General features: G+C 37.5%; 3 protein-coding genes across 5 annotated transcripts; 1 reads left to right on the top strand and 2 right to left on the bottom strand.

The window, feature by feature from the left end:
* Positions 1-3,467: 3,467 nt before the first annotated feature.
* On the bottom strand, positions 3,468-7,587 carry slc48a1a (solute carrier family 48 member 1a). Its single transcript, XM_067445795.1, has 3 exons — positions 7,332-7,587; positions 6,505-6,672; positions 3,468-6,394 (listed from the first exon to the last, which is right to left on the bottom strand). Exons 1-3 carry the CDS (start codon positions 7,459-7,461, stop codon positions 6,258-6,260), a joined length of 435 nt encoding a protein of 144 aa, XP_067301896.1. The 5' UTR covers positions 7,462-7,587; the 3' UTR covers positions 3,468-6,257.
* Positions 7,588-10,146: 2,559 nt separating this feature from the next.
* rapgef3 (Rap guanine nucleotide exchange factor (GEF) 3) lies at positions 10,147-59,637 on the top strand. Of its 3 annotated transcripts, none has more exons than XM_067445794.1 (28): positions 10,147-12,500; positions 19,761-19,828; positions 32,459-32,503; positions 40,861-40,967; positions 41,145-41,266; positions 41,473-41,644; positions 42,364-42,448; positions 42,542-42,602; positions 43,448-43,524; positions 43,637-43,783; positions 43,864-43,976; positions 45,007-45,089; positions 45,324-45,402; positions 45,579-45,729; positions 45,961-46,043; positions 48,412-48,442; positions 49,405-49,483; positions 49,631-49,768; positions 49,924-50,021; positions 52,566-52,691; positions 54,067-54,248; positions 57,450-57,540; positions 57,869-57,919; positions 57,999-58,086; positions 58,179-58,243; positions 58,350-58,404; positions 58,537-58,608; positions 58,701-59,637. In XM_067445794.1, exons 2-28 carry the CDS (start codon positions 19,775-19,777, stop codon positions 58,817-58,819), a joined length of 2,574 nt encoding a protein of 857 aa, XP_067301895.1. In that variant the 5' UTR covers positions 10,147-12,500; positions 19,761-19,774; the 3' UTR covers positions 58,820-59,637. The 3 variants fall into 3 exon arrangements, with proteins under 3 accessions (XP_067301895.1, XP_067301893.1, XP_067301894.1); XM_067445792.1 differs by lacking the exon at positions 10,147-12,500 and adding an exon at positions 13,741-15,117; XM_067445793.1 differs by lacking the exons at positions 10,147-12,500; positions 19,761-19,828 and adding an exon at positions 22,585-22,871.
* Positions 59,638-60,674: 1,037 nt separating this feature from the next.
* Positions 60,675-108,761, bottom strand: itga5 (integrin, alpha 5 (fibronectin receptor, alpha polypeptide)). Its single transcript, XM_067445791.1, has 30 exons — positions 108,377-108,761; positions 94,470-94,600; positions 88,101-88,201; positions 87,719-87,842; positions 87,567-87,628; positions 87,433-87,478; positions 86,501-86,629; positions 86,366-86,410; positions 85,907-85,950; positions 85,670-85,723; positions 83,959-84,011; positions 83,666-83,874; positions 82,324-82,524; positions 82,188-82,233; positions 80,992-81,105; positions 79,408-79,463; positions 78,592-78,749; positions 77,945-78,082; positions 75,076-75,143; positions 72,964-73,111; positions 72,096-72,188; positions 70,457-70,536; positions 69,877-69,957; positions 69,644-69,749; positions 68,734-68,892; positions 67,132-67,239; positions 64,559-64,672; positions 63,602-63,703; positions 63,378-63,500; positions 60,675-61,926 (listed from the first exon to the last, which is right to left on the bottom strand). Exons 1-30 carry the CDS (start codon positions 108,571-108,573, stop codon positions 61,846-61,848), a joined length of 3,171 nt encoding a protein of 1,056 aa, XP_067301892.1. The 5' UTR covers positions 108,574-108,761; the 3' UTR covers positions 60,675-61,845.
* Positions 108,762-121,896: the final 13,135 nt, after the last annotated feature.

The following is a 121,896-nucleotide window of genomic DNA, read 5'->3' as shown; positions in this document are numbered from 1 at the left end:
TTCCCACTGACACAAACCCCCTCAGCCGGACAGAGTGGCAGGAGAGCTGCTGCATGACTGGAGTTAATAGGGAAAAGTGAATAAAACAAACCATTATCAGTTTAAACAGAAGGTTGGGTTCGATAGCGTTCTTTACAACTTACCAAAGATCCAGTGATCCATGTATAGACATGCAGCCAGGTGTCGCGTTTCCTGACATTTATGAGCCCGATTATAAATACTCACTGGCAGTCATCCGTTGAGAGTGAACACCGCGTGTATATGCAGATACGGTCTGTGTATTGAAGGGTGTATGTGGCTGCTTGTCAAGAATGTAAATAAAAAAATCTTATTATAGCTCCATTAACATATTTTATATGGCCTAGACTGCACAACATTCCCTTTAAAAAAAAACAAAACACTACAAGCAGTCACTCACTCAATGAACACACACAGTTCTGTCAACAACAGATCTTATCTACATAATGTCTACACTTTGTTAGAGGATTTACATGCAGAACTTAGCACTGGACAAACACTCAAGTGGTGAGTGGATTCTAACACCAACACCTTTGATTGGTCATTGCGTTTTAGAAGTCAACAAAATGTCTGTGTTTGACTACATTATTCACCGAAGGGAAAACACGCTGAAAGTATCATTTGATGAGCGCAAAGACAGATACACAACGGATCTTTTGCCAACTTTTTCACTAAAATGCGATTACGAAGAAGACACCCTAGACCAGCAGTTATGGGCAGCTTTTCCCTCTAAAAGCAATCAGTAGCAGTCTGAGTGAGAAAATTACACACCATTAGAGTCCTTCTCCTAGGGCTGGGCAATATGGCCTTAACTTAAATCGATTTTTTTCCCCCTCCTACAGAAAAATAAGTTAAACTTGAACAATTTCTTTGTCCTCTGCAGAATGATATTATGTAAAATATTGGCAACTTGGTAGCACCTGTACCTGGGGTCCAAAACTTTCAGCATGTGAATAAACCCAGTATAGGCCATGGGCACCATAACTTTTGCAATATATATTTTAAGTTTATGAATTGACATGCAGATAAAACTTATTAACAGTAATGTGCAAAAATAAATAGGGAAATTAAATATTCTGCTCTCATTAAATTTACCATTGTTCTTTTATAGTCTCACTTAAAGGTGAACTATGTAGTATTTTTGCAGTAAAATATCCAAAAACCACTAGGCCAGTGTTATATATTTTGTTCAGTTGAGTACCTACAATATCCCAGATGTTTCCAACTATTTGTAAATTGTGAGAAAATTGCTATTTTAACTAAGGACAGGGACGTTGAAGCATTGCATTTGAGAGAGTCGCCTGTCAATTGCGTCATATCTGCGCTACCCTCGGTTTCGGCCTTTATTTGGCAGGAGCGCTTTACTCTTAGCAGTGTGAACAACTGAACGCACGGAGTAACGTCATAACATCGTTTTAAACACACTTAAATGTATCTAATATGATAAACAGAGCTCCATTACCTCAAAATCATAACCGGAAGAGCGGATCTGTGCAGGCGCCCGGCAAATGAGTCCCGTCCCGTCATAATAAAAGTCCCGGTATTCGCAAGGCGGGTATTTGTTTAACAATCGCTCCAGCAGCTTTGCTCAGGTCCATAACACTCGGTCCTGCTCTGCTTTACACTACAGTAACGTTAATAACCGCATGCATGAACGTGATTTCTGCCCGAGTCCTATTTTTTACCGGCTGTGATGAGAAGACCACATCTCCCAAGATGCTGCGCTCACACTTTGCGTCATCAAACTACGCATTTGTTTTGCATAGGCGCCCTCCAGTGGACAAAAGCTGCATAGTGCACCTTTAACTGACAGACAGATTCAGTGGTTATTAAAGGAGCTCTTTACTTGCTTTCTGGGCAATTTAGTTCAGAAAAGTTTTTCACAAGACTTAGTGACTTCTTACTTTTGTCCATATATTAAAGGGATAGTTCTCACAAATAAAAATCCAGCCATTTACAGTTGTTACAAACCTACACGCGTTTCTTTGTTCTGCCAAATAAGATATTTTGAAAAATGTCTCCCCCCACCCCCACACACACACACACACACACAGGGGAAAAGACGAGGAAACACAGGATTGTGGGACAGAATAAAACAGTAGTACTTTAATCCCCTTAAATGTCTCAAAGTAACATGTACAGTGCAAAGTTTTAAAGTTGCAGGTCATTTGCATACATCTGGTTAAAACCGAACGCAATACAAAACAGCTTTACATACATGCTATAGAGTGAAATATTGTCTGTAAAAGGTGACCCTTCCTACTAGTTTAAAATACATTTAACATTTCTATGTGACCTAGTGCAATGTAATGGTTTTGTTACTTTTTGGTTCCTAAAAATAATGATTTTTCAAAAGACTTGAATAAACAGTCAGTTCAAAAATTATTCATTCACTTTAATCATGTCGTTCAAAACCTGCGTGATTTTCCCCTTCTCATTGGACACAAAGAGAAGATGTTCAGTGAATAACAAATGAAATGTTGGTCTGTTTCTCAGGCCTGTATAAAATACTGAGTGTTTGAATGTCATGAGAGTGAATAAATTACTGAATTTGAGGAAATCAGACTCAAGCAACCACACTTGCACAACAGACAGACAGACAGACAGACAGAACACGTCTTTCAAAGCACATGAATTTAAAACATAAATGCACACTTGTTTTATCTGGCAGAAAATGCTGAGGAAAAAGTAACATTTCAGATGACATAACACAGATATTTAGTATTCAACAATATGGTGGATTCAGCTACAATTTAGTGATTATATGTAACAAAAAAATATTTGCAGATCAAGTCATTCATTCAACTCCTTCAACACCCCCACTAATCCAGAGAGGAACTTTATGTGCACAATGTTCGGAACAGAATACTCGTCATACAGCCAAATATTTACTATGCATATAAAGATCATATGCAAAACAGAAAGCATGATGCAATAACCAACTTGGAATGCTACAGTGTCATATTTGACTGAGTAAAAATGCATGGTCTTGCATTTTTGATCTGATCAAATATTGAGTTAAGATATTTAAAATATTACTGATATTACTTACCATGTTTGTAATGAAAGGCTTTCTATAGTACTTTAATAAAAACTATAATAATTTTATTCAGCAAGGATGCATAAAATATATAAAGCAGTTATTTACATTAATACATTTTTTTTAATTTAATCAAAGAAACAAAATTATTAGAATGATTAGAATCATGTGAGTGAACAATGTAGTAAAGATGCTGAAAATTCAGCTTTTCCACCACAGGAATAAATTACATTTTTAAATATGTTTTATTAATTAGTCTTCTTTCATTCATATATATATATATATATATATATATATATATATATATATATATATATATATATATATATATATATATATATATATATATATATATATATATATATATATATATATATATATATATATATATATATATATATATATATATATATGCACACACACACACCTAAAGGATTATTAGGAACACCCGTTAAATTTCTCATTAATGCAATTATCTAATCAACCAATCACATGGCAGTTGCTTCAATGCATTTAGGGGTGTGGTCCTGGCCAAGACAATCTCCTGAGCTCCAAACTGAATGTCAGAATGGGAAAGAAAGGTGATTTAAGCAATTTTGAGCGTGGCATGGTTGTTGGTGCCAGATGGGCCGGTCTGAGTATTTCACAATCTGCTCAGTTACTGGGATTTTCACGCACAACCATTTCTAGGGTTTAATCCTGTGGGTGAAAATGCCTTGTTGATGCTAGAGGTCAGAGGAGAATGGGCCGACTGATTCAAGCTGATCGAAGAGCAAGCTGAAGGAGGATTAGCTACAACAGCAGAAAACCCCACCGGGTACCACTCATCTCCACTACAAATAGGAAAAAGAGGCTACAATTAGCATGAGCTCACCAAAATTGGAAAGTTGAAGACTGGAAAAATGTTGCCTGGTCTGATGAGTCTCGATTTCTGTTGAGACATTCAGATGGTAGAGTCAGAATTTGGCATAAACAGAATGAGAACATGGATCCATCATGCCTTGTTACCACTGTGCAGGCTGGTGGTGGTGGTGTAATGGTGTGGGGGATGTTTTCTTGGCACACTTTAAGCCCCTTGTGTGAATAGGGCATTGTTTAAATGCCACGGCCTACCTAAGCATTGTTTCTAACCATGACCATCCATTTATGACCACCATTTACCCATCCTCTGGTGGCTACTTCCAGCAGGATAATGCACCATGTCACAAAGCTTGAATCATTTTCGTAGTTCACTGTACTAAAATGGCCCCCACAGTCACCAGATCTCAACCCAATAGAGCATCTTTGGGATGTGGTGGAATGGGAGCTTCGTGCCCTGGATGTGCATCCCACAAATCTCCATCAACTGCGAGATGCTAGCCTATCCATATGGGCCAACATTTCTAAAGAATGCTTTCAACACCTTGTTTAATCAATGCCACGTAGAATTATGGCAGTTCTGAAGGCGGAAGGGGGTCAAACACAGTATTAGTATGGTGTTCCTAATAATCCTTTAGGTGAGTGTAGATATCTTACCTACCCTAAACTTTTGAATGGTAGTGCACACACTGTAAAAATAGTAGTATGGTAGCAAGCTGTCCCGAACACAGTCACGAATAATCCTCAGCTTCCAATCATAAATAAAATTAAATATAAACAACATGTATAAATGCAATGACGAATGGCAAACAATAAAGAACACTGTTTATATCTGAAAACAATAGCAACATTAAAGTCAATTCCACCATCGCTGACTGAAGCTCCTAGGCAGCTGTGCAAACCCTTCGTCATACACTCATTCAACACTCTCAGAAAAAACGGGCAATAATTGTACCTTTACAGTTACAACAACTTGTTACAACAGCAGTCCCATCAAAGCGACTCTTTTGTATCATATCTGCCCCTGGTTCATTCATATTAGTACCTATCATAGTAGTAGAATGACTATTATTCGCACTTCGTTTCCTTTAGCCAGTGTATTTTTTCAATTATTTTTTATGGGAGCACTGCAAATTTAAGAAAACCAGCAGCGTGATGATAAGGTGCTACTTCACGCTGAGCTCTGCGCGCTTGGCGTTTTTTCCGGGTCGAAGAGATTTTGGGTAAAAACCATATTAGTTTCCCGTAGGTTTCTGAAGAGCATTTAGTGGACGTAGCCGGCCGTCTGGATTTTGGCAGCGTGTCACTCCTGGATATCTGATGGACGTGAGTGGAGGTGCCTGGTTCCAAGCAGCAGCGCCAATCCAACTGTCACTCAAGTGGCCACGCCCTTAATTATGCAGAACTTTAAGGATTAAGATAATTTAAACGGATGACTTATGAGTTATAAAATTCACCCCTCTCACAGATGTCATGAAGGCCGAATTTAGCTTTTTTTGTACCAGGCTGAAATCATATTTTTTTCTGCTGTAAAGTTGGGCATTTTAACATGGGGGCTTTGTGGGATTGACTCTCTTTAGGAGTCTGTCTCTAGCGGCCAGTCAATGTCCTTTTAAATCACTTCCGTGTTGGATTCAAGAGAAAGACCGGAAGATTGGCATTTAGGTAAAACAAAGTGCTCATCCCCATAGATATGTATGGATGCCACATTCGACCGCTCCAGACACATTGACACGTCTGCCGTTATCGAACAATCAACATTTCAGATGTCGTCCTGTCGTCACTCACAGTAATAAATCACTGCGGCCGAAATCGCATACTGTCTGAATAGGTACTACATTTAAAAATGTACTTTGCGATCATTAAAAAAAAAGTACTCTCTATATAGTATGAATATGGGTAGTATGAATGAAAATCGGTTGGAAACTGTCTGTGAAATCAGATACTAGTAAATGCACAACTTTTGCTATTTTTTTCTGACAGTGAAGAGGAGCACTCACTTCACATATGACATTTGTAGAGAAGTCGCCCTGAGTAAAGTAACAACTACCTGTGACCACATTCTAGTGTATCCACTGCCTTTGAAACACTTGACCCGATGTCAATATAACCCCCCCTATTAACTAAAAAAAAAGACAGGAAAGAGGCAGATCAACTTCTTACTCCAGGGCCTGGATATGAGGGGAAGGAGGGGCTGAGATTTGAGTCTTTCCCGTGAAAGCAAGGAGGCCGTAAGACCTAGGTATTAAAAAGGAGAGCCGTCAATCCATCCTTCCATCTCCACATTGGCAGGTGAAGCCACCGACTGCAACTACAAATCCTTTCCATCTGAAGCAGCCAATCAAAAGTCACTGAGGATGCTGATGTCAGCAAACTCCTGGCGGTAGCGGTAGGAGTACATGCCCAGCAGGAAGGCCCATTTAAGAGTCATGAAGCTCCACACAGCTGACAGATAGAAGCTCTTGGGGTCAGTTAATGCTGAAAATAAAAACATGCAGAACGGATTACAGACTTTCATATTACACTATAACAGATTTTCTGTGGGGGAATATTTTATTAGACAAAGGTGCCTGTGTGAAGGTTCTTACAGTGCTTTTCTATAACGCCAAGGGATATGAAGGTGGCAAAAGCAGCAACAGCCAGGAGGGAGAAGACCGAACTAACAAACATGAAGAACTTGAGTCCCTTCAGCCATGTGCGCCAGTAGTCCTGAATGTACATAATGTGAGTGACCAATGCCCAGAGGGCCAGAACGCCTGTAGATTTAAACACGTACATAACATACACACATCATGAGATTTATAAAGTATCTACCAACTGTTGATCTGTAAGAAAACTATAAAACATTCAGCAATTATAATTACAGTTAGACCCAGAAGCCTGAGACCACAAGGGATTTTTTGTTGCCATTTCCATTTTTATTCATTATAAATAAGTCATTTATCAGCATTATAATGAGTGAAGTGACAAAAACAAGTTGAATCAAAAGGAGTGAACCCCTTTTTAATAGAGCTACATTATTAAATATTGATTCATTTTACTTCATGACATTCTTTTAAACATTTTCTGTTTATTGTGGTCTAGACTTTCGCAGCGCACTGCATTTAACGTTACTGTGTTTCTTTAGTCTATTTGCTTCTCTGTCTGTGTACAGTACAGTGTGTGGGTTATTATTTGCACACTCAACCTAAGAATATAACAGGCTGATATTTTTAATAAATAAATAAAATAATCACACGCAGAATTATTTTACACAATGTGCCAGCAGCAGCAGGTTGCGTCAACCGCAAGATCACACAGCACATGCAATTCACCACATTCATAATCAGGACGGTAAAAGAAAGAAACAGGATGTGAAATCTTTATATTTGACAGTGGATGTGTAAAGACTGTGGCCTTGAGTTTATTTACAGACCTGATAATCCGCCCATCGCCGCCGTCCATGGTTGTTTATAAACCACATTCCACACGATAAAGGCTGAAAACCCCACCAACATGCCGAATGTGGCATAACCTACACTGATGTAGATCCTGTTTGGACCCATGAATGATGTATAAAAGTACCGCAGTAAAGCTGTAGGACGAGGCTGGACAGAACGGTTAACGTTACACCATCGATGAGGGATTATGCAATTCACCGCTGCTTATTCGTAAACACGACTGCACGACCCGGAAGAGCTCCACGTATCTCCAAAGCAACCATCGACAACAACGAACAACCTCGCAGTCCCGGATGTTTTGTTGAACAAAACGTTTTATTATTATTTGGATAAGTAAAAATTACACTTAAATCATCACACGGTCATATTTTTATGTAATACATTTTGAATAATCGTAATTACTTTAATTTCACGAGTCTACATTAGCTAACTTAATCACAATGTGATCTAAAGTAAGGGTGTGTTCATTAAGACCTACTGTGAATTTACTAAAGGAAAACTAAATTTCTTCAGAAAGTACTTATTAAATACTCATTGTTTATTTTAAATAATTAAGTGAAATCAACATTTCTATAAATAGCTATTAAAAGCAACATAGTTGCACCAAAGTGCTGTATGCCTGCATTAAATGGTTAGTTCACCCAAAAATGAAAATTCTTTCATTAATTACTTGCCCTCATGTCGTTTCACACCTGTAAGACCTCCGTTCATCTTCGGGACACAAATTAAGATATTTGTGTTGAAATCAGATGGCTCAGAAAGGCTTTTATTGACACCAATGTAATTTCCTCTCTCAAGACCCATAAAAGGCATAAAGACATTGCAAAATCCATCTCATCACAGTGGCTCTACAATAATTTTATGAAGTGACAAGAATAGTTTTTGTATACAAATCGTCTTTAGTGCCTGTTATGGGTCTATAGAGAGGAAATTACATTGGTGCCAATGCAGACCTTTCTGAGCCATCAGATTTTAACAAAAATATCTTGATTTGTGTTCCGAAGATTAATTGAGTTCAAACGGGTGTCAAACGACATGAGGGTGAGTAATTAATTACATAATTGTGATCGTAAAAAAACAAACAATTCAGGATACAAAATATGAACACATTTTATGAACACATATGAAGTACCAATTTCTTTTTTTCTTCATTTTTTTTTAAAGGAACTGTATGTAAGAAATATATTTCAATTAATCATAAACTGGCCCTGATATGTCACTAGACATTAAGAAACCATCAATGTCAATTTTGAAATACTTACATCACTGACAACAGTAGTCCGGCCAGGATATTGTCATTTAAAAGTTGTTGTTGCAGCCCTCAACTGATGTTGACATGTTGTGTTTTGGCCTGAAGCTCCACCCTCCATCTATCTACCAATCAATCAGTCAGTAGTGTTTCAGCATCCGGGTTGCCAGCTCTGCTCTAGTTACCACAGCTGCAGCTACAAACGTTCCAGCTGATCCTGCAGCCTATCTGGCAACCTCGAGTCAGGGGGAGGGGGAGAGGGGATACACCGCTCTACAGTCATTTGAAAGTGATTGCAGTACCAGTTTTGCCCACAATCTTACACTTCCTTTAAATCTAGCAATAGCAATCTAATCAAAAGCCAGAGAGAACAAAAGATTACAGTAGCCAATAAATAGGCATAAAGTGTAATAAATATTATTGTGAAATAATAATTCATAAAAATATGAAATGTGGTATGGATAATTGTGTAGAAATATTATTTATTAATAGTGGTTTTCAACTGGTGGGCTGGGATCCACTATAGGGGACCTCAGCAAACTTGCAAGGTGGCTGAAGGATGACTTCAATTATTATTAATATTATTATGATTTTATTAATATAATAACAATTGAGTCAATAATTTAATCTAAAACAGTAACATAAAACTGAGAAATCACATTTCAATTTTACCCTCAATAACGGTTTCCCAGTTTATTTATTTAAAAAAGATTTTAAAATAGCAGCTTTTGACCTACCTTAGCTACTTACAATCTTGTGCAATTAAGCATGCTTTCATTTCAATATTTGTGGCATCCAATAAAAATATGTTAATTACAAATGTCATAAATATAGCAAAAATACTGGAGGAAATATACCTTTTGTGGGGGGGTTGAACATGTTGAAAATTCCAGTAAAAAAAGGTTGAGAACCACTGCATCAGACATAACGTCACATTTATCTTGTTTGTGCAGCACTGAAGATGGTGGCTTTAATCAGTTTGATCTTTTCTCGGTGGTTTTCCATCTAGCTTTGAAACTCATTTTCAGAGCTCTAAATGTGAAATGAACAAAAAGTAGGTTGTAAAACCTACAGGGAGAGATTATCATGAGTGATATAAAATTCCATTGTAGAATAGAAGAAATGTTATACCCACAATGTATCACTGCTGACATCATTCACAAATTGTTCCTTGTGACCTATTCATTTATTGTCGTTCAAACATGAATACAAACAAAAATACAGTTAATTAAAAAAGGATAAATTAACTAACTTATTTTAGAAAGCTTATTTAATATTGAAAATATTTTTTCTATTTGTTATTGAGCAACATTTTATTCAAAATGGGTGGAATTCCTGGGTGGAGAGCAAGAGCGTACCCATCAGCGTGCTTTGTTAGGTATTACGCCCCGTAGTCTAGGGGAAGGAAATAAACACGCTAGCCGGGCATAATACAAAAGAAAATGGGTAGTGGTTTGGAATCCCAGCACCGAATCACTCCGGCCGATAATCAAACATGAGCGAGCAACCAACTATAAGTAAAGATAAATTTATTAAGAATTCATACAGAAGATGGCAAGCATCTCGCCGGGGTGTCCAAAGGCCAAAATAACAAACCTAAAAAGAAACAGAGATACACTAAATAACCTAATGGGAGCAAAACGAAAATACATTTAACTAACCTAACATAAACAGGAACCCAAACAAGTTTCAAAATAAATAGCAGGACACCCCTATGCTCTGGTGAGTGTTTTCACATGCCCAAACATCAAAGAAAACAGTTCAACTTTGATCGTCGGCCGGAGGAGGGATCCAGGAGCTCTCAACCCGTTCGCGGCCAAACGGTGAGCTCCACGTCGAATGCGGACGGCGTCCTTTTATCATCTACGCCTTAGCTGGATGGCCAATAGCGATCATCCACCCAATCACTGACAACCCATCAGAGCAAGGATAGGGAGTAGGAAAGGAGAGAGGGAAAACACAGCAATACAAGTGCAAGACACAGGTTGTAACATTCAGGTTATGTGAGCCGTCAACTGCGCTTTGTTTTTAGACCACAAAATCAACAACGTAACTATAGAAGTGTGTTTTTGGTTGTGAGGGAAATATAATCTTGTTCAGCTTCCCAAATAACCCAGTGTTAAGGAAACAGTGGATGCAGTTTGTTTTTCCCGAGCAGCAACTGAGTTCTGCAAGTGTGTCGGTTTGTTTCCGGTCATGAGTCAAAACCACAGGAGGTTCAAATGTCTTTGTTTTGTAAGTGTATACAAATGTAAATAACATGAACGTATAGTGAATAGAAGATCCAGGGAGGGATAATGCCACAAATGTATTGTGTGTGGGTGTTATCAGTGTCTCTTTAGCTCCGCCCACTGCACTCCGCCACAAGTTTGGGTGTTTTCGCAAAGAGTCAGTACAGCTTAAAATAGTGAAGAATCTCCAAGGCACTCAGGTAATATAGAAAGAATTAAAAATTCTTTAATATATCATGGCAATATTCATTTAAAACAGGTGAGAAATAGACAAACGCATTACGGCGTCAAGCCTTCATCAGGGTGTCTAAGACAGTTTAATAAAACTATAGATTGAGGTGTGAAGGATGTAATACTACTTAGGTACTCCAGGTTAACATGAGATTGGCTGAAACTGTGTGTGTTATCCCCCTTTAAAATGGTTCCAGCACACAGACGATGAAGATGAGATTACAAACCTTTAATAACCCACTCAGAAGGTAAATCCAAATAACAGAAACCTCCTCACCCAAACCCATTTGAAAGCAAGCATTGAGAATTGTATTGCTCCAACTCACCAGATGGGAAAACTCCACAAACTCCCCCAAATACTGCTCCAGAGGATGACCCTCTTGCCGGAGGGAGAGATGATCTTCAGCCCAGTCTGTTTTCGTAGGTCTGTTCATCTGTCATGCTTGATTGCAGCAAACCAACGATGAAGATTAGATAAGAGGTCTTTAATAACACACTCAGATGGTGAATCCAAATGAAAAAGAAACACAACCAAATGAACATTGAAAAGACTGCAACTTAAATACCAAGCAAATGAGAAAAATAATAATGACCATGAGCACCTGTGCAGATCAAATGAATTACCATGACAACTGATAGAGTGGCGGGAAACTGAACAAAAGCAACACTGAACAACTGAAAATAACAAAATCTAAAAGACCAAAAAAACTCAAATCAGAACCGATCTGTGACACCCAAAAATAAAACTATTCAAAAAAAAAAATTCGGGTCAAAATGACCCAAGGGAAGGATGAGGGTTTTAAACAAAAAGTGATCAAATAAAACTGAGGAAAAGTGTGTATTCATTAATTAGCTGCACAGGTAGACAGTATGACATATAACAACAGTCAAATCCTTTCTGATTCTCAAAATGTGTAATTTTTGGCAATATGCTGATCCACATGTAAACAGAATGAAAGTCCAGTGGGAAGTGGGCCAAATCAAGGGGCCACAGATGTACTTTGGCCTCATTTCCCCCAGTCACCATTGAGAATTGAAATACTATGGCTTTTACTTCTAACTTCGAGGAAATGGAAGACAACAAGTGTCATCGAGCTTCTAGAAACACCTTATGTCAACCTTTATGAAATAAACACCAAGCCACATTTAATGTTGCCAATCAGAGTACAGCAGGAAGCTGGAAACTTGAGTGGCTTCAGCGATTCAAATGAGATCAAAACTAAGTGGTTTCCTCTGTCTGCTTCACAGGCAACACAGAAAGACAAAAAAGATCGAGATAAAGAGACAGCAAAAGTCATACTGAAGTAGCGACGTCGTAAGACAAATGCGTTCACCTTAAAAAACAAGAAAGACAAGATTGTCCGGATTGGCACTGAAGAAAACAATTTGAAGACAAGAACACACTGCCAACATCAGATATACCAGACATACAGGTAAGTGTGTGTATGAGATTTATCACTGACAGATGCAACCACATTAACTTTGTATTTGAGTAGAAGAGTGTTTAACGTGTGATTTGGTGTAACCTTACACTCTTGTTGGCATTGATGATTCCACGAAGAAACGTTACCATCCATGTAACCTTTCCATACCACAAAAGGTTATTTGGTGGAAAAGGGTTCTTTAGATTATTAAAACATTCTTTGCACGAAGACAGATTTTTTTCCTTTTAAGAGACATTCTTTGTGTATTGCTTTTGTGTATTACTACCTTATTGATCCTGAGAAATCACTTTAGTTCGATCATGATTAAATGTTTTGACTAGACTTTTGGTAACACATTAATTATCTTTGTTCATTTTAATTTCAACATTTACTAATACAATATTAAAATAAAAACAATGGACAGCTATATTATTATTAACTATGTTAACAAATATTAATAAATACTGTAACTGTACTGCTAAATTAAGCATAATTACCTGTTACCTAACCCTAACCGTAACTCTATAGTAAGTACATGTTACTCAGGACTTTTATGAGTAAGTAGGCTACTTGTTTGAGTAAGTAATGACATTTAAGGTGTCATTTTTACAGTGTAATTGTATATTTAGGTTCTGACACGTGCTGTATTTACTAGGGTTAGTGTAGTATAAGGGTTTGGTTGAGGGTCAGTTGTATGTAATTATGCATAATTTACTGTTTTTACTACATAACAAGGGCACTTTAAAATAAAGTGTTATTAAATCAAGTGCAACGGGTAGTTTGTTAGTTAATACACTGACTATGTTTACGAATGTAACCTTATTGTAAAGTGTTACCAGTGTTTTTGACTATATCAAACTAATTTTTAATTAAATGAATTTACACACAAAACCTGAAACAGACCACGAAGTCCAAAAGAGTTTCTAAAACTGGAGTTGGCTAAAGTTGAGTTTCACATGGCTGTGCATAGTAATCTTCAGTCCATCAGGTAACTGTGGGAAATTCTGTGGTCAGTGATTCATCATGACGCTGGGAAAGTTAGCGCTTTGTATGTGACAGGTGGGCACGAGAGAGAGAGAGAGAGCTGCGAACTTGCAGAAGCCCCCAAATAGCAGACAGGATGTGGCCGGGTACTTACTGCGAAAGTGTGCGTTTAAAACATCTCTGTCTTTACCCTCCCAATGCTTTCATCGCTTCATGTATCACTGGAGTTCCAATATAAACAATATATCCTTCCTTCGTGGGCGCTGCTGAGCTGGTATGGGAAGGAAAGGCTGATTTGGAATGACAGGATTTATGAGCATGTCATATCACACAGTGTTCTGGAACTACAGATGGATGGGCAAGAAACGGAAACAATCTTCATGCACATGTGCGAAGCTTGATTCCAGTGTACAGGACATTAATGTGTGCGATTTTTGTTTCGTTTTAAATCGTGTCTACAGGGAGCTGATGATTGATTACAAAAGGCTGTGGTTTGTTGCAGGAAGTCCTACACCCTTTCCCAAAGGATCTGTGTGCTTTCTTACTCGGTGATGTGAACGGGTTTTTTTTGCATATGTACCGGTCTGCCAGTTAATACTAGCTGTGTGTGTACATTCTGGGTGGGGTGTTGAATGGAAATGCACAGTGCTACAATTATTAAAACAAACTGTAAAACGTCTCCACAAAATTGACTCCAATTTATCAAGTGTGTAAAATGTACTATCAATGAATGCACACTAGAGGGCACACTAAGTTTTTGTTAAAGCGCAAGCATCACTATTGCTCATCCCTTTGGTTACTGGTTTGAACAAACCTCTAACCCTATTTCATTTTGGCCCATAACATGACCTTTTATGCTACCAGAAGTAATCATACCTCAAATCTGGTGCAATGTTATTTTCAAAGTTTCAGTTACATGATAGGCCTATATTTAAATATAATTTAAAAACATATATACACGTCAACTCAAACAGTGGTTCAAAAAAAAAAAAGAAAAAAGATTTGAGGTGTAAGATGACTTATTCAACTTGTATTATATTTTAGAGGCAACTAAGGCTTTGCAAAATGGATCTTCTGTTTCAGCTGTCCAGTCTAAGTGAACTGGTTGTGTTAATAGCTTATATTGTCCTCAAGTAGTTGTGTGAGTTGATCTAGATCTAAAATATCTCATTTGAAAGGTTCTCAATGTAGCAACTACATATCTAGAAAAGTCATCCACATCTTTATATCACCACTGCACACAAACACATTTAGATCCTTTAAAACAGACTCTTTCTATCTGATCCATGTTATCTCTCTTTAACTCTATATCAGACACAAACTACCACGTTCAAGTGCCTTGTGAGGGTCACATGCAGGAGAACTGGATTTCTGAGTTCTGTCATTGGCACGGGTTTTGTCATAGGCAACCACTTTCGCACACACACAAACATGCAGAAATACACTTTCAAATATGCATACAAGCAGTCAGGCATTACAGCTAAAAGGAGCAATTGTGGATTGTCTTACTTTCATGTACTGCGCCTTAGGGTTATATCATTAGTTGCTGTGCAGTGAGAAGTACATGGAGGATATAAAGTACATGCCAGAATGCTTTCGTTCTTTAAACAGATCTTGTCTGCTAAGAAGAAAAACAGATTCGGTAAGACAAATCTGATAATTTTCTATTGAAGTGGATGCCTGTTTTGCATGTGTTAGAACTCATGATCAGTGTTGTGAAAATGTGTTTTCTGTTGTTTATTGTGTGCACAAATGCATGAACAATTATGGCACATTCCACAAACAGGGTAAAAAATAGGGCTTGACACTCTTTTTTGACAAAATTATTAAATAGTCAGTGAAAGGAGGTACTTAAAACTGATTATCAACATTACGAGGCCAAACTAATTTAATAAGCTTATGTTTTAATGCTTATTCACTTTATATGAGGTTTGACATTTTTTTCAATCATGCTAGATTAAAAAATGTTTTACTAAATGTATCATATTGGGATGGATGAATACATAGTTTGGGATTTATTTATGTCCTGTAAATGAAAGAAAATGTTTTTTTCTTTTTTTAAAAATAGAATGGAATGAATTGAATTTGAATGGAATTTACTTTGCATTCTGTTCATTCTGCTTTAAAAAAAAGAAAAAGAAAAAAAAGGTCAGAATGAGGTTACTTATATTCTTATGCATAACATGGTTATACTCATAAACAATTTACTCATATAAAAGTCAAGTTAGGAAGCAAAATATGGAAGTAATTTGACTAAATATTACATTTTTGTTAATTAATATCAGTCATTAAACATGTTTTTACAACATTTAATATAAGTTCAAAAAATTGTGTCAAAATTATATTTTTACATGATTTTAAATGTCTAGCACTGACATGTCCTGACAAGTCACTTTTCATGGCAGGTTAATTTTAAGCCTCTAATTCTTTTTAGTCATGGAACATCAAAGCGTAACATTGATGGAAAGTGCCATATACTTACATCTCACGCAACTGCAGGAAAGTGGTTTGTCATGCTCATATTACTGCCCTAACTGACTGCCTTCGCTCCAGCCGTCGGTTCTGTTTTAGGAGAAAGATGGTTGGTTTTGTGGGTCTGTTTCTGCAGTGCTGCCAGACAGAGATAATATATTCAGGGCAATAGCTGAGAAATATGTTGGGGCCCTCTTGGAAGAAGGCAGGTAAACAGAGCCAGAATGGGGACAAGCTTCCAAAAACTGTGCTAATTCAAGGACTTTTTGCAACCACCCAATTACAACATATTACACATAATCATTAATAACTCACAGCCAGGACTTAACACATTATCACATAATTAAATCAATGTAACTAATTCAGCACAACAAAAATGTGAGACCTAATAAACAGCTTTGGTTGCGAGTATACAAGAAACAACTTTTATGCTGTGGCGTGTGCTTCACATTTCATTGTAAAGCCCAATCTGTGAAGGCAATTAACGTGCATATGAAAAATAGCAGCAATATACTGTATTTTGATCTTGATTTTCCACTGTTTTGGATTGAGGACTGAAAAACTCCCCCAAAACAGTCTAGTTACTCTGTGTTGTTTCACTTCTCCAGGAAGGGAAGATCCTGAAACAATAGCCGGGGTCTAAACAAATATTACGTAATGTTCCCTCACCTCCAGCCACATGGACATTCTCAGTTTGGGAAGTCTTAAGATTGTCCCTAATATGACCTGTGTTTAGGGACATACAGTATTGCCTACATTGTGATGATGCCTATTGAAGTAAATGACACCCATTCCTCAAAAAAATAATACATTTTGCAATAGAAGAAATCTTTAGTATTGGACACCTGGGTAAGTATAAGTGGCCTTTCAATCCTTGTGAGCGTATACTGTATATATACAAATAACATTATGACCACTGACAGTGGAGGTGAATTATCTTTTCATCATGGCAGTTAGTGGCATATATTAGGCCGCAAGTGAAGTGGCATTTTGTCCTCAAGGGTTGGTATTAGAAGCAGGAAAAATGGGCAAGCATAAAGATTTGAGTGAGTTTGACAAGGGCCAAATTGTGATGGCATCTCCAAAACTGCAGCTCTTGTGGGACGTTCCCAGTCTGCAGTGGTCAGTATCTATCAAAAGTGGTCCAAGGAAGAAACAGTGGTGAACCCGTGAGGGTTCATGGGCGGTCAAGGCCCATTGATGCACGTGGAGAGCGAAGGCTGGCCTGTGTGGTCCGATCAAACAGACAAGCTACTGTAGCTCAAATAGCTGGTTCTGAGAGATAGATGTCAGAATACACAGAATACACATTTGTTGCATATGGGGCTGCATAGCCACAGACCATTCAGGGTGCCTATGCTGACTCCTGTCCACCATGCCAACAGGTGGCACGTGAGCATAAGAACTGGACCATGGAGTAATGGAAGAAGGTGGCCTGGTCTAAGGAATCACGTTTTCTAATACATAAATGTAGATGGACGGGTGCATGTGTGTCGTTTACCTGGGGACATGTGTGTCACTTCCCACATGGCACCAGGGTGCACTATGGGGAGAAGGCAAGCTTGATGCTTTGGGCAATGTTCTGCTGGGAAACCTTGGGTCCTGCCATCCATGTGGATGTTACTTTGACATGTACCACCTACCTAAGCATTGCTACGGACCATGTACACCTTTTCATGGAAATGGTATTCCCTGGTAGCTGTGGCCGCTTTCAGGAGTATAATTGGCCCTGCCACAAAGCAAAAATTGTTCAGGAATGATTTGAGAAGCACAACAATGAATATGAGGTTTTGACTTGGCCTCCAAATTCCCCAGATCTCAATCCAATCGAGTATCTGCTGAAAAAACAAATCAGAATCAGATCCATGGAGGCCCAACCTCGCAACTTACAGGACTTAAAGGAACTGCTATATATATATACACAATCAGAGATAACATTGTAACCACCGTCCTGATAATGTGTTGGTCCCCGACCCATCAGCCCTGACTCATCAAGGCATGAACTCCACTAGACCTCTCTCTCTCTCTCTCTCTCTCTCTCTCTCTCTCTCTCTCTCTCTCTCTCTCTCTCTCTCTCTCTCTCTCTCTCTCTCTCTCTCTCTCTCTCTCATATATAGAGACTGTATATATCACTGTATATATATATATATATATATATATATATATATATATATATATATATATATATATATATATATATATATATATGTACAGTAAGGAAAATAAGTATTTGAACACCCTGCCCCTGCTATTTTGCAAGTTCTCCCACTTGGAAATCATGGAGGGGAAATCAGTAAGAATCCAACTACTAACAAGGCTCCCCTGCTTAAACCAGCACATGTCCAGGCCCGTCTTAAGTTTGCCAATGACCATTTGGATGATCCAGAGGAGTCATGGGAGAAAGTCATGTGGTCAGATGAGACCCAAATAGAACTTTTTGGTCATAATTCCACTAAATGTGTTTGGAGGAAGAAGAATGATGAGTACCACCCCAAGAACACCATCCCCTACTGTATTGCAAGATTTTGGGGAACAACCTCCTTCCCTCAGTTAGAGCATTGGAGATGGGTCGAGGCTGGGTCTTCCAACATGACAATGACCCGAAGCACACAGCCAGGATAACCAAACAGTGGCTCTGTAAGAAGCATATCAAGGTTCTGGTGTGGCCTAGCCAGTCTCCAGACCTAAACCCAATAGAGTGTCTTTGGAGAGAGCTCAAACTCTGTGTTTCTCAGCGACAGGCCAGAAACCTGACTGATCTAGAGATGATCTGTGTGAAGGAGTGGGCCAAAAGGAGTGGGCCTGCTGTGTGTGCAAACCTGGTGAAAAACTACAGGAAACGTTTGACCTCTGTAATTGCAAACAAAGGCTACTGTACCAAATATTAACATTGATTTTCTCAGCTGTTCAAATACTTATTTGCAGCTGTATCATACAAAAAAAAAAAAGGTTAAAAAATCATACATTGTGATTTCTGGATTTTTTAAAAGATTCTCTCTCACAGTGGACATGCACCTATGATGACAATTTCAATTTCCCCTCCATGATTTCTAAGTGGGAGAACTTGTAAAATAGCAGAGTGTTCAAATACTTATGTTTCTCTACACTTTATTTTGTTAGTCCACTTTAGACATTCTACTAACTATAAGTAACTTTGCAACTACATGTCAGCTAACTCATTAGAGTATTAGTAGACTGTCAGTAGGCTGGTAGGTTACGGTTAGGTGTTAGGGTTCGGATTAGTAGAATAAGTTGAATTGTAGTTGCCAATTTACTTATAGTCAGTAGAATGTCTGTTGGGGGACCGACAAAATAAAGTTTTAGTAAATATTAATCAGAAAGTCTACAAATACTCGAATGACAGTTAGTTGACATGTAGTTGCAAAGTTACTTATAGTTAGTAGAATGTCTAAAGTGGACTATCAAAATAAAGTTTTACCATATATATATATATATATATATATATATATATATATATATATATATATAATAAGCATTAAGCATGTTTTCATCAGTCACTTACTGTGTGAGATTCTTTTCAGTTAGGATGCAGTTGCTAGACAGTGAGGCAGCGCACTAGATTTTGGAACAGAGCTAGAGATTCTATCTTTGAAACAACTTACAATAAACAGTAAGCATACACAATACTTTTCATCAGAGTTCAAAATATCCATCCACTGGGTTTTGTGGGAGTCATAAGATCTCACAAATCGTAAGCATGAGATGGGAAATAACATGACGTAACAGTAAAAGGAGAGCAGATTGAATCAAAAAGCATTGACTTCCTTTCTTTCTTTACTTTTGTCTCCTCAGAGGCTCCAGCAGTCATGTGCTCGGCAGACACACTCTTCCGGACGTCTCTGCGCTCGTCCCTGGAACAGGTACAGAATAAAGATTACTTCCTTAATAATGTCTATGTGGGGTCAGAGTATCTTTATAAAACATCTGAACTCAACTCAACTCAAACCTTGCTGTGTGTACTGTGCATCAACTCTAAATAGAACACAGCATTTTGCTACATTGTAAACATTCAAAACTCATTTTGAAAAGGGAGATTTTCAGAAGAACTTTAATCCAAGTTGGGAAAATGTGCCCTATTCAAATTTCAAAAGGATTTTAATCCAAGCCAGAGCTACAGTTTAGTTTGAATATACTCTTTCACTCCAACCTTGGCACCTGCAACAGTAAGTAAGGTGGGTTATGGACACGCCCCCTGATCCTCAACCCCTCAAGGTTTATCATGCAGCTGGAACACACAGATAAGAGAGCTGAAGGAGAGACGGAGTGTGTTATTGACTCAAACGCATGAGCTAAACATATTTTTCCTGCTCTAGCGGTTCTGCTACTGCTTGATGCAGAGGTCTGTAATGCAAAGCTATACATATCTGGATGCAGATGAATAATCCTTCAGTCTATGAAACTAAGTAAATAGGAAGCTGTGTTTCGTTCCACTTCATAACCTCCTTTCCTGTCTCTTAAAAAATGTTTATTGCTATAATGTCCAAACATTTTATTATACATTGCCGATTATTCGTCCATGCACATTCAAATGTTTAGATATGTCACAAAACTCTGTCTTGTATGTTTACTCTAAGAAAAAAAGGTACAAAAAGTGTACATGATCATTTCATACCTTTTGAAAGATTACTGTCTCAGTGACATTGCTCCATTTTGTACCCTTTTTTATGAGTGTATATTCACATTTATATTTGAATGTGCATCATTTAGTGATTTGTCAGCAATATATGCAAGGGTACAGTTTCCATAACAGTATCCATGTTATAAATATCATATTTTTATTGAATTAGTCACTGTAACTGCATGTTCAAAACGTTGTAATGTTAACATAATTTAGATACTATTGTTTTTATTAATATTTTGAATGGGTTTATATTTTTTTATATTTTCCATTTTAATTTTAAAGTTGTAGTCATTTGTTGTGTTTCACTATATTGCCAAGAGTTTTGGGATGCCTGCCTTTACATGCACATGGACTTTAATGACATCCCGTTCTTAATCCGTAGGGTTTAATATGGAGCTGGCCCACCCTTTGGAGTTATAAAAGCTTCAACTCTTCTGGGAAGGCTTTCCACAATGTTTAGGAGTGTGTTAATGGCAATTTTCGACCATTCTTCTAGAAGTGCATTTGTGAGGTCAGGCACTGATTTTGGGGCGAGAAGGCCTGGTTTGCAGTCTCCGCTCTAATTCATCCCAAAAGGTGTTCTGTCAGGTTGAGGTCAGGACTTTGCACAGGCCAGTCAAGTTTCTCCACACCAAACTTGCTCATCCATGTCTTTATGGACCATTCTTTGTTCTCTAGTGTGCAGTCATGTTGGAACAGGAAGGGACCATCCCCAAACTGTTCTCACAAAGTTGGAAGAAATTGTCCAAAATGTATTGATATGATGAAGCATTAAGTGTTCATTTCACTGTAATTAAGGGGCCAAGTCCAACCCCTGAAAAACAACAAAACACCATCAACACCAACACCAACCCCCTCCACCAAACTTTACACTTGACACAATGCAGACAGGCAAGTAGGACTACCATTCTCGAGGCAACTGCCAAACCCAGACTCGTCCACTGATTGCCAGACAGAGAAGCGAGATCCGTCACTCCAGAGAAAATGTCTCCACTGATCTAGTTTCCAGTGGTGGCGTGTTACTGCATCTGACACTTTGCATTGCACTTGGTGATGCAAGGCTTGGATGTAGCTGCTCGGTCATTGAAACTCATTCCATGAAGCTCTCTATGCACTGTTCTTGAGCTAATCTGAAGGCCACACAAAGTTTGGAGGTCTGTAGCTATTGACTACACCAGAAAGTTGCCGACTTCTGAGCACTTTGTGCCTCAGCACCCTGCTCTGTGATTTTATGTGGCATACCACTTCATGGCTGAGATGCTGTTGCTCTCAATTACTTCCACTTTGTTATAATACCACTAACAGTTGACCGTGGAATATTTAGTGGTAAGGAAATTTCACTAATGGCCTTATTGCAGGTGGCAACCTATCACGGTACCACGCTTGAATTCACTGAGCTCCTGAGAGCGACCCGTTCTTTCACAAATGTTTGTAGAAGCTGTAAGCATGCGGTTCTTGATTTTATACACCTGTGGCCATGAAAATGATTGGAACTCATAAATTCAATGATTTGAAGGGCTGTCCCAATACTTTTGGCAATATAGTGTAGCTTTATTTGAATGGAAACAAGAAATGTTGCCTTGCTTCGCTAAATATGCACTATATTAGCCGCCTTATGTGAAGTTTACATGTATGCATATGTGTTATTCGAGCATTGTTATTATTATATATAAAACTAAATGGCTACAGAATTTAGGTTAATTTGATCTCTATTGTTATATTATAGTAATGTCAGGCTCCCTTATTGTTTACACTTTACAGGATTATTTAGCAGATATATTTTTTTTAATCTTTAAGAATTTTTTTAAGGACAAACAATTTGTTCAGTAAACCAGTGTTTAATAGTACAATTCGTTAGATCAATTTTGATGTAAACAAACACCTGACAATCAATGCGGACTGGGTAGTGTAGTAACAGGCGCGCCCCTAACGGGGCGGGGGCGAGAGCGGGAGCGCGGGGTTGCGCCTCTTCTGGATTGTCGAGAGCGCGCAGGCACGTCTGACAGCGAACAGCAGGTTTTTTAATGGCATTTGGAGCCTGGAGATCACGCATGTAGGAATGCAGCGTGCAGGTCGGGTAGTTTATAAGCAGGGATTGTCAAATCCTTATTGGGGATGTAGTTTTCGCCATGTGTTGCTGCAACAGATGATCTCCAAGTAAAATATTTTTTTGATACGTCGGACTTGACTGAAACATGCATCTCTTTCGGAGTTATAATTACCAAATCTTTCCCGATCGCTGTTCCAAAGACAAAACACCTAAGATCCGGGGAATCAGCTGGGTAAGTGGGCATATAATAAAAAAAAAAAAAAACATGTATAATTGTTATTCATGAGAAAGAGAGGTTATGAAAACTAATATCTGGTTATTCCGCAGTATCAATAGGTGCTTGATTAAAAAAAAATCTGTAAGAGATTTGAAACATTCTATCAAACAATATTTTAAATGTTAATAAATTACATTGGGTTTTAATATGTTGCTTTAAAACCTTTCAGATTTGCCAAAAGTCAGAAAAAATGTTTTGTTAACTTGTTTTAAAAGTCTGTAGACTAATACATTAGTAAATGTTGGTGTCTGCTTTTACACAAATATTCACAAAAAGCAGCCTTTTCTTGAAATAACTCAAACAATAATTATTTTCTCAGAGCATACTGACTCTAGCTAATAAAGTGTGTTAGTTTGTGTGTCAGGATGTGTGTGAAGTGATGATGGCATTGAATCCAATGCCAAATGATGTAAATCCGGAGGCTAAGACACTTAAAATCCCCCATCGAACATGACCCCAAACAGCCAGGGAAGAGCAGAGCGTCGCATTGTTTTTGTGTTTACATGATGTTAAAGGGTTAATGAAGGATGCGTTATTTATAGCGTATTGTTCATTGTCCATCTTAAGGTTTGTTCCTTACGGTTTGGAAAAGAATGTGCACAGGAAGACCCACACCACTGTAGACCTTAGTTTGACAAGAGTGAACTTTAGTGACAGAGTAGATCTCATTTAATGAGCATTTTTCCCAAGATTCAATAATACACTGATCTATTTTACATTACCTTCATTTGATTATTTGTCTTTTATAGCAATATAAAAAAGAAAGTACTCAAACACGAGATGAGGAAACACGAGACACTGTGTAAACTTTACTGGTGATTTCCCATCAAACGTGCACTTTCATATCAAGTCTCTTTGATACACTGATGACTGTGCGTTGTCGTGGCGCAGTGGACTTTTATGTCGAGACGGTGGTCTGGTCTCTTTTGTCCCTCTCCTATATATTCCAGCATTAAGGGTCATGACTCAGGATGAAATACCTCACGTTGCCCAAGGACCCCCTGAGAAAGAGATATAGAGGCTCGTTTACAGAGATATCCCTGTGTTGTGTTGATGTGTCACTGTCTGCACTCCATCAGTGTTGGAGTGGAGTTTTTTTCCCCAACCTAAAATTATTGTATATTTTGAGTTCGAGAGAAAACCACCAAACCTCAGCCTGAAACATGTCTAAGACCATCCTGCATTTGTCATACTTACTATCTATCTATCTATCTATCTATCTATCTATCTATCTATCTATCTATCTATCTATCTATCTATCTATCTATCTATCTATCTATCTATCTATCTATCTATCTATCTATCTATCTATCTATCTATCTGTCTGTCTGTCTGTCTGTCTGTCTGTCTGTCTGTCTGTCTGTCTGTCTGTCTATCTATCGCAACCGCTAATTTGGAGACTCAAAGTCAAGAAATGAAGGCAGCTGTCAATAGCATTTCACGATCAGGTACTTCCCAGCACCTTCATTAGACTTAAGAGTCAATATCTCTTGTGTAATTTCCCTCTTGTACTGGAGCATGTGACCCATTTGGCTGTAGATTCACTCTACACAGTTTACTCAGTCAACAGAGCCACAGGGTGCAGAGATCTCCACGCTGGCTAACCTTATACAAAGGCAAATCAAGCATGAGGATGCAGTGAACCTGGCCACCTGAGGATCACCCTACCAATTTTACTGTCCATAGCAGTGAAAATGCTGAAGGGAAAAAAAACCCCGAAACAAATCCGCTTATCCCCAAGATCTTTTTGAGAAATGATACATCAGCCTTAAATGTTTGCACTGTTGACTCAAAGCTTATGCACTTTCTGTGGGCGTCTGCTGCATTAACTCCCTGTGTGGTGTAGTGCAGTATAGGAATAGAACAAATTCTGTCATCATTTACTCAACCGCATGTCATTCCTAACCCATATGACTGACTTTCTACTGTGGAACACCAAGGAGATGTTTAGCTCAAACAGGTCTCATTTAACGGAATCCCATTGGATTAGAGTGACTGAATTATGATAGAACTACCCCGAAAGGAGCCAGAAAGGCGAAAGCCTTTAGTACTATCACAATAACAATGTGCCTTTGTAATTGTAAGGGGCCATTCAAGCAGGAGAAAAAAAAATAAAGTAGTTTTCACGAAACCCATAAAGATACAATATCATGGCAAGCCCATAAATAGCAGGATATGCTTCTTAATGCTTCACAGAATTAGTCAGCTGATGCTGATAACACCTGCCATGGGAACAGAGGCTGACAATGCCTCATAAAAACTGAGTTTTGGACTCTCTGCCATATGGGCAGAAGGGAATCAGGTGGAATTTGTGCAGTTCCTTGGAGATTTGCTTTTGTCTAGAAACATGTAGCATGTAGACTATGCTAGAAGCATCTCAACTGGTTGATCAAGTCCTTAGTGGATCAAGTCGGTTCACCTGGCCATCGCGGCAACGCCTGCTGTAGCTATTTTCAAGTCATGCAAGTACAGCTTTCGTCTGTCTGAATAAAACTGAAACAATGGTATCATAAATTCTCCCTCAAACCAGGCTAAAAATGGGTCAGTTTGAATTATTAATATTTTTTTTTAGATTTGATGTAATTGAATTGGTATGATTTTGTTCCTTTCAAATGTGTCATGGTTTTGGGCAAAGAGTATTGATAAGAGTTTAATTAATTATTAATAATAATTAATAATATTTGTATTACAGAGAATTTTTCATACAATAGTGAGTTATCAGCAGACTCTTTTTTTTCCCATTTCTACATCAATTTTTGGAGACAGTATGCAGAATGGATTTAAACATGCTAAACTGTTAAACACAGCTGATAATACTACACTCTGGCTGCTAGCTGATAGCAAAATAAATTAGTTTGGCCAAAATATGTAGCATGAATAATAAGCATAAGGCATTCTGAATTACAGGCCAATTCTGTGGCACGCAGAATCCATGTGTTCCTGGTAAGTAGAAGTAGTACTTTATTGATTATTGGTTATCAATGAAGATATGATGCATTATATTTGATCTATATCCAGAGATTACCCTAAAGGTCAGATCATTTCAGAATCAATAACTAAAAGGCATCTGAGCTTCTAAATCACTAGTAAATAACAGCTTACCAATAAATATTTAAACACAGTTCATCCATAATTCTCTATTCAGTTTCATCGATGCTCTAATTTTCATCACGTAGAGGAGAGAGATGCTTGTCTTTTGATTACAGACAGAGATCAGAGCTGCTGGCGACTGTTGTTAGTTAATGGCTGGACAGAGAACCAAAACCTTGAGTGCCTCTTGAGCAGGAATCCCATCAGATATGCGTGATTACAACCTGTTCAATCTCAAGTATGGTCCAGTTCAGCTGCTTGAAATCACTCAAATGCTTTTTCTTTTTATAGTGTCATTTCAATTACTTGTATTTTCAATGACATAATGGGCATTAAAGCCGAAGTTCTCGCAGAAATGAAACTCATTATTAGTCTCGTATAGCAATATTGTGTCACTGTTGTTTGTCTGACAGTTCAAAAGTAACATTACACAGTTCTGCTGAATACACTGATCACAGGCATATACACTACATCACCAAAAGTATTGGGACATACAGTCTTGTTCAAAATAATAGCAGTACAATGTGACTAACCAGAATAATCAAGGTTTTTCGTATATTTTTTTATTGCTACGTGGCAAACAAGTTACCAGTAGGTTCAGTAGATTCTCAGAAAACAAATGAGACCCAGCATTCATGATATGCACGCTCTTAAGGCTGTGCAATTGGGCAATTAGTTGAATTAGTTGAAAGGGGTGTGTTCAAAAAAATAGCAGTGTGGCATTCAATCACTGAGGTCATCAATTTTGTGAAGAAACAGGTGTGAATCAGGTGGCCCCTATTTAAGGATGAAGCCAACACTTGTTGAACATGCATTTGAAAGCTGAGGAAAATGGGTCGTTCAAGACATTGTTCAGAAGAACAGCGTACTTTGATTAAAAAGTTGATTAGAGAGGGGAAAACCTATAAAGAGGTGCAAAAAATGATAGGCTGTTCAGCTAAAATGATCTCCAATGCCTTAAAATGGAGAGCAAAACCAGAGAGACGTGGAAGAAAATGGAAGACAACCATCAAAATGGATAGAAGAATAACCAGAATGGCAAAGGCTCAGCCAATGATCACCTCCAGGATGATCAAAGACAGTCTGGAGTTACCTGTAAGTACTGTGACAGTTAGAAGACGTCTGTGTGAAGCTAATCTATTTTCAAGAATCCCCCGCAAAGTCCCTCTGTTAAAAAAAAGGCATGTGCAGAAGAGGTTACAATTTGCCAAAGAACACATCAACTGGCCTAAAGAGAAATGGAGGAACATTTTGTGGACTGATGAGAGTAAAATTGTTCTTTTTGGGTCCAAGGGCCACAGGCAGTTTGTGAGACGACCCCCAAACTCTGAATTCAAGCCACAGTACACAGTGAAGACAGTGAAGCATGGAGGTGCAAGCATCATGATATGGGCATGTTTCTCCTACTATGGTGTTGGGCCTATTTATCGCATACCAGGGATCATGGATCAGTTTGCATATGTTAAAATACTTGAAGAGGTCATGTTGCCCTATGCTGAAGAGGACATGCCCTTGAAACGGTTGTTTCAACAAGACAATGACCCAAAACACACTAGTAAACGGGCAAAGTCTTGGTTCCAAACCAACTAAATTAATGTTATGGAGTGGCCAGCCCAATCTCCAGACCTTAATCCAATTGTGAACTTGTGGGGTGATATCAAAAATGCTGTTTCTGAAGCAAAACCAAGAAATGTGAATGAATTGTGGAATGTTGTTAAAGAATCATGGAGTGGAATAACAGCTGAGAGGTGCCACAAGTTGGTTGACTCCATGCCACACAGATGTCAAGCAGTTTTAAAAAACTGTGGTCATACAACTAAATATTAGTTTAGTGATTCACAGGATTGCTAAATCCCAGAAGAAAAAAAAATGTTTGTACAAAATAGTTTTGAGTTTGTACAGTCAAAGGTAGACACTGCTATTTTTTTGAACACACCCCTTTCAACTAATTGCCCAATTGCACAGCCTTAAGAGCGTGCATATCATGAATGCTGGGTCTCGTTTGTTTTCTGACAATCTACTGAACCTACTGGTAACTTGTTTGCCACGTAGCAATAAAAAATATACTAAAAACCTTGATTATTCTGGTTAGTCACATTGTACTGCTATTATTTTAAAAAGACTGTACCTCCAAATCCTTGAATTCATGTGTTCCAATAACTTCCATGGCCACAGGTGTGTAAAATCAAGAACCTAGACATGCCAACTGCTTCTACAAACATCTGTGAAGGAATGAGTCGCTCTCAGGAGCTCAGTGAATTCAAGTGTGATACCGTGATAGGTTGCCACCTGTGCAATAAGTTTGTCAATTTGTGAAAAAAATTAGGTTTTCCAGGTACAGGAATTGAATGAAGTAATCTAATATAAAATAACATTGCATATTATTATCTCACTGTATAAATCAAATAAAGATAAATTATTATAACCATTATTGAAGTTACGAGAGAGCTATTTGGTCAAGGGCAGTGAGTGATTTCTTTGTCATTTGTTGTTTGATTAAGGGAAAGAAGACAGACAGCAAAGGCTTCTTTGCCTTCCAAAAAAATGCACATCAGTACATACTTTTACACATGAACATGTCTTTATCGACTGTTTACGTTTTACTTAATATAAAATCCACTATGTTTGCTCGGATATCTCACCAAGATGGGCATGTTAAAGGGACAGTTCACCCAGAAATTAAAATTTGATGTTTATTTGCTTACCCCCAGGGCATCCAATAACATGTGACTTTGTTTCTTCACTACAACACAAATTAAGATTTTTAACTCCACTGCTGCAGTCTGTCTGCTTGGCCCTTGGGATTAACATACAATATTTTTTTTGGGTGAACTATCCCTTTAACACATTTTTTGTGTGTGAATTTGTCTGTTCAAGCCCAAGACTTGAAAGAGAACTCAATATTTGCGCGCTATCTGTGATGCGCTGTGTGCACACTTCAGACACAAATCTCCTCTCAGCGTACGCAAGTTCTCTTTTGTGTCTTGCTCTTGAATGTTTAAATTGACAAGGCTTAAATTAGTTTAGTTTAAACAAGTGCTGCTGTTCAGGTCTCGCTATCAGGTCTCAGTCACGTTCAAGCATACGGCACTCGAATATGAGAGTGACTGTTTCGTCTCTGCTTTTTGATCATAGCTGTTGTTATAATGTATTGAAAAGCCAGAATGTGTATCCATCGACAGAAACATACATTTACCTAAATCTGTCTGTCTGTTTTACACCTTGTTATTTATTTTCAACAAATTATATTAAAGATGCATCATTAGATTTGAGAGGAATCGCAGTGGAAGTATGTGCCGAGTTGTTGGTGGAGAACGTATGGTTAGATTTTTTTTTTTTTTTTTTTTTTTTTACAGAGAACCATTTCACCCCTACTACTAAATGTTCCACAGTCAACTGTTAACTGTTAGTGGTTTTATAATAACCCAGCCATGAAGTGGTAGGCCAAGTAAAATCACAGAGCAGGACTAGGGTCAGCGCATGCTGTGGCTCACAGAGCACAGAAGTCGCCAACTTTCTGTCAATAGTAGGGCTGAAACGATTCATTGAATAACTTGAGTTAATCGAATTCAAAAAATCCTTGAGGTAAATCATTTGCCTCGTTCTTAAAGGTGGGGTAAGTGCTTTCTGGTAACCGTTGTTGTTATTTCAAATCACCAAAACAAACACGCCCCTACCCCCAAAAAGGGTCTCGGCCTATTTTAATAGGTCAGCCCAGCACATACGTAACCCAGGCAATGACTATGGCTGGGTTACGTATGTGCGGGGCTGACCTATCAAAATAGGTCGAGACCCTTTTTGGGGGTAGGGTTTACGCCTGAGTCTGCGTGTTACTAATCCAGGTTGAATATTCAATGAAAAAGTGAATATCCATCACAAAAACACAAACCGTTCTAATGAACAACTCGATAGAACACGAGCCGACAGTCCAACTAACTAACATAATACGGTTTTGAAATAACACTTACCCCACCTTTAACTTTCGTTTTCAGCTCATGTCGAGATCAAAGACCCCAATGCGAGAGAGTGTGGAATCAGCACTGGTAATATAATTTAGTCTCGCGAAGAAAACAACTGTGTGTTGTGCTTCAGGATGCGACGCTGAACATTTGTTTAATTTGCGGCAGTTCGCACATGAGCTGAGGAGATACGAGCAACTCCAAAAAAACATGAATGCGATGGAGTTTGCAGCTTTGCAGATGGATCACCATCATTGTGATGTGTGTGTGTGTGCGTGTGTGTGTGTGTGAGAGATATCTTTAATGAGACTATATATACTTGCTAATATCTTCAAAATACACCATTAAAATGTTCTCAACGCTTGGTGCAACAAACATCAGAACATGCTGTATATGTTACAATGATGAATGATTAGCTCAAAATGTACATCTGTATGTGCAATGTACTGTCTGAATTAAATATAAACTCATCTATTGTGTTTGCTCATGTTCCAGTGGCTACTCCTCAGTGTGATGTATTGTCAACCCTGGTTTAGGTTAAGAAATGTAATTTCCCCAAATACATTTTTTTTTAAAGCAACCTACTTCCGTGTAGCTAATATGTGACGATAACATCGCGCTTAACACTGAGGATTTGAATGTGTGATCGGGTGCGGGTGTGTTTTTTAACAGCGGATCCAGTGACGTAATGTTAGAGCTGATCCGTGCATCTCCATCACTACTCTTGTTCTTATTTCAATTGTCCTTCCTGTCCAATATATTTAGCTTCTTACAAAAGCCACAAAGCCTCCAGAAGACATTATGTATGCTTAGGCTATGTCATGCCTGAACTGAAGCTAACACATGGAAGGTAATTTGCACAACATAAATACAATGTTTAGGCATTATTATTGTTATTTATATTACTATTATTTTGGTTTATTGGTTGTAGGTTAAGTTTTAGATTGAATTATGTTTACCTTTTTAAAGTGATTTGAAATAGATTTTTATATAATATAATATGTTAATTGTATACATTAAAAATTGTTTGATTTCATAGTTATTAATGCAATTTCAGCAATAGGACAAATTTTTTCTATAAAAAAATAACATAAATAAAATAAAATTAAGATACCTGTCTTATTTTCTCTTTTATATTTAACATTGCTCTTTAACAAAGAAAAAAAGTAATTATTATCCGATTAATCGATCGGTTAAGTGCTAGATTAATTGATTACAAAAAGTATCGATAGCTGCAGCCTAGTCAATAGTTCAGACCTCCAAACTTTGAGTGGCCTTCAGATTAGATTAAGAATAGTTGGTAGAGAGCTTGCAAGGAATGAGTTTCCATGGCTGTGCAGCTGCATCCAAGCCTTACATCACCAAGTGCAATGCAAAGCATTGGATGCAGTGGTGTAAAGCACGCAGCCAATGGACTCTGTGGACCAGTGCAGTGGAGACTTGTTCTCTAGAGTGAAAATCACACTTCTCTTTCTGGCAATCTAATAAACAAGTCTAGGTTTGACGGTAGCAAGGGGAACGGTACTTGCCTAACTGCATTGTGCCAATTGTAAAGTTTGGTTGAGGGGGGATTATGGTGTATGGTGTTTTTCAGGGGTTGAGCTTGGTCCTTTAATTACAGTAAAAAGGAACTTTTAATGCTTCAGCATACTGAGACATTTTGGACAATTTCATGCTCCCAACATTGTGGGAACAGTTTGGGGATGGCCCCTGCCTATTTCAACATGACTGCACATCAGTGCACAAAGCTGCACTAATTCTATTTAATTAATTCTAATTCTAATTTTGAGTTATCTGCACTAATTCAGACCTCCTTTGGGATGAATTAGAGCGGAGACTAGGAGCCAGGCCTTCATTAAAGTTCATGTGCATGTAAAGGCAGATATCCCAAAACTATAATGAAAAATGTTTTATTTTTATTTGATATAACTTGCAAATATTGTATTATATTTTTCTTTAATTATTAAATGTTTAACATTTAATATTAGCCATATTTAATTAGTCTTCTATGATAACGCCCGTTTCTATCCCACTGTCTAATATTTCGTACAGCACTCAGTCCAGCAAGTTGAATTGTAAAGACAAAGGCTAAACCTCTGTCCCTCCTTCATCACACAAGCTTAAAGAGCCAAACATTCTTCTTGAATTCTTGTGTGAATCTTAATTACATTATTGCTGTTAATTAGTCTTGCTGAGAGGGAGGAAGGTGGCAAAGATCATGTGCAGGGCTAGTGTCAAATTCCACAGATGGAGGCATTAGTATGGCATGTCTTCTGACATTCTTTAGCCCTGCGTGCCTTTGTCTTATCGTGTTTTAATACTTTTGACGCTGTACATGGACAGAATGGCCAGTGACAGATTGATTGAGTAATCTCTTTAATACTTTGAAATTTGATTTTTACACTGGTGCTTGCTTGTGCAAAATGACAATGCTGTAGTGCGTAGTGTCAATTCTTATCTGTGCACTCATTGTCTCTATTTTATTCCTCACAGACACCTCTGCCAGAAGCCGTGGATACACAAGACACCATCAAACAGGTATGAAGGTATTTGAACAGTGGTCTGGGTTTTGTATATGTTGACAAGCCTTAAAGGGGCAGCTCACCCAAAAATGATGATTAAAAAAAAAAAAAGATAAATTTCTGTCATCACTTAGGGCTATTTACACATGTAGTAAAAACAGAAAACTTGTTATGCAGGTTTCAAAGTGCACGGTTTTGAAAATGATACCATTAATATCTGTGTAAACTACAAAAACGCAAATTTTTGAAAGCAGTGATGTCATGTGCATTCATGATATGTTCAGTCTATAGATGTATAATTACATGTTCAGTCTAAAGATGTATAAAATCCCTGTTGAACAAGAACAAAACGTGCGTGCCTATTGTATAAAATATCCTCTTATTTTGAATTAGTCTGTAATATAACATAGGCGGAGTCAGGTACATGTCCCATGTGATGTCCCCGACTAATTCAAAATAAGAGTTCAACAGGGATTTTATACAATAGGCATTCAGTTTTTTCCTCGCCAAATAATGGCCTGGCATGATTAATAATCATTTTTAATAGCTTTTGTGGATCTTTGTGAACAGGGATCATTTTGACAATATTCTCGTTTGTATGAGAACACAAACCTTTTATTTTTTATTAAATTGTTGTCATGTAAACCTACTCTTATTGGCCCCTTCCAAACCATTTGACTTTCTTCTGTAGAACACAAAAAAATACATTTGAACGTTGTCATGCATTTACAATGAATGGAGACTAAACCTTCAAAAAGTAGACAAAGGCACCATAGAAGTATTGTGAAAGCAGCCCATATAACTATAATCCAAGTCTTCTGAAGCCAAACGATAGCTTTGTGAGGAACATTAAGTTGCATTAGTCATATGGATCACTTTTAAAATACTTTTAGATTTACACGAGGAAAGAAAGCCATTTAGGTTTTGAATGACATGAGGCCAGATGATAACAAAATTAGAATTTTTTAGGTGATCTATCCCTTTAAATAAACTCTACTATAGTTCATAGGGACCTGTAGCATCGCATATCTCTTTAACAGAAAGCACGCTTTTATCTTCACACCTCTGACCTCTATGTGTTTATAATATCATGCTCACAGAGATAGAGGCAGGCACTCTGCTTAGTATTGCTAAGGGCATAAAAGGGCTGATGAAATTCTAAATATGGCTCAAAACACAACATGCGAAATAAATGACACATCTCGTGGAGCAATTCTTCCTGCCCTATACTCACCCAGAGGTCACATCATTCCTCCAGAATGTAAGGCCACAATAAATAGATTTAAAAAATGTATATATTTAAACACATTTAATTGATGTTTTTGACAAAACACCATAATTACTCCTATCATAATGATCAAAATACAGGACTGTCATTCAATTTGCACTCCACTTGAGTGTCATTTCAAGTAGACCGCAAATGGAATGCCTGTTTTAATCCTTAATTTGCAATATTTTGTGCACTTAAATGTAATGTTTTCAAACTCATTTTGAAAGTGAAGTAGTATGATTGCATACACATTTCACTGATCCTTCACAGCTATTTCATTACCCTAGATGGTTCTAGTATTGCAGTGTCACCTCTCTCTCTTCATATGATACATCTCCCTTCAGTATCATCATGTGAGTTCCTGAGGGGAAAAGCCACTGTAAATATGTTGTTGTACTGGCTCTGCCTATCTTGAATACAGTAAATCTTCAAAATCTTCTGAAGCCAAACGATAGCTTTGTGAAGAGCATTAGTCATATGGATCACTTTTTTAAATACTTTTAGATTTACAGAGGAAAGAAAGCCCTTTAGGTTTTCAATGACATGAGGCCAGATGATAACAACATTTGAATTTTTAGGTGAGCTATCCCTATAAATAAGCTCTACTATAGTTCATTGGGATGTGTAGCATTGCACATCTCTTTAATACAGTAAATCTTCAAAAATCTTCTTCTTTTTTTATAGGCGATAATATAGAACCAAATGAGGTAGTTTTTGAGAACTGATGGAAGATGTCGGAGTTTAAATTAAATTGTGTATTGTTGATATCTTAACAAATCGGAGCATATTTTGAGACATTTTTGAGATTCCATGTAAGTCCTAAACCCTTTAAAAGAAGCTAAACCCTTATTTACGCTACACCCAAACCCCACCTAAGTTCATTAAGCCTTATCTATCATTATTTAAAGTATTATCAATGATAAGTGAGACTTGTTTGTGGGTACATCTGTATATCTATTGTTTTCATTCAGCTTATCTTATAAGCAGCTGCCTAACCCATTTAAACCTCAAATGAGTCTGTTTTGTGACTTCAAAGCATACACTTAATTACCATAAACGCTTATTTCCTTAGCACACACCTTTTCTTCTTATCTTATCTTCTTCTCTTATGTGATTCCTAATTGAACACAAAGTGGTTGGAATGTAGAAAAAGAAAAATAGAAAAAGAAAAAGTTTGTTTTTCAGTAGATTATTTTAAGCAGACATCTGGGCTTACATATTTGGGTATTGGTCGTGTCCGATGGGAGAAAAGGCAATATTGCCAAGGATACGAATGTGGTTTATAAGGGCTCTGGAAGGACGTTTCATCTGTGGAATGCTCTCAGCTCCTGGAGTGTTTTTTTTTTTTGTGGGCACAAGTGATTCCTGGAGAGTGTTTCTCTCAGCAAAAAGAGAACAAGGAAAGCTGTATTCATATGAGCACTCTGATCTTTTATGTTGTTAGTGGGGCTTTTTAAGGCAAGAATCACTATTTTTATTGTCCATACTTAGGGCAATACGCAGGGTTTTCTAAATAAGGGTTTATTGTAGATTTATATAAAACACTACACATTGAGACACTAATGGCTAAATTTACAAATACATGGCAATGTGCTCATTGTACAACACCACTATTGGTATGAACAACAGCAGCACTGATATATTTCTGAAATAATTTTTTATGTTATTTAAAGTGTCAGTTAACTGGAAATATTTTGCGTTTGAGACCGCCATTAAAATGGCCGACTGACTGATCTGTGCCCTGACTACTGAAGTAGGGAGCTCATTGAGACGCACTCAATGCCTTGACAGCCCACCCTAGCATCATGGCGATCAAATCTGCATGGACAAGGACACAGCCTAAACAAGTGATTTTAGTATTATTAATATATACTATTGCGGCAAGCAGGGTGGGGCCAAGTGCCATGGGAATGGAGCGAGCCCGTCTTGCATTAATGCTAATGAGCATCGTCACCTACGCGCCACACCGGTCTCGAGTCCCCCCAAAAAAGATGGAGATATGTGTGCACTGCACGGACCAATATACCATGTGTCTGCACTCTTTTACTGGAGAGAGCGTAGTAATACAGTAAACAGAATGATTTAAACTCTTTTTGTAATCCAATATTATGAAAAATTAGCCTAGAAATCTAGACGCACCCTAGCGGCAGCAAATCTGGCGCGAGTGTCGTCTAGCAACTCTCAATACACATCTGAGCTGTAAAAACCAAACTCTGGTCGGGCCAATCACATCGTGTATAGAGTCGGTGGGCGGAGCTTAACAAAGTTACGCTGGAGTTGCGCTTGCGTGCTACTAGTAAACACACAGAAGTTGGTGAACGGCTGTCTTTCCAATTGGCTTTGACCGCGCCTCTGGAAGACTTGGAGTTAAGCTTTACTCTTAGAAAAGAACAATGACTTCAATGCCGTTCTTTCTTAAAAAGGGAAGATGTTTTCAGAATTTTGTCGACCGGATACGGCGAAAGTTTAATCTATCAACAAGCTCCTCTTCACCTTCGTTGCTCTGGTTGGTTGTAGCGCTATCCTATCGCTTGCAGAGGGAGTTTGAAAGACAACCGTTTATCCCGCCCCTCGGATTGAGCCCTGTCAATGGTGATACCTGCCCCACAGGCCTCGCTCTGTTCCCAAGGCTAACGGCCCCATCCTGCATGCCACAACTATTACAGTTTGTAATATTTTGAATTAGCTTTTATTTTTTGATTTTCAGATTTCCTTTTTAGTTTTCCATTTTTATTAATTCAGTTTTTATTTAATAATTATTCATTTTAATCGACTTAAACTAAATAAAAACATTTGAAATGTTGCTTTGGCAACTAACTAAAATGTTTTTTATCAATTATTTTTATATATAGTTTTAGTTAATGATAACATTCCTGATAAGTTCATAACCATAATGCATCCTGTGTTTCTGATATGATTCCTGCCCACCTCTATTGTGAGTGCAGTGTGTATTGTACAGAATAAAGGCTTTCCCTCGGCTTACCAAGGTCACACCATCACGACTGCCTCTGCTGTTACCGTCGCCCACAGATGGAAAACACGGCCCGTTTCCTCCCCACACAACAGAGGAGGACGGGTCTGTGCTGCTGCTACTTCAAAAACCCAATGCATGTGGCTGACTAACACTTGTATACAAAGGAAGCACAACCACATCCCCAACAAAACTTTATAGATGAGGTATTGTGTTCAGTAGGGTGAGGCTCTGTGTTTTGTTGAGAAGCTATTCATATTCATACAAACAGGGCTGCACAATAAGGATTTTTTTCAGTTGTTCAGGTGGTGTACAGTAGTTGTGGTGTACAGTATTTTTATCACATTAACCAAACTAGAATCCCTGGCTTGTTGAGGACATTTCAGTAGTTCACACTGTGTTCAGATACCAACATTATAAATCACACATCTATATTGAACAGTAAGTACTATCATGTTGCCTTTTTACATTGTTGTTGGTGACTGTTCGCATAGCAATCTTACAATGCCACTCTTTCCCTCTGGACAAACCCTTACTCACGTGAGATGTCACATAAGCAGTGTTCAGTGTTGTGTGGCTGGAGTCCTTAGACACCTGAGAGAATCAGAAAAGCAAGTATATATGTAAATATAGCAGAAACACTTAGTAAACAATTTTTTTACTTTTTTATCTGTATATCCAACATTAAGACTAATTTGCACTTTCAGGTTGTCAAATGTGACGTGATAAACATATTATATTTTAAAAGTTATGTTTTAAAAAAAAGAAAACACGCTGAATTGATCAAATGTGACAGTAAAGACTTTTATAGTCTTACACAATGATAATAATAGGAAATGTTTCTTGAGCAGCAAATCATATCAGAATGATTTCTGAAGGATCATGTAACACTGAAGGCTGGTGTATATATATATATATATATATATATATATATATATATATATATATATATATATATATATATATATATATATAATAAATGCAGTCTTGAGAGGCTTATACAGATACCAAACTTTTTTACTGTATAGCAAGGGTGGCGAACTCCAGTCCTGGAGAGCCTCAGTCCTGTAGAGTTAAGCTCCAACCCTTTTAAGCTCGCATCCCTGTAGCTTCCTAGTAACCCTTTAGACCTTGGTTAAATTGTTCAGGTGTGTTTGATTAGGGTTGATGCAAAACTCTGCAGGACTATGGCTCTCCAGGTCTGGAGTTTGATAGTGTAACTTATCATAAAAAAATAAAACCATCTTGTTCCTCTATTTTTTTCTCTACTCACTCTCTAATCTAGCTTATGTTACTAAGTAATGTCCAAAACTTTGTATTTAAGGCACTTCATGGCGGATCGCTTCCTTTACTTAAGTCGCTTTGGATAAAAGCGTCTGCTAAATGCATAAATGTAAATGTATTCACTAAAGTGGCCTAAGAAGGTATTTTCAAAGCATTTACAACATCATGTGAATTAGATAAAGTTGATATTTAGGAAGATGGCTGAAGACTTGCAATATTCTCTGTTGTCACAGGTATCCTATGATACATCTATTCCCAGGAGCTCAGCAGAATTGTCAGTGCTCCACAGTGAAGTAATTATTCCCCAGGAGAGTGTAGAATGCTGTGAATAGGCTGCCAGCTACTGTTCCCATCTATACCCTCATCTCCAGGGACAGAAGAGATGACAGGGGAGAGATTTACATGCTCAGGGTCTGCAGACACAGTGTCTGGGCACACACTGTGTAAAGTGAGCTAGATGGAGAGCTCTGCAGTGTGTAAGCCTTGGAGGATACAGGCTAGATATAGGTGGACCACATGCACTGTGCTGCTTAGTTGGCTTAACTTGGATACTAATTACCAGACGAGTTACAATAACAGGCGTTAGGAGAAGTGTAACTCTGAAATTAGCCCTGGGATAATGTGGGCTAGAGAATATGCACATGTTGTATAAAGTACTGTCCTTGTGCAGCGTTTAGTGAAGTGGTCTTGTGAGAACACCCCTTTAGATGTGGCCTCCTCTTGGACTGAAAAGACGGGTCAGCCAATCCCTCACGGGTCAGAAGCCAATTACATCACCACGACTGACCGACCAGGCCAGGGGCCTCCTAAAAGAGGCACACGTCCCCGCCCTCAGCAACAACCACAACAAATAAAGTGTGAGAAATGAAGGCGATTCAATCTCAAGACCTCATTCTGGGACAGGCTGTTCTGCAGAGGATACAGAACAAACAAATACAAGTTCAAACTTTCCAGAAAATCACAAGACTAAAGAATGATAGGGTGGAGCAGAAGCATGTGTCCCAAACCACATACTATCCAGCCTAAATAGGATGCAAGATGATTGCAATAAGTGCTCTTAAGATATTGAAAAGGTGCTTGTATATTTCCTGAGGGGCTCATGCTGTTTTTAGCTAATACTGCCCACAATTATTTTGTGACTGCTCTATTTTGACTTTGTATATACTGTACTACTCACTAAAAATACACTACTGTTCAAAAGGTTAGGGTCAATAAATTTTTTAAGGTTTTTTAAGGATGTATTAAATTGAGGAAATATGATGGTTGCGACATTTACAATGTTACAAAAGATTGTTGAAAAGTGCATCAGTTTCCACAAAAATATTAAGAAGCGCAACTGTTTTCAACAATGATAATAATAAGAAATGTTTTTTTGAGAGGCAAATCATCATATTATGATTTCTAAAGGATCATGTGACACTGAAGACTGGACAAAACATTAAAAATATACATACTGGCCCCAATATTTTGAACGGTAGTGTATGTACTTTTGATTTGGACCAATAAGCAATCATCTAAACCTAACATCATGACTGCAAGTTTTGTGGCCACCACCACTCATTTTCTTCAGTAAATGCACAAAGTGTTATCAGATTTACTTTGGGTTGCTATGCTGTTTTTGGGCTTATGCAACAGCTTGAGGCGTTTGGCTTTGAACGTGCAGCTTTTGATGTTCTGAAGCATAAATGTAAAAATTAGGTGTATTTTGGTGTCTGTGTGATCTCTACTAAAACCGCTTCAATCACTTACATAGTGAAAAAAGACCTGCTGAAAAGACCAGCATATGTTGTGTTTTGGATGCTGGTGTCCCTAAAAATATTCTTAACCCGCTAGCCACTGTTTTCATTACTGCAAACCAGCACTAAAACGTAATGCCTTTTTAGCAGGACAATCTTCAATATCTGCTTGTGCAATGCTTGCCATACCTACTAGTTTGTATCCTCCGGTGTTTGTCTCCACTTCAAAAGTATTTTTTTTACAGTTTATCAATGCACAAAAACAGTTTTATCACCATGTGATCAGTGAGCTGGTCTTGGCAGACATGAAGAAAGAAAAAAAAGCAAAGGCTGCGTAGCAACAACGGTGGCATGCTTCAGTAGCTCAATAAACTGTAGCCTCAATCAATGAGGTCGAGTTCTTACACTCCACTTTTCTCAGTCTGTTTGGGAGTTCAAGCGGGACACGCTATCTGCGGGGGGTCCTACAGAGCTAAGGGTTGGAAAGGAGGAGACGTGGAATGAAAACAGAAGTCCTGAAGGGGAGGGATGGATGAAAACAGCGCAAGTTATTCGAAGGAAAACAGACAAGCATAGAAACAGCTTCCATATGGGGGAGGAGTGTGAATAGTAGAAATCTTTGGTGTGGTAAATTCAACTCGGCGGAGGTGGTGTTGGAAAAAATGTGGCACATTCTCACCTGCCACTCACCTGTTCAGTAAAACACACAACTAGCTATTTTTCTATACAGCTGAAATAATTATAAAGGATTTATATATATATATAAAAACACAAAGCATAAACTTTCCCAGTCTTTCATCCAATGTATTTCTTACTATTCAGTGGGAAATAATTAGGGCAGGGCATATGCATCAGGATTTGATGGGACTGTTTGGTTGATTAGGTATATATATATTGTTGGTTAATAAGATCAAATAATATAATTAAGAAGGTAAACGGTGTCAATTTTAATTTCACTTTTTCAACTTCATTTTTTTAAATAGTATTCAAAAACATGCAAAACATATTTGAAACATTTTTAAAACCTTAGTAAAGATATAGTTTTGCGTACCCCAAACAAAATGACAAAATAATAAAATGTTCATTACCTTTTTTCTGTTTCTCTCTGTCAGTTTTTGTCCGACCGAATCCTGAAGGCTGCACGGGTGGTTTACAGCACTCTGATGGAGCGTAATCCAGGCCTAATAAGAGACCGAAAACACCATCTTAAGACCTACAGGTGCAGCTTTCACTCCGTATGGCATGTGCTTGTGGCCAAACGTGTTATATTTCTGATTGTGACGGAAATGCATCTAATCACTTTCAAAAAGCCACTCAGCATCCTTTGGAGAAACAAATACTCAAGTCACTTCTCAGCTTTTTGATAGATTAATGGTTGTCCGTTTTTTTTCCACAGACAGTGCAGCAGTGGGAAGGAACTTGTGGATTGGCTAATGAAACTTAATGATTGTTTCCAGTCACGGAGTCAGGCAGTCGGAATGTGGCAAGTTTTGGTGGATGAGGGCATTCTGGGTCACGGTGAGCATTAACAATAATTTCTTTAGATGTCTGCACATTAATTCTTCATTACAGTGATGTATCAGATGGTAATACTATAGCACTTTGATTGTCCTTAGTGATTACATAATTCATGCAAGTTTTATTTACTACAATACTTTTGATATGTGGCAAATGTCTGAATATATTGACTAACTGACATCCAATATCTCTGTCAAAATGAACAGTGAAACAGGAGTTAAACTTCCATGACAAAGACACACAGTTTTACCGCTTTATGGAGGCAGAGTTTGGCCTTAACAACACAACTAACGAGAAAGACGATGAACTCCAAGAGAGTTTATCACTACTAGTCCAAATGGGTCCAGATGCTCTTCTGACTATGATATTGCGTAAATGGTAAGACTCGAGAAATTGTGCTTTTCTCAAAACAGCCTGAAAAATAACATGCACAAACACAGTTTATATAGTATTTGGCTAAGTGTGTAATTTCTGTACCATTAATGTCACCAGACAAAACCGTTTTTTATTTTATTTTATTTTTTTATTTGCTGATTATAAATAAATAAACTCAAAAATTCATTCAGGGATGAAAATTATAATTCAGTTTGACTACCCACGATGCATTTAACGTTACACTTTATTTTGATGGTCCACTTTAGACACTACTAACTTTGCAACTACATGTTTGTCAAGTAAATCTCAGAGTATTAGACTGTCTGCTTAACATCTATGCTAACACTTTATTATTGCTAGATTCTACTTACACTTTATTTTGATGGTCCCCCAACAGCCATTCTACTGACTATAACTAACTTTGCAACTATGTCAATTTTTTTCTACTAACCCGAACCCTAACACCTACTCCTAACCTAATGTATATGTAGTTGCAAGGTGAGTTAGTAGAATGTCTAAAGTGGATCACCCAAATAAAATGTTACTGCATTTAATGTATATCAACATTAGCCTAGCAACATGCTAATGCCAGAAATCAATAGCAAGTTAGGTTTCTCTTGCCAAATTTGTGAGTTATCGTTATTTCTACATATTAAGCTGGGATAGAATAAATTTAGTAGACACAAGATATCTGTGTGTAGTAATCTGTGTCCATGTTTTAGCCCAAGCCAAAGAACTCCAGATGATCTGGAAGTTATTTACGAAGAACTTCTGCACATCAAAGCTGTGGCCCACTTGTCTACATCTGTGAGTCAACACTCGCTGACACCTGTCATGTTTGTTTGCGCCACAGATCTTCATTCATCCCTCATTTATTTTATCCTTCACTCTTTCCCATAGGTTCGGAAGGAGCTGGCAGCAGTGCTGGTTTTTGAAAGCCATGCCAAAGCAGGAACAGTCTGTGAGTGTGAAAGCAATGATGACATTTCATTAATTGTGGGCGGGATGAAGGAACACTGCTAATATTGAATTAGCGCATAGCCAGAGTAAAAAAGAGCTGCAGACTTCTTGTTTAGGCACCATAGCAGACAGCGTGTGAATGAGATGATTAAATCATTTTATTGTGTAATTCCCTTGTTGCGTGATGAATTGGATGATTGACATCCTAATATCAGCAAATCGAGAGACCAAAGAAAAACTCAAAGCACTTACAGCACGTCTGGAGTCAACGCATCAGTCATTTGCACATAGTGAATAGCATGAGTAGGAAGCAGAGCAGTTTACTTTATTCACTTTTAAAATATGTCAAACTCATATTATTGTTGATTATTTTGCTTGGATTCATTTTTCATTTTAAAAAGCATATTAATGCTGCATGCTGTAATGACTTTTAAATGGATCCAGTGGGCTCAGACATGGATTTTTTTCAGTTATTAATATAAATGTCAACATAAAACATAAAACCCATTTTTCATCTATAATGAAACATATTGCTGAGTGAAACAAGATTAAAAAAATCTAGGAAGAGTCTTGACTTTATCTATTGTAAATTATCTGATTCTTTTAAAAAATATATTAAATAAAAAAATTATATATTAAAAGATAATTACGCATTTTAAAATATTTTTATAATTAAGTGCCATTCAATTCAATATTGTTATTTAAAAAGTGTTTGTCTAAAATGTTGAGGGGAAATTATCCATTCACTTGTCCAAACTCGGTCAGTCCAATCAAGCTTGGTTGCAATATTTTGGCTAGTTTTGTGTTTACTATAGGAATACAATGTAATGTGTTTGTTTATGTCAGTGTTCAGTCAGGGGGACAAAGGGACTTCCTGGTACATCATCTGGAGAGGCTCTGTTAATGTCATCACGCACGGCAAGGTAGAGCCATTACACTTCAGCTGAGTGGCCTAAGAAATCATTGAGTTTAAATATAGATACTTACATTGTTTGAAGGGAATTCATACTGTTCTTGTGTATGTGGGTCACACAGGGCTTGGTGACCACTCTCCATGAGGGAGACGACTTTGGGCAGTTGGCCTTGGTGAACGACGCCCCTCGTTCTGCCACTATCATCCTAAGAGAGGACAACTGCCACTTCCTGCGGGTGGACAAGCAGGACTTTATACGTATCCTTAAGGTAGGTTCTGTGTGCATAGCCTACCGTCTGCAAGTGTGGATGTGTATCTATGGTCATCTGTAAGCTGAATTTAAATGCAGGATGTCGAGGCCAACACCGTTCGCCTGGAGGAACATGGTAAAGTCGTTCTGGTCCTTGAGAAGAGCTCGGCGCAGGAGTCCACCTATCAGGGAGGATCAGCAAGCAGCAACAAGTAAATGATTCCGTAAATGTTTGTACTAAATTGCACATCTTATTTAATTGAAGGTAAAGTGTGTAATTTCTGCACCACCATTTTTTTTGTTAAATGAATGTAAAAAGTATTTTAGCAAAACAAATTATACACTTCATTTTTAATTATTGTTGTAAACAGCATTGCCATTCAACACTTTGGGGTTGGAATGGTTTTTGAATGTTTTTGAACTTTAAGTTCAAAGAAGTCAATAATATTGTAAAATATTAAATTGTATTCCTGTGATGGCAAAGCTGAATTTTTAGCATCTTTACTCCAGTCTTCAGTGTCACATGATCCTTTAAAAACCATTCTCATATGCTGATTTGCCTCTCACAGTTGTTTTGATGAATAGAAAGTTCAAAAGAACAGCATTTATTTGAAATATAAATCTTTTTTAACATGAAATATCTTTACTGTCACGTTTGATCAATTTAATGCATGCTCGCTAAATAAAAGTATTAATTTCTTTAAAAAACAACAACAACTGTGTGATAAATACTAAACTTTTGAACGGCAGTGTAAAATTGCGTGGCCTTGTCTAAGCCAAACTAGAAGACATTTGATTAATTTGAAGCCAACAATATTTCAGCTTGTGCAGATGATTTAATAATAACAAATTACTTACTCATTTGAACTGCGTTTCATTTAATTTATGATAATATCTACACACAGCATTAAGCCCATTTTTAGCATGCATGCGAGTAAATTAAATCAGCCAATTTAAAGGCTGATTTTATATAAATGGTTTGTGAAGATGCAAGTGAAACAAGCCTTGAATAATACATTTCCAGAATAGGTAAAGCTGTTCACATTCAAAATATCTGCAGTGAAAGTGCAACCACTGTAGGCGATTCATGCGAGTACTTCACCTACAGAAAGTGCTATTGTACAATAAAGTGCAAGCTAAATTATTAGTCATCTCTATTTGATTTCAAGTGCAATACACTAATTATGAATGATGGAAATGGAGGACACCTAATTATTGATTTGAATTATCCACCTCTTGTAGGTACACAGTAATGTCAGGAACGCCAGAGAAGATTCTAGAACACATGCTGGAGACGATTAAACTGGAAACCAGTGATTTTATAGGTATGGCAGATCAATGGTTTGAAACTGTGTAAAATTTGAGCTAAATAAAGCTTAGTCTAGTATTTGTAGTGCACTAATGGAGAGACCAAAACATTCCTGCTCATTTAGTGTTTACGCATCCATTTAAAACCAGCAGTCAGATGATTCAGATTGTTCTGGGTTTCTCCTCACAGCTCTGCGAAGAAAACAAGCCCTTGTTAATGAAGTTTGTGCATCTGTTTTGTGTTTCTACAGATCCCAGTGTAAGTGAATTCCTTCTAACACATCCAGTCTTCATGCCCTACAGTCAGCTCTGTGCGGCCCTCCAGCATCAATATCCTACTTAAAAAAGCACTGACAATCTGCTTCATATTGATATTTCGATATTGTTATTGTTATATATATTATTATTTAGTCAAAGTCTTGACTTTGAGCCAAAGAGCTTAAAGCTCTAGCAGACACAGTAAACAGGCTTTTGGGCAAATTACAATCCTTAACCTGCCTTTGCACCTACCAAGCGGAGCCATCAGAAGGCTCAGACCTGGAGAAGGCAGCGTATGCTCTCAACACAAAGCAAAAGGTTGTGAAGCTGGTGGGTCACTGGGTGGCTCTGTATGGCGTCCTACTGAGGGACAATCCCGTGGCCTTTGAATTCCTAGAGGTAAAAATGGGCTGGAAAATGGTACTACAGCATTTGTCTTTTATGTTACACAAGTTTATATGTGTAACATAAAAGACATAAGGGGGGGGGGGGGGGGGCTTTTCTGTTAACATAATGCTAGAAAAATATTTATCAACAATGTCAAATGTTAGACAAATGATAGGTAATATCAAGTGGTGCTATAAATATTTAAGTGAAATACCTATTTATTTATTTTTTACATTATGATAGAAATTCAGGGAGGGGGTGATGTCAGACTCGAGACTTTCCAGCATGCTAAAAGAACAGCTGAGGGACAGAAGGAAGACAAAAATGTAAGTAATACATTTGCCACTGTAGCCTACATTTGTACACCTGCACATATACAAAGTTCTGTCATGAAACTCGATGGTGCAGGCTAATAAATCCTTAACTCAATATGCTTGCAGTCACATCATTATCTATTGAGCACATCTGATTGGTTTCTACTGTATCAGTAGCCAATGAGCTTACTTTACTGCTCAACCTTCAAATACTTGGTTTGCATTTGCTGTAGCAGTGCAGCGTGCTTTCAGAAACCCTCCACCTTCCCCAGCTTCACCTGAATAGATCTGCTCCAGATAATAAATGTCAGCTATATTGTATAGAACAGTGCTTATTTAGTTTTATCTGTCATTATTTTCGTCAAAAGACATGTTTTTTTCACTGGGGAAAACAACACGATAACTACATTTTGAATGACAAAAGCTATATGATGAAAATCTATTGACATTTTCATCCACAAACTAGACAAAAATGTTAGGGAGGGACGATTTTATGAAGAGATCCAGTCAGAACTGATGTGTGTGGTGGTTAATGCACACATTTGAATTGTAACATGCTGATCTACCCAGCGGGACATAAGTTATATTATATTAATATAATATACACTTGGATGCATGTCTCATATAACTTTCAAATTGCAAACATCACTCTGGGAGAAATAAAAGAGCAGACATGGATAGATCTGAATAAGTTTGACGATGCGAAAGAGAACTCTGTTCTGTGCGATTTTCTGTACACACACACAGAAGCGTAGCCTGACAAGCCAGACCCACATCAAGATGTTTGGTGTGGAAACTCACCATAGACAGGGCTCAATCCGAGGGGCGGGATAAACGGTTGTCTTTCAAACTCCCTCTGCACGCGATAGGATAGCGCTACACCAACCAGAGCAACGAAGGTGAAACAGAGCTTGTTGATAGATTAAAAATTCGCCGTATCCAGTCGGCAAAACTCTGAACACATCTTCCCTTTTTAAGAATGACTTCAGTGCCATTCTTTGTTCTTTTCTCAGAGAAAAGCTTAACTCCAAGTCTTCCAGAGACGCGGTCAAAGCTGATTCAAAAGACCGCCCTTCGCCAGTTTCTGTGTTTACTAGAAGCACGCAAACGCAACTCGGCCGTCGTCATTATGGCCCCGCCCACCGACTCTATACACGATGTGATTGGCCCGGCAAGAGTTTGGCGTTTACAGCTCAGAAGGGTATTGAGAGTTGCTAGACGACACTCGCGGGCAGATAGGGTGCGTCTAGATTTCTAGGCTAACAAAAGCGCGCAGCCAGTCAAAATGTCAGTTTTGGAGAGTAGTCACACAAGTACAGTTGGTTATGTCTTAATAAAATACGAGAATTAATGAGAATATTGGATGTGCATCAGTGCATTGGATCCATGCATTCGGTCTTAAAGTGACAGCAGCCTAATAAACCTAATGCCGTCTGTGCCCTTAATATAATCAAACAACAAAAGAAAAAGTAAAAGCATTAACGATTCTTTAATAGCTTAAGGATAAATATATTTAATTTATACAAATAAATATGTCTGCTTGAAAAAATAAAAAATAATGTATGCAAGTTGTTATAAAGAATCCATATATCATTAATTGAAAATAAGACCATGTATTCTGCTATAGAAGTGCTTTTATTTAATTTTAAGATAAAGACATTTTATGTCACAGCAGTTAAATCTGTCTGTATTGCATGTTTAAACTTTAATATCTTTCATATTAACAAGTTAATATAGGTTTTCTCCAGGAGTATATAATGGGTTTGGGCATTTTAGAGAAATTCTTTATGCATTACAATTGAACTAAACCCATTTGATTTTAGTCGATTAAATCTACTGTAGATTTACTGGACTAAAAACGTAAGATATATAGTCGACTAAAACTTAGACTTAAAATAATAATGTATATGACTAAAATGTGACTAAAAGTAAATGCCAAAACTCAAATTTTGCTCAAAATTTGCTTTGCAGCAGCAGCGTAGCAGATCTATTCCGCCAAGACCAAACACATCAACATTGTCATATTCATTACCATGCCAAACACTCCAAGAGTTGTCATGACAGAAATATATTTAGTCAAAATGATTACAATCAGGTCTCTTACATTACGATTTGAGCGCAGTCAATCCATATTCATCTTCCAAAGTCAAGTAAATCTTCAGTTAATTGTCCAGTGTTTGCGTAATTACTGCACTTCACACTTTGAAGCATCTTTTAGAGCTGAAATGATGATGTCATCCAATAATAAAATAAATACCATACCTAATCTTTATTTGACCTTCTTTTATAAAGCCCACACCTTTACTCATGAGTCTTCATGTGATCAAAACTCTTTACTTAATCCTACATTTATAGCTTCTCCCTGTTATACTCCTTACAGAACCGAGAATGGATGTCACACTCTGACGAAGGTAAGAGGCACTGGTTTCTTAGTCTAATGGGAAACTTGCAGCAATAAGAGACCAACCAATAAATCCTACTTACTTTATGACACAGCATAATAAACAGACTCGCCGGTGGAAAAGTCAACATCTCTGTGGCCAGAGGTCTTTAGACAAATTCAGAGAACTAAACAAAAGTAAATCCCTTTTTGACAGAGCATTGAATTGTACACTAAAAGTAGGTCAGCTGTATCCATGGTCACATAAAACCCAGCCATCCATTATAGAGTTTACAGCCTATTTGGGAACAGGTGTTTAAAGAACAATTACATAAATGCACAACAATAAATATAGTGCTAAGGTGTTTCCTGAACTGCTTTTCCCTACTGCGTAAATAAAAAAAATAAAAAACAGCATTAAGAAAAATATAATCACACAATACACACCCAGCCAGTTGAATGAACTTCTTTTGAGCAACCTACAGTCATGTTTGGTTCCTGAACGAATATGCATTTTGGAATGAATCTCTTGAGCAAAAGATTAATTTAATCACTTACTTGCTCTTATTCTAAATAAATCATCAATTTCGAACGCATTGGTTTCATCAAGACTCACTTGCCGCCACCTGTGTGATGTGGTATAGTGTTTATATATATATAGTGTGTGTATGTGAAACAATTCTGTAGGAAACACTGTAGAGCATTGGTGCAAAAAATACTAGTGGGAAATGTTTTGCTTTTTCTGAGAGAAGGCATTCTAACAAATGGTTTTAAAATGCCATACTGACCATCCTTCGCATGTGCCTGATCTCGTCTCTGATTCCTCACATTCTTGGAATAAGAACCGCACTTATTTTCTCAAGACACAGAAAATCCATCATACCCGAGATCATTGATGCTGTCTGTTAATTTCAGACTTTCTAAACATGTTGAAAACTACCTTTTGAAGCCCTGCAAGCTCTAATATCCAATATGGCCATCTGTTTGTTTCAGCTGAACCAAAAGTTTGATTGGTTTTCTGCTTACGAAGAGCCAGTGGGAAAATTACGGTCGATTAAATCTCAAGATAAAGGTTTGTGTTTTTACAGTAAGATAAAGAAATTAAACAAAGAGCAGATAAAACAAGAATAATACCCATGTGAAATTGCTCACATTATTCAAAATGGAATGTAGCTAATGAAATGTGTTCATTTAAAAGAGTCCAATTGTCCGTTTGCAGTCTTGTATGAGATCTTTAAACCGGATCATAAGGCTGTCACTGTGATGCTGCCAGTCGATGCTTCAGTGAACGACATCTTGACTACATTAGTGGATCCCGAGAGAAACTATGTGCTGGTCAAGATGAATTCCTCAGGAGGTAAGTAAGCTATGAGATTCAGATGATTTGGCTTCAGAGTTTCCTCTGACGGTGCCTCAGAACTGTTACAGTTTTAGATTGAAGTCAGTATTAAATTTCGTCCTACCTAAGAGATTTTCATGTGATCAAAGTTTCTTCTGCTTTGCTTCTTGCAGACAGAGTCCAGCTCAAGCTGGAGACTACGTCAGTCTCTGCCTCTTTAGGAGTGAACGAGAGGCTTTTCCTCTGCTCTGCCAGCCAAGTGGAACAACTGGTGAGAGATGTCAGCAGAATTATTGCTGTTTCATAGTAAAAGATCCTCACTCTTGTCATAAAAGTCAGCTAAAAATGATGTTGTGATAGTCTTTTCTTCCCTATTGTGGCACATATCCAAGTTAAACGACTTATTAAATGTAGAGCGGGACTTGATTTGGTCTACCGGGAATTGATTGGATAGTTGGATTTGTTGTAGTTTGCTATTGGTCGATCTCATGCAAGTGACAGGTTGCCCCGCCCTCACACCGGTAAACATGTCATCGGATAATACATGTTGCTGCAATAGGGAGGGAAATTTATTTCGATTAAAGCTTATGAGGGCACATGAATAACAGTAAAAAAAACAATGTGCATGGTGGATAAATATTTATAATAAATAGTGACTTTAAGCTTCAAAAAGGACACAAAAACACCATAAAAATATTATAATATACTGACTTCTAAAGATAGTGTTCCATGAAAACTTTTTGCCATAATAATGTAATGTCTTCAAATTATATTATTTTTTTATAAGGGGAGGGGGATGCTTTTCTCATCTTATTTTGACTTATGCAATTTAACTTGATTAAAGGGTTAGTTCACCCCAAAAAATATTTCTCATCCTCATGCCATTCCAAACCCATAAGACCTTCATTCATCCTCAGAACAAAAATGAAGATATTTTTGATTAAATCGGAGCGCTCTCTGACCCCTCCATAGACAGCAATTTATTGACCACCAAGGTCCAGAAATATAGTAAAAAATATATGTTAAAGGTGTCATGAACTGCCTTTTTTCCTTTTTTTAAACATTTAACTAATGACGTTCGTGTGGTATTTACATTTAAAAACTCATAAGTAATAGGCTATTCTCTACACTGGTTTTGAGCATAGACCGTAAAAAAATATGGACGACTCGACATCATCCGTTTCCGCTTGTCAGATTTGAAGCTTTTAGGCGGCCTGCACGGTGCGGACATCTTGGGACAGAGTCTGCGCAGTAGCGATTTCGGGACCGGAGTTGCGCAGTAGAGCGCAGGAAGCAGAGCAGGAAGTAGAGCCGCGATATCAAAAGCCCGCCCACACTCTCGCAAATGCAGAACAATTAATTATGTTGGTGTGAAATAAACAGTTATGGAAATGTAGAAATCTGTTCCCAAAAATTTCGAAAAAAGTCCGTTAGTGCCTCAGTGACAACTTCACTCAGAGAAGCCGTCAGTCTCAGCTGTCAATCATGACGTCACACCCCCCGTTTTATAGCATCAAAACTAACTCAAACTAAACTTATTTTTAAAACGAACACCTGAAATGAAATCATCGTGATTATAACTGCCTTCAGTGACATAAACTAACTTTAGGGAAACAATTTTGAAGTGTAATTTTATTATTTAGTTTGCCTCGCGTCCATTAGAAAACACAGAGGGGCGGCTATACTGGGACCGGTCACCGGGGGGCGATCGAGGCGCGAAAGCTTCAGTAAATGAGAGGGAGACTGCAGGCTTGGTTTTGAGGCTGTCTTCTGAACGCTGGGTTTTGATGGGCGTGTCGCACTGTAGACTTAAACGCCCATGGCTAGGATTGGATAATATTCGCATATTTCATGAGCTTCAGCTCTGCTGTCATATCTATGCCTCTACAGACCACAGGGCTCGTAAACGTCTTTATCAAGCAAACACAAGGATTTAATTATAATAATAATAATAATTCATTACATTTATATAGCGCTTTTCTAGACACCCAAAACGCTTTACATATAGAAGGGGGGAAACTCCTCAACCACCACCAATGTGCAGGATGAGATTTATTTCTCATCCACCCACGATTGATTGAAATATTATTTCTGTATTACCTGAATACAGATACACACACGTACGTGCGCAACTAGATAAAGCAAGAATTTCTGCCGATGGGAGTACATTTCCATAGCCCATCTGGAAAATACACAGCCCCCGGACTATTACTACTACATTTAAAAAAGACGTTTTACTCACATAAGTTTGTTGCACCATTCCTGTCGGATCCAATATACAAGCACAACATTGTGTCTGCAAATCCAGCACTTGAGGCTTGTTTACAAATGATTCCGCAGTGAAATGAAGCGAACACACGTACGGTCTTACCCACGTGAGCTGGAACTTCATTAAAAATAAATGTAGTATCACACATTCCTAATATTATGATCAGAAGGAAGCTTATGCAGCGACTGTGTTCTTCCACAATATTATATTACCATGACCTTTTATATATCAAAAGCTCAAGGGAAAGTTGATTTCTCAATTCATCACCCCTTTAAAATCTATGTGACTCCAGTGGTTTAACCTCAGTTTTATGAATCAACGAGAATACATTTTGTGGGCAAAAAACAAACAAAAATAACAAATTAATTTAACAATCTCATTTAAAAATCTCCAAAATGTTAATTTAACATTTAACATAAGTTAATTATAGGATAGTCAAATACTATGATTCAGATTTAACAGTATCCTTTGTGTGTGTGTTTGTGTGTGTGTGTGTATGCGCGTGTATGCGTTTGTGCATGTGTGCGTGTGTGTTAACCCTGACAGACACCCGTGAAAGAGCAACTGGGGCCAGAGAAGAACACCATGGACACTCTGGAGCAGATGTGCTCCAAGGACATGGCCAGCCAGCACACCAGCTACGACTGGGAGCTCTTCATGGCCATGCATGAGGTAACAGCCACGTGAACACGCACATTCGTCAATGGCACAAACCATTTCATTACATTCTTTCATGGCAGTTGCCAGATAAAGAAGGAACTTCAACATAGCAAAATACTAAAATCTAATCAGCAGCATTGCTCATCAAAATTAGAGCATCACATTAGTGTAAATATACTAATATCAGTGTACATCGTCTCACAGGGACACAAATATCACAGGATGTTATCAGTCTTGCGTGCAGCTTATCTGTTTGACAATCAAACTTGTCAAAGAGAAAAAGTCAGTGACATATTTTACAGCCGAGCTGTCTGAATCTCACCTCATGCCTGGTTTACACCTGCTGGGTAAACAAATATCTGACGTCTGTAATGTCGCCAGCTCGAAATACCTGAATAAGTGCATATCAGATGAATGCAAGTAGGAAGTGAAGTGGACATATGTGTCATATCAATGACTATTTGGCCAACGTTCAGTACAATCAAATACTTCCAAAGTTCACAAGTACAGGGCAGATAAAGGCTACGCTCATCTTGTAGAGATATACTATAGTATATTCAAAGAACAAATAGTTTTTATGAATGATAAAAAAGTTAACTATTAATCTATTTTGTTTACATTTGTTATTAAAAAATAAATTACTGTTCAAAAGTTTGGGGTTGGTAAGATTTTATTAATATTTTTGAAAAAAGTATCTAATGCTCATCAAGGCTGCATTTATTTGATCAAAAATAGAGTAAAAATAATAATATTGTATAATATTATTACACTTTAAAAAAATATATATTGTAATTTATTCCTGTGATGACAGCTGAATTTTTAGCATTATTACTCCAGTTTTCAGTGTCACATGAAATCCTTCTCATATGCTGATTTGGTGCTCAAGAAACATGTATTACTACTATTATTATTATTATTATTATCAATATCAATGTTGAACAGTTGCGCTGCTTAATACTTTTGTGGAAACCGTGATACCTTTTTTTCAAGATTCGTTGATGAATAGAAAGTCTTTACTTCACTGTTACTTTTGATCAAATTAATGCAGCCTTAATGTAAAAATATCTGCATGAAGTTAAAGTTAAAAGAGCTTTTGCTTAACATAATGTATATTATTGTATAATTATATATTTATTTGTAATATATTATATGATATAAATTTAGGCACAACGCAAAGTGGAAAAATTGGTGGCAACAGTAAAATGCTAAAAAAAAATCTAAAGTTAAATAAAAAGTTATCAATTAAATGGTAAAAAGTTATTAATAATAATATGAATAAACATTGGTTAAAATAAACATGTTTATCGACATAAGTACTCTAAATATTATTAAATTGTACATTTCAATTTATAATAGGTGATAGTAAAGTTAGTTTGCTGTACTACAGGTGGAGCTGGTCTACTACGTTTTCGGACGGGAAAAGTTCCCAGGAGCCACTACGGCTAACCTTGAGCGGTTTGTCCGTCGCTTCAACGAGGTTCAGTACTGGGTGGTGACTGAGCTGTGTCTCTGTGAGGACCTGGTCAAGAGAGCCATACTACTGAAGAAATTCATCAAGATGGCTGTTGTGTGAGTACAATAGCAATTCACAAGACTCAAAGGCTGTTAGCTGCCATACAACACAGCATACACAGCCATTAGTGGAGGATATTCCACATCTGTCAGTGGTTTAATCATTAATGTCACTAGTCTTTCTTTACGTCACAGTCATACTATTGCATAAGTTCAGCTTCACGACATCAATGTGGCTCACCGAAACCACCTGAAACATTAAGACTACATAATCTTTAAACAAACTTTGTGTTAACTTTATTTTGCAGCTCTACAGCTATAGCACTTGTAAGAAGAGAATATAAAAATTATCCCAATAAATCTTATGAAATATGCTGCTATTTTCAGCATAAATTAAGTGATTGGATTTTTTTAGAAACTTTGCAGTGGTGTGGTTATTTTTTTAATAGACATTGACTGTTAAAAAGCCTAAAGCAATAGCAAGTTAGCTCTGAATGCATGAGATCCCACCCTCCCATCAGACCGTCTCGAAAGCAGGGCTCAACATAAAAAAATTAAAAAAATCCCCAGTAGATCAGAGGTTTGCTGGCCCCTTCTATCAAGAAGTCCTCGCTGCAGCCTGTAGCACGATGACGTACTGGATCAGATCCAACCCGTACTGGACGCGCATGCGCGGTGGTTTCATTCACAATTCGATGACGTCATGTACGCATGCGCAGAAGAGTTTTGGGGACATCATTGAATGCACAAGAGAGTTTTGCTGGATAGATAAATACTCAAACCGCTCGCGCAAAAATAACGATTAATAACATGCACACGCCATCAGGACACACGTTTTGCATTTTTCCTTGAATGTGTAGGGTGGTATTTTAAAGTTCTTTACAGATCGTGTTGCATTGAGGATTAAAATAACAGACAATTACTTGACTCATTTTTCCTTCCACTCAACAGCACGATCAGAATATATAAAAAATTAACTGTTTTGCATGCATGTACAGCGAAACTAGGATAATTTAAGCATCACATTTATGAAATGATTTATTAATCAATAATTACTTAATACTATTTATCAGTACTACAACTACACAGTTTAGAACATCATCTATATACAATAATGATCATACATTATGACTAGCGCATACGCATTATAAATTAACTCAGAGATCTGTATGAATGACATTGCCATAACCACCATCGAGCAAAACTTTTCCATTAAGCTGTATTTTATACTGTATTTAGGATAAATCAATACAGCAATAATACCAAATTGTCATTGTTATTGCAGTATATATTTTATATTTTTGTTCTCTCTCTCTCTCTCTCTCTCTCTCCCTCTCTCTCTCTCTCTGTATATATACACCAACCTGACCAGTTAGCACTGCATGTGTTTGCCTATATAATGTGTATCTTTGTTAATCATATATATATATATATATATATATATATATATATATATATATATATATATATAAAACAATTAACAAAGATACACATTATATTATATTTTTGGCTTCATTTAGCCGTAGTCACGTGACATAGGTGTTTTGAATCACGGTACGGATCGTTCGACTCGAAATATTTGCGCTTCGGATCGCGCAAAGCTTCAAAATTACAGTTTTGCGTCCCTGACGTGCACATGAAACCGAAAGTATAATTTACTCGTCTCGTCTCGGTCTGTTTCAATTCGGAGCGCGCGCGCTGCCTTTGGAATGACACCCAAATACACTCATGACAAGTCAAGCACTTGCACTTTGGATCTATAATTTAATGGCAAAGTTACGGTGACATATTAGCTAACTAGTTGAGTAACTTACCTTCGACATGCTACATCGGTGAGGTAAGTTACAGAGAGCCAACGTCTTCGCCATTCTTCTTGAGAAGAGCGACCGTTCTCTCGTAGCCAGTAAATTGGAGATCCCTCGTAAGCGGTGTTTATTAACTTCACCATACGCTGGATTCTCTTGATGTTCTCTTTCTCTTATCAGCCTCGTAGTTCTTTGCTATTTGAATACGTAATAAGAAAAATTGAAGTAACATTGACACTCTTGAATCACGCCACTGGGTATGACGTTTGTTTTGCCTTTGCGGGTGGCCAATTAGAGGCCCGCGCGGGCCAGTGATTGGCCCTTAAACGGGACATTCTAAAACGCTTAACGTGAAAAACGCTTAACGTGGCTAAATGCACTAAGACAGTGTTAAAAACACACCAAACTCAGGAAATATCATATTAACGAAGTATACTATGCACAAAAAAATCAGATAAGCCCAGAATATGAACGCAACGCATTTTACTACACGTTAAGCGTTTTTCTCCCATAGAAAACCATTATAAGAAAACGCTTAACGTGGCTTAATGCACCAAGACAGTGTTAAAAACACACCAAACTCAGGAAACAATATTAATAAAGTATACTATGCACAAAAAACCAGGTGAGCCCAGAATATGAACGCAACGCGTTTAATTACACGTTAAGCGTTTTTCTCCCATTGAAAACCATTATAAGAAAATGCTTAACGTGGCTTAATGCCTTGACAGTGTTAAAAACACACCAAACTCAGGAAATATCATATTAATGAAGTATACTATGCACAAAAAATCAGGTGAGCCCAGAATATGAACGCAACGCGTTTTATTACACTTTAAGTGTTTTTCTCCCGCATTGAAAGCCTGACATACTCTTTTACTGACCCCGGAGCCCGGCCCATTGCTTATGTCAGCCCTGTCCAAAGCCACGCCTCCTTCAAAACAAATGATCGCACACAGCAGAGTTTGCAAAGCTTCACGAGATGAGAGACGGCGTTTAACTACCTCATCTGAAAGCACATAACATCACAATAATAATGAACATAAACATCTTAAAAAGCACTGACCTGTATCACCTGACTGCCGCAGATCCATTTCAGTGTTGATAGTGTTGCAATTGAAACGCATAAATTCAACTCTCAAACCGCACCGAGTGTAACGTTACAGTTTCCCATCCCTTGGACCAAATGCAATGATTGAATGGACATCTTCCACAGATGATTGATGAGATGATTATGAGGCCACATGAATTTAAAAAATCAACAATGATGTGCACAGGCAAATCATTTATAATAAATACTGCAATATTCCATATAAATATATTTTATGATGACTTAATAATGTAAATCATGACCATTTTTATAGTGCATGTCCTTTTGTGACCAGTACAATAAAAATAAAAACAAGTTTTAAGGGAGTATGAGCTCATGGGCATCCTATTTGCTCTATTTCAGTTTAAAAGAACAGAAGAACCTGAACTCATTTTTTGCAGTGATGTTCGGCCTCAGTAACAGTGCCGTACAGAGGCTCAATAAGACATGGGAGGTAAGGACAAGTATGCTCTCTCTCTCTCTCTCTCTCTCTCTCTCTCTCTCTCTCTCTCTCTCTCTCTCTCTCTCTCTCTCTCTCTCTCTCTCTCTCTCTCTCTCTCTCTCTCTCTCTCTCTCTCTCTCTCATTGTATTGTTGCAAAATGTAAACTATATTATCACCCAGCTCTAATCTGCTAAATGCAGCAAGATAGACATGAATATATTATGAACATTAACATGATTTTCTATAAATTTGCTTTGAAACAATGTGTAATGTGAAAAGCTCTATGCAAATCAATTTGACTTGATTTAAAACATTGCTGTTTATTTCATCCTAATGAAGAGGCTTCCAAACAAAACCAAGAGGATCTACTGTGCATATGAACGACTTATGGTAAGAGCAAATATTTACACACTGTTTACAAGATTTTGCCGATATGGCTATGTTAAAAGTAATCCTCTCTGTGTTGTAGGATCCATCTCGTAACCACAGGGCCTACAGGCTGACAGTAGCCAAACTCAGCCCTCCATACATTCCCTTCATGCCTCTGCTGCTTAAAGGTACTGAATCTTATTGACATTATTGTGTATGACTTTTTTTCTCGGTTGATAAAATGCAGATTCATTTATCACCTGTTAATTTCCCTGTATAGATATGACGTTTATCCATGAGGGAAACCAGAACTACACTGATAAACTGGTCAACTTTGAGAAAATGGTGAGTTTTTGGTGTGAGTATTGCATTTCATTGAAATTATGCTTTAAATGTGTTAACCCCATGACTTAGAAAAAACATTTAATATGTGATTTTAACTTATTTTTAGCGCTTGATAGCCAGAACATTGAAGATGGTTCAAGAGTGTCGAAGCCAGCCTTACGGTACGGTAACAGCTCCCCCTAGTGGTGTGGATCAGATGACGCCACAGTTTAACTCATGTATCTGTTAAAACAAATAATTATTATTATCTGAATTCTGCAACTAAGAGAGTCATTTTTTTTGTCTTTTTGCAGTACCTTCATCTCCACAGAAAGGCTTGACTGAGAGAATGTTCTTGGATGCTCAAGCTATAAGAATATCAACATGTATGTTGTTGTTTTTTCCCCTCCTCAAAATAATTTAAAACAGAGCAGAATAAATCAGCATAGATTTTATTTCCCCCTTTCATATCTTGTAGATTCAGACCAGTCTTTGAACCTGCGCAACACAACCAACGTAAGACAGTACATCCAGAACCTTAAAGTGATCGACAATCAGAAGAAACTAACTCAGCTCTCCAGAGCCATAGAGCGCTGACACACCACAAAGACTGCCTTTCTTCATCCTGTCCTGCTCCATATTGGAGAAAAAAAATGACTGATGGAATTCATGAACACCCTATGTGTGGTAATTGGTGTAAATATTCAAACACACACACACACACACACACACACACACACACACACACACACCATGTCACGTTATTGCGGTGTGGACTGTGAGAAGCCGTGCATTGGCTGGGAAAATTCTGACATTTCCTTTTGATGCCTTATCTGAAGTGTTCAGTTCTGACTGCTGTCTGACGTATCTTACACACTACGCCATGTGCAAAGAATTTCACTTCAGTGCTGCTGGCATTAACTGTTATTTATATTTTAAAAAATTATAATGTTGATTCTTTCCAAACTAGCAACACTGACCTGGGCTGTGTTTTAGATGTATAATGTGGTGTAAAGAAATAGTTTTAGTAACAAAACCATGAAAATGTCTTTGTGAATAAACATTATAGACATTTATATGGGCTAACTATGATGTAAGCAGAATAATAGACTGAACCATTGGATCATAGAAAATGAATGCACATAAATGCATTGATTTTCAAAAAAAAACTATGGTCTGTGTAACAGTATTACGACCTGTTTTGAATATTAACCTTTGAATTTCATTGCAAGCAAGCACTGAAGATCAATGGAATGTACAGATTATCACTAGCTGCTGTATATAAAAGCCAAATGACACCAAAATACTATGACGAGAGCACAAACAGTTTTGTAGACATTCTATATGAAAGTATATATCTTATGCATTTTTTTCTAATGAAGTGTTTATTTTTTATAAATAAATTATTGAACATTTCTTGTGTCATTTCTTTTTTGTGTTTAAAATATATTGTGCATTTATGCACTTAGTATCAAATATCAAAATCCAAACCCCATACAAACTATTTCCCCCCACCATGCCAAATCTAAAAAATGAAAAACAATAAGCAGTTGTAAAAAAAAAAAAAAAAGATTTATTTTAAAATGCAACCTGTAAATACAAATAATTACTTGAACATCCCTCTGATTCTCCCCAATATGGGGCGATGAAATACGTCAAATCAGTATCAGCTGAAAATTAAAATAATCTCCTCACCAAACATATTTACAACTCAAAAACACAAACGGGGTTTGGGGCAGTTTTTAAAAATAGAAACAAAAAATGAAGACATACCCAGTGTTTCCTCCCGCTTAAAATAAAAAATAAAATAAAAACTCACGACTAAAATCTAACTTTTGGAGGAATAAATAATTTTTTTTAAATGTACAAAAGACTCAAAAACATTAAGGATTCAAGTGGTGTCTATCTGTCCGTTTTTGGTTGTGGACCAATTCAAACTATATTTGGTTGGTAAAACCTGCATATACACGTAACATTTTCACATTAAACCATTAAAATCCGCTTCCTTGTTTTGAGATTTTTGGCAATTGAGTATTTTTAGACTACAGGATTACTCTTTCTTTCTTTTTTTTACATCTGGGCTAATTTCAACCCTCAAACTGGGTGTTGTCTTCAAATAATCCTTATTTCTGAGAACTTTACTAAAATAAAAGTATTAATATACACAACAAAACAAGTTGAAATTAACTTGGAAAAAAAAAAATACAACAATATTGCACTTCCATACAGATTTTCTACGCATCCCACAGTTCCAGCTGCTTTCCCTTTCTAGGCGGTCCGCTGAAACAGGTGATTGCAGTTACTTCCTGTCCAATTCGGCCACTTCAGCACCAAGATGTACGGAGGCATTTCTACACTGACTGTGGCGCTCCACAAAAAAACCAAATCTCTCTCATATCCTCACATCCATACGCCCACAAGCAGATGAACACAAAGACACGCATACGACATGGACGAAACAAAAAGTATACAGGTGTATTTCAACATTCAGTCCCTGGATGAGGCCTGCTGCCTTGGAAGAGGTTTGCTTTCAGTCCGCAAGTTCATTTGGCAACATTTGCGGAAATCTCGGTTCAAGTCCACAGTGGTTCTCCGTTCACCCACAGAAGTTTGGAGGGACGACTCTTGGCCCAAGAGTCTGTTAGAGTAATGGCAAAGCACAGCTCTGCTTCAAGGCAATGGCGAGGTTTCACAGGCTCGGTGCGGATCCAGTTGTGTCCCAGATGACTTTTAAGGCAACGTTACCACTAAGATAACAGGACAGAAACGACTGACATTCAGTAGGGAAGGAAGCCTTCCGCGATGGATCCTGACAATATTTTCCGCGGAAATGCATCCCTCGATCACCATCACCTGAGAGTGAAACCAACCTGGCTTGTTTTCTTTGGAAGATACAAGAGGTGACTGAGCTGAAAACATATCTTTCGAAGTGAAAACCCTTTCCATTAGAAATCACATGACAAAACAAAAACATTTAAAATGTCTTCATAAAAAAAAAAATTACAAAAAAGAGGAAAAAAGACAGCAGGTAAATGGAGATGAGGGTCCATTGTGAGGTATCCAACAACCTCATTCTCACTTTCAAAACACAATAAATGAAAAAAAAAAAACCTGTATCAGTATCTTTGGTTGGTTGTAAAATGCTCCATAGACCTTTTTTTTTTTTTTTGGTGTGTGTGTTTAGTGAAATAGCACGCTAAAAATGTAAAATGCTACACTGCGAAATAAAAACTAAGTGAAATTGTTAAAAAATACTCTTAATGTTAGTGCAGATTGTGTCTGTCTTGGGCATTTGCTGCCAGGCAAGGCAAGAGAACCTGAGCTTTGGTTAAGATCAACCCAAACTGTTTGTGAGTGGTAGGCTATAAGTGGTGGTTAAAAATCAAAACCCACATCAAAGAAAATCAATAAGATAAAATAAACTATGTCAACATTCATTTGGCTTTAAGTCCTTAGGGTCTTGTCATCTAGTGCAGTACAGTAAAGATCCAGTGATCTTTCCTCCATATTCCTCTACTGCAGTCTAGTCTTTGTCTTTGTTAAACAGCAAGTAACTTTCTCTTTGGATGAGCTCTGGTTAAGAACATTCTTTGGGACGTGTTCTCAGAATGCTCTTGTGTAGTTTAGGCCTCGGATGCAGCCTGAGGTTTGAGCTGGGCTTTTTCCATGGCTGTGCCGTATGGCGTTCTCTTGAAGAAGCCGAGCTACAGGAATGAGGAAGAAAAAATTATTTACTATTATTTACATTTAGTGCAAAAAACAAAACAAAAAAATGTAGGGCCTTTTTGCTGGTGACTTAGAAAAAAGTTGTTGGCTGGTTTATTTTCTTTTGTCCTTTGTTGTTTGCTTAACATTAAAAATGCAGATAGTGGCAGGGTTATTTGAATGCTGTCACTTTAAGACCAAATGCACACATAACGCGCTTTGTGTTTGAGTTAACTTAAGACATAACTGATAGGACTCACAGAGATGGGCATTTTTGACATAATTGTGAGTGAATTTGAGTGCTTGCTGAGTATTAATTTTAAGCCATGCACACTCACAAACACACACACACACACACACACACACTGTACAAACTGTACATCCTATCCCCTTACACTGCCCCTACCCCTAAACCTACCCATCACAGGAAACATTCTGCGTTTTTACTTTCTCAAAAAAACTCCTTCTGTGTGATTTATAAGATGTTTTCCTCATGGGGACCTAAAAATGTCCCCACAAGGACAAGGATTTTGGATATTGCCATCTTTGTGGGGACATTTTGTCCCCATAACGTAGGGATTAACAGGCCACACACACACACACACACACACACACACACACACACACACACACACACACACACACACACACACACACACACACACGTTGATTTGACAGCACTAGTTACATTTTATTCCTATTGCAAAGAATAAGAAATCATTTACGACTAGTTATTAGTTTGCCCAAGAAAGCAGAATTATTTTGGTATCACTGAGATACTATTATAGTTTTTATTGATATTTTGAATCAGTTTTTGTTTTCATTTTTTTTTAGATTTTTTTTTATGTCTATATAGTTTATTATTTTTTGTTTTAGTCATTTTAGTACATGAAGTTAAACTAAATGAAGATAAGAAATGAAACAAGTTTTATGTAACTTACATTATTTAAAGTAACTATAATGTTTTTATTGTTTTAGATTTAGTTTTATTTAACTATAATAACCCTGCAAAGAAGGAAAAGAAGTGGTTCACATTTATTTACAAGCTAATCCTACAGAACTGATAAGAATTTGTTCATCCTTAGTTACAAGTTAACCAGACAACAAAGAATAAAAAATTGTTTATGCTTAGATACAATAATCTAAGGAAAAGATTTTGTTTTATGATTAGTTACAAGATAGCCTGACTACAAAATGTAACTAGTCTGATTCACAATTGATTAGTTTACAAGCTAGTTTAGCTATGATTGGTACAATTTAGTTAATGATTAGCTACAAGTTACTTCCATTATGAAAAGGTACATCTTCATTTATGATTAGTTAAAAGATTTACAATAACTGTACTATTGGTTGCAGTCCTGTCTGACTACAAAGGAAAATCATTAGTTTATGATTAGCAAACTAGATAAATGATGAAACCGAACTAGAATTCAAAATGGCTGACACTGACCTTGTAGAGGACGTAGATCAGCAGTGCGAGCAGCAGAAGGCCGGCCAGAATAGCCAGAATGATGATCCACAGAGGAACAGCGTATGTACTGTCTGGCTTATTCCAGATCACAGGAGTGACCATCTAGTTAACAGAGAAAAGGTGACGATCACTGGATGAATTTAAATGACTATATAGACTATATCTCATGATGAACATGAATTAGATTAGATAAGAAAGTTTACCTTTTTAGCACCGCTAGAAGTCACCTTGGGCAAAATGGCATATGGCATCTTTTCTACTTTGTAACTTGCAAGGCACTCCAGAATAAAGCTTTTATAAGGATTCTGCAAATAAAAGCACAAAAACTATTGTAACCTCAATACAGGAAATACATAGAAAATGAAAGTATGTTTTGCAGAAAATAAATATTCATCATGGATAACATTACTAATCACAATTTTGTTTTGAAATAAGACAAGAAAATGATAAATGATGATTAGTCTAATAATAATAATTATTTTTGTACATTGCATAACTAGTTTTGTGAAGATACATCTTCAAATGATGTGTGTGTGTGTGTGTGTGTGTGTGTGTTGGGGGGGGGGGTAAAAACATATGTAAACATTACAATTTACGAGAAAATTCACTTTTAGATAATATACACAAAGACAGATATTTGGTTACCATGTAAAACTGGCTCTGCATTCATTTAATGTGCCTAGTGGCTCAACTGAATTTCATTTATGTAACAATCCCACTTGCATCCAGATGGGGGTAGTATTGCTTCACTGAATCCCAGTGTTTCAGTCTGGCTTCGGTTCTCACAAAACCCCTCTGACATTCCAATCCGCTGAGCTCTCAGGATTTCTCCTAATGTATTTTCAATGCACTCACTTATAAGCTTTGTATTGGCTAGAACTGCAGAGAGCATGTAAGGCGTCTCTCAAAAGAGCTCCTGTTTGGAGATATCGTCTGACTCTCTTTAACATCCGTGAACAGATTTGCACACTCTTGTAGCTCACTTAGTAGTGGCCATGCCAGGAAGTGGTCACACTTAACACTAAAAACTCGGTATAATCAGTTAAATCAGTGTAATCACAAGACAGACTTTGAGTCTCGTACATACTTATATTGCAGTTGTAGTAATAATCTAGAGAGACGACAGCTTTGGACTGCTTGCACCAAGGTTTTCCACTCACCTCCATAAATGTTTCGGCCCAGATCCGCGAGCGAACATGCAATATGGCACTCGTCCCTCGCTCCAACAGGCCAACGTTACACGTTAGAGTCCAGCAATCCACACTGGAGCAAGACTAGCACATCGGAGAGAGAGGAGTTAATAATAATCAAAAATTAAAAGTTTACAGCACTTTTTCATCACATTCAGTGCATTTAAACTCCTTTCATAACCCAGTACAAACCCTTCATAACAGCAGTTATTCAAATAAACAAATGAAAACTGAAATGTAATGACACAATAAAAGGCGTGCCCTTTAAACAAACACAGATCATGCGAATTAAATTTCCTGGCAGAAATAAATAAAATCCCCATAAAAGCATGCCTGCACGTCATTTGAGATGTAAGCATTAATTAAAAACCCAACAGTAATCATGAATGTGAAGATCCGGATGGAAAGATGGGACCATGGGACAGACATTAGCGTCACGAGCCAACGGTAGTGACAAAGGACCTAATGTTAGTGTCTTGTGAATCGACTGCTTTAAATTAGTGGGAAATCACTGGTAGAGTCACAGGACTGTAAAATCCGGCCTACAGTTGCCTAAAGTTAAATTCCGACCCACAGACGCAATAACATTTAGCTCTGTGTTTTTACAAGCTGTACATTACCACATTACAGTCTGAGTGTTTATTTATCTGTGTTAACGTAATAAAAGTATAACTGTTTATTTTTAGTTCATGTTAGCTCAGGCCCATTAAATCATTTATGAACGGGTACAAATTTTGATTTTAATAATAATTTAACATATTAGTAAATGTTAAAATTAACATTGAGTAAGATTAATAAATATTTTTTTCATTGATAGCTCATGTTAACTAATGTTAACAAACAAAGTTCTATAGTGTTATCGTCTATTAACACCTCATCCTAGCCGAGAGATGTCAAACCTGGGTTGGAGCTTGAGTCCTGTAACACATCTCCACTGTTCACTAACAGAACATGTCAACAGAGACTCCTGCTCTCCCTCAACAAACGTAGCACAAGGGAACAGGCGAAGAAATAAATAGCCCACTATAGGAACAAGTCATCAAGCAAGAGATGATAAATGTGGGCAAGTGAGTGCCACAGGCGACAAAGCCCCCTTTCATTTGGTCAGGTACAGCTACCTACAGCTGGACTACACAATCAGCTGCTGTCTGAGAGAGCTGGGAGCTGAAGCGGTTAATGACGCAGCGAAGAACGGGAAATTAGAGGGCAGAGCGAGGACATTTCGGCAGACCCATCACTTTGGAGAGTAATGAGGTCATTAACGTTCTATCACATGGTCGCGGATATACGCAAGCACACAAATACGCACGCATGCACCTAGACCAACCAAGCAAAACATTTTAATGGCGGCTAATCAGTCAGAGTAGATCTTTGACCGTGTATGACTTGACCTTCGGAGTTACCACGTTAGTGAACGAAAAGTCTTTCTGCATTCTCATGACCTCAAACCGCCATATTGGATGTGTTTGTTTAACATTTGCATTTTACCCAACATAAAAGAGTCACAAGTCTTGTTAACCAGGACTCAGTAGCTGTGTTCCAAAACCTAGTGTGCAGTCTACCTAGATACAGTTTAAGTCATGTTTTGGATGAAAAGCTGGTACAAAAAGAGGTAAAAATATATTTTGGCCAAATCAGTGAAGATAATCCCTGAATGTATGCATTTGGTGGTTAAAAAAGTGAGATAAAAGTTATTATTTTGTGAGTGAACGCAACACTTCCCATCAAAAAAGTCCTCCCATCTAATTTTTTTCATCACTATGGCCTTGTTTACACCTGGTATTAAAATGTGTTTCGGGTGACTGAATCGCAAGTGGACAAGGGAGACATTCCCTTTTAGACCTGGTGTTTTACTCCGTCTCTTTTGTCCACTTTCAACCCCTTCTGTCCTGCTTTCTTTGAGGGAAGGTCTATTGGCGGGTAAATGCATGGGCTTTTTCAGATCTTTCGATCTATTGGACAAAATAAGCTCACGCAATGTACATATGAACACGCTCAGAGAATGTGAATTTCTAAATGAATTTCAGCTTGAAGAGTCACAAGACCAGCCAAACACTGCGTGTTAGAAATCAGAAATGGTGAGAGAACATCATGCTTGGTGCGTTTTTTTGTCTTCGACCCATACTTGGGTCTTCAGCCTGTTAAAGTCTGGCTAGCATTCTTCCAATAATGTTTATTTATTAACATTATTTTTATGGCCGTTCGAACACATAGGACCACATGAGCATTTACACACACACACACAAAAAAAAGCAGTCTGTTCGAATTCATATTTGACTACCTCTGGAAGTGGTAGACAGTGGACAAGCAGTAAGCTAATGACAGAGAAGTCATTAGCTTACTAACTCTACTGGAATATATTGCGACAAGTGCTAATTGGGTTATTTGATTTGCAGGGTGTTTCAAATTACTCACTTATGAGGTTCTGTTTCAGAAGGCAGCTACCTATGTTGGCATATCTTTAAGTTTCTGAACAGAGCTAGTGTGTGTTTTGTATTTCTCTCATTAACTTTTTTCCCCCCTTCACATTCAAGAAATCTCACCAGATTGGTCAGTTGAGACAGCTCGCCCTTGTGCGTTTCCCTCTTCTCAATGTGGTGTTCCTGTGCCGCGTCTCGTAAAGGAGGCTGCTCGGTAGAAGATTGCTGGAGCTAAAGAGAGAAAATGAGAAACGGGGAACAGAACATTGAGTGGAAACTCAGCATCCTTGTGGACATTGTGCAGACTGACATCACGGTTCAGTCTGTACTGACGCCCTCTGACTCAACACTGACATTCAGCCGTGAGCTCAACAGGAGGGACACATTGTGCAGGACACAAGGGGCATTTTGCAACAGATGTCTGAATTTTGCTCAACTTCTCCATTGTGTAGACTCATACACTCCTCAAAACCAAGGAAACACCCTAAACGGCATGAGAAACTGAACAAACAACCAATTCGGAGAGGAATTCTGCACAACACCAGATGTAACAGCAGTTTTGTGTTACAAATCATCCAGTCGGCCTTCAGATGGCACAGAATAGAGAGGCAGGGGTGTAGAAACATATAACTTGTAGAAAATCAAAATATGTCCCTCACTTGTTGGGAAATAATCATCGCATTTAAGGAGATCCAAATCTCGTTTTATAACGTGACATTTTACAGATCATTTGTACCCTCTTGAAGAGGGAAATGTTGAGGGGTCAATCATTAGAAGCTCTGATAAAGCTGATGGCTGTGTTTATATAGACAGCAGTGGGACGTGAAGCATGAAGGGAAGCAGATTGAGATGAGAGTATGGCAGGAGGATCAAAGGCTGGTTTAATGCCCTTGGGTGGGGCTGTTCAAGGGACAGGGTGGGCTCTAAGAAAGGACATATTAGGAAATATGGATGGATGGGTGGAGTCTTCATGTGTTTGGCATATGTATTCGAGACTGTATGAGACATACTGGGTGTTACTGACAGTGGATGTCCCATTTAGCTTGTAATCAACAAGCTCTGTCCCTTTTTAAGAGCCTCTGATGGGCATCTGTTCTCTCCACACATGACTGCATGCATGTCTCACATCTAATATCTTCACAGTATAAATTGCTACAGATTTAAACCTTTGTAAGAATCTCTTCTCAAATATATTTATTAAAAAAACTATTTCATTTTTTTTTTCATGAAGGAAAATTCAACATTTTAGTTCAATTAAGGCTTCTTACATAACTTTATATTCATTGCAATTAGGCACAATTTTAAATTATCATTATTGTAATGTACTCAGATGTAATGTAATTGTCATTATTCTCAATAATTTAGATTTATAATTTGCTTTAAACATACTGTTTTTATATTTTATATAAATATGTACAAATGAATATTGTCAACCTATGTGCTGAGGTATATATTTTTGCTTTGTTTTAATGATAATTCTCATGAAAAGAACGTCACAATGTAATAAAGTTCCAAACAGAGGCTTAATTTTACATTTTGGGTGAAATAGGACCCAGACACATTCCTGATCGTTTTAATTCGACTCAAACATAAACAGTGGTTTAAAAGAAAAGCCTGAAAGATCAAAGTCATGCACATAATGACAGAACGCACTCCAGTATTTATTAATTCATCAGGTGAACCCTGATCAAATCTCTGCCCTGCAGTTAACCCAGGGTGCCTTACCTTGAGGTTTAAGTGGTTGATGATGTTGTGGGTGGTGCAGTTAACAGGCCCCTCCGTTATGACCTCCAGCGGGTAAATGAACCTGTTACTTTGAAGTCTCATGGGGCATTTGAGCTGTAGTAGAGTGTGACTGATGCGGCTCGGCCCGTTGTTCACCAGCTGAGGGAGAGAGAGAGAGTGAGAGATGAGTCAAGTGTATGTTGACATAATAAATCCTCTCAACCTCACTGGTTTAACATCAAGGTAGCTGCTTTTTTATTTTCACGATTACATCATACGCCATCACAACCGCAGGTTAAAGTCGTGCTGCTAAAGTAACTCCACAGGTGTTTCTGTGCTCTCTCTGGTCATCATAAAGGGATGACTTGACGCCTTGTGCTATTTCAGGACTTCTGTGTAACTGCTGGAAATTCTCCATGACAACTTCTCCATGTAAAGTGTTTGCATGACTCATCTGGAGAATCCTGGCAGAAACTATGTGTAAAGAAACCAAACTTCAAGCAGCAATTACAGCGGATAGTGGACTGACAGGGAAAAAGATATGAAATGGACTTAAAATAAATCAAATAAAATATATATAAAATGTCAACATTTCCAATGAAGTGACAGCACCCAAATTTGAACATTCTGATCTGTTGCATTGATGTCATTAATTGGAATTTTAACGTATCTATTTTACTTTTTATGTATATATTCAGTTCATGAAAAAAACGACTCAAATTAGTCTTTAAGCCATAAAAAAGAAGGGCAGACATTTTAAATACTGCAAATGTAACTGCTAGTTTCTATGCAGCCATACATCCCAAAATTGTCCCATAGGGATATATATATAGCTGTTACTCTGGATTCCTATCAATGACAGGCCGCTCTGGCTTCAAGTCCAACTGAAGGACTCAGACAAAGTATTTACCTCGTAAGTGTGCTTAACGGCGGGTCCGACATCCTGTTCAACCATTACATTCTTGGTCAACTTCCAGTTCGGTGGGGGAAAGAAGACCTTGTCTGGTCGGGAGATACTGTAAAACGAGAGATAAAGAGAAAATGAGAAAATGAGGGAACAGGAGAGCTTCCTAGTGAGAGTTCCAGAAGAGCTGTGGTCTTGTGAAGAACTTGGTTCCTAATGGGTTCTGCATGTGAACTCACCCTTGCAGAATAACATCAGACTGGACCACCACCTCCAACTTGTAAGGGACGACTTCACTCTGGGAGTTATTCTCATTCTTACTGCAGATGGAGAGATGGAAAGCTTAATAAAAAGCATATTTAAGGGCATGTGCAACTAACCTGACCATATATTAAAGATGCATGATATATCATTGACAATTACAGTCTGATTATTAAATAAATAAATAAAAACATATGGCCAATATGAAATATATTTTTGAATACATAAATTAATTATTTTTTCTTTTTTTATAAATATGATGACCACCAACATAAAATTGCTTAATTTAAAGGTTTAATTTTATGTTGGGCATCATATATATTTTTAAAATGTATTTATTTAAAGGAAAAGTATATATTATAAGAAATAAAAATATCTAATACTATATAGAAATATCTATTTTTTTTTAAATATATTTTACAATTCAAACAGAAAGATCTTTTACTGAAAGTAATAAACAGTTTTATTTACTGTGTAGTATAGTGTGAATGTTTCTTTTCAAAAATACATAAATATAAAAAAGCTGTGTTTATTTGTGTATACTCTCAAGTTTCATACCTACGGATCTGTAGGTCAAACTGTACAAATTTGTTTGTGTCCTTGAGACGTGGTACTGTGAATCGCAGTCCGGCCCATAACTGCAAAAAATAAAACAAAATACATTACTAAATCATATCCCATTCATCCTTTAGGTGATGTCAAGCTTCCTCATTCATTCATCATTTAATTTCATTCATCAGAAAATTTGAGCAAAAACGACCCAAAAAATGAGAGAAAACACAAGCAATTTATATATGCAGTGTCACAATACTGAATTTCAGCTGTCCACGAATTTTACCAGATAATTCTCTGCAGCACATAAAAACATACAAATCACCCATAATGCACTGCCATAGCAACAGAATGGATGTTGAGGTTGGTGGAATGTTTTTTTTCCTGTATTCCATCCAAAAAACACAAGTGGAAACACTAAAATGTATCCTCTCTCATTCATCTTAGTGATGTCATGTTTAGCTGCACTGTCAAAAGCACTCCAGTTAGTTACTACCCTCAGCCCTAAAGTGCTGAAGTCACCTACACAACCCCGGACTGCATGGGAGTTCCAGCCTCCCTTTTATAATTGTGGTTTTATGATCCAACCGCACGCACACAAACTCTGGCAATAAGACCCTACACGAGCGGCTCTCGTTTTCCCTCAGCTCCATGCGTGAGAGTTTGCGTGTGGGTGTCCGCGCACGTGGGGGTGGGGGTGTTTTTCCCATTGCAAAAGATACAACTACATATACTGGCCAGTTGTGAGGAACCTCTTTGGTGGTCCTGTAATCTAAAAATAATTACCTAAAATAACGTTAATAATAAAATTGCTGAATAAAACACCTATATAACCTGCCTTGAACTAATGACAGCAGTGTTGTTGCACTAACTGAAACAGACAAAGGTGTCTGGAAACACATATTGACGTGGAGCAGTTTGAACAATCACCAATTATACTTCATTTCTGCAGACACATTAAAAAGCCACAAATCGCTCCACCTTCACACAGTGGTATTTTGAAAAGGGGAACTCCACTCCAGGCAGAGGCAAAATGATGGTCACTTCCTGCATCACTGGTGGGAACTTCCTGCCTGTCTAAACATGATCCAACACAGCCCCTAACAAGCCCCCTAGACAGTACTATGAGCTGACTAACATGGGTTAGATGACTAATAAAGTTTACATGACTAACAGGACACATAATTATAGTCTCTGGAGGTCTTGACTTTATATGGAAGAATGCTAGTTGTCGGTAATCAGAATTGCCACTTTTCCAGTAGACAGACATACTTTTCCAATGACAGACGTAGATAGACATATATATAGAGAGAGGTGATAGATGTAGATAGACATATACACATGTCTATCTACATCTATCATCTCACAGAGAGAGAGAGAGAGAGAGAGAGAGAGAGAGAGAGAGAGAGAGAGAGAGAGAGAGAGAGAGAGAGAGAGAGAGAGAGAGAAATAATAGACATATATAGATAGACACGACAGACAGACAGATCATAGACAGATAGATAAGGGCGCTCAGCTCGCCCCTACTTTAAGCTTTAGAACAGCTTATTGGAATCCTATGGGTGACGTCACGGACACTACATCCATATTTTTTTAGTCTATGGTAAACACACACAAACAGAAAGAAGATTGTAAGAGTGCTTACGCTGGTGCCTGATTTCATGGGGTTCCCCAGGTCACAGCTGAGGTAACGGGTCTGATTTTCCGTCTCATAACTGCAGGTCAGTTGGGTCAGACTCTGTCCAGAGAAATATAGAAAAAAGACCAGTAAATTTCAGGAAAGACACACACATACACACCCTTGACCTGCTTAGACCTGTTCTGGTGCTGCTGCTGAATATTACATTTTTGCTCGAAATTATCCTTACATAGGGTTAGAGTTCAAAATATGTAATATAGAGTAATATATTTATATTCCCTTTTTAATGTCCATGAACCTCTTGTGAGAGACACTCTTTTCTTAAATAGTCTTGTGTGTATGTGTATATATATATATATATATATATATATATATATATATATATATATATATATATATATATATATATATATATATATATATATAGTACCAAATTATTCAATTTTTTTCAAAAATAATTATTCAAATTGTTAAAATATTTTATTTGAATATTTATATTAATTACATTTTATCATTGAATTTATGAGACTCAAATAAATAAAAAAAACTATTATTTTATTGATAATAACATATCTAATAAAAAGAATGAACTGAATTAGTATATTTATTTGTCTTAAATGTCCCACAGACCCCCTAGCCACTAGTTTGAAATACGCAGCGTTAAAACACTAAACGCTGTCAAGTTTTGCCTCACTACAGGATTTCTAATCACATGTCTCCATTAATAAAAAACACATCTTTTCTTGAGTATCAAAGTAACAGAACAAAGGTCTTTCTCAGCTGAAATGCTGAACATGTGTAGAAGTTAATGGACGGGATCTGGCGCACGTCCGTGTAATAGGCAGCACCTGGAGGGAGGGTCTCCATATCTCACCTCGTTATTGCGGGCTATTCCGCTGTAGTCGGCCTCTGGTGGCAAGACCACATACAGCTCGGCTTCATAAGCTCCGCCTCCATCATTCTTTGCGTTGAAAGTCAGGGTCAGAGAGTTGTCATCGCCTATGTACACTTCCTTCCTGTCCCTGCAGAACCCAAAACATGAACAAAACATAAAACTCTTGCTTTGGCAGCTAATTTACCTTCTATAGGGTCCAAGTCTTCTATACACAAGAGCAAATGTATTTCATATAAAAAGGAGTTATGTGCCAATCTCTAATTCTTACTGGTAGACATTTGTTATCTCTTACCTTAGCAATATCATTAGTGTGTTAATAAGCACCAATAATTAACCAATTAAAAAGTAGATAGATGTACACCTACATTTTGAAATATGCTGTAAAGTATAAATCATGGAGTAAATTACCAGATATTTGTTTATCTGTCTGTTATGCTGACCAAGGCTGCATTTGATCAAATACGGTAAACTGTAAAATATTATTTCAAAGCAAAATAACAGTTTTCTATTTTAACGCAATTTATTTATATGATTATGAAGCAAAACATTTTAATGTCATTATTCCAGTCTTCAGTGTCACATGATCCATCAGACATCATTCTAATATGCCAATTTGGTGCATTAAAAAATGCACTAAAAATGTCTTATTATTGCTATTTTTATTATTATCAATGATCAATGTTGTGCTGTGTAAATATTTTGTGGATTACATTTTTTCAGGATTCTTTAATGAATAGAAAGTTTAAAAGAACAACATTTATTTTGAAAATAGAAATATTTTATAACATTATAAATGTCTTTACTGTTATATTTTTTCAATCCTTGCTGACTAAAACCATTCATTTCTTTCAAAAAAGAAAAAGTGTAATTCTGCTGACCTAGCGGTGAAATATCACCCAGATCTTTCCAACAGGAAGCCCTTCCTCCTGCATTATACACACATTTCCTAATAAAAAAAACCTAATTTCCATTGTAGCAATAAAGTTCAACATGCAACGAAAAAGACTGTGAAACATTCCGCAAAGTTCCTTTTTTCTATTCCTACATGTTCCCTCCCCCCTTTCTTTTCTCTCTACATCTCAGACACAATGAGAAATTCCACGCGAGGGCCACACAGACGCTTCCAATTACCGCCTGGCCTAGCAAAGCCGCGCTGGGGAAGCGGCGCGTACTGAATTCAAACGCTGGCACTCGGCTGGTGGGGGGCTCCAACCTACATGGAAGCCATCGCTTGCTGCACTTCCATAACAAACCCCTTCAGATGCACATATGAGGTTTGGGTCACGTCACAAGAAGGTCAAGATTTGCATTGCTAATCAAAAATAAATATCACGATCCTCACAACAAATTAACACCGGTGAGCTCCAATAATCACATGGAAGTGATTTAGTACAAAAGTTCATTTGTGTGAAACAGAGAATTTGGCTGGGTTTCCTCAACCTGGAAAGCAGATGCTGACAGTGGTACTTTAGAAAAGCCATGCTGTCCCGGGCATCTCTGGGAAGCTGTCTAGATGCGCTTTCGCATTTTCTCCTAAAGAATAACCCCTCCAAGTACATTTCCAAGTTGAACTATTCCCTCTACAAGTTGAATTCCAGAATGGCCCTAAACACTTGCGCAATAAATTTGAAATGTTTTTAGTAAGGCGCATTTTTGTGGTTGAAGAACAACGACAAAAAAATACAAACAAATAAGTATATAAAAGAAAGAGAAAATACCCACAGATTTCAAAAATCAACTGCAGGGAAAAGGGTGGCACAGAGATTTCCAAGCCCCAAATATTCCAAACTTATCCGTTTCATCTATCCATTTTCACCCTCAAAAGCCAAGTCAGCCAATCCCAGCACCTGTTGCATAGCCCTCCTTACTGTTTTTATTCTTATTTTATGTGTCACTATTCTCACCTTAGAAAACTAGTCCATTACTGAGACTCAACACATACATTTATCTAAAGATCTAAATCTCAACAGTAACTAGAAGAGCAATTGCTCTTTTTTGTGTGCCTAAAATTGTTCTACTGCAAACTTTTCAACAAGAAAACTAAACCACAGGCCTGCATTTCTTTTTTTCATTCCTTGCTAATCATCTTACCCGTGCACGGAGAGTTTTAGGTCAGGGACGCAGATGTTGTCCTCTCCGCAGTCCAATAAAATCTGGGCCTAGAGTAGAAGCCAGAAAAAAGTAAAAGGTAAGTTACTGAGGGATTATGGTCAATGTCAGAGAGAGGTTATTGTATCGCCAATTTGCATGCAACCCATTTTACTTTTGTGATGCGACTTATTTCTGAGTGAAACTGAGAAAAAGGACCTGGTTTTAACTGTCAGGAAAGGTTTGGATGGTGAAAAGTGCCCATTACATACTATAATGAAGACAGGCAGCAGGATTGCCAGGTCTATATATAAAAAAAACTAGCCCAATATCCAATCAAAAGTAGCTCAAAACTAGCCCAATGACCCCCATCCCAAATATCAAAATGCAACATACGTATATATGCCACTCCCATTCCTAAAATACATATTTTACAGTCCCTGTATGCGTTATACACAACTCAACTTCAATCACTATAAAAGCAGGGCTGTAACCACCATAGACCGCCAATAATTATAAATTGCCGAATTGTCCCTCCCAATATTATATTCCCTCCCTGATATTCTTGATGCTGCTCTTCTGCATTGCATTATGGTTGCTGGATGACTAAAATGTTAAATTTTTAGGCTGATCTAACAGCCCTCGTCAATGTCAAAATGACTGAGCCGGCCAATCAGATCAAAGAAGGCAGGGTTTACAGTTCCCAGAAGTCGAGTGCAACAACTGTTTTCCTATAAATTTTACCCTTATTTAAAAAATTAAAAAAAATACAACAACAACTATTAAATCAACCCATGGCAACAGTTTAAAAGCCCAAAATGTCCAAAAGTTGCAATCCTGCAAGGCAGATTTGAGTCACATGCAAATGCAGACCAAATATAAGCTTTAATTTGTTATGTTTATCATTGTATTTACAAACGTATTCCAGAATATATATAACTTTTAAATGTCTGAATGTCATTAAAATGTATTTTTTCCAATTTTCAATTTGGCCTAATCTTTATTATTATTATTATTATGTTTTAAAGAATATAAAAATAAATCAGTAAATAGGGTCCATTTTAATTTCATGCTGATTTTAAGTGTGAAAGTGAAAACTTAATCATTAATTTATGAAGATTATGATTAAAAGAGGAAGAAAAAATAGTTTTTTTTCTCTTCGGACACCAGAATTCCACCTGCAGTGACTCTAATGTCATTCAGACAAGCATATTATACAATTCCTATTACCAATAATGCAAGTAAACATGTTTACAAAGAATCCAATAAACCTTTTTGTTCAAATTCCTATCAAATAACCACAGCTATTTTCAACAATCCAAGCAAAGCACTCATACGATATATGTAAACACCAGCCCGTAGCACTGTGCTTCATTATAAACAGTCCATTCAGCTGGGTCAAGTATTAGCGCACGACCGTGTAATCCTCAGAAGAGTACGCCATGATACAGTATGACTACAAACATTTCCTCTTGCATTGGTAAACATCAGTTTTAGAATAGTAAACAACACTGAATTAATTCTGGGCTGAAGAGCAGATGTGTATAGGCTTCAAAAATGTATAGAGCTCATTCAAAGGGATAGAGAGCTATGGCTGTACCAATAAGGCTGTTCTTTCTGCCACCAACATCCACATCAGAGGCTGCCGCCCCTAAACCGCATGCTAGCTGCACGCGACACCACCCAACTCTCACCACACACGCATATAAATATATAAATATACATAAGCACACAAACATTAATGAGAGAGAATCCATATACAATTTATGAATGAATCTAAAACATAAAGAAAAAGGGAAAGCCGAGCCACTGCTAATTGCTTCCACCTGAAGCCATTTCCAACATGTGCGAGGATGACGCAACATGACGATGAGGATAAAAAAATAGAATAGGGAGATTAGAAAGGGCAAAGTGGCTTCCCTGTAATCAGCAAATCGCAAAGCTCTAATTACAACCGGTGAGGGCGGCCAACCCTTTCCACAGCTCCGTATCGGGATGCTCCGAGCCTCCTGGAGAGAGTTGTTTGGGTTCACTGCAGCAACCAAACAATTAGAAGCCCAAGCGGAGATACAAGAAGGGGTCACATGTGCATGTCCAAGACGACCCTCAGCCAAAACTACCATCATGTGTTTACGGAAGTGTCAAGGTCTGCAAACAGCATGATTGGGTCAGCAAACTGAAGGACGCCAGGCGGGATCACTCACAACATTTATTCAAGGAGGTCCAAAACATCTCGATCTATAGGCAGGACGAATGTGGAGTCTCATGTTAACCGTCCTGTGGAAATAAAAGCCACATCCAAGCTTTTTGTTCTAAATATTTCTAATTTATTCCTTTAATTCTTAAAACAAGATTTTTCCTTTTCCTTATCATGGAAACACTCCTTTATTTATCAGGAATGAAAGAGCTTCCACTTGGCCTGCCCTGAATAAGTGAAAGTTTTAGAAGATTGGTTCATCTGCCAAGACGTCTGATTAGAATGTTTCTGCATATGGTCAGAGCGGCCCATGTGTTCGGCACGGTCTCAAAAACTACCGAGAGAAAATTGCCACCCAAAACGTTAAACCTAAACAGACGGCATATGGCCTGTGAGGGTCCGCCCGGAAAAAAACAGAAATCTATTAACCCTTTATACACACAAACACCACTAACAGTGGACTTTCCACAATGCCCAAAGAGCTTCTCCTGGTGGGACAGTAAAAGTTCTCTGCTGTACACCAGCTCTCAAATGGCTTTCCAGACAATTTGGAGAACATCCCAGATGTATGTTTAGATAATCTCATCTTGAAGGGAGAGAATAACACACCACACCATGCAATATCTCTATTCATGTAAAGCATTGTGTGATATCTGCAGCAGCAAATGTACATACTTTCTGTTCGATTAGCTCTGTCGTCTGGTAGTTGAGGATGGGCCGCAGACCGTGTCTGTCTGCCGCAGATTGAGGGTTCAGGCTGAAGTTGAGCGCAACGAAGATGGGAGACAACTTATCCCTGAATTCCTTCTCATCCTACAGGAAAAAGGAGTCGGAGATTGTGAGAAAGGTCAGAAAGTAGGATTTTGTTCTTACTTATCTTCACTTTTAACACTTATCTTGTACTAAGAAAAAAACTTAAATGGTGAGGGTATTTTTTTCCACAGCAAATTAAAAAAAAAGTAAAAAAAATAAATAAAATGCAACAATATTAATTCAATCAATCCTAGAAGGTCATACAACGAGCTTCTATCTGAGTTAATTATTATTAATTATATACAATAGTAAATACATTATTTAATAATATACCATATTAAATGTATGTAGTCAAGGACAATGCAAACATATGTGTCCAACATAATTAGAATTATGAATATTTCTGTGCTGGAGTCATCATTTACATTCCTGATGTAGAACCAAATTTACCATTTTAATGAACTATTTTTTGTAACTGTTTATCATATGTCTCAGAGTTCAATTGGGATTTTTTCTTATTATTACTTCTATTTTGGATTTTTAAAGTATAAAAGCATAACATTTTATACCCGCAAGTAGATCTTAGTGTCGCTGCAGAATTTTCCTTCATTTGGCACAATCATAGTCCTCCGCTGAGCGGGAAGATGGGTGTCCAAAAACAGAGCTCTCCGTACAGCCCCCTTCTGCTGTTGCTTCAGACGGTCCAGCTGAACTTCAACGTTAAATTCTAGAACAAAAACCCATTAACAGACATATTTAGAAGTGTTTTGGGCAAGATACCTTCATGTATTGGTTCTGCACACAGGTGCAGGACGGCGCCATGCTGACACGGCACTAAATCTCAAAGCCTATTGGGTCAGATCAGACCTTTTTGCTTTGGCAAGAGTGGAAAGTTCTCCCAAACATTTAGGTTTTATCATCATCCAAAACCTGAAGAGAGTGACTATAAGAAAAGCTATAATACTTTTGATGGGCATGAAGGAATTTGCATGCCATTCAGAGGTATGTTAGGCACCTGTGCTCAGTTATCGGAGCGTGTGTAGTAGGTGTTATTCTTCGCACATAGTCTAAGCCTCTAATGGCAGGGCATATGGTGGTATCTTTAGCCCGGGGGGAATAGAGGGAAGCAATTACTGAATAAATACATTGTAAAGGTTGTATATGGACAAAAAAAAGGCTTCGGGATGGGCTGGGAACACGAATAGCAAGGAAAGCTTGGCAAAAAAAAAAAAAAAAAAACAGGTTGTGAGGAAATTAGACCTAGAATAACTGTTTAAGGAATACTATGTATTCCTTAAACAGTGGAAACAATAAAAAAAACAAAAAAAACATAACTTTGCAAAGGGGATCCTATAGGTCTGTACACAGGAGCAGATGTGGCTTACCGAGATTATTTGGTAGGTGCTTCCCATTGGCTGAGAGGCAAAAGCTCAGGTTGACACTGTAAGAAGCAAAGCAGACAAATGATGAGAGAGGAAGTGGATTTATTCAAATGAAGCGTTAGAAATTGGTTCCATCACGTTGGCTATGAAATTTTTGCTATTAATATTTCTTCAGGCTATATGGCTCAACATCTTGGCTCGCTCGCTCGCTCGGTCGGTATATAGTAGGGATATAGTATATAGAATAGTAGCCTACATTATTTATTTAAAATAGAAATCTTTTGTAACATTATAAATAACTTTAATTTTACTTTTAATAAATGGAATGCTTCCTTGCTGAAAGAAATATATAATATATAATTATATTATATAATATATAATAAAATAAACATATAAACTATAGTTAAAAAAATAATACATGTAAAAAAAAAAATAGACAACTTTCCAATTAAGCTTTTTTAGTTATTAAGCAATTTAGTTATCTATTGTAGAGTAATAAATGTGGGACCAACTGAAAGCAAACATATAAATATAAAAATAGAAATGTCTCATTCATTCATTCAAGCAAGAATTAATTTTAGAAAACGATTGAAAAAAGATTTCAAGTTTAAAAAAAGGACTGAAACAGTTCAAAAGACAAGCTTCCAAAAAGAAAAAAGGAAAGGATACTATAATAAAGATATAAGAATAAAAAAGATACACAAAGCAAAGAACACAAAAGAAACAAGATACAGAAGGGGAAGAGTGAAAAAGAAGAGAAAAGAAAAAAGATTTTTTTTTTCACAATCCAGGCAACTTCTGACCTGTGCAAACGCAGTGTGTTCCCAAGTGTGTTTCTAAGCCTCAGCATACATCTGTGTGTGTGTGTGTGTGTGTGTGTGTGTGTGTGTGTGTGTGTGTGTGTGTGTGTGTGTGTGTGTGTGTGTGTGTCCTGATGTTTCCCAGCTGTTCCACCACTAAACAATATCTCATTCAGAACCACTGCTAGACTCTTTCTCTCTCTCTTTCTCTCTCTCTCTCCAAATTCTCCCAAAAGCCTCGGTGTCTAGGCAACGACTTGTAATCAAGACATACATATACAAACTTTCCCTGTATAAAACAGAACAGGCGGAGACACAGACATTTTACGTCAGATGGAGACCAGCCCTGTGGAGTTTCCTTTCCCTCCACAGATAGGATGCATATTTCAAAAGTGCACGTCATGGAGGTGGAAAAGGGCCATTTCATGCTTTTCGCCACCTTCCTGGCACGTTCTCAACCAGAATAGCGTGTCTAAACCATTTGGAAAGGCATCTGCCAGCAGCATAACTACACCTTTCCATATGCTCAGCCTGACACACAAAGCCCAACTGTGGATGTAATGAAGTAACCATAATGTGCTAAATTAGATTTTTTAAATTCCTACATAAGTACACTTCAATGCCGCTTAAATGATGTTAAATGTGAAAGATCAAGATCTTGCTCCTTATTATTGCTTGTTGAATACTCAGGATTTGGATAAACTTTAAGTCAGACCTAATAAAGTATATTAACCGCATTGAACCAGGAATGCAACAAATTCTTTCTAAAACAAGATGGCAGACATACCAGGACACATATAGGGTCTCGTTCCCACGGCTTATGGGGCAAACTTTCTCCTCAGGATTAATCATGGTTGGATAGACAGTCAAGGTGACACTGGTGTTCACAATAGGACGAGACCTGCAAATGACATAACATCAGTATTTAGCATTTTAAACAATTTTATGATTCAATTTTAAATAGCTTTCCATAGCTACACTACCCTTCAAAAGTTTGGGGTCATAAGATTTTTTTAATGTTTATGAAAAAAGTCTCGTCTGCTCACCAAGACTGAATTTATTTGATTATAAATAATATCATTTAAAATAACTGTTTTCTATTTCATTGCATATTAGGCCTCGTCCACACGAAGCCATCGCTTTCCTAAGCCGATCTTTTTTTTTCCTCGTTTCAAGAAATATCTGCGTCCACACGAGATTACGAAAATGGACTAAAAACGATGTAGTTTGCATTCCAGGCCAGTGTGTGGCGCTGTAATTCTGCCACAGAAATACACTTAAAACGGAGAAGAAGAGTTGTGGCTAGCAGGGGTATAGCAGTGGTCGGAGGTGAGGCAAAATCTCACAATAAATACATTTGCTACTTAACAGATGTGTTTTATTAATGCCTACACCTACCCCAACCCAAAACATACCCTTACAATAATGCAGATACGTTAATCAATTGACGCGATATTGATGCGCATGCCCAGTGCCTGTAGTTGTATCCCGTTAACTCATCACCGTGCTGGACGTACTGTGATGACATCACCGTTTCAGAAAATATACGGATTCGCTGTACACACGAAGACGGAAGATGAGCGTTTTCAGATTTACCCACCTTGGGACCCGGTTTCGAAAAAATATCGGATTCATGCTTCTAAAACGCCGGATCCGTGTGGACGAAATGCTGATACGGTACAAAATGTATACGTATACAGCTAAACGCGTCTCCGTGTGGACGGGGCCTTAAAATGCTATTTATTCCTGTGACAACAAAGCCGAATGTTCAGCAGCTGACAATTGTCTTCAGTGTTACGTTATCCTTCAGATATCATTTTAATATGCTGATTTGCTGCTCAAAAAAAATCTCTCGTGATTATCAATATTGAAAACAGTGGTGCTGCAGAATTTTTAGGATTCTTTGAATATTGAAATGAATAGAAAGTTCAAGAGCAATAATTATTTGATTATTTTGAAATGTGAAAAATGTCTTTGACTTACCGGTAAAGAACGGCTGTGTCCGCACCAAATGCACCAACAATGAGATCTGCAGCAACAACAAAAAACATGGTATCAGACTAGATTTCAAAAGTAATGGTGGTGGTTTATGGTAGCTCAACAGACTAAGTCCTCTCACCTGGGTAGCCATTGTTATCTAGGTCTTTGCCTCCACGAAGGGCATAACCAAAACTAGCAGGTAGAGCTGACGGCACAGCAGAAGCCCATTGGCCAGCAATCACCTGAGAGGGCTTTTCCCTGAGTCCTCCAGCATATCCATTATAGATGAGCACCAATCCTTGCTTGTTTTCCCCACCAAACGGACAGCTGATGGCCACATCTGTTAAGAGGGGATGGAAGTCAAGTCAACTTTATTTATATAGCGCTTTATTCAAAGTGACTTTGCAGTGATTAAAGGAAAATGATTCAATGACACAAATTAAGTTAATTTCGGCTGTACAGCAGCTAAAAAAACATGTCTTATGTTGTAAACAAACATGTTATTGTCAGTTCATCAATTATTAAAATGCCTTAATCTCTAAAATCAGTGTTGTCGTCATTCAGCTCATTTAAGTTCCCATCCAATAGTGTCAGAGCAGTCAAATCAATAAAATTGTGAATATTGTTTTATTTTCAAGAATTAGGGGGGAAATAATATTACAATTCTGGCCAATAACAAAAATGTTATAATTACTTTCATGTTAAGGCTGATAAACGATAAATGATAGGTGAATATAAATGATAGGTAGATTGAAATTCTATATTACTTTGTCTAAATTAATTTTTACAGTTTTATTTTTAAAAGTAATCATTTTAAATTAACCAATAAATGACAGATATTAAAATTCCATATGATTTTCTCTAAATAAATAAATAAAACCTTAAGTAATAATTTTAAATTACCCGATAAAATGGCAGATATTAAAAAGTTTTATTATTTTGTCTAAAGTTAGTTTTTATTGTTTCATTGTTGAAAGTAATTACACAATATCAAATACTAATAAATGACAGATTTATTACCACTATATAATCAAAATAAATTCAAACTAAAACACAAAAAATGATTAATTAACTGATAAATTACATATTAAAATTCTATATAATTTGTTTAAATAGGTTAAAAATCAAACACAAAAACATCAGGTATATGATTTTGTCTAAATTAATTAAAAATTAAACACTTACAAATAAAAATAAATCTTTTTAAATGATTTAACTGAATTTAGGCATCATAACATTATAACGTACAATAAGAATGATATTCATTTTGAGATTTGCAAAAGATTAAATTTCAGAGTTATTTTTATTTATTTAAATTATATTTTTTTTTTAATTAAATAAAAATGTTTTAATTCTTGAAAATTTTACTTAAGTGAGTGATATAGATCACAATATTTAAAACCACAACCAAAATTAGATGACCAAAACCAATAAAGAAACTACAATATCAGCCAATAACCAAATCTGGACAAATCTCTCACCATTGTAACCATCTTGGTTGAGATCTCCAAGAGGGGTAATGGAGCTGCCAAACCGGCCGAACGTCTGTGTGCCGGTGAGGTGAGGTTGCTGAGGTGTGAGATCCAGAGGTCCATTTTGCAAGTAAACATAGACCCGACCCAACTCCTCTAACCTCCCATCAGAGTCACGAACCATGAACATGGGAGCACCAACTAGCAGGTCTGACATTCTGAAGGTGATACAAACCACAAACTTAAACACTTAAAACATTCTTGTGGTACATTCTTGTCTAAACCTGATTATGGTTACCTACCCGTCATTGTTTATGTCAGTAACAGCCACCGAGTAGCCATAGTAGGAACCCATCTGAAAAATGAGGGAACATCTGGTGAATTAAAATTTAAAAACTGGAACTGATCTGAATCATCACAGATACAAGCTACACATTTTTACACTGTACATGCAGGATCTTATAACTGTCATATGAACAATACCTTTTCGCCTAAAGGTATACATTGACATTTACTCCAATTTGTTATAGTGCGAGTACATGGAAAGAGCTCTTTGATGATTCAGATGTGGCTCTTTTCTCTAGCCCCCCCGAGGTGGGCACACACAAATGCTTTTTGATTGTATTTACTCAGCTGAGGCAATCAGAGCAGTTAAAGGCCTCCAACAATTTCCATTTGCAAAACTGTGGCGCTAGTTTAGGAAAATTGCCCGTAAGCTCTCGCCTCACATAATCTGTTCTTTACTGCTCACCACAGAGCACTTCAGCCCAGTTTAAAGAGACTTGTAAAGGAAATTATTTTTGCTTATATCATCAGTGTGCAACATTTTGAAGAACATATTGGTGGGATGAAGCTTTGCAAAGCAGTAGAATGACATAAATTCTGTTTAAATGTCACATCCTAAAATAGTTGCTTTCATAACAGAATATATTATTAGCATTACACCACAAAATCCAATAGAACAAATTAGAAACTAGATTTGAAAATATCAGTGGTGCATGACCATACAAAACTTATGACTTAAAACTTACTAAGATGCTCTGTGTGGTTAAAGGGTTAGTTCACCCAAAAATGGAAACTCTGTCATTAATTATTCACCCTCATGTTGTTCCCAACCCATAAGACCTTTGATCTTCAACACACAAATGAAGATATTTTTGATGAAATCAGAGCGCTCTCTGACCCCTCCATAGACAGCTATTTAATTAACACTTTCAAGGTCCAGAAAGGTAGTAAATACCGGTAATCCATTGGTCAAAAAACAAAAAAATAATTGCTTTATTCAACAATTTCTTCATGTCTGTGTCAGTCTTCCACGCTGTTAATGTTGGTCCGCATGTGTCGTGGTGCTCACGTGAACAGCTTCAGCCAATGGGAAGCCGGCGTTCTGGCGTAGCTCTGACGTAATTTGAAAGTGCTGGACTCTATTTACTACGTCCCCAGTGAAGGAGACTGACACAGACACAAAGAAATTTCTTGAATAAAGTCATTATTTTTGTTTGTTTTTTGCCAACAAAAAGTATTCTCGTTACTTAATAAAATTAGGGTTGAAGCACTGAAGTCACATGGGCTTTTTTAACAATGTCTTTACTACCTTTCTGGACCTTTGTCCAAAAATGTTAATAAAATAGCTGTCTATGGAGGGGTCAGAGATCTCTTAGATTTCATCAAAAATATCTTCAATTGTGTCTTACGTGTTTGGAACGCCATGAGGGTGAGTAATTAAATACATTTTTAATTCATTTTGGGTGAACTAACCCTTTAATATGCATTCCTGTGTGGTTGCTAAAAGGTTGCTTGCTGGTTTCTGACTGGTCACAAGAATCCACTAGTCTCAGATATTCTCTGATGATAATTTTGTCTGTTTAATAATCAACAAGGTGAAAACCAATGAGCACTTTACATTGTACAGTGTGGAACACGGTATGTATCAAAAGTGTATACTATAATATGAATGTTGCAGTTGTTTAATGTTTGTCACACTGGAAATAAAATAAATGCCATCAAACTTACCTGCTCACCAGTAAAGTTCTTCAGCAAATCCAGAGAGCCATTGAGAATGGAAACCTGAGTGAAAAAAAGGCAGCACAATATAATTTTTGTTCCATTAGTACCATCATAACAATCTCTCGGTCCAAATTGATCTAAAGTTATACATTAGGGGATGTGTAAGGCATTGTGTCATATGCATCACACTGGAAAGTTATCTGGTTAAATGTCACAGTTGATAGTGTGACTTCTTCCTCTCACCTGTCCATGCAGTCTGACTCCCCTGGGAACTCCAGTCACAAAGTCTGAGAGCAGGCAAGCCAAAAAAAAAAAAAAAAAAAAAAAGAGAGGAAATAGAGAAAGATTTAGTAGTGGAAACATGGAAATGTGTTGGTTCCTCAGGAACTCTGAGAATTTTGGTAATCAGAGCCACTCCAAATCACTCCGAGGGCTCCGTTTTCAAGTTTATTTAAGTGAAATGGATTCATAAAGAGGGTAGAATCATAACACATCTTTTGAAAGTTCTACAAACTGTGCTCCGATTTAATGCTTCTCTCTAACAGAGAGAAGGGTTATTCAAACAGCAGATGATGATATTAAATCATCTGTGGTAAAACACTGTCATTCTATTTCCATTTTTTAATGGGTACATTAAAAATGACTCCAAAACAATGTAGTGAAACTGTAACCAAAAAGAGCACTGTGATGTACAACACTCACCTTCATCATTATCACCACTGAACTCACCCACAGCCACTGAGTAACCTGTTAAACAAATGAGAAATACTGGTGGTGACAAACAGGAAATAATAAAAACTACCCGACATCTAATCAGATGGGGATGGAAAGACGTACCCATATAGGTGTCATCAATTGTTATCTCTTTCTTCTGTTTGGTCTGAATCTGACCATTCACTGATGTCAGGAAGAATCCCGGGTAATAGGCTTTGACAATTTCTTGTTTAACCGCAGTAATTAACTGGCCTAGAGAAGGTAAGGAGAAATTGATCTTTTAATTGCATTAGCATTGAGCTAAAGGTCACAGTCGATGCAAATAAAAAATGTAAATATCCACGTTTTTCTTGTGAAATTAAAACTGATGGAAAGCCTATCACATTCTAAAAACATCCATGTTTATGGACGGTACATAGTGAACATCCTTTAAAAGTTTGGGAGTTTTGAAATAATTATTTTGAAGGAAATCCCATAGAGATCATTTTATTTTCTAATAGAGAACATTATTACAATTTAAAACAAATGTTTTATTTTAAGATATTTTATTGTTATGTATTCCTGTGTTGGCAAAGCTGAATGTTCAGCATCATTACGCCAGTCTTAAGTGTCACATGATCCTTCAGAAATCGTTCTAAACTTCTGATTTGCTACTTAAGAAACTTGTATTATTATTATCAATGTTGAAAACGGTTAGATGGATGGATGGATGGATGGATGGATGGATGGATGGATGGATGGATGGATGGATGGATGGATGGATGGATGGATGGATGGATGGATGGATGGATGGATGGATGGATGGATGGATGGATGGATGGATGGATGGATGGATGGATGGATGGATGGATGGATGGATGGATGGAATATTGTCAAAATTATATTTCAAATAAATGCTGTCAAAATTTTGAGTCACCTTTGATTTAATGCATCCTTTCCATGAAAAAAAATCTTACTGGCCCCAAACTTTAACTAAATTACATACCATACTTAATATAAAGGCCACATTTTTAGACACTATTCTCAAACTAGTGTTTATATTTTGAAAGCCAAACCTTGCCAGAAATAACTGCCAGGTCCTCCGAGCACCACCTTTCCTTTCTGTAACATAGCAACAGTATCAAAGTGAACCCAGCAGATATGCATTGCATTTTGAAATGATAAGTTCTATTCAGCTCCAACATCTCACCTGAGTAAAATCAGCACTGAATCCACCTTGACAGTAGCCTTGTCCTTTTCGTCCATGGAATTCTGCAATGGACAGCAAGTTATGTTACTCTCACTTCAAAACAACTTATATTGGACAGTGCCATAACAAAGCATCACTGACTGCTAGCCCACCTGTGCGACATGGAGCGTATTCCACAAACTTGGTGAAGTTTTTGACGGCTAGAAAACATGAGCCAGTAGTATCAGCATTAGGCTTGTCCTCCATGGTTCTCCATGAGTAGAGGGGGGCACAAGCCTATGGAATGGATAATGCTAGAAGTTAAAGGTACACTCTATCCACACAAAACCCACATTCTAGCTGAGTGTAGAGAAGAATGTAAGAGAGGTCAATGATAGCTTTTGAGGAAAGAAACCATGACCATGAATCCAGGTCACAGCTTGACAATCCCTGAAGAACAATACTTGGACTTATGATGTTACAAACACAAGTCCAAACTGACTATAATACTCACAATTTTCCACATAGTCAAAAATATGAGTGAAAAGATCTTACCAGCACACTATCTTCATGAACTCGTACTGTTGCTCCAAACCACTGATGGGATTTGAACTCTCCTTGATGCATCGTTTCATTTACAGTCACGTTTAGATCTCCTACAGCCAGAAAAAAAGTTAAATAAATATATACAAAAATACAAATGAATATGATGATGAATACCACTTATGAACACTAGAATGAAATGCTCCATCTGAAACAGTCATGTGGGCAGAAAAAACTAACAAAACAAAAAACATTAATTATAAATATCAAATGTATTTCACAAGCCAATCGCATCCTAAAGGATAGAAACAACTCCTGCCTAACATTATTTCCCACTTAATATTCTGTGGCACTCAGAAATGGCACATCACTGAAGTTAAATGTGTTGTGAATGCAGTTCCATGGTGATTTTAAGTGCATTAAGACTTCTAATAAAATTAAAAAAAAGAACAGACTGCACAACGCAAGCTCAGGTGTCCACAGAGGGTAAAGGTCATATCATGAAATGCTGGCACAAGAAGGGGAAAGACAGATGGTCACATATGGGCTGAAATCAAAACAAAGGTGACATATCCTGACCAATGAGAGGGGAGGGGATTCGATAAGAAGACCACTAGACCAAGACCCTCAGAGCTCACTAGGCCAGAACATTCAAACTGATTCCACCAAAATCCTTCAACACACTCTATTCCCATCCCTGACTGCCAAACTGAACTATGCCACAGACATTTCTCCTGTTGCACCATAATTACAAGCATGATGAAACAGGCCTCTGTGGTGTGATGGAGGGGAAGGGGGAACGAGAGATTGAGGAAGAGGAGAAATGAGTGAAAGGTAATGCAATTCTCAGCTGGCTCTGAAGAGGGCCTGATTTCATTCGGCGAGAAGAAACTGTGCCAGGAATCTTCATCCAAACAAAACAGGAACTCAAGTTATGTGGGTTAATATTACGAAAACTGTCAAGAAATGTCTGGATCATAGTGAAGCCCCAAATCAAAATTCTTTATGCAAACTATACTTAAATTATCCAAAACATTATTTTCATAATTAGGTATAATTTATTAATTGGTTAATTTTGATGCCGTAATATAACATACATTTATGGTATGATTACAACTGGCAGTGTTACTATGTTGATAAGGTTTGTGTGAATCTATTTATGCACAACTCTCTGAAGGTCCCATCACAACAGCTTTCACTCGGGTTGAGGTCTGGACTTTGACTGGGCCAGTGCAACCTTGATTTTTTTCTTTTTCAGCCTTTCTGTTCTAGATTTGCTGGTGTTCTTGGGATCACTGTCCTGTTGCATGACCCAATTTCAGCCGAGCTTTAGCTGTTTAACTGATGACCTCACACTTCATTAGAATATTTTGGTATACAGTTCATGGTCGACTCCTCATACTGGAGTACATGGTCATACTCTGACTGCAACGTGCCCAAGTCATGTAGCTGCAAAACTCCAAAAATGATCAGGTGATTGTGCTGATATGGTGTTTGGTTTTCACCAAATGTGGCATTGTGAATTATGGCCACACACCTCCACTTTGGTCTCTTCTGTCCAAAGGACATTGTTCCAGAAGTCTTATGGTTTGTTCAGATGCATCTTGTGCATGCACCAGCTGCCATGTTCTTTTTAGAGAGATTGTCCTAAAAAGTTATTTGTCCTTTCTTTTTCCAATTGCACTGCCATGAACTATAAAATTGAACATGTTAACGGAGACCTGCAGAATCCGAGGTGTAGTTCGTGGGTGTTTTACAATTTCTCTGAGCATTGCACGGCCTGAACTTAGGGTGAATTTGCAGGGACGTCCACTCCTGGGAAGATTGGCAAATGTCTTGAAACTTTCCCAATTGTGAATAATCTTCCTTACTACCAAATGATGGACTTCAAATTGTTTGGAAATGGCCATATTACCCTTCGCAGATCAATGGCAGCTAGAATTGCTTCTCAAAGATCATTGCAGATGACTTTTCTCCTTGGCATTGTGTTAACACATACATGAAAGCTTCAGGCCAAAACTGCCAACACTTCTGCTTTTCTAGAGGTGATCACACTTGTTGATGATCAGTTAATCAAAGGCATTTGATTAGCAGTGCCTGACTGCTACTTACTTTCTTTATTTCTATGGAAAAACAAATGGTGCGTGTAGCTTTTCTATTTTGGCCTAGTTTTTGTTAAATAAATAATGACAGTGTAATATGTCATGTGTTGTTGTTGTTCATCTGAGGTTGTCTATACCTCATTTTAAGACCTGCCAAGGACCAGATGTTTGTTTTTATGTCCTTATATGTAAAACTGTAGATTTCAATAAGGTGTCCTTTTCATATGCATAATTATTAAAACAATGTCAAAAAAATAATAGGTCTAAGATAGGCCTTATAAAACCTTTATGCACAAACTCTTTTCATTTCTAGGATGAAATCTAACCTAAACATTGCTTTCTGTTATTCATCCAATTGGTAAGACCCTACTTTTACGGTCTAAATAGACTGTCATTCTGAGCGAGGAACCAGTGCCAGGAACCCTCATCCAAGCAAAACAGGAGCTCAAGCTATCTGTCAGATACACTCCTACAGATACAAACACTCTCTCTCTCGGAGTTCATAGCACCCCTCACCTTCCTCTTTCCTTTCTCAAAGTCTGTCATCCCTTTCTAGGAATTCCACTTTATTATTTTCTCTGTTTAAGTCACCATCTCCCACTCATTCTTTTACTATCTTGTATGGTCTCTTTATCTCACTCTACTAGTCATCTCAGTAGACTTGTCCTATTCCTTTCCAAACCACCCCTTAACCCAGATACACATATACAAACCTCCTTTTCCCTAGACATCTTTTGTTTCCTTCTCTCAAGGATGTTTGGTACCCCAGTAGGAAAGCAGTGGGGATTAGAGCCCTCTAATAACATTAGAGGATATATGCCTTATGGTCACCTCCAGAGTGATGGTTTTCTCTTTCTTTTCCTCCTCGTCTTTCCCTCTCTCACTGCCAAAGTAAAGAGGCCCAAAGAATCACGCTGGAAATCCAGCAGCCCTGCCCCTGTGAGACTCCTTACAACTGAAAACTCAAGTGTGTGTAGAGCTCTCCAAGACACGGCAAATGGACGGTTAATGTAAAACTGGTGCACAGTTGGGGAGGACAGTTTGTGGGACGGGAATCAGTCAACGTCGATGGAGGTGGACCGTTAAAACTAACAATTATCTCACTTTCCACATCATGAGTGAGGTGTACAGCTGGGAAGATAAAGCTCAGCGGGAAAGGTGGGGGAAATGATGTTGTTTGGCTACGGTTAGGGGAGAGCTACCCAAATCTGGATGAGATTTGCCTTTGTGTCAGAACGACGGATATGATTATTTAAGACTTTGATGTAAGGTACCGTAGACGTACAGCAGTTGGAGTTTTTGCACACGTTTTACACACAAAAATGGCCAACTCTAATCTTATTGGATGGCTTAACTCAACTTGAACAGTTTTACTACTGGTTACATTATTTTTTGCTCAAGGTTAAATTCCAATTCATCTTGAATGTCATATAAAAAGTGAAACTACTTCACATGTCTAAGTGGGTGGTTCTAGGCCAGAATAATCTACGATGTAGACCAGACTTGAGTCTGGTAACATGAGACTAATGCTGATGTAACCTAGAAGATTAAGTAGGAAGTATTCCAATAATTAAGGCACCTAAAGAGACACCTCTGCTGTGATATACAGCCATTTTAATCAAAATTCCCTCGAATGCTAATCCTATGAGTGCTCTCAGTTCCTGGAGTCAGGCCAAGGCGACCCGACCGACTCTCTCGTGGGATAGTGGAGGTGAGGAGGTCACACACACACACCTCTCACTCTCAGCGATGAGAGAACCGCCCCATTAGTGGAGTATCAAGATCTGTGTAAGAGAAAGGGAGGGTCAGGAAGGGGTAGCGGAAGGCACGAGCCACATGGCTAAATTCAGTCATCACATCAAGTGTCCCTTGGGAGATGCGGAGAGACAGGGAAATGAGAATAGACAAGAGTCAACGCTCTCTCTCTTCTGATTCCCCCCCACTCTCATTTCTCTCCTTCTCATCATACGCTGTTATTTTCTTATCGGGGAGGAAGAGGAAAGAGGTCAGTCCTGGAGACACGATTAGCTAATGCTCTCTCTGACTGAGGGATGTTAGGCAGGGGATGTGAACCTCTTGCGGCCCACTTAGGAAAGCCAATGGCACATCAATGGCCGCAGGGTCAAGCCCAGATTTAAGTGGCGAGATCTTTTGGCGAAATATTTGCAGACTAAACGTGTAAAAAAATGAATAAGAATAAAAATGTAAAAAAAATACAGAACCAAGGGTGCTGAAAAAGGTGGTTATTGTCATGCTTTATTTCAGGATATTACCTGACTACTGAGACTAAAGAAAATTGCATAAAAACCACTTGTCAAAATATAAACCATTTCGGATCCTTCACGATGTATTGACGTCTAATTGAATGATCATTGGATAAGCATTAACCTCCAAGGCTAAACCAGCCCCTGTAATGCATCACACGTCACAGGGTATTAGCTTAATTCAATTATGATCTTCTGCTTGGCTATCGAGTTAAACCCAAACAAAATTATGTTTTAATTGAAGTCAAACGTAATAAAAAGGAGAGCATGAAATATACATGATTCATGAACACACACCATGCTTACAGCCCTACACAGCATAATCTTCAATATGGCGATATTTTCTAGAACATGCAGCTGTGCATCATTAGATAATAATTATAAAATGGATCTGTTGCTGGAATATTTCTCCCCGTGTTTGAATATTAGACAGTAAATCATAGCTTGGATGTTCAGAGGAGACTTTGATTCCACAGGAAGGAAGCCAACAGTCTCTCACTGAGATTGTGAACACTTCAATGTCCCCTGACATGTGTTCTACATACTCAGCAAGTTGGATCAGTTCTATAGGACTGTCTGATTCAATTGATAGAGGGTTTGTTGTGGTCTCCGCTTATTCTTTTTTCTGGTTGCTGTAGTGCGCAGAACTCTGAATCCTAATAAAAAAATATTATGTTTTACATCACCGCCACAACAGAAATGATTCTGGCATGGTGAGTAGATCAACAATCAACAATGCGGTTAACAATGTTAGCATGCTGGCACTAAGAAGACAGCTACAAAACAGACAGTTCATTTCAAGATTGAATATTTGCGATTCTTCCATTGACATTTTTTTTTCCATTTCTTTAGGTAGATGATTTTTTTAGGTCATGTGACCTCATTCCATGTGTATTTTAGCTTTAGATGTTAATATGACTTCTCAAAACAAACTAGATAAAACCATCTCTATTTACCCATTTAGCAGTTGCTAGCTATCATGTTCTCCTTCCCTGTTAAGAAACGCAACTATTTTAGGAAAATCTGAGCCTGCATATACATCAGGAAGTCTGCTCGAGCACTTGTCTGCTTTCTCTTCCTCTAAATCCCATCTTCCATCACCCTCTTAGAGCAAGCTCTACACAATAAAAGTTGGAGCTGTGTGACCAAAAAGGTGCTGATTTTGAGGAAGCCCCATAATGGAAGAAGCAGATATCTATCAACACTAGGATTGTTTTGGGGAGGATGTAGAAACAAGTCAAAATACTGGATCCACTTTAAGTGCCAGTAAACAATAAGCAGTGTACAGTGTGCACTAAATTTAGTTGCACAAGACTTGATTGGAGGAACAAAGCCATATGTATTCTAGTGATGCAATATGTTTTGACAACTTAGTAAATATAGCTTTGGAGGGCTGAAATAATTTGACAGAAATAGGGAACTATTAAAAACATCATCATTAGGAACGAACATACACTGAAAATATATATAAAAAGCTTAATATTATTTTATTATTTTAGTTAGGTTGCTAAAAATAAGCCAGGCTCAGACTACAGGAGTGCCAGGGTGATTTATGCCCAATTTAACCATCCTGACATTCAGAGAAAAAATTCAATTAAAAAAAAGCATCCGTCAGTTCCGATATTCGGCCCTGATTATCTGGTAATGTGGACACATCGGGGCTGTCCCGACAATATCAATATGTTTAATATTTAGGATTTTATTAATCTAGATGATTATTACTATAATTATGTCAGTACTTCCACAATAGCCAATGAGAGACAAGTCTACAAGGAGATGGAAATGTACGGGTCTGGTGGACAACTGAGATGGAAGAACGACTGGTCGCAATGTGGCAACAACTGTTTTGATACAGCAAGTTGAAACGGTATCCATTTAGTTTACGTCCACTTCCCCGTGAGATCACATGAGGTGTCAAATATGGCATGATAATCGTAAGAATATCTTGTAGTGTGTGATGGACCAGGATTTTAAATGGTTTAAATGAAGCAAAGCAACTGGTTAGTGAGACTTACCCTGTGTATCAAACTCTATGGTGCTGCATTGTGATTGGCTGAGGCTCCATGGACAGTAGAAGACGGACCCTCCTTCTCTAATGTTGGGCTGACTGGTGTTGGCTTTGGGTGCTCCAACTATAATACTCACACTGTTCAAGGAGGAAAAAAGATGAAGGCAGATGTTAGCATATTAATAAGACTGAGGAATATTTATAAGAGGGCAGGAAGTACAACAGTGTTCCAGTTCACAAAGAGTCTTGTTAAAAGGTTTGGATTTGAACATCTGAGCTGTAAAGAAACAATCCTTCTGTGTTAAAGAAAAAAGATGAAAACTTCAGTGTTGAGAAGCCATTTTAGAACAGTATTTAAGCTACAGTCAAAATCCAAGATCTAAACTGAACCAGACAGAATAAAAGACATTGAAAAAATGTTTCTATGAAAATTTGCTTGTTACCGGCGAAGTCACACTATTATACACTGCTAAAAATGTAGTTATATTAGTGAAACTGATACTTTTAGTCAGTTAAGTTTCACTAGGATTCGAAAACATAGGATTTTATTAAAGGGATAGGTAACCAAAAATACAAAATGCTGTCATCATTTACTCACCCTCAAATTGTTCCAAACTTGTATGAATTTTTGTTCACAAAAGAAGATTTTTTGAAGAATATCAGTAACCAAACATTTTGGTCACCCATATTTTTCAAAATATCTTCTTTTGTGTTCAACAAATTAAGAAAATTCATACAGGTCTGAAACAACTTGAGGTTGAGTAAATGATGACAGAATTTCCCTTTTAGGTTGAACTATCCCTTTAAAATTAAAATATAATCTTTGAGGAAATGGACTGCCTAAATCTACCATACAGAGCAAAATTATGTAACAGCGTGGCCATGTGCAATGGTTAATAACTTGGTTGGCGACATGTGACCACCAACACACAACCACACACACACACACCAGACCCACTGGATAATAAGTCAATGAGAAAACAAGAGCCGAGCCTGCAGAAGTGCTGATCCTACAGCTGTTTTCCCTAGGGTTTTCAAAAACACACAAGCTGCTAATATTTACACACAGCCACGCATCTAAAAGCGTGTTCTTATTAATGCACATGGTAAAAAGGCACACACTTCTTAACAGAGAGAAATAAACAATTGTAGTTAGTTGGACAGGACGAGAGAAACGAGGAGGAACAGCCATTTAAAACTGCAAAGCCAGGGCATTGCTATGCATTTGCTAAAGTGTTACGATTGGTCTTTAAAATGTTGTCATGTGGTTGCTATATGGTGTTCTGGATGTCTGCAAGGTGCTTTCTTTACAGGCTCAAGTCAAAATAGTCTGTTCTCTGGTATATATTCTGGTCTGTAAATATGGCTAGATTCCCTCCTTTTTTTGTATACTACCGATCAAAAGTTTAGGCTCAGTAAGAAAGTTTTTGGCTAAAAATAAACTAAAAAAGTTACACAGTGTAGCTTTACGATGTGATCAGTCACTAGAATTTTTTTATGCCGATTCAGTGAGCATTTAACAAAAAAAAAAAATCTTACTGATTCCCAAAAAAAAAACTGCAAGAATTATCATTTAGAAAGTTAATAACACATGGCATCTTGAGATTTGACATTTAAAACAATCTCTCTGAAAAGTACCCAACAGTTAGACAACCACTCCCACAGTCCCTGCTCTTCTAATCTGTGTCTAATTTTCCAAGAGCCAGCATGGATTGGTGCAGTGCCGCCATGACCTCATTGTCTGTAAACTTACTATCATCTTTCCTGTCATTAAGGCCGGTCCATTGAGAGATGGGGGGATGGGGGTGTGGAGGTGCTTGTGAGAGGGCACTGAGGGCATCTCCAGGGGGGTCAAGGTACAGGAAGAGAACACCCTTTCCTGCCCCCTGGGCTGGTCTCAGTGACGCGTAACAGAGGACTTCCTTACAAAGGCTTCATTCAGCAAACCCTCCGGTCAGCCATGGAGACTCAAGCACACTTTAGATGGACTGCCGAGATAGAGAACTATAGGTAGGACCAGATGACCATTTAGGTCAAAAACAGCAGAGCAAACAGGAGACAGACAGTTGACTGCATACTAAATGAGAGGGCTGGATTTTCTCAGCTGATATTTACACAAAAAAAAAAACAATGTGTCTAGAGTCAGAGTTGAACGAAGTTGAGTGCATCATCATCAAGGTCTATAGGTATATGGTCATCTCGTACTATGGAAATAAATTATTGTAGCTATTCAATTTTAAAAAATGCATGAAAACTGTAGCAATGGGAGCACCCTATTTAAAAAACTACAAAAAACTTGAATTGAAAGAATTGAAATAAAGAAAAAAAAATCCTAAACTTAAAAGATCTTGGCAAGTAGTTAAATAAATAGGCTTAAGTTGACCAAAACCATTTAATAAATAAAACAACATTAATAAGAAAATAGCAAATTTCTAAAACCCAAGCTAAAATTAAAACAAAAACTGTAAATATATATATAAAAAGCTAATTAAAAAATACTGTAACTGTAAATATATTTAAAAAAGCTAATTCCAAATATTTGGAAATATTTTTTATCTTTGTTATTTTTCGGACTCATGGACCGTTTCCAAATTCTGCTATGAGAGGAAAGCCAGACAAAAAGGAAAAGTCCTGAACAATTGACTGATGGATAAATTGGCAGGACATTAAATGTTTGTTAGGGTCACCAGATTTCCAGGCAACTACAAGTGTGGTGCAAACTCAAACACACACACACGGAAAAAAAAGCAGACACTCCATTTGTTTTTATAAAGGGGGAACCAAAACAAAGCCCTCTTCCGGCTTAGAGAGTATCCAGTTTTTCCGCCATATGTGTGTATGGACATAGGGAGTGTCCCAGAGGTGTTACAGAGCCCCAGCTGAGGTGTAATGTCAATCCCAGATTCCCACGATGACTTTCTCCTGGGAATTTTAAATTAAATGGGACATCTTGCAAAATCCCTACTACAGATCCAATTGATAACACTATAGGGATGTCTGAAACTAAAATGTGAACTGGACAGGCTGGTCCACCTCATCTGAACCCAAGCACACTACGAATGAACTCGAGTGCACTATAGTCTGATAAAACATTATGTTGCTGATGCATGTGAAATGCGTCTAACAGCTGCAAATTCACAAACTTTCCCAAGCACGTTCACTCTTCTCCTTGAGTTTCTGGAATGCTGCACACTTACACTACCGCTTTGGCTGACTGCTCACAAGTGTACAGTTACAGTACAGCTACAAGCGTTGCACTTTTGTTATGATCAATTACACTAATTTAGTCTTACTATGGCTGAGTTTTATCTTGAATACTGTTGGTAGTTTCCAAGCAATGCAAAACCGGAACAAGTTAATTTTTTTAATATTCATTCTTAAAAAGAAATATACACAAGTTTGCCATTTAAGCATGATAAAACAAATAACCACCTTCATTTTCAAAACAATAAGCTAATTACATGACACACAATATATTGAACAATTTAAGTTATATAATTATTATTAAGAGCTAAATATACATTCATATGTGCCATTTTAATTGTTAAAAAATATGCAAAACTCACCAACAAACATAACAGGAAATTTGCTGAAACTTGCTTTCATGAAATGGTGGAAATAACCGTCTTCCGTCTAACACTCAAGCTAATGTAGCCTAAACTGTACCATTTTGATAATGATCTGAAAGAACTGTAAATAAGAAACAATTAGCATGTAATAGGGGTTTATCTTATGGGGATCTGATCTCTGCTAAATTTCCTTCTCTTCTCCACTGAATGCTTAAATGTTCGGCTAACATTAGCATAATGATATGAGCCAGATTGCTCTTGGCTTAGATGCTAGCTTTTTGTAACAGCTCCACATAAAATGGAGAAAGAATTCAGGAGGCCTTCCAGCAGAGGGATTGCCAAAGTGAAGCTCACTTTAATTAAAACAACCTGGCCTTTTAAGAGAACAACAGAATCCTGTTTCAATCTAGTTATATGAGAACAAATTTGGCTTTAACTGTTATTAGCATCTGTTGGTAATCAGAATTATTTAGATTTTGTTTTGGGCCCATTTCACTTATATATATGGACAAAACCAGTTGAAACATTTTTCAAAATATCTTCTTTTTGAAAGACATTTCAAAAGCGTAGCACCAAAGAATCATTCACAATAATGCAAGAAACATGTATTAAGTAGTGCTGTCTAAATTTAATGCACTACACATGCAATTTTTTTTGTGTGTGTATTTGAAATATTTTACGCAATTAACTCAGCATCTATTTTTCTATCACCCTTTGGCTAACTTTACATTATATGATCACGCTTTTATTAATGCAAATGCTTTAACCATTCAAGCGCAACAAGACAAATGAGAGTGGCAAAAGAGAATGTCCTGACAAACAAATGATGCATAGAAATATAAAGTATTGCGCGCACACACACAGCACACCGGAATCTAATTATATTTCCCGCTTGAACAAACAATTACAAAGAATTATGCCAAAATTCATGATTTGTCGAGTATTTTTCTAAAAGCAGTCTTAAATGAACTTAGAGTTGTGAGAAAATGAGATGTGTGTCAGATTCGTGTCATGTTCGGCAGCGGCAGGTCTTAAAGTGACAGCAGCCTAATAAACTATTGGCTGTGATGCCTTTCATTAATGTTAATCAAAGTAAAAAAAGGTAACAGAGAAAAGTTTAGCTTTAATAAGGATTAATAACATTTAATTTATTCATTAATGTTTTCAAAAATAATTTCATAGGGACATAAGTAGCTGTAGTATCAGTAATACAGGCCTTTATTCATAAAAAGATGCCATTACAAGATATATTTAAAATATACTGTCTTTAAGTTCTACATTCAAATATAACAAACTTGAATGTTAAGAAAAATGTGTGATTAATTTGTTTTTAATGGATTGACAGCAGTAATATAAAGTAAAGAGAGTCAGTTTGAGGAAACAACATTAACACCCTTTGTGGTATCTCTAAAAGAGACAACCACTGACTCTAACCAAGATGCAAACACCATTCTAAGTATGGCTCTAATTAAGCTAAATGAGTTATATCTGAAAATCAGGCTTGAATGTGTTACCACTAAAATGCTAAGCTTGCTAGATACTCACCACTCAGGCAAAGAACGTCTTAACAGTTAACCCATTATGCCTGAGGTTTGGTAATCAGACCAGAATTAAAGCTATAAAAATTAATCGCTGTACCACATATGTCATTTACTTAAGATGTGGCAAGAAAATATTGGGTGAAAGATGCTGATAGCGCAAAACTAATGGCACTAATGGTTAGAGGCCATTAGAGGCAAATGCCTTAATTTCCACCTTCTTCTGCTTAAAACATTCTCCCACCCATTCCACACTTCATTACCATCCAGCTGTTTAGCTTATGTCACTTGAACGCTGTTATAAAAGTTTAAGCTTGCCAAGAAACCACACTGGTTGCTAATGAAGGTGCAAGAAAATCACAATCAGACAAAACACACAAACCCACCATGCGCCACCATTGTGAACGGCACAGAAATCTGCATGTTAAAAACACTAAAAAGCTCGACTTACTCAAATATTGCAAAGGTCTGCTTACTTAAACTTTCAATGTTTAACTTAACTAAGATGACCTTTATTTTTTGGAGGTTTTCCAACTTATTTGGGTTTACAATGTACTTGTATTTCCTAACTAAATTAAAAATAAAAATAAGTCAAGCTAAATGCAATTCAATATGTGCGCCAAGAACAATTCATTACCATCAGTCACTTGTTGTAAATAACTGTAAATAACTTTAGTTATTTGTGATTATCCTACTTTTCCCATGCCAAACAGCTGTTTATGAACTGATTGTAGTTTTGTGGCCTTAGAAACATTTCTGAAAATCTATGCAAACAAAGCGAACAATTATCCAGCTATTCGAAGGCAAGCAGAATTTGAATGTTGTTATTAGCAAAATCGGTTACAGTGATAGCACACCACGTCCTCCCAGAAGATGTGGAATGGATCCAAAACAAAGCATACACTGTTGCAACCCTTAGACATCAAGAAAACTGCAATGATCTCAATTAACTAACATCCTTAAAATCAAAGAAAGCCAAAGTGAAATTCAAGGCCCGGTTTGTTTTTGGGTCTTTTGCTTTGTGCGACGCCAGCGAGCTTTAACTCGGATGCCAGTCTGTCTCTGCATCGTTAAGCAGCTAAGCGGTTGCGATGGTAGCAGCTAATAATGAGATGGATAAAACTGGGCCAGAGAAGCTCTGTCTGTGGCCCCTCGTCTGCTCGGTAGACCTGAGCCGCACGTGCTCAGTTCTGCTGTCTGGGAGCTGCAGCCCAAAGATGATGAGCAAAGCAGTGACTGCTGGGTCAGCTGGCACTGAGGGACGACAGCTCACTCACACAGCCGGCGCACCAAGAGCTCTGAGGAGAACTGCATAGTAATGGAGGAATACAACAGAAAGCGGTCACAAAATCTTACATTAATCCAAAAATGAAAGTTTACATGATATAATGCAATAAAATGAAACACTCAGACTAAATTAACTGATTCAAAAACTGCTTGAAAATTAGCAAAATGCATTTGAATCTTCCAAGATGCAACAAGCGTCTACAGTTCCAACAGTAAAACATTGCGCCCTTGTAAATAATTGCACTATTGCAAAGTCTGCTGCTCTGGAATAACCGTTAAATCTGCACATGACTGGTGATCTGATAAACTCCCCCACCCCGTTTTACACAGGCAGATTTTAAATGTCACCACAAAAACATTTCCTCCCAAAGGATATGGTTCGAATTAACATCATACACCAGGTGCTGAGAGGTCAGCCAGATATAGAGCACTTGGCTTGACTCGCAAAGAGCCAGCTCTGCATTACCTGCTATGCTAATTAATGTACTAACTATGAAACCAGAGGGAAGTTCACGTGGAAACATAAGAACAACATGCTGAAAGGTGTATTTTAAAGATGTGAAAAGTGAGTGTTGTGTTAACTTTCTTTGAAGAATCTTTATATATGTCTAACACTTCAATGCAACTTAAAAATGATGCTTAAATTATTGATATTTAGCAAATACGTTTAAAATCACGTATAGGCAATAAAAACCCATTTTTCGCTCTCATGGTGGCAGCCATGTTGAGATTACATGACTAGCCGAATACTAGTACGAAGAATGAGTGTGGTATGAACTGGACGTACTACACTCTCCATTATATCATTGTCATGTGCCCTACAGCCAGTTGCGTCGCTTCTCTACCCATCACAAATTCCCTCATAGGATTGTAAAGTGTCCATTGGATCGCAAGTCATCCAGGTACTTTTTTTTGTCTAACGTTTTATGACTACTGTGAATTCAGACATACTACTCTTTTCACATAATGTTTTTCACCTACTATATAATAAGGAAGCATTTGATTTTAGATGCATGCCTTTATGCTGATTTTAAGTAGGAATACTTTGAGATCACCTCATTAATATTGGACAAAAGTTCTCATTTTAAAAAGCAAATGACACCTCTTTTAGGAGAAAACCTTCTAGAAAATGCATCCAAGAAAGCACAAGCCATGTCATTCAACTGCAAGCCACATTTTCATGTGACACGAGTCACAACAACATTAAAAGCACCCCATGAAATTTACATAAACACAGAGTGTGGTTTTACCTCTTAAATCTCTTGATACCAAATTGCAACCCCAGCCCCAAAAGGGCTATAATTCACACATTTGCAGAGACCAAAAAACATCCCATAGCGAGTTGCAACTGTTGGCCGTCGACACCTTCGAGGGAGCTCTCCCAGCATAGAGAGATCTTTGCACTTGCAAAGAGTAAGAGGGGCCATCAAGTGCAAACAATTAGCATCAATCGCTCACCTTTGCATGCCATGCCTCACATCTTTTGTTTAAAAGCCTGCAGGCAATAAAAAGGCCATCTAAATGCCGGCTGATTGGACATTCATTGTCGTTGCCAGCCCAGCAGGGGCCTGATAAACAAGAACAGAACAGATCAAGGTGATAATGACCTACCCAAAATGTACATCAGGAACAATGGAGATCTGCAGTAGTCCAGCCATCAACCCCAGGCTATTGTGGAGCCCAAGGGCTAAATGTCTGCAAAGTTGACTAGGACATTTGTTCTACAGATGCCTGTTTTTCCACCAGGGCACATGTACACCATTGCACACAAGAGCCTATTATACAAGTCTGCTTGGTCCAACGAGGTCATAAAAAGCAGACAACTTGTCGATGGTAAAGACAACTCAACTCTCAGTCCCAATCAGCTAAGGTTGCACCCATTAGCCTGCAAAATACAGGACTATAATTTTACATCAGGCCAATCTGATTGACACCACCATCAGAGCCAAATGTCATGAAGCCAAAAGAGCTAAACAAGGTTTTATCACGAAGCAAATGAGCCAAAAACACGAATAAATAAATAGAGATTTAAGTCACATGGAAAAGTTTTGCTACTGAAAACAGCAAAACTTTCAACCAATGCACAAAGGCCTCTATTGTACCGACTCCATGGAAAACACTAGTCGTCGTAGGGAGAACCTGGGTGAAGAATAGCTTGGCAGCCAACACACACACACCCATCTCCAGCTGGATGCAAGACTATGGACAACAGACAGCCTAATCCAAGGAGGAAGAGTAGAAATGATAAATAACAAATTAAACCCTGGTAGAGCTAAAGTGGGTCTCTCTGTATTTAGCAAAGGCAAACTGAACTCGGTCTGAGGTAAATATTGATCTAGCAATGACCTTCATATAGAGGGTAAACTTTGTGAGAATGATGACCTACTGTAGTGTAGATCACGGCCAAACCAAACCAGTGCAATTCCATTCTACCATTCTATATAAACACGAGCAGGACAGATTCATTTCTTAGGAACAACATTTTTCTTAATTAATTTTTTTTTCTCCAAATTCTCCTATTTTTCTCAAGTTTGTTCTTAAGACAAAATTTCTAATTCTTGAAAGGAATGATCTTAAAATAACTTCTTAAAGTTTGGATAACACCCAACTTCTCTTAAATGCTCGAAGGCAAGATGTTAAATTAATTTATTGGGTTGTTTCAAATATTAAGTATTGTAGCATATCACTAGTAGCTACATAAAAACATATTACTACTAAAAAAAATTGCTACTTAAAGGTTAATAGATGGACAGATATATTGTTAAAACTTTCCAGTGTAAAGTTTTGAATGTATTGTATTGGACAAAGAGTAAGATGATATAAAATTAGAATTTTTTTTTTTAGAATTGCAATTTTTTTATCTTAAGAACATTCTCTCTTTTTTTCTTAAGATTTTTGTCAATCCAGTCCTAGGAGGTCATTATCAGAGGAGTGTCTATGGGTTTGATAGCCAACGCAACTTGGTAAACCTCAAATTCGTGAATCTTTGAGTAATAAAATACACGGAGGCAGGTGAGAAAGTTTTTTTTATGTTTTTACAGTAATATTCCTGCCATTGTGGCTGTAAATTTGTTGCCTTTGGCTGCTATTGCAGACAGTCCAGCTCCTTGGATTCAACCACAAGCTTCAAACGTTCGCCAACAATCATCAAAAAATCTTTTTGAACATCATAAACACAAAAGGAATTTATGCATAGTAACACATTATTCTCTGAAAACAAGACTCATCATCCGGAGCCACACAAATCCCAGCAGGAACAGTCAGAGATCGTGGTATTCAGTTTCTATTGTTTCTGCAATATAAACATTTCAAATAAAGTTATTTAGTTTTCTGACATTCAACCCTTCATCCAGACCCTGACCTTTGCCCTTTCACAGTACAGAGGATCATCTTATCCAAAGGTAAAGAATACAGAGACTGACATACTAACATAACTTGGATCTCTGTTGAGAACATACAAGGAGACACTTGTTGCAACAATCAACTAGAAGACATTTCAGTTCAGCTCAAGTATAGTGAACAAGTAGAGCATTTAACATCAACCACAATTCTTCAGGATAAATTAGGTTTATATACCAGACCATCCGGAAGAGGCCTCTACATATGAACTGTGCTATTCTTCTCTCAGTGTTTAAGAACCATAAATTTCTCTTCCATGTATACAGCTGTAGAGCCCCTTGATACCAAGATCATGAACCCTGTCCTCGGGCAGTTCTCTGTGGTGGTCTGCACACTAGCTAATTCTATTAATGCGTGCCAAGGAGCTATTCTCATCAGACCTACATGCCCCTATGAGTCGAGGAGTGAATGTTTGGTCAGAAAGGATGATAGAGCAAGAAAATGAGAGTGAACATTCAGGACACAGAGTTTATCCCTGATACCAGAAGCGCGATTTTTTGTTTTGTTTTTTGAGAAGGAACACTTCAGACAGCTGGCTATCACGGTTTAAATGAAGTGTGTAAGACAAGCTTTGCCCAATTTGACAATGATTTAACTGAAAATGCATAAATCAAAGCACTACTCTTTGAAACCCACAATGAAGGCACTCCAGGACTGTGTTTACCAAAAGCATCGTAAGCCTAAATAGACTGTAGAAATGAAGCATTGGGACCAATCTGTTTAGGCTTACAGTGCTTTTGGGAAACGCAGAAAAAAAAAAATAGGTTCTAATGAGGTTTTTCATAAAGAACATGTTCTTATGTTTACAATTAGCTGGAAGACAAAAGGAGGGAATCATGGATCAAAGATGATCATCTACATGTTTAAATACACTAACATTTACACATACACACTATATTATATATTATATTATATTATATTATATTATATTATATTATATTATATTATATTATATTATATTATATTATATTATATTAACTTATTTAACATTTATTTGACCAGGCAAGTCACTTAAAAACAAGTTCTTTAGCCTGGGAGGAGAGTTAAAACTCCTGAAAGACATTCAAACATACATTACAATACACACACACATCCGAAAACATTGTAAAAGCGAAAATGACTAAAAAAAAGATGTATTATACAAGCCAGGCCAGTAGTTGGCAATGTCATTTTGTCAAGTAACACCCCATGAACACGTCACCATTTCGCATTTTTTTCTTAAATTGGTGCTTTTGTTGTTTACCTGGAGATGGTAAAGGCATCGTTTTCAAAACCTTGGGGTAGGAAAACCTATTTTCAAAAGCTTGCGTTTTCAGGCCACCAAACGCCATTTGTCGTGTAAATGAACAGCCAAACCACATAAAAAGTTTTCCATTTTCATATTAAAACAGTGTCATGTAAACATACTGTATTTGTATAATTGATGAATTTGTTACAAAAGATGTGTTTGATAGAAGTGGTGCTTTAAAGGAGATATAAAATAATATGACTCCCTTATTATTTTTAATAAAATATCTTTAACCTCAGGTTTAAAAAAAAGTTAAAGAAAAAAAATTAAGTTAGTCAATTTCAATACCCCATAGACAGATGTTGGGCAGAATGTCTAACTAGTTGACCATCTATCACATATATACAGCACCAGAAAATAAAAACAAAAAAAACACATTCTATCAAACGCCTGGGAAGAAAACTCTTGATATTGTGCATTCTTTCACCCCTTCACTCAGCCTCCACTTTGAGGCCCATCCATCCTCCTCCACAACGACATCTTAGGAGTGAAAAGTTCAGATGAAGTCATTGCTGAGAGAGCTGCCGCTTGCCATGACTTCACAGTTCATAAGAATGAGGCCAAGATACTGCATATAGGAGTGGGGGTCATACAGTCTAGAGTATTAGACTGGAAGTACAGGGTGAGCAGTTTAAATACCATGCCGAATTACATCATGAGAGACCAAGAATGGAGAAACACAGGCTTAAAGGTGCCCACACACTCCTCTGACTCATTCAACCATGCGTCATGCTCTAAATCATCCCCTGCTTCTGAAATTCATCTATGCCAGATAGCCAATGGCAGACTAAAACAATAGCTGGAGGGTCTGCTTTAGAGAAGGTGAGCAATGAAAGAGAATAAGAGACTGAAGTGGGAGGAAAGGGCTCCCTGAAAAAAAAACACCCTCAAGAAACCAGAGCCAGCATGAGCCCACTCTGACTAAAGCCCCTCTACAGCTGTGCACGGCTAGACACAGTCCAGCAGACAAACACAGATGGAGATGGCTGATTGTGGTCTTTTCTAGTCAGGGCATGCGTGAGTTGATTATTACTGCAATCATACCTCCGAACAGTGCCGCACAGCTGTCTACAGCTGGAAGAATGCAGCCAAAGGGCAGGGAAACCCAGTGGATCAGCAGTGTGATTGAATGGCATGCCTTATACTCTGTGATTTCCCCTTAGATTTATCACCTCATATGGCTACAAAGATCATATCTATGGGTTGAAGGTGATCATAAGGTCTTTCAATCACAGCTAGATTACATTTACGATTGCTGCTGCTCCATTCAACAAAATTTTCCATCCAAAGCAGTGCTGAAGGTAGACTGTCAGTGTTTGGGGGTTCATAAGCACCTTATAGATCATATTGGCTTCTGGTGTAACGTTACTAATCCATAGGCACTTAAAGGGATGGTTTATTTTTTTTATTTTTTTTTATTCTGTCACTTTCGCATGGCATTTCAAACCTGCATGCCTTTATTTCCTCTGATAACAAATGAAGGTATATGAAAATGTGGGCATCGTATGGACAAAAACGGTTAAAACCTTCTTTAAAAAAAACTTTTTGTGTGTGTGTTCCACTGAAGAAATAAAGTCACACAGGTTTTCGCCAACATAACTATCCCTTTAACATAAACGATGCCATCCAGAATAGTTAGTTAAACTAAGGAAATCAGGATGTTAGCTAAGCAATGAAGCATCACTTCAAATTTGTCTTTGAAACTCCTAACTCTAAAAGTGAGAATCGAGTTCATGGAACCATTAATGCCAATGAACATTTATTTTTTAAGAGTGAAGGGTTACACGTAATCTTCCAAATGTCATCTTTGAAAAGCTGGAGATACTCATGCAGAAGACTTTAAGTGACCATAACACATGCAATCAGAGATAATTATGGGGCGCAATCTTCATTCCTCTCGAGAAGAGCTGGTACCTCACTATGGCTTCATCAAAATAACTTCTAGTCAAGTCTGATAAATGGAAAAACCATCAGTGATGCCACTAACAGAGACACATGCTGTATGTTGGCATCCCTTTAAAACACGCACAAACACTTCAGGCTTGCATTACACAAACACTAAAACTTTAGGACAGTCGCTCCCCAACTGTGGTGATATGCTTTGATGTAAATGGCAGTCCATAGACTGGGTTGGGACTGTAAACAACAGTTGGGGGATACCCCTGGTTTCATTGCCCCCTGGACTGGTGAATGTTAACACTAAGCTCTAGAAGACTGTAGTACACAATGAAAGAGAAACACTGAATCAATGAATGAACTACATTTAGGACAATTGTTTCAACCTTTATAGACACAAACTACCATCCCAAACTCTCAGAAGCACGAGTATTGAAAAATATAAAACCTAAAATGTTCTCCTTAAGAACATTAGCTAACGTTCTTATAACAAACATATTTAAAAAATGGTTAAAAATCAATTAACTGTTAAAAATGTCCCCTTGGTTGGAAAAACTTGGCTAAACTAGTCTTTTTCATCACTGATAAAAAAATTAGTAGGCTACCTTTCTTGCATCTGAATGACAATAACTCTTCACACTATGGTATTGTACTTTATACTGTGGTGTCACTACATTAACACTTATTATGTAAAATAAAAATGAATTTGAGCCAAAACACTACATACAGTTACAGGATGTGTTGCGATATTAGGGTTGACAAAACATCTCATCAACAGTGTTGTTTAAAGTTATTAAATAGCATTTAAATTGTGGTATATTTCCTATATTAAACAGCTCGGTGGTGGGCAATGATCGGTGAACGTGGTCTAGTTGTAATTTTCTTTGAATTTACGCCAAGCCTCCTCAAAACCAATGTTAAATATTAGGAAACCTACCTTGACTCAGTCATATAAAAGTCCACCGAGTACCCGAAGTAACTACCGTTGGGTCCGTTAAACACCGCTGGGTTCTCCACATCCAAGTTGAAGGCAGCAGACAAAGGTAGAAGAATCAAGAGTGAAAGTCCCATTGGTGAGCAGTTCGGGTTGTGTGAAGACGCTGAAGTCTTTGAACGGTGCCTTTTGGAGCCCATTGTAATCGTTGTCACAATCCACCTCTTTATTAAACTTCTTTCGAAACGAAAGGGGCACTTGAACGGAATCCTCCTGAAGATGCTCCCTTACGCAAATCTCATGCCTTAGTGAAGTGTATCAACTTGGTCCTTATTTTTCCAAGCGCTCTGTTACGCGCCTACGTCTATCTGTCCCCTTCTCTCCTTTCTGCGTCCTCCCTCAAGCTTAATTGAAGGGGTATTAGGAGGAGGAGGTTCAGTTCTTCCACTCGTGACAAACTCCCATAGAGGTGGAGCTAAGAGCACAATTCAAAGTGGGGAAATAGAGCGGTACAATATTGAGACGGATAACTTCATTAATCAAATGAGGGGGAAATGTATTACAAGCAAGGGGATACAATGTAGAGGCTACAACAAAGAGACAAATAGTGAACTATAGATACAAACACTTTTATGGCTCATTTCTCAAAATAAATGCTTAGGCTACATTAAATGCATATATTTTAATCATTCACGTTGCGCTGTGCCATCTCAAACTAAATTAAATAGTTTAAATATATAATGTATAGGTCTACTAGCAAACAACGAAGAAACAATTGTAGAAAAAAAAAAAACAGAAGAAACCTGTCCTTGTAGCCAATAGATCCTGAAACGGTGATGGCGTCGTTTTTTATTTATTGTTGTCGCCTAGGCCTACATCATTTTATTTAGAAAAAAAATTCAAAAAGCTATTTATTTATGTAGCTTGTTAAAAAAAAAAAAAAATCAAGAATTCCTGATCAAATATCATGTCCACTAAAATAAAATAAAAATAAGAAAAAAAAGAAATGAAAAAAGAAATAAAACAATAGCTTAAGAAACTGAGAAAAGTGAGACTTGTGACATGTTCAACAGTTCATCTGTCCACTCGAAGGACTCTTTGCATAGTTGTCAAAGATAGCCAAATGAATGATTAACCCTTTAAACAATGAAAGAGCTGTTTTCAAAGTCCGTTATCCTCCAAAAACGATCTCCAAACTTGTTGCCTTCAACCTTCTCAGCATCGAGTTTAGATGCTGTGCTGATAAAGCTATAACAGAAGTAGGCTATCTGAAGCATAGCCTACTAGAAATTCCACATGTAGGCTATAGGTATTACGGGTCTGTTTTAATTTGTAGAAATGATGCGTAATATACAAGCTTGTACACTGAGCAATCTCCATTTATAGATCTGACACCGTGAGACACACTATAAATAAATAAATAAAAAGTCAGGACACGGAGCTGGGAAATTGCGCGAGCTGTAAAAAGCCACTCATCGACTGGAATTAAGAGTGTTGTTTTAGTTGATTCAGCCTCTGCCCAAGGGATTGAAAATGGGAGCCAAATTTGGCTGTATGGCTACAGGGAACTCGCTGTGAGAAGCTTTCTATTTGGGAAAGTAGGGTGTGAAGGGGGAGCTCACAGCTGTCCGGCCGCAGCTCAAACTATCTTTTCCTCTTGTTCAAACTCAATTGCAATAACCATGTCAATACATAATTATTAGTTTATTCTAATGATGCCCGATTTGTGAACAAATCTTCCGTTTGAATCGGGCATTTCAAAGAAAGAACCAGTTCACAAATTAAATCAGTCAACTTACTGAATCAAACTGAATCACTTTTCCCGTTTTTCGAGTCAATTCACTGATTCAACTGACACTACAAGGGTTAGGGGGGGGGGGGGGGGGGATGAAACACTCTCATGTCAATCTTGAGTACCTATAGTATTGCATCCTTCATATCTCCGAAAAGTCTTTAGTTTTATTATATTTATAAAAGAAATATAGGCTGTACCGAGTCTTTCCGGAAAAAACGAGCGCTGAGGCGTATAGTGTGGGCGGAGCTAAAGAATGACGAGTGCGCACAAAGCGGTGACGTCCTCAAGCTTGGAGAAACCCATGGCTATCAATCAGATTCAGCTAATACAGATATGATCCAGAATCACATTCGGAGGCTGAAATTAATTGAACAGGAGAAACAGCAGCAGGACGTCCGTCTCTGTGGTATGTACTGTATTTAGGCCTGTCAACATTTGTGTGTGTTTACTCGCAGTTTATGAGGACATGATTCGGTTTATGGACTATTGTATGCGACTTAACCTTAGCAGTAGCAAGCAAAACAGTTTTGCACGTCAGACTAGTGTAACGTTATACATAGAACAACAATGGAGTAACCGTTAGCGCATTTGAATGACGAAGCACACAATCGTGTCGTTTACTGATGTTTACTCACGCGACGATAGCCAACAGCACAGACATTTGAAGCAGTTTTACTCACCGCCTGCTTCCAAAGCAGGACCGAACCGTTATCGCTGGGACGGCTCCTTCAAAAACACACTTCTTTGGTATGATTTGGTGAAGTCCTGTGACAGCAGTGACCGTGGAGATCCACTTTGCGACACGACTGAAGCGATGTTGTTTCTGTGTTCAAATCGGTTCAAATGCAGTGCTGCCTTCCCGGAATGCTGTGCTGAAGCGTTGAAGTCGCTTGATGTCACCCATAGGAATAAAGTGGAGCGCGGCGCGGAATATAACGACATAAGTGTTCACGGACGAGTGGATCTGCAGCTGAGCGAGTGTTTATGGGCGTGCATTTCCTCTCTCGCTCTAGTCACGTGCGCGCGCACCCTACCGGGAGAAGAGCCCGTACGGCCCATACAAGGACCTTCCGCTCTATTGACGTCAAGCCGACCCATACTCGAAAAAAAACTCTCTGAAACTTGTGAGAAACCGGAAGGAGTATTTTTGACACAGAAATACTCCATCAAACGTCCAACATTAGTTTTTGAAACTTTTTCTATGTTTAGGATGGGAATCCAAGTCTTTAACAGTGTAAAAAGCTCAGTATGCATGAAACAGCATCCCCCCCCCCCCCCCCCCCCAAACGTTTGAGGACCTCGGAGAGACTTTAACATATACTACAATTTAGAGAGATAAATGGTTGCACGATCAGGCTGTCTGCTGCAGTGAGTCGGCCCTCCACACCAGAAGGTTATCCTCCCATTTACCTGAGACACACTTAATACTTGACTCTCAACACATTGTATCTGGTGTGCACCTGAACATCTGGGACTATGACGAGAATGAAAGGTGTACATTTCACAAATCAAAGCATCCACAGAAAAGCGAAAGCAAAGTCTTATTGGTAATGTAAAGGAGTCATTTTAAATCCGTGGCATGAGAGGCCTTTGTCCAGATCTGCTATAGCAAATGTTGAGTTAGAATAACAGGAAAAGATTAGGTAATGGGGCTGGATTTGGGTCAGCTTTTCTTTTCATGGGCTCTGCAAAAGGGGTGTTATGTCTGTAGGATATTGCTTGGATGTTGTCATACATGAAGAGGCATTAACAAGTGGCAGTGGTAGCCAAAAAATGCCTTAACTAGCAGTGCTATGAAAGGTTGGTATGCTGCATAAATGAGAACACAAAAGGCTACTTTGAACACATGTAAACTTTTTTCACACGGTTTGATCATTTAAATGGATAGTTGAGGAGACATTGATGAAACAAAATCAGACATTTATAGCAGAATGATACGGCGAATGTTTAATCTGTCAGCGAGCTCTGCTTCACCCTCGTTGCTCTGGTTGATGGTAGCGCTATCCTATCGCGCGCAGAGGGAGTTTGAAAGACAACCGTTTATCCCGCCCCTCGGATTGAGCCGTCTATGGTGAGTTTCCAGACCAAACATCTTGATGTGGGTCTGGCTTGTCAGGCTAAAAAACTACGACTTTATTCAGCATTGTCTTCTCTTCCATGTTTATTTTCAACCCTCAAATAAAGATTAGAATGGTAATGAATCAGCGGATTGATTCATGATTCGGATCGCCAATGTCACGTGATTTCAGCAGTTTGGCAGTTTGACACGCGATCCGAATTATTAATTAATACACTGATTCACTGATGTGGAATGACATTAGGGTGAGTCATTAATGACATAAATTTAATTTTTTTGTGAACTAAACCTTTAAACTTTCAGTCAAACAGCTTTGGAAGACTTTGAATATTGAGTCATATGATATGCTTTTTGTCCTTTTGTAGCTTGGTCCCTATCCACCTTCATTATATAGAAGATACAGTTTCCCATGGATGAAGGAAAGTCATATATGTTTCAAACAACATGAATGTGCATAAATAATAACATAATTTCTTTTGAGTGAGCTATGCTTTTAAGTTTTAACCACTCCATGGGTCTATTTAAAAAGCAGGGAGTATATATATATATATATATATATATATATATATATATATATATATATATATATATATATATATATATATATATATATATATATATATATATATATATGTATGTATATGTGTGTCTATAGTATATGTATAGACTGTATATAGACTCTATACAGAAAGTGATGGATCACTGTTTGGTAGCTTAAGTGACTTGTGGAAATGTGCTGTCCTTGGTTCTTCTGAGTCAAGAGGTTTGTCATGCATGACTGGAGTCTAGACAACATTCAAGGCGTCTTTGAGTTTAGACACTACAGGATGAGTCTTTCGGCAGTTTCCTTCTACACCATCTCTTGAGGTTTGTCACACTACAAAGAAAAAACAAACTTCTTTTTAAAACTTTATCTCACAGGATACCACGTGACTTGTATTGAGCAATGAATATTTACTTTCAGGTAAATGTATGTTCCCTATTATTATTCTCTAGTGTGGCCCATAAATACCTATATATATATATATATATATATATATATATATATATATATATATATATATATATATATATATATATATATATATATATAATGTTGTTTTTTTGTTTTTTTTCAAACAAAGACCGATTTGTAGCCGGGGGACTCTCATACTTGCACTGTGACTTCACAAATGCTGCCATGACAACTAATAGTAATCACAACAAAAATAGTGTGAGTAGCGCATGCTGTACACCAAACAGCTGAGGAGCTGTTTCAAGACACAGCATATACATATATTTGTAATCATTTGCATTTATGGATATACACACAGGTGTTACAGTCACAATTACGTATATGCTACCAAATTCATGTCACGTTAATTTCAAAGCTTTCATGCACAACCGTTTGCAAGGTCACATAATATTGTTAGGTTTAGTTTCATTTGTTGATCTTAGCATATATGTTACATATATAATGTATAATATGCTGTCATCTAATTTATGCAGGAATTTTCTAGGTTTTAAAGAATTATTATGGCATGCTGTCAATAACCACAGACAATAATTTTGATTCATCTTTCAGTATATCTGACTATTTTATTAAAGCACTTATAGCAATCGTCTGTACAAAAATGTCCTTAAAGTCATGTGTAATTTTGTTTCTTTTTGTAAGAATTTCTATTTATTTACTGTAGTCCATTCATATAATTTCCTGCAGTTCAGGCTGAAAAAGGTAGAAAAGTATTGTATTAGTCATTTATTAAACAATTTTATTCCAGAGTAATTGATTGCCCTTTAGGCTTCCTTTATACACTGATCAGGCATAATATTATGACCAAGTGAATAACACTGTTTATCTCTTTATTATAGCAGGCTGGATATATTCCTCAAAGTTGATATGTTAGAAGTAGGAAAAATGGACCAGTATAAGGATTTAAGAGAGTTTGACATGGGTGCATATCCAAACCTGCAGCTCTCGTGGGGTGTTCCCGGTCTGCAGTGGTCAGTATCTATCAAAGTGGTCCAAGGAAGGAACAGTGGGGAACGACAGGGTCATGGGCGGCCAAGGCTCATTGATGCACGTGGGGAATGAAGGCTTTGGTCCGATCAAACAGACGAGCTAATGTAACTCAAATTGCTCAAGAAGTTAATGCTGGTTCTGACAGAAAGGTGTCACAATACACAGTGCATCGCAGTTCACAGCTGCGGACCAATCAGAGTGCCCATGTTGACTCCTGTCCACCGCCAAAAGTGCCAACAGTGGGCACGTGAGCATCAGAACTGGACCACAGAGCAATAGAAAAAGGTGGCCTGTCTGAGGAATCACATTTTCGTTTACATCAAGTGGATGGCTGGATGCATGTGTGTCACTTACCTGAGGAACACTTCACACAGGATGCACTGTGGGAAGAAGGCAAACTGGCGAAGGCAGTGTGATGCTTTTGGGAATGTTCTGGAAACGGTATTACTGGCTATGGCTAATGCGCCCTGCCACAAAGCAAAAATGGTTCAGGAATGGTTTGAGAAGCACAACAACGAGTTTGAGGTGTTGACATGGCCTCCAAATTCCCCAGATCTCAATCCAATTGAGCATCTGTGGGATATTATGAACAAACAAGTCCATGGAGGCCCCACCTCACAACGTACAGGACTTAAAGTATCTGTTGCTAACATCTTGGTGCCAGATACCACAGCACACCTTCAGCAGTCTAGAGGAGTCCATGCCTTGACGGCTCAGAGCTGTTTTGGCAGCTAAAGGGGGACCAACACATAGGAAGGGGGTCATAATGTTATGCCTGAGTGGTGTAAATGCATTACTGTAAATGGAAATTTGATTTTTTTGTTTTACAAAATATTTTCTGTTGTGACAGCTTCATCATGGCTAGTATTAAACCCTGCGCATTCCATAAATATATAATAAAATTCTTCATACATTTTTAATAAACAAAAAAAAAGTAAGAACAAGGGAATGCAAAAAAGACAGTAAATCCCTTATTGTTAGATGTTTAACACTTCAAAAGCGCAAACATGAAACTGAGACCCTTTAACTACCATAAAAAAAGGTGGTTTCTTAGTTTTCTAAGAGAGTAAAGTTGTTCACATTTGTGTTGGGAGAATGCCGTAATCTCTCAATCTCTTATCAGGATCTAAATACACAATCAAGTGTGCTCGCTCTTTTTCTTTGCCCTCTCTGTCACACAGCACTTCACCTAACTTCAGAAAACTGATATGCATCACTCTGACAGGAAATGCCTCTAACGTAAAGAGCTGCCTTCCCTTTCCTGCTACTTCAACTTATTGCCTCTCTCACGTTTAAAGACTCTGTGGAATTTATTTCCCTCATTCCGTGCTTCTTTAACATTTTCCGATGAAAGGGAGGACGTTTTGGGAGCTGGTGTTGCTGATAAAAGATACCTGTTAAATTGTGAGTTAGCAGATGAATGCAAGTTTAAGAAAAGCGATCTTGGCAAGTGGGAGAGTTCGGATTCCCAATGGACTGTAGAAGCAGAGCAAAACTGACCTGATCTTTATAATTATAGAGACTGTTTGATGATGCTAAGACTAGAATTAAAATTTCAACAATCTCCAAACCAAAATTGTATTAAACTTTAAAGCATAAATAATTTGTGCTACATGAATGCTATCTCAAATCATGCAGTTTGTTGAGAACAGGTGTGCTATAACTAGTCTAGCTGATTTGAAAATGGGTAATAAAAAAATCTCATAGACACGCATTAAAAGGACTGACCCAAGCCATATTTAAAGTGCCCCTATTATGCTTTATCGAACATTACTTTTCATGCAGGGTGTAATATAGCTATCCATCTGACCAATCAGGACAGAGTAGGCCTATGGAAAGGAGTAGTTTAGAGTAACCGAATGGTTACTGTTTTTTGAACCATACTGTTGTTGTTTTTTGACCTTGGATGCATCTACACTTATTGAAGGAGACCTCCAAAGCAAAAAACAAAACCAGGAACCTTTAAAACATCATAATAGGGCACCTTTTTTCTTTTTCTTTTTTACATGGGCGGCAGATACCATCGGGAAACAATCCAGACCACCCTAGCAACTTTATAGCAACACCCTGGCATTGTGGTGGTGAGTTTCCCATGGGTTTTCTTCAGAACTTCCCAAAAATATCTCAGTTTTATGAATGTGAATCTCGTTTTGTCAATGAGAAGTTCAGATTCCTTTCTTTTCTTTTTTTCTTTTACTTGTCCGTGATAAAGTTTAGCATGCGTTGCAGACGGTGCTGTGATCTCCGTTTTTGATGTTTAGTTTGTGTTGCTTGGACCTCCTTCAGATTCTCTGAGTAACTTGCTCCAGAACTACATTGCTCTTCAAAGACTCATTAGAATTATGTCCTCCTGGAGGAACATTGCAGACTCCATAAATTCTCACACTGTGTAATTTCATTACTCTGGTCTAGAAGTACAGAAGGTCACCAAAAGCACTGTTGTTTTTTTACTTGTGATAGGTAAAAACACTGTCTTGTATGTTTCTTTGGTACTAGGAGAACATAGGTCAAGAAAAGTAATTTGAGAAACCAAGATAAAGAGAAATTCAGAGCTGGTTTCTTAAGATATATTTTTATTTCTAACAAAACATTTCCAAGTGTTATTATTATGGCATTACCTCATTACATTAGAGGGCAGGGCAGTGGCTCTTAACTGGCTTTGCTTTAGGATTTACATTTTACATGGGAAAGATTTGGCGAATGCAGAATCAAAATATGTCCTTTATGTAACAGGCCCAGAATATGCAAAATGACTAACATTTTGCTATTCTAAATCTGTAACAAACACTGGTCCAAATATTATGTAAGTAGCCATATTAGAGATGAATTTCAAGCTTGAGTGGATACACATACTTCAATCAATCGATCGATCAGTCTGTCACACACCAGTTAGTTTTGCCATAAAACTAAATATAAATAAATTATCCTTTACGAGGTTCATTATTTTCAACTTTAAAGTTTTAAAAGTATTTTTTAAAGCTTAATGTTTTTTATGTAAACTCTCAAAATAATGAATTGGTTTGAGTAGAGTCAACTCAAATTAAATAAAAGTTCAATCAAATTAACTTTCATGAGTATATAGAACTTTCTTTTCCTATCGAGTTCACAAAACTGACACATTGTATAGTAATCTGAATTGTTTCATTGGTTTGAGTTTAATGAACTGTTATTATTAACATACGTGTATTATGTATTATGTTTTTTTTTTTTTGCAAGATTAACATTAAGTTGGAGTTTGTAGGGTTGCCATCGTGGTGAAGAGTGGAGCAAGAGCTTAGTTTGAGAACAGAAATGTATTATATTGCTGTCCTCATTCAGCAAGTGCTATGCCAGGAGTTTTCAAACTTTATGATACCAAGGACCCCCAAACATGATGAACCTTTTATGAGGGACCCCCTTCCTAAAATCCATCTATTTTTATGTATTAAAAACATTTAAACTGTTAGTTTATTAGTAAGTGTGACATTATAAATACAACATATCGTTTCCAAACTTAAATCGGCTATACTTAATAATCAAAAATGATTTATATAAGCACTGGGGTTCTTAACATACTGCGTTAAGAACCCCAGTGAGCAAGATAAAGGGGACTTTAGTAAGAACAACTCACTAGAAAGGTACAAAGCAAACATACAATTATGGAAAGTACAGCAAGAAACGGTTAGACTGTTTGGTAGACTTTATCCATTTTTGCTTTATATTTTGCATTCTCTGAAATTTTCTGGGGACCCCTTAGAACCTTCTTGAGGACCCCTGGGGGTCCCCGGACCCCAGTTTGAAAACCCCTGTGCTATGCTATGCTATGCTAATGTTACCAAAGCATTGTGTATCCAAATAACAAGGTGGCATAAATTAGCCAAGTTTCCACTACAAAAAAAATGAGATTACATGATATTTTTACGTTAAATGTATAGTTTACTAAAATATTTTAATCTATTGGATTAAGATCTATTAAAATGTATGATTACAAAATAAAAATGATGCACGTTCAGAATACTTAAAATTTCTTAACTTACAAAATGTGTTTTGCCAACTTAATTGGGTTTACAGTGCATATTATAGTAAACATAACTTTAATTGAATTAATTTCACCTCATCCAGGTTTATTTAATGTGAGACAGAGGAGAATATTGTTCCTCCTGTGAAAAATAAAGTCCCTGTGGTGGCATTTATCCCAAGAGTTGGGGTCAAGTTCAGAAGTTGTAAATTTAGAAACAGAAAATGCAGTGTTTACATGCGGCTGACCCCTTGTCTTATTCTCATCTGTTGTGTCTTAAGTTTCACTGTGCTATTTTCTTTTTCCAAACACAAGACTGGCAGCACAGGAAACCGCTCTAAGATGACACCTAAGTTTGAATTGTTACGAAACCTTTAAAGAGCCACAAAATGGTTCACGACGCGTGCTTGTGTTTAATGCACATCCGCTAGGATCCCACACTGAGACATGAGGCGTAGTATTCTGCATTGAACCCCAGCTCAGAGTTCGCCAGACAACTAATGAGCCACATAAACATCCCACCATGCCTTTTACAGTGCACTTATGTTGCCTTAGCATAGGATCAGTGGTAGTTCATGCAAAATTCATGCAAATTAGTTTTTTTTGTTTTTTGTTTTTTTGTTTTCAATTTCATGTTAGTCAATGAAAATGGCTACACGTAAACTTCATGTAAGATTTTATCATCATTTTATCATCATTTTTAGAAGGTCGCCCACTTTAACATGCATGTTTAGGAATCACATAATATGCGTGACATCATTTCACGGAAGAGGTATGGGAGGTTGGACAGAGTCAGCAGCAGAGCGGGTATGTTGACAGAAAGTTTAAAAAGATCTATGTGAAAGCCACCAGGGTCGCCTTAAATCCACAATACAGCAGAGGTGAGAGGGTGAGCATGTTTAGAGCAAACATTTGAGTTAACGTCAGTTTAACATAAACTGTTCCCAAATCTAATGAGCTGCCTACATGGACAGCATCACAAGTGCTCTCTTCTTATCATGAGTGCTTTTGGTCGTTTCCAAAATGTAGTAAGACCTAGCTTGTGCAATGCATTCTGGGATTGTCTTCCATCATACTTTGCTGAATTAAAAGAATGTGTTTTAGAAGGCAGCATATGCATCTTACCTAAGGCAATCCCACAATGCATTATGCAATTCAAGATGGAGTAAGAAGGGAGAGAAATAGAAATTATAACTATAGACTATATTGTTTAAAAGTTTGGGGTCAGTATGGTTTTTTGAAACAAATTAATATTTTAATTCAGCAAGGATACATTACATTGATCTAAAGGGACAGTAAATTAATTTGTTGTTACAAAAAATATTTGTTTAATATGCAAAATTATATAAATTTTAAACTTTTAATTCATCAAATAATCCTGAAAAAAGCATAATAGTTTCCACAAAAATATTAAGCATCACTGTTTTCAACATTGATAGCCATAAAAGATATTTCTTGTATGTAAAATACGTTGAGTATTTAGTAAAAAAACGAATTAAACATTACTGACTTTATTCATAATTATTTAATTTTAAAAAACGCAGATAGTTAGGTATAATAAAAAATTGACTGTTTACCGAATATTTATTAAGCTTTTATTGTTAAGAGTTTAACAACATGTTAATGTCAAACTCTATTAGAATCACATTTTAGATGTTGAGTCTCCTGAAAAGAAGCTCACTAGGTTTTGGAACAGAGCTTGTTTTCAAAGCTTAATGTTAATGTTAGTGTTTACGTTTTTCTTTAAGCTAAAAATGAGAACAATTGTTCTGTAAAGTCTCTGGTAATCTCATAACGATCTCTGGTCACTTGCTAATGAGCTCCTTTGATTTTGTGCAATTGAGTCAAACACTTAATGACATAGTTGGCATTTTCTAAATTCTTACTTTAAACAGGTTTTGTTTGAATGAAACAAAACAAACATACTTGTATTCTCTTAAACCTTTGTTTTGTGATATTAAACGGCATCTCTTGCAATGACAGCAACAATACAGGAGCAGCTTCCGCATGGGCTCCACTGGCGTTCTTCTACCAAGCGTGCGATTTAGTATTGACTTACTCTGTCCATTGGTCTCTTAGAGTAACAGTGGCCCTCTGACCCTCCTGTGTTTTCTCATTGGGTTAAACCAAGTCGGGGGCAGACATGAGGCCCAACGGGGAAAAAATAGAGTATGGGTAAATGTGTTTGTGTTGGTGGGTGTGTAAAGGGCTCCTAAGCACAGAACAGACATGCAGTAAATCAGGCTTTTAGGGGGATGCCACAGGGGAACGCTGTTCCCTCTATCTTGAACCCCCAGCACACATAAATAAACACGGATCACAAGTGCATTCATTCCACGTCTATGAGCTTCCAAAGTTAGAAGCATTATGCTCAAAAATATTGCTTGCTGTAGTCTATAAATCTTTCTTTAAAATCAATTAATTCCCATTCAGAAAACTCAGAATGAAAATGCCAATTATGGAGGCATCTTAACATTCAAACTTACTGATTTTTTAACACAAAGATACTCAAAATACTACAAAAGATTGTCATGAGTGATTTTCACATCAGATATTATTTGGAATAAAATGGCTGACTTCTAAGGCTAATTTCATAAATTAAATTTTCACCCCAAATGAAAATTATGTCATCATTTACTCACCATCAGGTTGTTCCAAATCTTTATGAATGTCCCAATGACTTTATAGTATTTTTTCACTTAAGGGTGAGTAAATGATGATAGAATTTCCGTGGGTGAACTATCCCTTTAAACAATATCACACTTTTTTTGCATACTTTTATGGCTTGACTGGAAAGTGTACTTAATATGAATATTATGTTTACAAGTGATTTGTTTCTTTCTCAAATTTCATCTCAAGTTCTCCACTGATCTTCACTGCCTTCAACTAGACACAAAATTTAGAATAAATGAAACTTTATCAGTGGCAAAACTGTTGTGCACTGTGGGATAATCGTAATTTGTGTAAAAATGAATCAAAATCTTTTTTACACAGTAGCATGAAACTGAAATATTCTTCTTTTATGGTTTTAAAATGTAATAACTTTTAAATATTTATAATTTAAGATTGAGTATCCATGTCAGAGACACACACAAAAAATACTATCAAAATACTACCAAAACCAAAGCCTGCTGTTAGATCACAGCCACTGTGTGTTGTGTTTGGCTCGGAAGCATTCTTTAATGCTCTGTATTTTATTGTTCCTTGGATCATTTGCAGTCATGATTCTGCCATTTTTGGTGAGCGAGATTGTTGGCACTCGCATAAAAATGTCACTGTAGTCTGGAGCATCATAACAGCAATGGAACACAGTGCTCTCCGGAGTGACTCACTACATTTTCTAATAGTCCTGTAACACGCTCTCTGACACCCAGAATATGACAGGGTCTTCCTTATAAGACTATGCTCACAATAAAACTGTCCAGGAGAAACAGGGTGACATGCCGAAGAGTACCTTATATAGATGGCAGAAAAGGCTGTGATTGCAATATTTGTGTATCTGTATGGTGGAGAGGACTGTTTATTCAGTTACACACTGAATCATGTTGAAGTGGCTCTTTTAAAACACTCCGGCAGGACTGATGGAACATGGTTTACACTTCTTTTCTTTCGCAGGGTTAGGTTTCTGTGAAAATAAACCACAGTTGTCTTC

This window comes from Pseudorasbora parva, chromosome 6 (genome assembly GCF_024679245.1).
Source record: "Pseudorasbora parva isolate DD20220531a chromosome 6, ASM2467924v1, whole genome shotgun sequence".
Taxonomy (NCBI): domain Eukaryota; kingdom Metazoa; phylum Chordata; class Actinopteri; order Cypriniformes; family Gobionidae; genus Pseudorasbora; species Pseudorasbora parva.
This window is presented reverse-complemented; position numbering and strand designations above follow the sequence as displayed.

Bases quoted from the DNA above. Each gene is read 5' to 3' on its own strand.
- rapgef3 (XM_067445792.1), top strand. From the start codon at position 15,066: ATGCTTTCGTTCTTTAAACAGATCTTGTCTGCTAAGAAGAAAAACAGA. The intron at 52,692-54,066 runs GTAACAGCCACG...GCTGTACTACAG, and splicing joins TCTTCATGGCCATGCATGAG to GTGGAGCTGGTCTACTACGT. The intron at 58,087-58,178 runs GTACTGAATCTT...TTCCCTGTATAG, and splicing joins CATGCCTCTGCTGCTTAAAG to ATATGACGTTTATCCATGAG.
- slc48a1a (XM_067445795.1), bottom strand. From the start codon at position 7,461: ATGGGTCCAAACAGGATCTACATCAGTGTAGGTTATGCCACATTCGGC. The intron at 6,673-7,331 runs GTCTGTAAATAA...TTAAATCTACAG, and splicing joins GGCGATGGGCGGATTATCAG to GCGTTCTGGCCCTCTGGGCA. The intron at 6,395-6,504 runs GTAAGAACCTTC...TTTTATTTTCAG, and splicing joins TGGCGTTATAGAAAAGCACT to CATTAACTGACCCCAAGAGC.
- itga5 (XM_067445791.1), bottom strand. From the start codon at position 108,573: ATGGGCTCCAAAAGGCACCGTTCAAAGACTTCAGCGTCTTCACACAAC. The intron at 75,144-77,944 runs GTATGTACATTT...CTTCTACTCTAG, and splicing joins CAGAGCTAATCGAACAGAAA to GCCCAGATTTTATTGGACTG. The intron at 72,189-72,963 runs GTGAGATATGGA...TTCTCTGGACAG, and splicing joins GAATAGCCCGCAATAACGAG to AGTCTGACCCAACTGACCTG.